The sequence below is a fragment of the Capsicum annuum genome, chromosome 6, assembly GCF_002878395.1.
Source record: "Capsicum annuum cultivar UCD-10X-F1 chromosome 6, UCD10Xv1.1, whole genome shotgun sequence".
NCBI classification, from domain to species: Eukaryota; Viridiplantae; Streptophyta; class Magnoliopsida; order Solanales; family Solanaceae; genus Capsicum; species Capsicum annuum.
Genome location: NC_061116.1, coordinates 108,018,590 through 108,162,768, shown reverse-complemented (window position 1 = coordinate 108,162,768; position 144,179 = coordinate 108,018,590). Strand labels below are relative to the sequence as shown.

Here is a 144,179-nt window from a genome sequence, read left to right as displayed (position 1 = left end):
CTAATGAATTCGTGCAACCATTCCAATACAATTTGGATTTGATTCCTGATGAGAAATCCCTAACAAATAAAAAGAAGAAGAACACCAAAAGTTTCAAGGAGTATGCAATTAGATGGCGTGAACAAACTGCTAAGGTGAAACCGCCAATGAAAGAAAGCAAGATAGTAGAGGTGTTTATTCAAGCACAAGATGAAACATATTATCAACACTTGTATTCTGCATTAGGCAAGTCATTTATTGAGGTCCCTAAAATAGGGGAGATGATAGAGGATGGAATTAAGACTGGCCGTATTATGAATTTTGCAACACTGAAAGCAACTACTTAAGCAACTCAAAAGGATTCAGGAAATACTGGAGGGAAGAAAAATGAGGAAAATATAGCTGTACTTATAGTTGGACAACGGGCACGATCAAGAAAACCACATCATCGTTACCCTCAGGCTCAAACCCAAGTTCATGCCCAAGCTTTACAGAATCACTCCTAAAATCAATTATACTCCATTCCCTCATGTCCATATCCAATATACAATGCACAACCATATGTTCAATCCCCTTCTTACCCACAATGGCGTGCACCAACTCCGCAGAGTCATCTTCCAACTCTACAAACATACTAAAGCCCTTTTAGGCCAAATTTTCAATCCAAGCCAAATAATGAATGAGACAGAAGTTGAGGGATAGCTTCACACTAATTAAAGAGCCATATGCTAGTTTAATCTAGATATTGGTACAGTTGGGAATGATTACTCCTTTCTTTGGGTATACTCCTGACCCACATTCAAGAAGTTTTGATCCTAATGTACGATGTTGATATCATTCTGATGTTCAGGGTCACCGTATTGAAGATTGTTGTTCTTTGAAAAGAGAAATAAAAAAGATAATTCAAGATAAATCAATTATGGTCCAGAACATTGACAGTGGTGAAAGCTCTAATCATGCTGATGTGCAAACCAGTGGCTTAGATGTCAGGCTCAGTAATTGAGAAGTCACTTCTCTCCTTACCAGGAAGGATTATTGGTAGTTTGTTTTGTTTTCCTTTTTATTTTCCAAATTATCTCAGAGTTACAGTTTGGAATCTATCTTGTTTTGTTTCTATGTCATTTATGTTCAACCCTTCTATCATTTATTTTAACTAAATAAAGTGTCCTTTTCCCTTTGCATTTTAAATATGTGTTGTTTGTTTTTTTTCTTTACACTGTACATTTTATATTGATCCTAGTGATATGACATGCTAGTGGAATTTTTAGCCAGATCTTAAAATCTAATTTAATCATGAAATATTGTGTCAGAGGATTAATGTTAGAAAAAGAGAGCATCTGAGAAAATAGATAGAGTGTTGAGGTATTTGGTGATCAAGTTGAAGCGTTCTTTAAAAATTAAGGCAACTATTTTGAGAATCATAAGAATAACCTGGTCATCAATTGAAAAGTATAGCTCAATTGGGTCAAATAGTTGACGCGTGATCCCTATATCTAGAGAAACAGGAAGATAATCAGCTCCACAAAAGCATAAGTCATTTGATGTGAGGGATGTACAACAAAGGTGGAGTTTGTATGTTGGATAGGTGCAACAGAAATATTGACACATATACTCAGTTAAAGTTAGTATTGTTAATATGTCACAAATGATCTTCATCTTTCGCTTCATATTGCATGATGTGTACTTGTATTTTCAAGGATTGATATGACGAAGGCATTTCATCCTGCTATCACAATATTGTGTCATCCTTTGTTTACCTCATTTGAGCTTTAGTGTTATTTTCTTTCATACCCCTCTTTTGGAATCAAGATATAGTTAGCAAAACTCAAAAGAAAAGTGTCGAACAAAATAATAGAGTCAAAAAAGTTTCAAGAAAAAAGAGAGAAAAATATATCAAAAAAAAATAAAACGAAGAGTGTTAAGAAGAATAAAGCCAAAAAAAGTTTCAAAAAAAGAGTCAGAAAAAAAGAGAAAAGAAGAAATTAGAATCAAGCAAAAGAGTGAGCTGTTGGAACTACGCGTGACCTGATTTTCCTATCTCGGGGGTGACATATGTAGGCTTCCCTACTCTGGGCTCGGTCCAACCAAATAAATAATTTAGAGTTACCTAGTCAAAATAAACTGGGGCATGAGTTAATTTTTATTGTTTGAGTTGATTCCAAAAGTTGTAAGTCCCACCCCACTTCAAGTGTTGTTTGAGCCTCATACTGTCCTTTCTTTCTAACCTTATCCAAAAGCCGAGTTACAACTAAAGAAAGACCTTCAGATCAAATTTTGAGAATGATAAGGCTTAACGTGTAATGTATATGATAATGCATTTTAGGAACTACTCGTCTTCTTCAGCATAAGGAATTAGGAGAGAAATGAAATGAGAGTCTTATTAGTGAAAACCCTCACAGGTATCGCAAGACGATGGTAAGTTGAGAGAGATAAAAATGAGAGAGTCTTATTGATGAAAACCCTCACAGGCACTGTAAGATGATGGTGAGTTAAGAGAAATGAAAATAAGAGAGTCTCATTGGTGAAAAACCCTCACGGACACCATAAGGCAATGGTGTGCTGAGAAAACGAAAATGAGAGAGGCTTGTTGGTGAAAACCCTTTAAGGCACCACTAGCCGAATGAGATCTTAAATGCAATTGACCTAAGGAAGCAACTCAGTTTTAAGGACATTAACTCAACAATAATTGGTAGAAAGTTTGGATGGAAAGACCAGACATCTTAATCCAAAATGCATGGAATAATTATTAGAGTTGACTATCATTTTTAGATAAATTTTTTGTTTCTTTGTTTCAAATGGGGACATTCATTGTGTTTTCTTTCTTCTCTTTATTTTTATTTTATTTTCTTGAGTCATTTATCCAAATAAAAAAAGTCATTGTTATTTTTTCTCTTGTCTTTGAGTCAAGTCCATGTCAAAACAAGTAAGAAAAGATTTCAAAACTGGCTACCAACTTCTTCAATTGCACAAAACAAGACAGAAAGTCCAGCGCATGAAAGAGACATGATTGTGAGCCAAAATAAGGCATGCAGAAAGTTTTATCAACAAAAAAATCTAGGAACTCATGGAAATACCAAGGTTTAAAGAGTTTATTTGAGAAACATGGAAAAACGGAGATACTGTATTTTGTTTCAGAGTTACTCTTAATAATATGAGTTTCGGTCAATGAGGCAGCAAGTCAATAACATATGTTAATGGTTGGAAGCAAGATTAAATATGACCAGCGCAAGAGCAATTGCCTCAAAATCCAAAGCCACAGACCAGCCACCATGTTTTAAACTTACAAGTTTTCTTTGATGAAACAGGAAACACGTTACCTTCAGATCAAGGAATTCAAAGCCTAAACATGAAAGGACGTAATTTCTCACATCTATAAATTCAAGGGGGTAATGTTGCTGCACAGATTTGGTATTTAAAACCATGGTAAAACTTATAATTCAATATTTCTAGGAGACGCACTTCCTTGTTCGGGTAATTCAATTTGTATTTGTAAGGAGACGCATTTCCTTGGGTAATTCATGTGGCATTTGTAAGGAGACATATTTCCTTGGGTAATTCAAGTGGCATTTGTAAGGAGACGCATTTTTTTGTTTGGATAATATAAGCAGGATTTGTAAGGAGACGTATTTCCTTGTCTGGGTAATTCAAGTGGCATTTGTAAGGAGACATATTTCCTTGTCTGAATAATTTAAGAATCATTTGTAAGGAGATGCATTTCCTTATTTGGGTAATTCAAGCGGCATTTTTAATGAGACACATTTCTTTGTTTGGATAATTTAAGCAGTATTCGTAAGGAGATGCATTTCCTTGTCTGGGTAATAAAGTAGCATTTGTAAGGAGATGCATTTCCTTGTCTTGATAATTTAAGTGACATTTGTAAGGAGACACATTTTCTTGTTCGATTAATTCAATCAACATTTGTAAGGAGACACATTTCCTTGGGTAATTCAAGTGGCATTTGTAAGGAAACACATTTCCTTGTCTAGGTAATTCAAGTGATATTTGTAAGGAGGTACATTTCCTTATTTGGGTAATTCAAGTGGCATTTGTAAAGTCATGCATTTCCTTGTCTGGACAATTTAAGTAGCATTTGTAAGGAGATGTACTTCTTTGTTTGGGTAATTCAAGTGGCATTTGTAAAGAGACACATTTCCTTGTCTAGATAATTTAAGCAGTATTTGTAAGGAGACGCATTTCCTTGTTTGGTTAATTCAAGCGGTATTTGTAAGGATATGCATTTTCTTATCTGGATAATTTAAGCAGTATTTATAAGGAGAGGCATTTCCTTGTCTGAGTAATTTAAGTGGCATTTTAAGGAGACGCATTTCCTTGTCTGGATAATTTAAGCGGCATTTGTAAGGAGATACATTTCCTTGTTTGGGTAATTCAAATGACATTAGTAAGGCGACACATTTCCTTGGGTAATTCAAGTGGCATTTGTAAGGAAACACATTTCCTTGTCTGGGTAATTCAAGTGACATTTGTAAGGAGTCACACTTCCTTAATTGGTTAATTCAAATTTTACTTGTTAGGTGATGCACTTCCCAACTTCAATCTTGATTCCAAGAAGATGTACCTCCTAGTTGAGTCGGTCCCCTTGATTCCTAGAAGATGTACTTCCTGGTCGAGTCATTCCCCTTGATTCCTAGAAGATGTATTTCCTAGTCAAGTCATTCCCCTCAATTCCTAGAAGATGTACTTCCTAGTCGAGTCAGTCCCTTGTTTCTTAGAAAATGTACTTCCTGGTCGAGTTATTCCCCTTGATTCCTAGAAGATGTACTTCCTAGTCAAGTCATTACCCTTGATTCCTAGAAGATGTACTTCCTGGTCGAGTCATTCCCCTTAATTCCTAGAAGATGTACTTCCTAGCCAAGTTATTCCCCTTGATTCCTAGAAGATATACTTCCTGGTCGAGTCAGTCCCCTTGATTCCTATAAGATGTACTTCCTAGTCGAGTTATTCCTCTTGATTCATAGAAGATGTACTTCCTAGCCAAGTCATTCCCCTTGATTCCTAGAAGATGTACTTCCTGGTTGAGTCATTCCCCTTGATTCCTAGAAGATGTACTTCCTGGTCGAGTTATTCCTCTTGATTTCTAGAAGATGTACTTCTTAGTAGAGTCAGTCCCCTTGATTCGTAGAAGATGTACTTCCTAGTCGAGTTATTCCCCTTGGTTTCTAGAAAATGTACTAGTCGAGTCATTCCTCTTGATTTCTAGAAAATGTACTTTATAGTCAAGTCATTCCCTTTGACTCATAGAAAATGCACTTTCTAGTTGAATCATTCCAATTAGCCCATAGAAGATGCATTTATTTGTTCGGGTTTTTCAAGTAGTTATGATGTGGATTTCACAAAAGTCCTCTTATGATAAACTAGGGAAAAAAATTTAATTCTTGTTTTTGGAACTTTACTTTTCTGGCAAACAGAATTTATCTTGATAATAATTTTTTGAGGATAATTTTCTTTCTAGTTTTGATGTGATTTCAGGAGCCCGCCTGAAGAACACGGAAAATAAATGAAAAGTCGAGAAACAAGGTGAAGAAGTTGAAAGTCAAGCAACAAGGTGAAGAAGTTGAAAGTCAATCAACAAGGTAAAGAAATTGAAAGTCAACACATTGAAACAATAGCAAGTCAGGAACCTGCCTGGAGAATAGGATGAAGAATTGAAAGCCAAGCAACAAGTTGAATAAATTGCAAGTCAGGAGTCTGCTTGAAGAATAGAGTGATGAAACTCAAGTCAAGAGTCCAAAAAAAGCTGCATAGATAGGATTTTTGTCATTTCAGTTATCTTTTTAACTTGTAATTTTCATTTTTGATATAATGACAGAGCCGCAGACCAGAACCTCGATGGAACCTCACTCGACTTTCCAACTTTTTTGTCCTTCTTCATTTTGTTTCTTTCTTTAAATAATAGTCGGGACAAAATTCTCTCTCGTTGTCTACTTATTTGTATGAAAACACTTTGTGTTTACATCTAAAGAGGGGCATGATGTAGACACGTAATTTTATCCCTCCCCAAAATGAATTTTTACCATTTTTATCCTCGTCTTACCATGCACCTTCACCCATGTGATTATTCTTCCACAAAAAGACAAAAGATAACAAAGTTATAACAAATTAACCACCTCTCTAATTAGAGGTGGACACCTCACCATCCCCTACCCCCACGTTACCCCTAACAAACCTCCCTACCCCCTAGGCTCCCCCCTCACGTTTTCTACATACCTACACAGATATACATACACAACATACGCATCATAAATATAGGTGCATACCATCACAATTCACGCAGGACTCCACACTTTCATCTTCACATAACCTCACACACACTCAATTTTCTTTTCTTTTCCACAATCAATAGAGAGAATACTCTACACACATAGAACAAACATACACATAGTAGATTTAGATATAGAAATACAATAAAGAATTGAGCAAGAAAGAGAGAGTTTGAGAAATTGGATCGAGAGAGGAGAGAAAGGTCGCGGGGAGGGATAACAGTTTCGACAAGTTCACATCGGAAAATGTTGTCATTGCTCTAAATTTGGGTTATTTTTCCGGCGCTGTCTGAGCTTTCCACAGCTTCAGTGACCAACACCTCAAAAATAGTCAAAGTCGACGACCACCACTCTCAAAATCCCAAAACCAATGGTCGGACACCCTTCCCATTACCGCTATTTCACTATTCTGATGGCAGGGTCCATCATTGGATCTGAAAGCGACTTTAATATCCTAAAATCATCCCGACCAGTTCCTCTTTTATCCGTTGCCGGTGAAATCTATTCATAACATGATCCAAACAGACCTGTTTGTATAAAATTAGTTGTGGATCTTTCTCAGTTTGGCTATTTTGGTTTGAATTAGTGAAAATCGAAGCAGGTATAGGTAGAAACAAAGTTTGATCGAGTTGGTGAGTCTGAGTTTGTTGAATCGAGGTTTTGAATTCGATTTCAATCCATTGGATGTGTCGAACAATTTGGGATTTGGAATAAAATTGAGGTCTATTCTTCATCTCATGCTCAATTAATCTTCATTATTTGATAATTTGTGTGGTAAATTCATGGCATGTGAATGTTCTTTATATGATTTAGTTGCATTTGGATTATGGATAGTGGTTGATATTGATTGTTTGAATTGAATGATTTAAACTCAATTTGAAATATGTGGGACGAGAATTGAAAATTAAGTAAGGAGTATGTTGATAATTTTGATTCATAATGCAAGGAGTTTGATTAATTGATTGTTTGCTATTAATTTGCACCCAATAGTATCATGTTTTAGGCCGAGAATCAATAGGAAAATTTTAGGTTCGGGGTAGGCCAAACATAGGGATTGTGATTGTTGAATGTTTGAATGTGTTGAATAGTTTTTGCTTCATCATTTCCGAATTTCTTGTATTCATTTGGCCGGGGAATGCCCCGAGGAAATTGTACTTATTTGTCGGGGGATGCCCTGAAGTATCATGTACGCAAAGGAGGTTCGTGATCAAGACCCGATGTATCGGGTGGAGCGTAGTTTAGGATTAGTGTAGGTTAGCGTAGGTTCACATTTCAGTACCTATCTATTTTGGGTCTGTAATAAATTGGACTGGACATTATTTTGACTTTGTTTGTTTGATTGCTTTTTTTCTGATTGTGTGTTTTGTTTGGTACATACATCTCATAATGTCTACTAGCCGATATACTTTGCATAGCGACTGTGGTCGAACCACGGGATCAAGGGGTGCCTAACACCTTCCCCTTGGTCAACAGAATTCCTTAACCGGAATCTCTATTCGTGGATTAGTTTACAAGAGTCAAAAACTGTTTTGAAAAGAGATTTTCAAAGGTGACTTGGCACACCAAATTTATGCCAAATGGCGACTCTGATTTTAAATGTAAATAATCCTTTTCAAAGTAAATTTTTATTTTTTGTCACCTAATAATAAAAATTGTTTTCGAACTAAAAATATTATCTTTTTGTTAATAAAGGGTAAATTATAAAACCGTAACAAACAATTGTGTTGATTTTAAATTAAAAATCTTTACTGATTAAGAAGTTGTAACCATTTGTAAATAAAAAAAAAATTCATTCAACGTAACTTATAAATACATCTAACTTTTTTCTAAATTTGAATTCAAATTTTAATTTTTGTAAGTTTAAAAAAATAGTATTTTTAGTTTGCTCGTGTGTGTCAAGGCCAAGGAGGTGGGTGGAATAATGGAGTTACGTGAATTGGGTAGATGTGATTTAGTTCATTTCCATTATCTTTTCTTCTTCTTCTTTTTAATCTTCATTTAAGAAATATGTCTTCTTTTTTTCCTTCTCCCGGTTTAATGTAAACATTTTTTTTATCCTTGTTTTGTCTTTTTCTTTTTTAATATAAAATTAATATTGGATTCAGTCTAAACATATAAGATCATTTTGTTTGTATTCAAATTCAAAATTCATATCAGATGATAAGTGATTAACAATAAGAACAATATGTAGAAAAATAATAAATTTATTTTATGAAAATTTTAATACTCCCTTCGTCTCAAATTATACATCCCAAATTGAGATGACACATTGATTAAGAAAAATAATTAATAACATGACTAATTTATTATAGTACCCCTATTAAATGATGTTTACATTTTAATTTAAAGAAAAAGTAATTAATGCAAAGGATAAAACATGAAAAAAAATTGTCTCTTCTTGATTAATGAAAAAGGACAAGTAAAATGAAAAATTAAATTAGAAAATTTGAGAAAGATAATTTGAGACGGAGGAAGTATATATTATATGTTTTATATAATGTTTATATAAAGTAAAATTAAGCCAGAAGTATATACATATAGTAACTTCTTATTCAAATAAACATATAGCATACATCTACTATTCTATTTATACTACCAGAAACATGTATTAGATCGATTTTATTTACTTCTTAATTTACCTTTAACCCCTAATTAAAATATTATCAATTTTATCTGCTAAAGTTTATATTAAATTTTTTATCATTTTAATTACTATAAAAGGTTGAGAAAATGCTCTATTTCCATCTTGAACTATACGCGTAAATGCTGAGACACACCCAAACTTTAGGAGGAACCTATTATCCCCTGAACTAATTAAAACCATATTTTTAACAACCTTAGTGCCTACGTGGCACAACACATGTACTGAAGGGTCCATGTAGGCACACGTGTGTGCCACGTAAGCACTAAGGTTGTCAAAAATATGATTTTAATTAGCCCAGGGGTAATAGGACCCTCCTAAAGTTTGGATCTGTCTCAGCCTTTTCGAGTATAGTTCAAGGTGGTAATAGGACATTTTCTCTAAAATGTTTAGTGTAGAATATTGTAATCTTTACTATGAGAAGTATTAACTTCTAATCAATAAGAATATACATGTAATGATGATCATCATATAGGTCGGTATATCAAAAGGAAAAATAAAAGCAGACCAAATAATATAACATAAAATATTCTTTTATTTGATCATTACTCCCAAGATAGTGAATAATATAAAAAAATAACTTTCGTATATTCATGTAATATTTATGGTCATTCCTTGCATGGATAATTTTGTAATTTTTTTTTATATATTTCAATTTTTAATCGTGCTTGTTTATTTTCAAATATGCATTTTGTATTTAAAAGATATTTATGTATATCTTATTCTTATCTATAGAAACTTCAGATTGTTTAGTTATATAAGTGAAAAAGATAAATATAAATTAATTATTATTATTATTATTATTATTAAATTATTATTATTATTATTATTAATAATAATAATAATAATAGTAATAATAAAGTTAAATCAAGCATAAAAATATACCTTGATAATGTAGTAAAACTCTTTTATGTACCTTGATTATTCATCGCACTAATTTATTTTTCAAATATTCATTTTACATTTATGAGATATTTGAATACATCATATCTATGAAAAATTTAAATTCCTTTAAATATGTAATAAATGATAAATGTGACGTTAGTAACAAATACGGGACAACTCTGTGTACGAAAATTCCCACTATGTACAGAATTGGGGGAAGAATTCAGCCACAAGTGTCTATTGTTCGCAATCTTACTTTACATTTCAGTCAGAGACTGTTTCGAAGGCTTGAATCCATGACTTCCTGAACACATGACAACAACTTTACCAACTACACCAAGGTTCTCCTTCCGATGCGTTAATTATAAACAATAATAAAATTAATTCAAACATGAAAAATTGACAAACTTTTTATTCAAGCATGAAGTTTTGGCTTTTTTTCTAAGGAAATGTGTTTTATTAGCAAACGATGTCTTAATAACTTTATATATGCTCCAGGTACTAAACTTTATATATGCTCAAGGTACTATGGTGTCATATCTTAATAATACAGTCTCACATTCATGCTCGACAGCAAAAAATAATCTATATCTGAGAACACTAATAGGTTATCCAACTATTATCATCGCAATAGTAAATGAGGAAAGTTACAAGTTAAACTGTTGCTATACATGAAAGGAAATTGTATTTTCCCTTTCATGAATTGGTACAAATGGATCAAAATTATATAATACTATCCTCCTTATATATAAAGAAAAATTATTAAATATACAGTCATATCAAACATTACGTCACATTAAAGCATTACATCACATAATATTACCGCATAAAATTATTAATTCAAAACAAAACAAAATTCCTCATTCAGCTTTAATAAAAGATGTCATGTCACTTTTCGTGACAATTTTCGCACTATGAAACACAATCAAAATAAAATAAACATAAATTTAAAAAATAGAGAAACACTTTCAATCAATTTATATAATATAATGATAAATTCTTTTATTAAAAGAAGAGGGGGGAAAAGATATAACTTCAGAAAGAATCCATGTGACAATCTATAAAGAAGTTAATGCATTTGTGTGTGCATGTCTCGTGGATGAGAGATGAAAATATTTGGGCAAAATGAAAATGATAAGTTAAAACGCGTGAATGCATGAGGGAGTTTGAGAAGAAGGTTTGCAATTTCCTTTACTAGGTTTAGTTTAAATTATCTTCTTTAATTTTGTTTTATGTTCTCTCTTTTTTTGTTAAAGATAAAAATATAAATATGATGATAAAAGTTACTATTAATTATATTTAGACTAAATATATAAAGTAAAATAAAAATTAACTAAAAAAATATACACAACACCTTTTTATTTATTAAAACCTAAATAATTAGAAAATACATTTTTCCTTTTTTATAAAATGTATAAAAAATTCACATTCTAAAATGTTACTTTAATAAAATCATGTAACGCTTGGATTCAATCAAAAAATAATTTTTCACATAGCATTCTCACCTTTTAAAATTTATTTTTTCTATTCAAAATAGTTTTTGAATTTTGCATTCATATTTTAAATTTTATCGTATGGAAGTGATGAGGGAAATGGAGGAACGTGAGAATAGGGAATGATGGAGTGCTCGAGAGTAGTGTTGGTACCTTTTTAAAAAAAATTTATTTTAAGGATAAAAATGAAATACAAAAGATGGCATTATCATCTGATATAGATGATGGCGTGAAGTCTATAAATCATGGCATTTGTTCTTGGAGTTGTAGACGATTAAGAATGATGTCCTATATCAGATACACAATAAATAAGTCATTTCATTGTAGGGGTGTTCTGCAAAATACACGCAAAAGTTGTAAAAAAATGCAAAACAATTTCAAGATATATAAAAACAATGCAAAAAAACGCTTCAGCAAAACAAAAAATTTCAAAACTAAAGTGAACTATTTGATAGACAAATATTAACATGTTTTGAGTTGCAGTAAGTTAATGCTATTAATGTTGCTTCAGTGAATCACCATGCACTTCCTCTATGCACATTGGTAAGAAATAAAAATGAGTCCGTTCAGAAGAAAAAAAATTCACTAAGATAATTATATGGAGGCCTTTCTCAATTATTTTTTAATTTTTACGTGCGATATAGGAAAAAATAAATATACCTAAAATGTATTTGACTGAATTGGTGGGAGGTTCAGGCATACACAGTACATATGTTAGACAAATGTACCAACTTTACGAAGAATGGAATTTGCATGTGAAGGGTTGTCTAGAACAAACTGCAGTGATATCCACAAAAGTGAAAAATGTTAGATTGAATCTAACACATATGAAAATAATTATATATAGAGAATAAATAAGAACCCGATTTAGCAGTGAATAAAACATGGAGATAAGCACATTGATACCAAAATGCTTAACAATCCATCAAAATTCTTATAAGGCACTTTCAATGCGTGTCTGATTTAAATTTACGATGTTTTGTGCGACATATATAGTTCCAATATATATATATATATACACACACTTTCTTGTTGCTTTGAGGAGTCATGCGGCAGCCCAAAGCAATTCAAGTTGTTCAATTTAATCATTATTAAATTCTACCATGAACCTGTTGAATGTCAAAATTATTTTAAGATTATAATTAAGCCTTCAAACTTACATTGTATCCTTTGTAATTACAATACAATAGGATCACCAAAGGTCCTATGTCATCATTATAGAATCCCATGTATTTATCCATAAATTGAAAAATCTGAAATTCACATAAATAAAATAACATTATTATATCTTTTTCTTGGGAACATGAATAAGATACGTTGCTGCAAAAAGAAAAATAATAATGCTACCATTAAGTACTTTATTTATGAATTTCATATTAATAGAAAACATATCCTACCGAAACATAATATAGAACTTGCTATCTTGTAGCCAAGTAAGCAAAGATTTACCTCCATAGAAAGGTTGATTCATCCGAATAAAAGTGTTCCCCAGTGTTGGCAGCTTATGCCCCACGTCGTTTTCCTTATCCACTCCTTTGGCAATGATTTTTATTCTTTTCTGATACCCCAAGTAAAATAAATTCAATATAAATTGATGGTAGAAAGTTTTGAATTGAAGAAGAATTAGAGGTTCGATCAAATGTTTATCAAGCAAAGTAGTGTTTACGACTATTGTAATTAAAGATAGTGTTATAACTTAAAAGTTAAAACATATTGTTGCTTCTAATGTAGTTGACGACATAAATGTTGAGAGAATCATAATTTTCTTGAAAAGTGTAATTGTTTTGAGAAATAAATTTCAATAACTGTGTATATGAGGACTTGTGTTTGATTGCTAATTAAGCATTTTGAAATTTGAAACACAAAACAGTTTTCTTTAATGTGGAAGTTTTTTAATTTGTTAATGAGTTATAAAAAGTTTCCTAATGTCTAGGAACGGGTAGAAGTGAAAATGGAACGTGGAAGTTAACTGCATGTTAGGAAATTTTTGTTTTTATTATTTATTAAGGATAATACTAATAGACTTGAATAAGAATTTGATGTAGAATTGACAAGTGCCCTGCTGTCACTTGGTAAAATTAGGATTGAAATTGTTCTTTTTAATAACAATAATAATTAATAATAATAATAATCTTAAACTAAAAAAATTATATTACTTAATTTATTTATTTATAATTTTCTTCAAAATTTATAATTCCAAATTTTATTTAAACAAGTTTAAAAACTATAACTGCATCTATAGAAAATACTGGGCGGCAACACAATTTTTTTTATTATTATATTTAATTTTTTTTTATTAACTATTTGAAATTTGAGAGGAGTCAACGCATTTTTTCAATTTCTTTTCTGATTTTGTATTTTAATTAACAATTTGAAATTTGAGATCTTTTTAGAAATTGAATTAAAAAGGTAACCCTCGTATGATTGAAAAGATATCAAAACTCGACTTTTAAACTACTATGAAAAGTTAAAGTATTCTAAAATTTAAAATTTTAAAAATTATAACCTAACTAAATGACAAATTAAATGATGCTAAAACAAACTTATTAAAGAAATGCATTGATGACAATAGTAACGTCGTTTGTTATTTTAATTATTCTCAATTTAACAATTAAAAACAGTAAAAAAAAAAAGTAACTACAAAATTTAAATTATTAAAAAAAGATGAAAAAATTAATAATAACTACTAACTAATTATTCCTATCTAACTAATTCTTGTCGTAAAAACTAACACATGTAATTTTTTTATGTTGTCACTTGGTGATTTTTAAGGCAAGACTATTTGCTATTTAGTATATATAGATATAGATAGATATGTATTTTCTAATTACCTTAATTATTTTAAGGTGGGTACCATTTGATGAAATGTTATTTTGTCTAGCATTGAATGAAATGTTATTTTGTCTTGCTCTAGCTGAAGTACTACTGTTGATTTAGAAATTTTCATTTTTAGTTGAGCTATACATTCTCTATTTTAATTTAAGTGTCTTAGTTATTAGAGAAAATTGAATGAAAGACGTCATTTAAGTTTTGAATGAAGGATTCGTGATATTGATCAACTTAAATAGTCAAACATAACTAAGAAACTTGATTAAGTTAATTGTGAACTTGATTAATATTTTTAAAACTTTCTATTTTTTTTTAAAAATACAAATCAATCCACACCTCTCTCCTCTCCAAATCAACTGTCCTCCCCCCTCTCTCGAGAGAGATAATTTCTCTTAACTTCTCCCAACCAACAGTTATGTAAATTTCTCCCTTCAATCCACGGTGACTAGAACCTCCAGTGATAAATAGTTGGGTTTTGAGCTCCTTTACGACTTTCAACCGTCAACCGATCTGACAGCCTTGCTCTCCGACCACAACAACTTCGATTTATTCATTGTCCCTTTTCTTCTTTCATAGGTAAAAAATTATGGCTTTTTAGTTTTAAAGAAAAAAGAGGAACTTGAGCCAACTTCTCTTGTAGTATTGGTTAACAATTTTAATATTTGTTGCTTTAATTTGAAATGCGGTCTGAAGAAAACTCTAATTCTTGGTATTTCTTCTCTTCTCTTTTCGGAGTAAAATTTGATTTTTTATTATTTGTTGCATTTTTTGAAGTTTGATTTTTGTTGTTTGTGTTTGTACAAACAAAACAACAATGTTGGTGTTTTTGGTGTTGCACCCGTTGCTGGGTTGATTTGTTCTTGTTCTTGTTAAAAATAGTGTATTTGATATTAAATGGTGATATTGTTGTTGTTCTATTGAACAAAATCTTGCTACTATTTTTTTCCTGCAACAAATTAACCATCTGATGTAATAGATTTACCATTTGATGCAGCAGAAAAACCAACAGATTAAAAATCTAATGCAACATATTAATCATCTGACGCAACAGATTAACCGTCTGATGCAATAGGTTTACCATCTGATGCAACAGAGGAACTATCAAATTAAAAATCTAATGCAATAGATTAACCATCTGATGCAACAGATTTACCATCTGATGCAATGGGGAACCATCAGATTAAAAATCTTATACAACATATTAACCATCTAATGCAACAGATTGACCATCTAATGTAATAGAGGAACCATCGTATTCAAAATCTAATGCAACATATTAACCATTTTATGCAACAGATTTACCATCGGATTAACCATCTGATGCAACAAATGAACCATCTATTGGATAAAATCCTATCAACTATTCCAACAAGATGACATGTCCAAGACTTGATTTTTTCCAACAGATCATTCATCTGTTGTGATAGACAACCCTTCTGTTGGAAGAAATCTAAATAATATTGACAGTTGATAACAATTCCAACAGATCACTCATATATTGCAACAGATGTTTGATCTGTTGCACAGATTAGTCATCTGTTTTAATAGATGAGTGATTTATTTTTATTGTTTCCAACATATTTCTCATCCGATCCAACATGTTATTTATATATTGCAACAGATAATCTACCTGGTGCAACGGATGTGTGATCTGTTAGTCTACTATTGTACATGTTAGATTTACTGTTATTCTTTTTTTAATGATGCATTAATCAATTATAATCTTTTTAAATGTCCCATTATTTTTAGATAATATAGCTCCCAAAGAAAAGAAACTGGATCAAGTCCAAGTAAAAGAATAAGTGAAGCAGTTAGGCTGCATCCACCACTCTATGAACTTTCTTTACAAGCGATATCTCAATCAGAAGCAGAAGATAATGAATATGGGGATGAGGAATATTTCAAAAAAGATGATCCAAATATTAATAGCCCTTCCACTGAAGGGTTGGTCAAAACCTTCAGCATTGATAGCTATCCTGTGAGAATGCAGTGTGATGGTGCCACCGATTTAACTGTTGATTTCATGGTTAAGTCATCCATGGGAAAATCTTTCGACGTCTTCCCAAAAATACTTCAAGAATAAAAATTGGATACTTATTTTAGGGAAAGTTTCTTTGGGCAATATCTTGACTTACTGGAGGACAACAATGCTCGTTTTTAAATGAAAATGGTATGCGATCTTCAAATATAAGTTTATGTATTAAAATAAAGATAATATGCATGAGGTGTGGATAAATTACTGTGGCATGCCTGTTTGTTTTGGATGGAAGGAGTTGCCATAGTTATTGGACTAAAATATTATCCTTCTTCTGCTTCTCAAGTTATACCTATTTTAACCCAAAAAAAATACCCCGCATGCCAAAAAAGGCAAAGGCAAAGGCAAAGGCAAAGTCAAGTCAAGTAATGGTGGTGACTTGGTGCCCCTTGTAGGTCCAGGCTTCACAAATAAAAATTTGATAGAAGCATTGAAAGGTAAAAGACTTTCAAAGAAGCACAAGCAATCATTGTGCTTGGTTTGATTTGTACATAATATTCTTTGGGTGAGAGACGTTAACAACAACATACCGCTTGGTTTAATAAATATCTCTTAGGATCTTAATGCATTTAACAGCTATCCTTGGGGTTATGAATGCTTTAAAATGACTGTCAAATATTTGTTGACTCCGTTAATGCCAAAAATAGTTAACTTATATGACTTTTCATGGGCTTTCATGGTAAACATTTTTTTTATTATGATTCATTTATATTTTATTGAATAATGCTTTTGATTTATTGACATTATAGGCTTGGACATTTGAAGTCATTTCTTATTTGAGACAAGAAGTGAACTACCAGGAAGAAGTTTCATGTTCAAGAATCCTGAGATGGTTGTCGGCCGAAATTGATAAAATTGCAAAATTTTATAATCTCTTCAACCCTCCGAAGGATACACTAAGTCTAATTCTAACTAAGTTTTTGTTTTAATTAATATTTTTTTTTGAATGATCTAATCATCATTCTAATATATGTACTGATTTATTTTAGATTGTGCATCCATCGCTTGTTTTGACCAATCGAGAATTGAAGATGTCATTTTTTCTTACTTTACGATTTGTGCAAACATTATCGGACCCTAAGGTTATTGACATAATAAATGTTACGATTCAAAAAATATACAAGGGTCGTGATGACACTTGTTATGGCAAACCTTGACAAGTAAGACTATCACCCAAACATATACACAATGCAAAAATAAAAGAAATGACCCCAAGGTAAGGCTTTTAAAATGAAGCCGAACCACATAGATATAATAAAAGCCGAAAGAATAAAATCAACACATGCAGCCACAGCTCCCAAAACTTGGTGTCAACAGTATAAGAACTAATATACAATTCTGGAGTCAAATACATCAGAAAAATAACTACAAAAAAAATATCTGTCTCCGAACACTAATAAAGACATAACTAATATAAAAACATAGAGGTGAACTCCAGACGTATGAATGTCCAACCGCTACCTTGAGAAATCTGAAGCGATCAAAATCAACTAATCTGAGATGCACTTGAGCTAGGACCTGCACCTAGAGGGTGCAGTAGGCGTGAGTACGGTCCACTTGTACTCAATAGATATTATAGGCCGACCAAGCAAAGTAGTAAATAAAGTATACACAATATACATTAAGGTCACGTCACCTGCAATTAGAAAATGTCCTATAACGGTAGCCCATACTGCTTGCACTAACAATTCTACAATATCCGCATATAATACACAACACACTAGATAGGGATACAAATATACACAATATCACATACAATTAGAACAACAAAAGGACATGTATATAGAACAATTAGACGTTAACAAATCAAGATATATAACAAATAGGTAGATAACAAGTTAATATGTCAATTCAAACACAACATAAACACAATAAAATGAGTGCAATGTGTATGATGATGCATGGGATTGACACACAGCCTTGAGTTTGGCACACAACCTTGAGTTTGGCACACGGCCTCAAGTTTGGCACACAACTCAAGTTTTACCAGTATCTACAACTCTTCTCCGACATGATCCATTAATTCAATATTCGATACCAATATCCAGTATTCTAGTGTTTCCAGTATTTCCATAGTACATACATAACATAAGACATAAATCAAGTACACATACATGACAACAAGTATATGTAAAGCAGTAAAACAAACAAGTGAAATGATGTGTATGATGACATGAGAATGACAACGCAATGTACAAAGCTATTCAAAATGAGTATTTCTACAACCAATCCACATGATGTATTTCTACAACCAATCCATATGATGTATTTCCACAACCAACCACAATGTTATAATTCCACAACCACCTGAGCCAATATCCGCTTATTACTTCCGTTCCATCCATGAATTTCCACGTCTTATATACCAACAAGTATAAATATATCATAATACACCAATGATATCATTTCAACAACACAAGATAATTATTCACATATATTCAGGTCAATCAACATAACATAGGACTGCATACAGTCACACACATCACATAATATCTCAATTTCGATAATTACATTATATATGGGCCCCCACATGGGTACAAGACATATATAGTAATTTTTCATGATTAGTTCCCACCCTTAATATGTATTTTGTATCATCATTTACTACCTAGCTCAGTCTGAAAGAGTTAAGCAATAACCTACCTCAAGCCAAAATCGGTCTGCTACACTTCGAACCCACGACCTTACTTTTCACGAACAATTCTAAACTCTACTAAAAATATTAAATATAGAATCTACGCATCAAAATAATGCCAACAACACTCATATTGACTACTTTTACTTCGGAATCAAAATGAACCCCCGGAACAGGTTTTCGAAAAAGAAGGGAAAAATCTAAACTTTACTTTAAAAGCATGTTACACATAATTTTAGAAATCTACAGCTGAAAACCCAATTCAAATCGATTAAAAAATGAGGTTCAAATTAAAGAAAAACTATTTTTGAGCTTTACCGAATAAAATCTTTGAAATCCGGGTTAAAATCAAGAATCAAAGTTATTTTGAAGGTTAAATTGATGAAAAAAATAACAATTATAAGATAAAGATATTATTCAAGTGAAAAAAGGTAAAATTGGAGTTTAAAATCAAGTCCTATGTATTTTTGGGTTTTGAGAAATTAATCAAGAAATTACTAAGAAAAGCGTGAATTCTTACCTTAAATTCGTAATAAAACCAAGAAATGAATGTTAATCTAGCTTTCCAAACTCCCACAAACTTTACTTTTAAGCTCCCACACTATTTTAGGATTTAACTCTCAAGAGACAAGATGAAAAATAAGCAAAATGATCAAAAAAGGGGGAAAATCTGTAATTTATCGCAAAAAATCTGCTATAGTTGCAGTTTTTTTAAGTCAATCCAAACTTCGACGGATGCTCGGGATTCATTTTGAATCCGATATATGCAAACGAACTATGCAACCACACTAAAGTCGACGTTTCAGACATGTTGAAAAAGTTGAATTTTTGAAAAAACATCATTTTTAAAAAGTTGACCTCCTAAACCCGAAATTGCAATTTCCTAAATTGAGGATCGAAGTGAGATTTAAAAAGTGTAAAATCACCCTAAATATGGTACCGCCCTAAAATCAACATTTTGAATCTGCTGGTAAAGTCAGATTTTCCAACCAAGGTCGGTTAGATCAAATGTGGGTCTGACACCCATATTTCCATTTCCAGTTTTCCAACTTTTCGATCAATAATTTGAAATAAGCTCGGGAGAATGAGACCCAAACCAAAGATATACCTAGCCTAAAATCAATATTTCAGATCTACTAGCATAGTCCATTCAGCCAATCGTTGCATAGATCAAATGATATCGCCATAAGTCTAAAATAAGGCTCTCGAAACCATCAAAAACAATAATATCGCATAAATGGTACCAAAATGCATTGAAAATTATATGAATCACTCCCACACCCCAGAAATACCATAATACAACTACGGGGAGGGGTAAAATAGTCAATCACAAAAAGCCTTAAATTTAACATATTTCATTAAATTTTTAGATTGTTACATCATCCATCACTAAAATCTAGTTCGTCCTTGAACTAAGGCAAAGAAATACCTGAATAATTGAAGAGCTGAGGATAAGAACTCGCATATCAGACTCAACCTCCCAAGTAGCCTCATCTAAAGGTCGATGTTGCCATTGAACCATATCCACAGAGATAACTCTAGAGCGCAACCGCCTAACATCCCTAACAAAAATGGAGACCGGCTCCTCAACAAAGGATAATCGCTCATCTAACTGAACTGATTCCCAATGAATAACATGAGACTCATCAGGAATATAGTGATGAAGCATAGAAGCATGAAAAACTGAATGAACAACAGATAAATCAGGGGGCAAAGCCAACTCATAAGCCACATCACCAACATGTCCAAGAATCTCAAATGGACCAATATACCTGAGGCTAAGCTTGACCCTATTCCCAAACCTCATCATACCCTTCATGGGTGAAACTCAAAGGAAAACACGATCACCAACACCAAATATCAAGGCATGAAGTCTATAATCAGTATAGCACTTCTGCCTACTCTGAGCCACTCTAAGCCTATCCTGAATGACCCAGACTCTATCCAAAGACTTACTAAGTAAGTCCATTCGTCGAGGTCTCACCTATGAAACATCAAACCAACCCACTAGGGAGCGACAATGTCTACCATAAAATGCCTCAAAAGAAGACATATCAATACTGGAATGGTTTCTATTATTATATGCAAACTCTGCTAAAGACAAATACTGATCCCACTAGCCACCATAATCCATTACACATGTGTAGAACATATCCTCTAAAAATTGAATAGTCTGCTCTGACTGCTATTAGTCTGGGGTGAAATGTTGTGCTAAGATCAACTCGAGTACCTAATTCATCATGAAAAGTCTCCCAAAATTAAGATGTGAACACAAAACCTCATTTGAAATAATGAACATCGACACACTATGCAGACGTACAATCTTACGAATGTAGATACGGGCTAACCTATTAGCACTGAATGAGACCTGAACTGAACTAAAATTAGCTAACTTGGTTAATCGATCCACGATGACCCAAACACTATCAGAGCCATGCAAAGTATGAGGCAACCAATCACGAAGTCCATAGTGATCCATTCCCAATTCCACCTGGGAATGGATAACCTCTGAAGCAATCTACCATAGGCAATCTCATATGCTCGACCTTAACTGCTGATAACATACGCAACGAGCCACAAAATCTACTATATCTATCCTCATACCACCCCACCAGTAGTACTGCCTTAAATTACGATACATATTAGTCACACATGGATGGATAGAATATCTGGAACAATGGGCCTTCCCCAAGATCAACCTAATCTAATCACCCACTCTTGGCACACAAACTCGGCCCCCAATCCTCAAAACTCTATTTAAATCAAGTGAGGCTTGTTTAGTTTTCCCACTCAACACCTTATATAGAATCAACCTCAATCTGACATCATCAAACTGATGAGCTCGATTTTGCTCCATCAAAGAAGATCTAGCCTCCATAAAAGCCAAAACATGCCCAAGTGTCAAAATATCAAGCCTAACCATCTGGTTAGCTAAAGACTGACCCTCTAAGGCCAAAGACCTCTATTGGGTCAAAAGATGAGCCAAGTTACCCATGCCAGTCGATTTCTATCTTAAGGCATCCGCAACTACATTAGCCTTGCCTGGATGGTAGAGAATAGTCAAGTCATAATCCTTAAGCAACTCAAGCCAAAAATACTGTCTAATATTAAGATCTCGTTGGGTGAAGAAGTATTGAAAGCTACGATGATCTGAGAAGATCTCACAATGGACTCCATACAAGCAGTGCCTCCACAACTTCAATACAAACACAACTGTGCACAACTCCAAATCATGGGTAGGATAATTTCTCTCATGAGGCATCAACTAATGAGATGCATAAGCAATCACCTTGCCATCCTGCATTAACACCACCCCCAATCCAACTCATGAAGTATTACAAAACAAGATAAAGCCCATACCCTCCTTGGGCAAAGCTTAGATAGGAGTTGAAGTCAACAAATCCTTGAACTTTTGAAAGCTCGCCTCACAAGCATTGGACCATTAAAAAGAAATCATCTTCTGGGTCAACTTGGTCAAATAAGCTGCAATAGATGAGAACCCCTTAACAAAATGTCGATATCAATGCACATACACATAGACCTATCCTTCTCCTTCACAAACAAGACAAGTGCACCCCAAGGCGATACACTAGGTTTGATAAATCACTTATCCAACAACTTCTGCAGTTGATCCTTCAATTCATTCAACTCTATTGGGGCCACCCTATAAGGAGGAATAGAAATGGGCTTAGTGCCCGGCTCAATATCAATAACAAAAAAAATAATATCTCGGTTTGGAGGTTTACCAAGTAAATCTAAAGGAAATATATCCAAGGAAAAGAGGTGAAACAACACTAGTATCATGAATATGGGCCAAGTCAAGTAAATATCCCCTCTAAACTAATTTACGAGCCTGAACATAAGATATAGTCCTCTTAGGACCCGAATAAAGTACACCCTTCCAAGCTATCCTTGGCACACCTAACGAAGATAAAGTTACGGTCTTGGCATAACAATATAGGACATCATGATAAGGAGCCAACCAATCCATACCCAAAATAACATTGAAATTAACCATATTTAACATAAGCAAATCTACCAAAGTCCTATGTCTGGTAAAAGTCAAAATACAAGATTGGTGCACCCGATCCACCACTAAAGAATCACCTATCAGGATAGATACACAAATAGGCATGACAAGAGGCCTACTAACAAAATTAGAACCCGAAAAAAAATACATAGACATATAGAAGAAAATTGATCTGAGATTAAATAATACAGATGTGGGTCTAAAAAAATGAGGGCGATACTTGTAATTATAGCATCTGAAGCCTCTGCCTCTGGTTTGGTTGGTATAGCATAGCACTAGCCACGAACACCACACTTCTAGTAGTACCCCTACCTCTCACAACTGAAATAAGAGTAGATCGAATCACCCAATGGGGATAGTCTTGGGCTAAGTGGTCAACCTCACGACACACATAACACATCCTATGTCTTGCTTTAATAGGAGAAGGGACCACTGGGCCCGATTGGCCACCCTGTACTGTTGAACCCAAATATCCACCACCTAAACTCTGTAAATCCTCCTATACTGGCCTGCTGTGGTATCTACGAGAATCTCTAAAATCTCTACCTCGAGAGGTTTGACTCTCAAACTGACCAAAACATCGTGCCTTCTTAGCGCCTTACTGAGATGCACTAAGAACACCCTCTGTCATCTTAGCATGATCTATAATACTCTGAAAATCAGCCCCAAGCATAACCATCTGAGACATAGCCAACTTAAGAGAGATATCCAAATCCTTCACAAACTTCCAAATCTTCTCAAACTAAATACTATCATAGGAATACCTGGACAAGGCATGGAAGAGTGCCTCATACTCAACAACTATCATGGAGCCCTATTCTAAATAATCAAAATCATCCCACAACAACCGCTCAAACTGAAAGGAATAAATCTCACTAGAAAAACCTTGACGAACTGATCTCAATTCATCTCGAGAGAATCACGGGGTCTATAGCTAACAAACAACCTCCACCAATACCTCATTGGATCTCTTAACTGATAAGATGTATAAGAAACTTTATGAGACTCGAGTGAACCCAAATTATACAACTTCTCTTGACAATCAATCAAAAAATCGTAGGTATCCTTGCTCACTACGCCACCAAATCTGGGAGGACCCAACTGAGTAAACCTCTTAAACCTCTTTTGATCCTCAGAAGACATCACTGTACTAGCTATGAGAGGAAGCATAGTAAATTTGACAGGCTATGATCCCATATGGGGATGTAACATGGATGACAGATAGACTTTTGATCTCAAAACTGCATATTCAGGTGTCGATACCAAAGGTAGAATAGGACTTGGGGTCTGAGGAGTACCTAAACCAGAAGCAAGTGTAACAGGAGGATCCACACTCTGAACTAGAGAAACAATCGGCATAACCAAAGGAGAACCCTCTAAATGGATCAACAAACATACTAATAATCCCTCTAACACTAGGACAAACGAACTCTGAAGAACTGGAGTAGGACCTACACCTCCAACCTTCTCAACATGAGGTTTAGGGGAGAGTCCCCTAGCACTCCTCCTAGATGAGGCTACATTATGGAGTCATCTCTTTTCTCAAGTCTGTCCATGACTCGAGGCTCACCCTTTGGTTAAAGGCTCTACATCACTAATCTCATGGGACCTAGTTAACACCATCTACGCAAAAAGAGCAAAATGCAACTCAGAACACAAGGTATGAAAGAACTTCACATGATAAAGAATAAAATAAGAAAAGCTTCCTAAAAATGTCCTATAGCCTCTCAAAGATAGATACAGATGTCTACCTATCAATCCACAAGACTCTATTAGACATCTCGTTCTTACACCATTGATACCAATAAAATCTGGATACTTTGATACCAATTTGTCACGACCTAAAAAATACAAGGGTAATGATGCCACTTGTCGCGGCAAACCTTAACCAGTAAGCCTATTACCCAAACTGATGCACTATGGAAAAAATACAGAAATGCCCCTAAGGTAAGGCTTTTAGAACGAAGCCAAACCACATAGATATAATAAAAGTAAAAAGAATAAAATCAAAACATGTAACCATAACACCCAAAACCTGGTATCAACAGTATAAGAACTACTATTATAATTTCAAAGTCAAATACATCAGAAAAATAACCTTAAAGGAAAATATCTATCTCCAAACACTAATAAAGAGATAACTAATATAGAAAGACAAAGGTGAACTCCAGACGTATGAATGTCTAGCTGATACCTTGAGAAATCTGAAGGCTCTCTAAATCAACCAATCTGAGATTCACTCGAGCTAAGACCTGCACCCAAAGAGTGCAGTAGGCGTGAGTACAATCCACTTATACTCAGTAGGTATCATAGGCCGACCAAGAAAAGTAGTATATAAAGTATACAAAATATACAATAAAGGCACATCACCTGCAATCAGAAAATATCTCACAATAGTAGCCCCCACCACTTATACTAATAGTTCTATAATATTCGCATATAATACATAACATACCAGATAGGGATACAAATATACACAATATCACATATAAGTAAGACAAAAGAAGAACATGTATAATCAATATAGACAAGTATAGTTAAAGAAAGATAGAATAATTAGATGTTAAAAAGTCCAGATATATAATAAATAGGTAGATGACAAGTCAATATGGCAATTCAAACACAACATAAACACAATAAAAAGGTGAAATGTGTATGATTATGATGATGATGATGATGATGCATGGTGATCTGAGGTGATTTTATGCATCTTAGTATTGTTATCCTAACTTATTGTGTGTCTAATGTGTTAATAATGATATGAATAAGCATCTAAGTGCTTAAGTATATGTTAAAATGTTTATGGCGTCTTTCAAAGAAGTTTGTACTTAAATTGTTCACTTAAAGTTCAAATGAGAAAACTAGTGTTACTAGCTTGGGTTGGGTGTTTTTCTAGTCTATCTTGATAGATTTTAATTGTTAAATGAGTTCCTAAGGTTAGTATTGTGTAATTATGTGTGGAAAAACTTGTATACAATGTTTAAAGTGTAATTAAAATAATCAAATAGTAAAAACATTAAGTAGAAGATCAATTGGATGAAACTAGTGCTTAGCTTGAGTTTCTAGTTCATCGTTGTAGATTGTTTGTTGTTTTGAGCTCTAATATGTTATGTTTGGTGCAATAGAATGCTTTATCAGTTGATTGTGATGATATTTGAATGATATACAAGATGGAAATTAAGTGGAAACAACATCAAAAGGCTTGGTATGGAATACAAAAGTGCTAGCCAAATTTGAACGTCAAAATTGACCTTTCAGAGAGGCCTCACAATAGAGGTATGTCGCGACCCTTGATTGATTGACCAGGGGTTGACCCGCAACCCCTAATTGGACTGGAGTAAGTATTGAATCATGACCCCTAGTCAAGTGGACTATCTATTGTGCTGCAACCCCTGTTCCCAACACAACCAAGAGTCTACTTCTATAAATAGGATATGTAGACTTGTTTGCATTGACCTAGGATGACTTAGAGCTTTAGAGAGGGGATGATACACACTTTAATTAGGGTTTATTTCTCTTTAATTTAGATTTTTAATGGATTTATCATGTCTTTATTGAATTGGATTACGATTATGTCCATTAGTGGCTAAACACCCCCTTTCCGAGGTTAAGGCCAAGAACATGTCTACTCATATTTGGTTGTTTGTTTATGCTTGTTATCACTATTTTAAGGATTCATGACCCTTATAATACATACATTGTCGACCTTGTGAACTCAAGAGGGGGAATAAGAAGATAGAACGTGGGGTAGATAGAGTAAGGTTATCATTCCTCTATGAAATAAGGAATTTGAATTAGTATCTAGGATAGGGATATACCTCGAAGCCTTGCTTGGTTCACATGTAGGATGACATTTTAATGCATCTAAATGGATTATTACATCCCCACTCAAAGATGTAGTTGTACTGTCCAGTTAGGTAGAAGTTTAGAGGTCAGGAGACCATGATTATACGATAAACCCTATGAATCAACAGCCGAGATAAGTAATCTAACAAATAAAGTTCAATAGCGTATTATGATTGATCGTAGTGCTTTAACCCCGGGCTTCATCTATTGATTGTCCAAAGTCTTTACTTTTACAAATTAATTTTATTTATTTTTAATTATAAACTTTCAAAACTCTTTTGGTTATGTTTGCACCAATTTCATCTCAATAGTCAAACTACAATTGGATAGATGTTTAACACGAGTCACTGAGGGATCAATATTCGACTTTGTTTAAGGCATCTATATTACTTGGTGAGACCACATACACTTGAGTATGTGCTTAGGATCAACAATTTTTTGGCACCGTTGCCGGAGACTTGTAAACTGACAACTATTTTTGTTTTAGTTTTACTTTTTAGATTTCTTTGGTGCTTTACACTTGGTCTTGGTATTGAATTTTCAGGAAATAGGATTACAGGCTAATAAGCTGGCAAGGGATAGGGATTTGGTTGAACTAAGCCCCAAACTCGAGCAATGATTTCATCAATTGAGGAGAGAAGAAATCCTTTCCCCCTGTATTCTGCAAATTCAAAAGGATTAAGATAACCCTGCTCTAATGGCTGAAGATAAACCAGCCTACAGGACAGTTCGAGAAGTGGCAATCCCACTTTCGATAAATTTGACCTCCCTTTTTCAGAAACTGACTGCTGGAGGCAACTTTGAGCTTAAACAGAACATGGCACAGATTTTGATCAACAGTGGATAGTTTATGGAACTTTCACATAAAGATCTACAAGGCCATCTGTGGAACTTTCTGGAGATCAGTGACACATCATCCCTATGGGTGTGTGAACTGATTATGTTATGCTGACACTATTCCCCTTTTCACTATTGGAGAAGTAGTTGAATACTGAGGCGGAAAGTTCAATCACAACATGGGATGACTTAGCCCAGAAATTCCTTATCAAATTCTTTCCATCGGGAAAGACTACGAGACTCTGTAGTGAGATTGTGTGCTTCAAATAGAAGCCAGATGAGAATTTATATCATGCATGGGAGAGGTTCAAAGCTCTTCTTCGATACTATCCACTTCATCAATAGTCCAATGAGGTATTACCTCACACTTTTGTTGAGGCACTTGACCATAACACAAAAATTTAGTTAGATTCAACTGCAGGTGGTCAAGCGTTGGAATTGACGTATGATGAGCTATACACCTTGTTGAACCGAATTGCATAAGGAAATCCTGACTGGCATTCTGACTCAAAAAGTGCTACAAAGAAGGTTGCAAGTGTGTTGAGGGTGGACTGATTTACTGCTATATCTGTTCATATTGTTGTATTACGGAATCAGTTAACAACTCAATTTAGCAATATAAAATTGGGGGTTGTACAGCCTGTAGCAACAGTTACTGCGATTCAGCAGACAAGTTCCTGGTGCATGGTTCTTGGCAATAGTGGTCATTCTGCAGATATGTGTGCTGCCTCTCAGCATTGAAGGACATCTAAATAAATAGAAATGGGCTGACTTGGTTAATCGGTCTATAATGAACCAAATTCCATTAGAACCACGGGAAATATGAGGCAAACCACTAATAAAATCCATAGTTATCCGCTCCTATTTCCACTTGAGAGTGGGCAATCTCTGAATTATTCCACCAGGTCGCTGATGCTCGACTTTTTTCCTGCTGACAACATAGGCAACAAGCTACAAAATCCACCATATCTATCTTCATGCCACTCCACCAATTATGTTATCTCCATCCCTATACATCTTAGCTGTGCCCGAATGAATGGATATCTAGAGCTATGGCCTCATAAAGTATCAACTGAATCAAGTCATCAATCCTTGGATCACAAATGCGGCTATCAAATCCTTAAACACCCTCAGAATCTATAGTGATACTCTCAGAATCACCTCTCATTACCTAATCACAAAGGAAGTGAAGCTTACTATCCTTAAACTGACAATCCCAAATTTGCTCAAAAATCAAAGACCTCACCTCAACACTAGGAAAAATCCTCCTAGGGTCTGAAATATCAAGACGAACTATCAAGTTGGATAATGACTGAATGTACTATGCCAACTACCTCTGAGAAACTGAAATACAAGCCAAGTTACCCATACTCTCCACTTTATAGCTCAAGGCATCTGCTACCATATTAACCTCTTCCCGAATGATACAAGATAGAGATATCATAATTCTAAAGAAACTCCATCTATCTACGTTGTCTAGCATTAAGCTCTCTCTAGGTTATAAAATGCTGAAGACTGCGATGATCGGTGAAAATCTCACAATTCATGACATAAAGATAACGTTTCCAAATCTTAAGCATGAAAGCTGCTGCCGCCAACTCCAAATCATGAGTAGGGTAGTTGCACTCGTGGACCGTAAGATTTGTCAAAAAATAAGCAATAACACAACCTTTTTGCATCAAAACACAACCTAGACCAACACCAAAGGCATCACAATATACCGTGCATCCCTCTTCCTCTACCAGAAGATCTAGAATAGGAGCTGAAGCAATAATCGACCCACAACTAGGGCAATATCGCAAATAGTGACCATAAGCTCCACAACTATAACATGTCACTTGAGTTGAACCAGAACCAACAAATTCATTTTCCTTGGAATAACCTCCACGACTAGAATAATCGGATAATAAACGTCTCAAAGACTGATCACTGCCTTGACCAGGGCGTCACTACTACTAAACTGACCTCCGTCTGTAATCTGAATCACTGCTTGAACAGGCCGACTAGGATGACTTTGAGATTGATAGGATGGACGAGGAGGATATCTACCATGAAAATGGCTACTTATGAATCGGGAGCTACCACGCCTCCTATTGAAAATACCCTGATGTCTAAGCCTCTTATCGCTGCCTCCACAGACCTCATAATACATCTTCTCCATCACCTAAACGAGATAAAAAACCTCAGCAAATGACCTACCCACAGAGACTAAACTCTAAGTAGACATGTGAAGGGAAAGTCTCAACCCTCTAACAAAGCTACAAACTCTCTCATACACAGTATCCAAAATAGAAGTCGTATGCATAGCCAACTTATGAAAATGAGCCTCATACTCTGCAGCATTTATGGGGCCCTACTCTAATTTAGAGAACTTATCTCTCAAACAATCTCTAAGGCTATGAGGCATGTACTTATCCAAAAACATCTCAGACAAATGAGGCATGTACATGTCAAAGAAGAAGATCCACCTAGTCTAGAATCCATATAACCTCTCCACTAATATCGAGCAGCCAAGTCCAACTGAAATGTAGTGCATTCCATACCACGAGTCTTCACTAGGCCCAAATATGGAGTCTATCCTCACAAGTAATCAAAAACTCATATGCATTCTTTCTTGGAGCACCAGAAAATCTAGGTGGAGCCAATCTCAAGAATCTACCCAACATTTATTACTCCTCGGCGGACATAGCAAGTTGGCCAACTACTTGCCGAGTAACTACCGACTGAGCCACCACCGGCATAAAAGGAACCTCAACTCTGGGGGCCACAACTATAGGTTGTGCCCCCGCCTCAGTACCACTCTAATTTGTAGACTGTGCATTATCAGACGGTGCACCACTAACTAACTCCAAAATTTAAACTAAAATATCTCTGAGCACTGAAAAAGAAATAAACCCTGGTGGAGCCTTGGGTGGCCATTATCCCATCGCTGGCTGGGGTAGAAGAATCTTTGGCCCAGGAGCGGGAATAGAGTCTAGTGAAGGTCCCCAGTCCTAGCCCCTATCTAGAGACACATCTCTAGACCGTCCATGACCTTTAGGTCATCTACAAACAGGGGAAAATCTCTACACTCAGTCTAGGGACCCTCGTCTCGTGTAGTAGTAGCACATGTCCTAGCCATCTGCAAAATAGTGAAATCAAAAGAATGTTCTATAAACCAACTCAGCCTCTTAGCACAATATGAGTGAAAGAAGTGAAGAACTCCAAAAAATGTCCCATAACCTCCCAAACATAAGAAGCAAACGTCATTATTTTGATCTACATAACTCTACTAGACACTTGCTTTAGAACCAACAATACCGGTATAGCCTAATCTCTGATACTAATTTTTCACTAACCAATTTATGAGTCATGATGACACCTACTCTATCCTGCTAGTAGATAAGTCAAACTGTAACTCATAGTAAAACACAATGGGTTAACTTAGTGGAAAATGTCCAACATAGGTGGAAATCAACAACACAACTTATAAATAAGCATAGTAATTGAAATAGATAAGATAGTCAACATAGATACCTTCCCACGACCTGGATGACACGACCCGAACCGGGGCCTTATCGTAATGGGAATCCTAAGTCCAACTAGGACTGGGGTCCACCCCGATACCCAACCCAATCCTCAAAGCACATACTCTGAGTCAGTTGAATTTCAAACATATAACAAGATAGTGTATTTGAAGATACAATGACTTTGGGATAAGTCTACTTCTTAGACTAACCCAACCAAGTCAATCCATCCAATAACCAACCAAACCAAGATAATAACCTTATATGTTTATATATATAATTCAAAACAAAATAGAACAATCATAAATCAAATATAGTCCATTGGTATCATCCATAATAGCAATACTAATGCCAAGGCTGGGACCAATACCTACACCACCTATACCAACCCATAATTGTCCCACAAAGCCTCTATTCGAAAGTAAAACAATATCCGATTGTGACATGACCCAGACCATAGCCATAACCATAGTATATAGAATTACCAAAGTATGTAAAGACTACTATGACATAAAATAGAGCCTTCCAAAATATGAAAGCTCACCACTTTAATCCAACACAAGTTGATCCCAAATTCGATCATTAAGCAGGATGAGTAGAATGACCGGTTCCTGCATCGCATGGGGATACAACTCCCAAAGATGGGTTAGCGGGTGAATGCTAGCATACACTCAGGATAAGGATAAAATAATGCCAACCTTTAAAACCTAGTAAACCACCATATGCATTCATATTCATACATATATATAGATCTAATCCTTGCTGGGAAAGGGAACCAAGTTTTAGTACGACTTTAAAACCATTAACCTGGGTATGTATGGCTTAGCCATCCTAGAACCACCCACAGGCTATATGGGTCCAGTGTTACCTTCTGAACGGGCCCCGATGCGTGTAGTTGGATGAACTGGAGATACCGTCAGAGTAGAGAATTCCTGTGTACCCTTCGCTCTCCATAATATATATATACAAGTGTAACTTAGGGGATTCCGTGTACCCCATAAGTATCATATATGGTCTCCATGAACAATCCTCATATCGGCAAACTTGAGTTTCCTGTGCCCATCTATTGGACTCACACCTTCACGGTTAGCTATCACACCCTACCATTATTGCCCAATTAAAACCATTAGCACACAACCAAACCACCATTTCATTTATTATTAACCAAGGCTATAATAGTGGTATCATTATACCGACTATAGCTATCAAACAATGTCTTTATCCAACCTTTTCAAAGAATAGGAATTCCCATGTACCCACAGATTATATTGTTAAGTTTACTTAGGGGATTCCCACCCAGCAAGTGTATTAATTACTTAGTTTGCTTGGGGGATTCCCTTTTACCCTACAAGGCTTTTAATTAAACCAAATCATGACCACCAAAACCTTACCATTTAATCATTTAAAACAATCCAATCCAGTTTAAATTACATTACCAAGTTATACCATGCAATAGTTTCATTAAAAGTACAACTATGTAATAAAAGCATTCTTATAGGCATTTTAACAAACACATTGGGGGCATATAGTTTCCAAAACCAAACCCAAGTACCAATTAACCATTCCCATGAAACCACATGTTCAAACCACCATTAAAATATGAAAAATATAAGTAAAATACATGGAAAAACCATAACTAATCATTATAACAAAAAAACCCAACACATATTTAAAAACCTAAGACCATACCGCAATTATACCATGAACCATACATTAAATCATGCCTTTAGTTGAAATAACAATGAGGGAGGAGTAGTATGCCTTATATTACAAAGAAGACAGAGAGAAACCACCCTTTCTAAGCCCCAAATTGATCCTAATGATAAAACCCTAGCCCTAATTGACCCAAGAGCCTTGAGATTATTTGAGAGAGTGTTCTAAGTGTTTAAGATTAGAATAATAGGGTAAATGATGTCCCAATAGTGTAATAAGTCATGGAACCTTATCAGGTTAAGAGGGGAAATATCCAAATTACCCTCAACTTAAATTGTATAAAACTCTCGCAAGAGGGTACGACCCCCCCAAAACCATACCCTAGGGTACGAGTGGTACCTTATCTCTTACCTTAGGCCTCTTCTTGGACCACAACACTGTCCAACATAAAACCACCATGGCCAAACCGAACCCAACCATATTACCAGTACCCTAGAACCGTACCTTAGGCAGAATAGAATCTTTTAGGGTAAACATAAGGAAACATACGATTGGCATTATACTACTAGTACCCAAAGATATAACTAGTCTGACTGAACTGATTACCATGCGACCAAGACCAACCAAACTATACCACATCATACGAGAAGTACCCTAAGTTGTATGATATCCAGAAGCCAAAAACCGAGAAATTTTCTAAGTTTCAAAACCCAGGGTGTTTCAATTCTCCCCCAGTTGGATCTTTCATCCTTGAATGATGGACAAGGTTGTTCAAGCACGATTTACACCCCAACACCTCGAATCTAACCTTTAACTAAGTTAGATACAAAGATGCAAGGAGATAAATCTTTACTTTAACAAAGTTTGAAAACAAAAGTATGTTGGATAACACATACCTTCCGCACAAATTCCCAGAGCAGAGAACAGGAGCGAATATTTGGACTTTATGTCTTCTTTCGTTTCCCAAGTAGCCTCTTCCACCTTGTGGTTCCTCTATAGAAACTTAACCGAAGCTACATCCTTGGTCTGCAACCGACGAACCTACCGATCTAAGATCTCAACTGGGACCTCCTCATAAGATATGGAATTTGAGATACCCAATCCTTCTAAAGGAACAACCAATGAAGGATTACTTACACATTTATTCAACATAGAGATGTGGAACACCGAATGAATGGAGCTCAAACTAGAAGGTAACTTTAATTCATATGCAACATTACCAACCCTTCTCAAAATTACATAAGGAAATATATACCGAGGACTAGGCTTCCCCTTCTTCCCAAACAGCACCACTCCCTTCATAGGATACACCTTTAGGAATACCCTATACCCAGCCTCAAATTCCAAGTCCCTTCGCTTTATATCAACATAGGAAATTTGGCGACTTTGGGCAGCCTTAAGCCTATCCCAAAGCACCTTCACCTTCTCCATTGACTAGTAGACCAAATCTGGGCCAAATGTATCTACCTCACCAAGCTCAAACCACCTAATAGGAAATCTATACCTCCTACCATATAATGCATCAAAATGGACCATCCCAATACTAGATGATAGCTATTATTGTAAGTAAACTCTATAAGAGGTAGATGCTCAACTCAGCTACCACCACAGTTAATCACGCATGCACGAACCATATCCTCTAACGTCTGAATAGTACTCTCTGCTTGCCTATCTGACTGTAGGTAAAAAGTAGTACGCAAACTGACCTTAGTCACCAATTTTTTCTGAAACAACGGTATAAAATGAGATGAAAACTGCATGCCATGATCAGAGATGATAGAAATAGGTACCTCATGCAGCTTCACAATCTCCTGGAGGAACAACCTTGCATAATCCTTAGCCGAAAAGGTAGTCCTTACTGGAAAAAAGTGATCCGACTTTGTCATCCAATCCATGATAAGCCAAACCGAATCAACTTAATTTAGAGATAGAGGAAGATCAGTAACGAAATCCATGTTAATTACTTCCCATTTCTATTCAAACAATTCAATCTCTTAATACAACCCTCCGAGTCTCATGTGCTCAACTTTTACCTATTGACACACCATACACTTGGCCATAAAATCAGCCACATCCCTCTTCATACTGTTTCACCAATACATCTTCTTGAGGTTATGATACATTTTTATCAAATCGGGATGAACAACATAGTGTGATTCATGCGCATCAGCCAAGATCCTTTCTCACAAACCATCAATGTCAGGAATGCATAATCTCCCTTGGTACCGCACGGTACCATCACCACTAAACTTAAATACCATTACCTTCTACCCACAAACATCACCCTTGATCCTTAATAAGACAGGATCTAACATCTGCTTTTCCTCGATCTTAGCACCAAGAGACGACTGTGCCACTTTCTGAATAAACAAACAACCATCCTCAGAGTCCAAGAAGCGAATTCTGAGGTTAGCCAAATGGTGAATATCCTTCACCAACTCCTACTTCTTCCTATCCATATGAGCTAGACTCTCCATGGATAACCTACTAAGAGCATCAACAACCATATTAGCTTTAACTGGATGGTAATGAAGACTCATGTCATAGTCCTTGAGAAGCTCAAGCCATCTTTTCTACTTAAGGTTAAGCTCTTTCTGAGTAAACACATACTGTAGGATCTTATGATCTGAGAAGATATCCATATATACCCCATACAAATAGTGCTGCCAGATTTTCAATGCAAACACCATAACTAATAGCTCCAAATCATGAGTAGGATAATTAATCTCAAGCACCTTCAACTGCCTAGAAGCATAAGCTATCACCTTTACATGCTGCATCAAAAAATAACCAAGTCCCACTTGGGTTTATCACAGTAAACCACAAACCTCTCAGTGCCTTCAGGAAAAGTCAAAATCGGATCCGAAGTTAGCTTATCCTTAGCATTTTGAAACTACCCTCACACGCATTTGACCAAGAGAACTTTACTTTCTTCTGAGTCAACTTAGTCAATGGGGCAGCTAAATTCAAAAAACTTTACACAAACCTCCTATAATACCCAACCAAACCCAAGATGCTCCAAATGTCGGTTGGAGTAGTAGGTCTAGGACACTTCTTAACCATTGAAACCTTTTATAGATCTACCATGATCCCTTAAATAGTAATACTATGAACCAGAAAAGTGACAATATTTAACTATAATTCACATTTCAAGAACTTAGCATACAACTGCTCCTCCTTTAAGGTCTACAACACAACACGGAGGTCATTGACATGATCCACCTCACTCTTAGAATACCCGAGGATGTCAGCTATGAACACAATGAAAAATAGATCCAAAAGCTGATGGAAGACCCTATTCATCAAATCCATAAATGTCGTTGGCACATTGGTCAAACCAAAAGACATAACTAAAAACTCAAAGTGCCCATACCGGGTACGAAAATCAGTCTTAGGGATATCCACCTCCCTAATCTTAAGCTGATGATACCCAGACCGCTGATTAATATTAGAGAAGAATTAGGCACCTTGCAACTGATTAAACAAGTCATCTATCCTTGGAAGAGGATACTTGTTCTTAACTGTCACCTTATTCAATTGTCGATAGTCAATACATATCAAAAGGGAAATATCCTTCTTATGCACAAATAACACCAGTGTACCTCCTTCTTAAGCTCCTTCAACTCAGTCGGAGCCATTCTATTAGGGGGAATAAAAATTGGACGAGTGTCCGGAACAAGATCAATCCCAAACTCAATTTCCCTATCAGGAGGAACATCAGGAAGGCCATTAGAAAAGACCTTGAGAAATTCATTCAACACCAAAACATAATACAAAGAAGGATAATCTGAGTTAGAATCTTTAACTCAGACTAAGTGATATAGATACCCCTTGGAGATTAATCTTTGAGCTCTAAGATATGATATAAACCTCTTCTTAGGATCTAAGGAACCATCCTTCCACTCAATAATCGGTTCACTAGGGAACCTAAAAATAACATTACTAGTCCGACAGTCTAAGGACGCATAGCACGAGTGCAACCAATCCATCCGCAGAATAACATAAAAATCTACCATATCCAGTTCATACAAATCCACCAAAGTCTCTTTACTACCAGCAGATGCTACACACCTTCTATACACTCTTTTAGCAATCACAGAGTCACCTACCGGGGTAGAAATAGAAAAGCATCCAAAACAACCTTAGAACCAAAATCAAAATACACAGCCATAAATAGGGTCACAAAGAGAGTGTAGACCCCGAATCAAGTGATAAATACACATCATGAGAAAAGATTTGTAACATACCAATCATGACATCAGGTGATGCCTCAGACTACTATCGGGACACAAGAGCATATAGCCAATTTTGGCCTATGTCGGTACCAGAAGTGGAAGCAGATACAGAAGCAACACCCTTTAGTGCAGAAGCAAATAAAGAGGAAATCAAAATCCTATTTACTCCCGAAGCAACCTTACCAACCAGAAAATTTCTAAACATATGGCCTGGTTGACCACATTTGAAACACCTGTCCCTTTTCTTATAAAAAAAACTCTAATGCAACAGTTCATAGAACCTACAAGAAGAACACGATGAAGTTAAATATTCCCCACTAGCTTGAGATTGGGCACACTATGCCCTGAAGTTATTGCCATCCTACTGACGCTTGTCACCCAACAACTTTAGGTAGGCAGCACTAGTCGTGAAGAAAGAACCAAAACTCGCCGACTTCATCTTTGGACATTTACCACCATCGCTACCACTTTGATGTTGCCCACCACCCTGCCCACATAACCTAAACTTTTTTCCTCGCCTCTTTCCTATTTCAGCATGTTTTTTCTTTTCCTCCTCCATATATTGCATATGAACAACCAACCTAGAAATATCCATATCATTGATCAGACACTTTCTTTGGAGCATATCAACTCACGAGATAATCCTAAAGCGAACTTTCTCATTCTGGCCCTTATATCAGACACAATATTTGGAGCATACCTAGATAACTGGTGAAATTTCAAGGCATACTACTTGATCGACATTTTTTTCTACTTCAAATTAACAAATTCCTCTACTTTTTCTTCCCTCAACTCCTGAGGAAAGAAGCAATTCAAAAAAGCATCAGAAAAAGTCTTCCACAGATATAACTCTTCAACCTTACCCTTTTCCCTATCCTATTTCTTATTCCATTGGTACACCACATCCTTCAACTAGTAGGCAGCAAAATCTACCCCTTCCATATTTGTGGCATGCATTATCCTAAAGATTTTTTCCATCTCATCTAGAAAACCCTTAGGAACCTCCTTCACCTTAACACCAATGAAAGTTGGAGGACTCAACCTCATGAATTAGCCAACTCTTGTGGCCTCAGAAGATGGAATACCAGATGCACCAAGCTCAGCCTGAGAAGCTACTAACTGACCAATCACATGAATCGACTAATAAAACTCTGAAAACTCCAAATTCATCACGTCTTCCTGAGAATAACTAGAGAAAATAGGTAGAACTCTAAAAAAATGAAGGATGGGACCCTTCGATCGAGTATGGATCCCATGAATAGAGTGTGTCCCATCAACATTATCCCAGTGGAATAGAGGAGTTTTTATGCATATCAGATCATCGAGGCATGATCTGAAGAGTGAACAAGCCAAAATTAGAGAGGATTTCAGGACCTTTGACTTTACAACTTGAAATCAGAACACAAGAAAAAGAAATATTCCTAAATGCCTTATAGCCTCTCCCTTATGAGTGTGGTGCATTACACACTCTTAAAAGATACTTTACTCGATACGACTTTGTGAACTCTCAATTGACCATGAAACTAAAGTTCTGATACCAACTTGACACGACCCAAACTGAGGCCTTATCGTAATGGGCATCCAAGTTTAACCAGGACAAGAGACCACCCTCGATACCCAACCCAATAATCTAAGAACAGACCCTGAGTCGGTTGAAATCCGAATATATAAAAATATAGCATATTTGAAGATATAATGACTTTGGGGTAAGTCTACTTCCTAGACCAACCCAACCAAGTCAATCTATCCAATAACCAGCCACACCAATACAATAACCTAATATATATATATATATATATATATATATATAATATAAAATAAAATGGAAAAATGATAAATCAAATATAGTCCATCGGTATCATCCATAATACTAATAAAAATGACAAGGCTGACACCAATATCAACACCGTCCATACCAACCCATAGTAGTCTCATAAAGCCTCTACCCGAAAGTAATATAATATTCGATCGGGACATGCCCCCGACCATAGACAAAAATATAGTCTATAAAATGACCAAAGTATGTAAAGACTTCAATGACATAAAATGGAGCCTTTCAAAATATGAAAGCTCACCACTTCAATCTATCACAAGATGATCTCAAATCCGATCACTGAGCAGGAGAAGTAGAATGGATAGTTCCTGCATCGCATGGGAATACAGCGCCCGAAGATGGGTTAGCAGGTGAACTCTAGCATACACTTAGGATAAGGATAAAATAATGCCAACTTTTAAATCTAAGTAAACCACCATATGCATTCATATTCATACATATATATAAATATAATCATACCGGAAAAGAAAATCAGGTTTAGCATAACTTTAAAACCATTAACCTGGGTATGTGTAGCTTAGCCGTCCTAGAACCACCCACGGGATATTCCTTGAACGGGCCCTGATGTGTGTAGCAAAACGAACCGAAGATACCATAGGAATAGGAGATTCTCGTGTACCCTTAGCTCTTCATGATACATATATACTAGTGTAGCTTAGGGGATTTCTTTGTACCCCATAAGTATCATATATGGTCTCCATGACCAATCCTCATATTTTATGGAACTAATACTTGAGTAGTTTCTTTGTTTGAAGAAACCATGGAGATTCCACTTGATATTTTAGGAGATCACACGACTGCACAATTTAGAGATGACAAAAAGAAGAATTTGAATCTTCTTACAAAATCTTACATAAAAAATCTTTTAGCAGCCATGATAGCACTATTGCATTAAAGTCGCTGAAACATAGAGCCACAATAAAAAGTTAATAGTAACTAAATAACTTTGTTTCGATAATATTTTTCAGTTCTCTGATGAGTTATGACAAAGAGATATAACATAATACTTATAAATAGATTCATTTTATGTTTTTTGCTCTCATATGATCGAACATTGAGCAGTGTTTCAATACTCAATCAACCTCAATCAGAGAGTTTAATTCCTTCGCTTTGTAGGTACACAAATAGAAGACTCATATTCAACGAAATTCTTTGTATTTCTATTGAATACTTATTGTTTATTCAACTAAAATGATTAACTCAGCTACAGAAATATTACACCATTCTAATTGAGCATGAAGATTTTGTTAAAAATTACAAGTAAATGATCAATTTCAAACACTTAAAAGTCAACATGTATGAATATTTTTCCAAGAACACAATACAAGATATTAACAAGTATTTGAAAATTTTGAATACAAACTAAACAATTTAATAGAACTTAAACTCTCTTGAGACAAAATAAATTGGCCTCATTAGCTTAGTATCAGGACATATGGGTAAACTTTAACTGGAGTCATTTGGAGCATCCCGTCAACACCACTGCTATAATATAGCAACAGGAATTAACGATATCATCCTCAATGACCTAATGGTACTAAGTGACCTGATAGCTTTGAAAATGATTGAAGTGTAGTCTCTTAGCATTTTTTGCTTCAGTTTAAATTTTAAAACGCTAAAAAAAGGTATACTTTCAAACATGCATGAGTGAATCGGACTAAATCTCTATCTATGTATGTTGAAAATAAATACACCCAGAAAATTGCACCTACAAACAAAGAAAGTGGAACAAATGAAGAAGTTTTGCACAAAAACTCACCAAAATTGAAAGCTCAAAATTTGAAAGAGTGAACATCACATAGCGAAGCAAAATAAATTTGAATGAAATTGATAAAAAGCTCACAAAATTGAAAATTGGTGAGTTAAGAACCAAACTGATAAAATACTTAAATTAGGAATTATATTCAAATACTCATTACCAAATGTGATCGAAAAATAAAATCTGTGATAAAATTCAACATACAAATCAAATGAACCAAGAAAATAGAAAATCGAAAAGCCAAAAGTACCTTATACAACAATATGTAAACTCTAAATTCAGGCAAAATAGATATTCAAAATACACACAGTGAAAGAGATGTTGAGAGTGTAGAAACAATTGGGAGAATAGGATTTGTGAAGCGCAACGAGAAAAATGTAAGAGTCCTAGGTATGCCATGTACACACGTCTAAAAGAGAACAGAACAACTGAACTCAATTTAATGTAAATTTCAATAATACCCTTCATCATACAACAAGTTTCACTTATTAAATAGTATAATAAACATGTAAATAATAGAGAAAAAGTGCAGAAGCAAGAAAAAGTTTGTAGCAGTCATGCCATTCTAAATATAGTCTATAATGCATTCTGATTCAATTTACTATTAAAGAAAAAAATGACATGTAGAAGGATTTGAAAACTACTGTATATACAGTCAAGCACAATGTAGTTCAAATATTATGAGCAATTTAAAGTTGATATACCCATTGATTCATATCTAATCTAGCTGAATCACATAAACTAAAGAAAAGTTGACATAAAAATAAGAAATACATAAACATAGAACATGTCTTACATAAATTTATTATTCATATCCTAATTTTTCTAATGTGAAAGTGAAACGAAAAGCACTCAATTATACATTATTTTAAGTTTTAATAATTAAAACATTACTCAAAATACTAACTGATTCTCTTAATAATTTTTTTAGGAAGGGCCGGGGGGGAGGAGGAGGGGAGCTAATCCTCTCTAATCAAACATAGGAAGACATTATTAGAAAATATTTTTAATAATGTCAAATAAATGTTTGTATGCAGTATTTACCAATCAGCATTTCTAGAACAGTCAATACCTCAAATATTTGTGTTAAGAATATCTTGATGAATTTATTCTTATCGATAATAATTTCTCCTCCAATCAAGTGATTTGCTTTGGATCAAACGATATCTTCTCTGGAAGGGAAGTAACCAACTGTAAACTGAAAAAATATTTAATGAAAAGGAAAATAACAGTAGAATTTTTATAGGATTAGCTAATGAAATTATTCTCTAAAGTCTTAATTTGAACTAAAAGATATATTATAACATGCTAATTATACTAATGTTATACTTGAACTTGAAGGTACCCATACTTAAATATAAATAGAAAAAGCATACAACATGATGATTATTTTCAGTAATCGGCAAATCAATAATCAAGATAGCATCAATTTATTCTATCTTGATAGAAATCTATAAACATATCTCACTAACAATTTAATTTTTTCAGTTTTACTTTCTTCCAATTTCAAAAAAATAATATAATAGAATGCATGCAATCATCAACTTCTAAAGTTCAAACACGATAGAAAATAAGTGTAAAGTGAAAGACAAATTACATGACACATCTATATTTGACATGTAGGCAATTTGTAAGAAGATTGTTAGCCATGCAATTTGTCACATATAAAAATAAAGTTTCCTTCAAATTTCAAAATGGCTGAACATAAGAAATACATAATATAAAAATCATGCAAAAACAAAATAGATGAATCTGTTTATATAGATTAATACCAACCCAATCAAAATTCTACATTCAACTATCTATTAAGTTTTAACAAAGAAAATAATTTCACGCACTCATTTTTTAATCTCTCTTCAGATATTAGCTTTGTGCAACAGGAACTTTCCCTTTATGGAAATAAATATAAGATTTCATCAACTTACACCTTTTAAATCGATTGATCTTACAATTTTTCGCCGCCGTAGATAAATTTTAACATTGTTTTGAAAGGTTTGGCCATCAATGACTAAAGAAAAATCAATTACAATTTAAGAACTTAATGAAATCCTGAAAGAAATTGTAGAAATATTCTCTTCTTTATAAAAGTACATCTATATGAAATGAAGAGAGAGCTGTCCTTGGATAATATTAAAACTGCTATCGATATTTGATTAGGTAAAAATTAGATAAACTCATGCGATGAAGAGAATGGGTGAATCTAATGCATCTAGACATTGACCCATCAAATCGTTGAGACAAATGCTGTAAAATGACATGACAAAGCAATTTATAGTCAACAATCCGAACAAACAATTGAAAAGGCAAACGAAAAAAAGAAAAATGAACAAAAGAAAAAACTTCCACCAAAATTCAATGTTGCTCGGATAGATTGTCGCTAGGACAAATGGTGCAGAAAGGAGGAAAAGACCAATATAAGGCCTGCGTGAAAAATGATATTTGTATAATGTTGCAGATATATCAAAGTCATAGACAGTTAAAGTCTTCTTTCACCGTGACAACTTCTCTACCTTGAATGCAATTGAAATTCATTTTTTTTATATAGCTATTGAGTTAAATTTTTATCCATTATTGATTATTTTTTAGTGTCATGGTAATTGAAGCAACAAAGATGTCAGCTTGGTATGAGTTAATGAGAAATTTGATGTCTTTGATCGTTTAAATAAAAATTGAGAATGAAAATATGGAGGACTGCGAGGTTAAGGGACATGGGTGGTTTTGATGCATGAATTGGAGTTGTGGGAGAAATGGGGTAGTTTTGTTACTTCTTTTTTGTATTTATTTTTAATTTATTTTCTTTTAAAAATAAATAATAAAATACAAAGATATGAAAATAAATAAAATTTAGGCCAAATATGCATCATGTATTAGCATATCACTTTGTTGTAATTATTATTTTATTTTATAAAAAAAATTAAAAGGTTAATCAAAATATTATTTTATTTGATATTTTATCAATTTGCAAAACAATGCTATTTTACAATACTTTGCCATGACAAAGTAAAAGGGGATTCATGTCCACAACGACTCCTCAAATAAGGATGCTATTTCATTTTTTTATTGCTTATATTTTTTTTAAAGTTTTTATTTTCAAAATTTTTAAAACTTTTTTATTCTTGCTAAATTAATTTTTTATTTTTCAGATAAAATAATTCTTTATTATCAAAAGTAATTTTTAATTATTTATTTTATTTCAATTTGTTTGTTCTTCTTATTCTTAATCTATATCTATATTATATTAAAATTGTGAAAATCCTTAGAAAATTGATTCAAACTTTTTGTCCTTCATTAACATACTCCACAATAAATAAAATTATTTTCTTATTATTTTTTAAAATTACTACTTAATTATATTTATAATGTTGTCTCTTATAATATACGAGATAAGACTTTCAAATAAATATATGAGATAAGACTTTCAAAAAAATATATGATAAGACAAAATTAGGAGTCATTTATGGTAAGAGTAACTTTTTTTGTTGTATGTCTAGGTTTAGTTGCCTAACATAACAATTTTACAGTCATCGTGACTATATGTATCACATATCTCTGGTAGAAAAGTCTCCAGTTTTTCATAAGGAGATACTTCCCAACTGGTAAAAACTTACACTCATTCGGTGTATACACCAAACTAATATTTCTTTATCATATTTATGAAATTAAATTAAGTAAAATTCATGTTAATTAATCATGGTTAAGTAACATGAACTTTAAATTCAAACACATGGTATGCATGTATTGGCTAGGTGTATACATCGGGTGTGTGTAAGTTTTTTCCCAACCCACCTAGATGTCCAGTATTCTGTTCCCTTATCCATGTAAGTGAAATTATTTAAGGTACATTCTTAATTCTTATTAGAGTTGAAATAATCACCAAACTATGTTTGTAGAAGGAAAGTTAAATTTAATCACCGATGGCCGATGGCCAATGTCCAATGATGCACGATCGAAACTCTATGGGTTATGGGGGAATGATCGAAACTCCATGAGAAGGAATTAAAAGTTTTAACACCAAAAGTATGTGCTCAACTCTTTTATTTGCTTATTTATTTTGTTTCAAAGCTTGATTTTGTAAGAGAGTCTATGACAACATGTCGTGGTAAAAAAACTTACTATATTGATGGAATATTTCTCATACAAAATATAGTCTTGTCACGATCCAAAAATTAAGGTCATGTTGGCACTTATCACGGCTAAGCCTTGATAAGCAAATCAATCACCCAAACTGATAAGTAAGAATAGAACATAACACAATTTCCAAAGTGAGACTTCTAGAGCGAAGTCCGACCATACTTGTACAATAATAGCAGAATTCTGAAGAATAAAGATACCATAAACCATCTCAAAACTTGGTGTTATAGAATAAGAGCAATCTAAATACAATTTAAGAACTGGAAAAATACGACTATAATTTGAAAACTACAAGTCTGTCTCTAAATATAAATAAAGACATCAATTGGATAGGAGGAGGTCTGAGGTCGACTCCGAAAGCATAGAGCAACCACTACCTCAAAAGTAGTGACATCCGACGCACAATATCAACTGTCGCGCGATGCACTCGTACCCGATCTGCACCGTAATGGTACAGTAGGATTGAGTATGGCTCACTTGTACTCGGTAGGTATCATAGATTGACTGAGTAAAGTAGAATATAAGGTATGATGAAGAAACAACCAATGAATAAGCAATATCAATAACATCAAATAAGGTCCACACGGGAAACACGTAGTAAATATCAGCTCAAATCACTAACAATAATAAAATAAGCCCTCACACGGACGCACAACAGTAATATTATTTCTTCCATGATTGATTTTTCATAACCATAACATGCTTTTATATATGTATTAACTACCCACCCAGTCTGAAGAAAGTTCATCCATAACCTACCTTACGGCGTAAAAACCTAAGCCTTAAGTCCTTGAACACAGAGTTTTCCTCTCTCGAATGGTCTCGAAACCAAATAAAACATATAAATATAAAATCTATGCATTAAAAGAAAGCCAACGATACCTATATTGCCTATTCTTAAGTCGGGATCAAAACGGACCCCTGAAATGAATTTTCAAAAAGAAAAGATAAAATTGAATTTTTGTTTATAAAAACCTTACCCATGATTAAAAGAAGTCATAAGATAAAACCCAAGTGAAAATAGATTAAAAACAGAGTTTAATTTGAAGAAATATCATGTAGGCCTTCTGGGCCAAAAATCCCCAATTTTCAATTTGAAATCACAATTAAAAGAAATTTTAAACAATATAATCAAAGTAAAATAATTGAAATAGTGATTTGGAGTTTACCCAAGAACGAAAATGAAAGATGTCATCCAAAGATCTCTTAATCCAAAGCTCAGAGTCTCCAAAATGCAAGAAAAATTGAGAAAGCGGATTTTATTTCCTCCCGACTATGACTGCCAAAGCGGTCAAATGACCGCTTAAGCAGTCATCGCTTAAGCGCGGGTTGACCGTTTTAGTGGTCCAGTCCATTTGTGTTGGGTCGCTAAAGTGATAAAGTATTCGCTTTAGTGGTAGTTGCTCTAAATGACAGGGTTCGCTAAATGGTGCCTTAGCCGCTTTAGCGGTCCCTTGACTGCTAAAGCGGCTGCAATAGATTTTTAGTTGTATCAGCAACTTTGCTAAGTTGCAAAGTTTCTGATCAACCCCTCGAGATTCATTTGAAATTCCGTGAAGGCAAATGAATTATGCTACTAGACTAAATTTGACGTTTCGGACTTAATAACGACATCAGATTTTTGAAAAGAGATTGTTCTCACAAAATTAACTCTTGGGATCCAATTCACAAATTTTTAAACCAAGGCCAAAATGATATCCAAAAGTCATAAAATCGAACCAACCCCGCTACCAACCTAAAATTGACTTTCTAAATTTATTGGGACAATCTTTTTTGCCATTCGACTTACAGAATAACAAATATTGACTTAAGTCAACTATAAGGCTTTTTCAAACTCTAAAAACCATAAACTCAAATAAAATATTTCAAATCGCATCGAAAATCGTGTCAATCATGCCCATACCCCAAAAATAACACACAACAACTATCGAGAAGGAGTAAAAGGGTCAAAATACATAAAAGGAGAGGGTTCACCGAATCATGTCATTACAATATCCACCACTAAGAATCTAGTTTGTCCTCAAACTAAAGGCAAGGAAAATACCTTAATTAGTGAAAAACTGAGGATAAAGCATGTTTGAATCAACCTCCCAACTAGCCTCATCTACGGAGTGGTGTCTCCACTAAACCTTAACCACAAGAATATCTCTAGAACACAAACGCCTAACATCCTAGGCTAAAATAGAGACTGGCTTCTCAACAAAGGACACCCCCTCATCTAACTGCACTATGTCCCAACGAATGACATAAGACTCATCCCAAATATAACATTGTAGAATGGATATATGAAAAATAGAATAAACTGATGAAAGATTTGCGGGTAATGCTAACTCGTAAGATAAATCCCTAATAGTCCAAAGAATCTCAAACGGTCAGATAAACTTAGGGCTATGCTTTCCCCTCTTCCCAAATTTCATCACGCCCTTGATGAGTGATACATGAAGGAAGACTCGATCACTAACACAAACTCTTAAGGTATAAAATCTACAATATAACACTTGTCCTTACTTTGAGCCGCTTGAAGTCTATCCTGAATGACCCAAACTCTATATAAAAACTCTTGACATAAGTTCGTACCTCGATGTCTAATCTCAGAAATGTCAAACCAACCAATTGGAGAGCGACAACTCCTACTATATAAAGCCTCAAAATCTACCATCTTAATACTAGAATGGTAGCTATTATTATATGCAAACTCTGCCAATGCCAAATATTGCTCCCACTGGCCTCCAAGTTCATAACACAAGTGTGGAGCATATCCTCCAAAACCTAAATAACCTACTCTAACCGACTGGCGGTCTAGGGGTGAAAAGTTATGCTAAGATAAACTGGGTACTCACTTCTCATGAAAAGCCTTCTAAAAGTGAGAACTGAAAAATAAACCCCTATTTGAGATAATAGATATTGTTACACCATGAAGACGAACTATCTCATGAACATAAGTATGGGCTAATCTCTCAACACTGAAGAAAACCTAAATCGAAATGAAATGAACATATTTGGTCAATTGATCCACGATGACCCAAACACTGTCAAAACCATGAGAAGTATGAGTCAACCTAGTCACGAAGTCCATAGTGATTCATTCCCACTTCTATTTGGGAATAGGTAACCTCAGGCCTCAAATGCTCAGGCTTCATCTGCTAACAACATAGGCAATGAGATACAAAATCTGCTACATCATTCCTCATACCACCCCACCAGTAGTGTTGTCTCAAATCATGATACATCTTGATCACTCTCGAATGAATGGAGTACCTAGAACAATGAGCCTCCTCTAATATCAATCTCACCTAATCACTCACTCTCGGCACACAAACTCGACCTTTAGTCCTTAAAATACCATGAGAGTTAAGTTAGGCTTCCTTAGCCTCGCCACTTAATACCTTATCATGTATCACTCTCAAATCGGCATTATCAAACTGATGAGCCCAAATTGGCTCTATCAAGAAAGATCTAGCCTCCTCAAATGTCAAACCACACCCAGGTATCGAAATATCAAGCTTAATTATTTAATTAGCCAAATATTAAACCTCTAAGGCCAAACGCCTTTCTTGGGTCAAAAGATACACCAACCTACCCATATAAGTCAGATTTTGACTTAAGGCATCAAGAACCATAGTAGCCTTGCCCATATGATAGAGAATAATAAGATTATAATCCTTAGGTAACTTAAGCCAATTACACTGCCTCATATTAACATATCGCTAGATAAGGGAATACTAAAGACTACGATGATCCGAGAAGCTATCACAATAGACTCCATACAAATAGTGCCTCTAAAACTTCAAAGAAAATACAACCGCACATAACTCTAAATCGTAGGTAGGTTAATTTTTCTTATGAGGATTAAATTGATGAGAATCATACACAATCACCTTACCCTCCTACATCAATACGAAAACTAACCCAACACCAAACGCATCATAGATTATCGTGAAACCCATGCCCTCCTTAAAAAAGATAAAGATAGGAGTTAAGGTCAATATATAATTAAGTTTTTGAAATCTCGCCTCACAAGCATCATACCACTATAAAGAAATCTTTCTATGAGTCAACTTTGTCAAAAAAGCCACAATAGATGAAATACCCTCAATAAAGCATCGATAGTAGCCTTCTAACATAATAAAACTCTAAATCTTGGTAGGAGAAGTAGGCCTAATCCAATCATGAGTTGCCATGATACTATCCTTGGTCACAACATGACCCAAGAAAGAGAAAAACTCCAGCCAGAACTCACACTTGGAGAACTTAGCATAAAATTTCTCATATCTTAACCTCTAGAGTACAATCTGCAAATGCTCCTCATGGTCGTCTTCACTCTTGGAGTTAACAAAGATATCATGAAAAAATAGAATAAATAAAGGGTCAAGGTATGGTTAAAACACCTAGTTCATCAACTCTATGAATGCGACAAGTGTATTGGTCAATCCGAAGGACATGACCAAGAACTCATAATGACCGTACAAAGTTCAAAAAGTTGTCTTTGAAATATTTGAAGCTCTAATCCTTAACTAGTGATACCCTAAACTCAAATCAATCTTTAAAAACACCAAAGCACCATGAAGATGATCGAGCAAATTATCAATATGAGGAAAATGATACTTATTCTTAACCATTACCTTATTCACCAAAGCAACTTATTCACTTTTAACAAACAAGATAAAAGTACCTAAAGGTGATACACTAGGTCAGATAAATCACTTATCCAATAATTCCTACAACTGATCCTTCAATTCCTTCAACTCTAGTGGGGTAATCCTATAAAGAGGAATAGAAATAAGCTTGGTGCCCATCTTAACTTCAATTGTAAAGTCAATATCACAATTCGGAGGCATACCAAGAAAATCCATAGAAAAAAATCCATGAAATCACGAACAATATAAACAGAATCTAAAGGAGACGGTGAAGCAACACAAGTATCATGAATATATGCCAAATAAGACAAACATCCCCTCTTTACCAAGCGACGATCAAGTAGAAAGTTAATAACTCACTTTGAACCCGAACAAAGCATACACTTCTAAGCTATCCTTGACACACCCGACAAAGATAAAGTCACGATCTTAGTATAATAATCTAGAATAGCGTGATAGGGAGCTAACCAATTTATACCCAAGATGACATCAAAATCTACTATATCTAGAATGATTAGATCTACCCAAGTCGCATGCCCAGTAAAGGTCATAATACAAAATTGGTGCACCTACCACCACTAAAGATTCTCTTACGAGGGTAAATACATGAAGAGGCATGGCAAGAGGCTCACAAGTAGAATCAAAATTAGAAGCAAAATATGTAGACACATAAGAGAAAGTCGATCCCGAATCAAATAAAATAAATACAGATCTGAATCAAATTAGGATGTTATCTATGAGAATAACATCAAAAGCTTATACCTTAGGTCTAGAGGGTATATCATAGCACTGTCTATGTCTACTATCGGACTGATAAGCCCCATGACCATTACTACGGTACCACTATCTCTATGTCGCGCACCCCTAGTAGACCTCTAACATCCAGAGGGTCACCTCTTATTATTCATATAGAAGTAGGCCTAAAAATATGGTGTGGTCAATCCTTGGCAACATGACCAAACTCATCACACACATAGCAACCTCTGTAGTGCAACTCAATCTAAGGAGATGCGGCTGAGTTAAAACGAACAACCTAGGATGATGTTTGACTACCCATAATTGATGGACTTAAAGCTTATAAATCTACCTATACTGGTCTACCATGGTACCTTTGGAAACCTCTAAAATTTCAACCTCAAAGAGTGTGACCATTAAACTCGCCCTGATGGCCCACCTTTTTGGCATCTCCTTGAGTAGAGTATAGAATAGCCTCAGTCATTTTTGCATCATCTGCTATACTCTAAAATGATACCCCTGACACCACCATTTGGGTAGTATCCAACTAAAACATAGTATCCAATTCCTTCACAAACTTTTGAATCTTCTCAGACTCGATAACAATCTTGTAATAGAATATCTAGACGAGGCTTAGAAATATGACTCATACTCAGTGACAGTCATAAATCCCAGCTTCAAGTAATCAAACTTGTCTATCATCTGATCCCTCAAACTGTAGGGCACAAACCTGTCCAAAAAGGCCTTAGAAAATTGATATCTAGTCATTTCTAGCGAATTAAGGGGTTAGAAACTAACAAGTGACATCCACCAAACTCTTTCTATATCTCTTAACTGATAGATGGTGTGACCAACTCCATACGACTCAAGAGATCCAAGGTTATAAAACTTCTCCTGGTAATCAATCAAGAACTCGTAGGCATCCTTGTCCATAACACCACTAAACTTGGGTAAACCCAAGTGAGTAAATCTCTCAAACTTCTTCTGATCCTTAGAAGACATAATAGGACCCAAAGAAATAAGAGAAATAATGAATTTGACCGACTGTGATCCTACCTGAGGGGACACATAGATGAAGGTTGAACTCCTGAACTCAAAATACCATACTCAAATATTGGTTGAGAAGGAGGAACAACACTTGAAGCATGTACAATACCATAAAAAGATATCAATACCGATGAAAGAACTATACTCGAAACAAAATAAAACTACAAGCAGACTCTAGCACAAATAGAGGTACAATTGGAGCTAGATAAATACCAGGTGCACTTATAGGAACCCCCTTTGAAAAAGTTAGCAAATAAATTAATAAACCCTTCCAGGGTAGTAGTACTCTGTGGAACCTGAGTTGGACTCATATCTCTAGCACGCTCAACCTTGGGCTCAGGGGAGATCCCCCTGTACTACCTTTGAAAATGGCAGATCCTCTTGCCCGTTCGTGACCTATGAACATCCCTACATTGGGCTGCCTCCTCAGATGCTAAATCAGTATCCTTAGCCTCATAGGATCTAGTCCTCATGATCTGTGTAGAATAAAGTGAAACATAGTTTAGAATATAGGATATGAAAAACCCACACGATAAGGAATAAAATAAGGATGTTTTATAAATATATCTTATAGCCTCTCAAATATTGATATAGACGCCTACGTATCAATATGCGAAACTCTACCAGACACCATGTCCTTACCTTGATGAGATCGATAATCCTGGCTTATCAGTACCAATTTGTCACGACCCAAAAACTAAGGTCATGATAACACTTATAGCGGCTAAGCCTTGACAAGTGAGCCAAGTACCCATACTAATAAGTAAGAAGAAAATATAATACAATACCCAAAGCGAGGCTTCTAGAGTGAAGTCAGACCATACATACACAATAATATCAAAAGTTCTAATAACAATAATATCATAAACTATCTCAAAACCTGATGTCTTAGAGTAAGAGCAATCTGAATACAACTCAAAAACTAGAAAAATACAACTAAAATTCAAAATCTTCAATTCTGTCTCTAAATACAAATAAAGACATCAACTAGATAAAAGGAGGTTTGTGGTCAACTTTGAAAGAATAGGGCGGTCACTAATTCAAATGTATTGATATCCAACACACAATCTCAGCTATCGTGTGATGCACTCATACCTAAATCTGCATCAAAAGGGTATATTAGGGGTGAGTATGGTCCACTTGTACTTAATAGGTATCATAGGCCAACTGAGAGAAGTAGAAAATAAGGTATATAAATACATATTATGACCACATCACATGCAATAAAAAATATTCGAAACGGTAGCTTATGTCATCTCCACTAACAGGTCTAAATATATAGTACATAAATAAATAAATGTGTATGTAAAAGAAACAAGTTATATATGCAATAAATAACGAACAGAATCACAACACAGCAGATGCATAATATATAAAATGGAATAATGATAATGGTCATGCTGTGATATGATTAAGGTTATCGCATAACCTTCGTATACACCTATCGAGCCTCGGTGCTTACAGATAGGACTCATGGGGGGTTTACAACCCATATACTATATCAATACTCAATCCTAATCTCAATATTCATATCTCTTTTTTTATTCTTAGACTACCGCAGAGGGTTTTGTAAAAGTGTCTTATTTCCGTCAAAAATAATATTTCCTCAATAGTATCAATGTCTCATGAATGTGTGTATGATATAAGGATGTAATGGCACAATCAAATCAATATGAATATCTTGAAGCTATTCAATATATGCACATTTGAGCTCACAAATCTACTCAATAAGTCAACCATCCATGGCTTGGTATAAGCAATGTATCATATAGGAATAAATATGCATGTAAGGCAATATCACTTTAACCCCCAACTTGCTATTCTGTCATGAAGGAAACAACCAATGCATAAGTGATACAAATAATATCAAATAAGGCCTAACGTGGGCAACACATAGAAAATATCTGCTCAAATCACTAACAACAATAATGTAAGACCCCACACGAGTACACAACAGTACTACTATTACTTCCATGATTATTACCCATACCTGTAGCATGATTTTATATAAATATTAACTATCCAATCCAGTCTGAAGAAAATTAAGGCATAACCTACCTTGTGACATAAAAACCCAAGCCCTAAGTCTTTCAGTATGGAGCTTTCCCCTCTCGAATAGCCTCAAAATCAATTAAAATATTTAAATATAGAATATACACATTAAAAGAAATCCAATGATATCTATGTTGCCTATTTTTAAGTCTAGGTCAAAAAGGACCCTCGAAATGGGTTTTCAAAAAGAAGGGGTAAAATTAAAATTTTATTTATAAAAACCTTAACCATGATTAAAGGAAGCAATAGGAGAAAACTCAAGTGAAAATGGATTAAAAATTGAGTTTAAATTGAAGAAATACAATTTAGGCCTTTTGGACATAAATCCCCGACTTTCAATTTAAAATCACAATTAAAAAGGATTTCAAACAACATAGTCAAAGTAAAATAATTGAAATAGTAATTTAGATCTTACCCAAGATAAAAAATGGAAGAACTCGTCAAACAACATCTTAACTCAAAGCTCAAAATCCCAAAAATAAAAAAAATTGAGAAGGAGGATTTATTATATCCTCCCGACTATGATCGCTAGCGGTCAAATTACCGCTTAAGCGGTGATTGCTTAAGCGTGCGCTGACTACTTTAGCGGTCCAACCCAATTGTCTTGGTCTACTAAAGTAACCCCATACCACTAAAGTGGAGACCACTAAAGTTGTTAAGTGTCCACTTTAGCGGTAGTTTCTCAGACTGTCAGGGTCTGCTAAAGCGGTGTCTTGGCCACTTAAGCGGCTACCATTTTAGCGATCCCTTGACAGCTAAAGTGACTGCACCAGATTTTTCATTGTATGAACAACTTTGCTAAGTTGCAAAGTTTCCGATCAACCCCTCAGGATTTGTTCGAAATCCAGGGAATGCAAACAAAATATGCTACTAGATTAAATTTAATATTCTAGACTTATGACGACATCAAATTTTTGAAAAGAGATTGTCTTCACAAAATTGACTTTCGAGATCCAATTTCACAAATTTCCAAATCAAGGGTCAAAATGAGATCCAAAAGCCATAAAATAGAACCAACTATGCTACCAATTCAAGATTGACATTTCAGATCTACTGGCGAAGTACATTTTGCCATTCAACATACAAAATAATAAAAATTGATCAAAGTCAACTATAAAGACTTTCCAACCTCTGAAAACTACAACTCCCATAAATCATTTTGAATCACATTGGGGATTATGATAACTATCCCAATACTTTAAAAATAATATATAGAAACCACAAAGAGGGGCAAAAGGGTTAAAATACATAAAAAGGGAAGGTTCATCAAATTAAGTTATTGCAAGTCTATGGTTTAAGTTTTGTTCAAATAAAAACTTTTATTTTTAAGAAATTAGAATATGTATCTATCATTATTTCTTTTTTGATAGTTTTATACATGAGGTTGCGATAATACTTTTTTAAAATTTCATACTATTGATATTAATGTAGGACAAGGATAGAGCAAAGTGCACATTGATCTTACCCCTACCCCATGGAGATAAAGAGGTTATTTTTAAAAAAATTTGACTCAGGTAAAGTTGAGTTTGCATAGTTGTATCTTAAAATTATTGAAGAATCTAATCAAACACATAGTTTGAAGGACCATTGAGTTTGTTTCACAAGTCTAATAATGCAATCACATGTATAACTACATCAAAAGATCACAATCTATAATCATGTACCTATTACAAAAGTTTATTCCAACACCTTTGGGAGAAGAAATCTTCAAAAAAATCTTCTATGGAACTTCAAAGGTATTGGAGTAGGAAGAAGGAGAAGAATGTTTTTTCATATCTTTTTATGTATGTTTTTCTAGGGAGAGTGAATAGAGTCGCTGTTTCTATTTAAAAAAACTCTAGATATGGATCCGTGTTAATCCACTTGGGTGATCTGATCTAGTTTCCTTCTTCTTCCACTCACATATAGCAAGTCAACTCTTATTCCTATTTTGTAACTTTCATACTTAATGGCTAGATCGAATGATCAGTGCATACTTCGAGAGGTTCGTTGCCATCATCTGTTAGAAATATACATCATCTCAATCAATGAAACTTAGAGTAGATTATAGTATGCAGTACCGAGATCATTTATCATATTCATATTTCTAATCATTTTTTTTTTAATTTTGAGTTCATGATTATGTACTTATCTCACAAACAAACATAAAGAATGATGTCAATGAACACAATTAATGTGATAATACTCAATGATATTCCCCATCTCAAGATCTCTTAATCTCAACATGATATGCTTTTCTAGAAATATACCTCCAAACCAAATCAATCATGATCTCTTGACAACATACGAAGATAGAAAATATCAAATTAAATCTCAAGAAACTGATTAATTCTATGAGGGTACAATGTGAAAAATTACTTATAATTTTCAGGGCTTACGTGATAGTAAGTAGTGACTAAACTTGTATCACCCTTTTTGGTCACTTTATGTATACATGGTATAAAACATGTATCATAGTATTGACTCATTTCCCATGGAGTGTATGTCTTTTATAAACTAAATATTGTGCAGATGATAGTTCAGACAATTCATGTCTAACTTTAAGTTTACAAATCTACTCAATCATTTTATTCTTCAAAACTTACATCTAGCATTATACACAGACTAACTCATTTTATTCACATATGATTAAAAAGAAACCTAACAAATGATATTCTAATTATAAACTTTCAGCTTTTTTTTATCATCACTTCTAACAATAATAAGTTTATAACTATTTCATCTCTACTACTTGTCACTTAGACAATAAAGGTGATTGCTTGTATGAATAGATTAATCCTTTTATCTATGTGACATACTTTTTATTATTGAAATTTATGTACACCACATAAAAGATGATATATGTACATATACCAACAAGATGAAAAATTAGTCATAAAGCAGCATTAACCTCAATAATGTGAATTTACATGAATGTTATTGGGGAAAAAATTAAATACATCATCATCTATGTAAGTTCAATGACTTTACATGCCTTTCATAAAAATCATATGTTATTGATAAGGATCTGCTATGATTTGATGTATAGATATATATTTCATGTTCACTTCCTTTTGTACAACCATGTCTCTTACAAAATTATACTTTATGTCAAGATGTTTCATATTTCCATGATACTTTGAATCCTTTGTGTAGGCTATTATAGCTTGATTATCACAATTAATTATGATAGATTCAGCAACATTGTTATACAAACCAAAGTGGACCAAAAAATATTCAAGCCAAACAACTTCTTGCACAATAGATGAAAGTGCAACAAATTCACCTTTCATCATAGATAAGACTATACATGACTACTTCTTGCTATTCCATATTATGACATCATTATTAAGCAAGAATGCATATGTAGAGGTCTCATTTAATCTCTTTCCTAATCAACATCAATGTAGGCTTTGAGTTATAGATCATTTCCTTGATAACATAAGGAATAATTGGCTATGACTTTGATATACCTCAATATCTTTTTAACTGTTTTTCAATATTGCGGTCTTGGATCAGATTAATATCTACTAACTAATTGTATGATATAACAAATATCAAGTCTAGTACATATTATAACATACATTAGACTTTCGGCTGTGTTGGCATAACGAACCTTACTCATTTTTTCCTTCTCTTGTGAGTCTAAGGGCACATCCTTTAGTTTAAAGCTTCACTTTTAGAAACTAGAGTGTTTATAGATTTGGAATCTTGCATATTGAAGTTTTTAAGAACTTTCTTATTGTAAGGTTCTTATGAACGAGGCAAAAATCTCTTTGAATGATCTCTTGAAATCTTAACCCCAAGAATGTATGACGTTTCACCCATGTCTTTCATATCAAAAGTACATGATAACCATTTTTTTACTTTTTTGACATACTCGATGTCACTTGCAGCTTTAATTATGTCATTTATAAAAGTTAAGATCACAAATTCATCCTTGGATCTTTTGATATATACAAAAAGATCTTCATGAATTATAATGCAATGCCTCGTGTTTTTGGTCCTCTAAAAATTTTCTAAGTTCTGAGCTTTTTTCCGTGGCAATGACTCATCTAACGAGTCATAATTTATCTTGATGGGTCTTATGGACCCAATCATAACCAAATTAGAAATTAAGCGGCTAAGTTCTGCTCTGAGTATGAGTGGCTAACTATGAGCTATAAGGACTTATTACGAGTCATAGGGTTCAAATCATAAGATGTGCAGTGTTTACCTAATTGGGTTTTGTGTTGACTACGACTGGACCCTATGAGTTATAGGGTCTCATTATGAGTGGTACCAGTTTAATCATAGAGAAAACAGTGTGTGGTGGGTCCTAGAGACTATCTTGGTTATGACTCATGGTGACGAGTCATAAGGAGTGACTATGAGTCAACGATTGACCCATAGTCAATGGCGGCACTTTTACAACTCTTAAGTTAAGAGTATTCTAGATATTTTTCCTCTTAACCAAAGTGAAACCCACGTCTTATACCCCTTTATGGTGTCATTGGCACTCAGAAACAAATCTAAGTAACTTCTCAAACACACTAAAAGGCTCTCTAAATTCCCTCAAGCAAGTCAAGCTAGGGTTTTATCAAGATAGTAATCTAAGATCTCAGAGGTCGATTTCTCTCCAAATTTTGTGGTATTTAAGGCATGTTAATCTTCTCTCTTTGTTAATTTGTTAAAATCACATATTTTAAAGTATTGTTCAAGAGATATTCATGTTGGTTTTGTACCAATAGTTGAGGGTTTTGAATGCTTGTTGTTGAACAATGTTTTCTCATGGTTTACATATAATTTTCCATACTTTAATTATGATTTTGAACTTGTGGGTGCATGGGAATGGTGAATGAACTAGGGGATTGTGATTTTCCCAAACTTCTGACTTTTGAAATGGTTATGACCCCAACCCCATAATGTGAAATTAGTTTTTAATAATGATAAATATTGGAATTGTAAAATTTAACCAAGGGGGTTGTGAATTTCCCCAAGTGATGTAATTGTTTAGGCATATTGTTGTTACCTTGCAAGTATAATTGGTATATGATACCAATAATGTATGCCTAAATGTGTATTATTGTTCAATGAATGAGATTATGTGATAAATATTTTAATCAGGCTTTAATGAGGGTTGTATAGCTGAGTCATGAAAGTGGAGGTTCAAGTAATCGATACTAGAAACTGTATTTGCCAACATATGGGTCAAAGTAAACAGGAAGGTTTGAGTCCCCCTCATTATTATTACATCATTATGGAGGTTTGAGTCCCCCATAAATCATCACATGATCGGGTTCTTAATTTACCTTAGTATATAATTGGAAGGTTCGAGTTCCTCATGCATGTATATGAGATTATTCTTTTGTTTGTGCGCAGCTACACATACTGGGGCCCAACCAGGGGGTGAGAGCTGGGGCTCATATAGCTTGTGGGTACATGTTATGACGATTGAGCTACATAATCCAGGCCTAAGTTTTAAAGTACATGTTAAGCCTTGTTCCCTAGCCCGATACGTAATATATATACGTATACATTTGATTATATGCATTAGTTTTGAATGATTTTGAATTATTGACCATGTTATTATGTTAACCTTATCCCTGAGTTTCATGCTAGCGCCCCAACTGCTAACCGTTTTTAAATGTTGTATCCCCATGAGATGCTAGAATTGGTCTTATTTCTACTCCTCCTGCTTAGTGATTAGGATTTGGGATCAGCTTGTGAGTTGACATCAAAGTGGGGAACTTCCATGCATGGAGAGTCGATATTTCATGTTTTGATCTCTTAAGTCTCAGACTGCTTAGACTCATTTTTGGCTATAGTCTGGGGCATGTACCAACACTTCATTGATATTTAGTTTTGGTTCTTTGCTTAGAAGGCTTTATTTGAACTATTATAGATATTGGGCAGTGTTAGTCAGTTGTTTGTCTAGTTATCGATCATTGGTTATAGACATGTTTTGAATTTTCTTAAGTTGTTGCATGTTGTCTTGTTATACGTTTGAAATTTATGTAACCTTGGAAGATGATATATTTTGTTTGGTTAGGTACAGAGGGTGATATCCATTCCACATAGGACTTTAGATACCCATCACACCCAGGCCCTGGTTTGGGTTGCGATAAAGATAGTATCAGAGCCCAGGTTTGGTATTATTGGGTGTCCAATAAAGTCGAGTCAAATAGAGTTTCATTTGTGGGTGTGTAGAGTGCCACACTTATAAAGGATAGGCTACAAGGCACTTTGGAATATTTCCCTTTCTTGTTTTTCTACTTCAAGCTATAGAGTCTAAGGTCTTGAATCTCTTCTAATTTTTGTGTATTTGCTTTTTAGATTATGCCTCCTAGAAGATCTGATACCCGTGGTAACTCTTTTGTCCTTTCTGAGGACAATGTGGATGTAGCTCGTTTAACTCTTGGAGTTCAAACCCGATATAGGGTTGCTGCTTCTGATTGCCTTAATGGATTCATCGATTCCCTCTATCCCTCTTCAGGCACCTCGAGCTAATGTGTCTAATGCTGAGTTTTACCAGTTAATTCATTTACTTACCCAGTTGGTGGCATCCCAGACTAAGCGTGTTGCTTCTATTGCTCTATAATCTGAGGCCACTAGGGTTGGCTAATTTATGAGATTGAGTCCTCCTATTTTTAGTAGTTCTAAAGTTACGAAAGATGCTCAAAACTTTATTGATGAAATGGAAAAGATCTTCTGTATGATGCATGATACTGATGTGAAGGGTGTAAAGTTTGTTGCTTATTAGTTCAAGGATATAACATAACAATGGTATAAGGATTTGGACCTATCTAAAGAAGATGATGTTGAGTCTACTTTGTGGGATGATTTTTCTAGTACTTCCTTAGCCACTTATTTCCCCAGGAGTTCAGAAAGGTAAAGGCTAAGGAATTTGTGAATCTAAATCAAGGAAGGATGTCAGTAAAGGAGTATGCCTTGAAGTTTCATTAGTTTTTGCATTATGCTCTTGAATTGGTGTCTAGCATGAGGGCTATAATGATAAAGTTTGCTTTTAGGTTGTCTCATGAGTTGATCTTAGAGGGCAAAGCTGCCTTTTTGAATGAGGATATAGACATCTCAAGACTTGTGGTGTATATACAACAAGTGGAGAAGAAAATAAGAAGCAAATAGAGATGAGTGAAAGGTAAAGTAAGAAGTTTTACTATTTAAATCAGGATAGAGGTCAGTAGTAGAGTGGTAGAGATTGTGGAAAGTGATCTAAGAAGAAGTGGGCCAATTTTAGTTCCAACTTTATGGATAGTGCTTTTTATCCAAAGACATCGGGTGACCATCGTTCTCAGAATTATAGTAGGTTTAGAGCACTAAGAGCCCAGTCATAAGCTAGTGCTCATTAAGCTCTATCATAACCTCTTTTAAGATTTTATGGTCAGGTGCATCATGGTTTTTATGAGAAAGAAAGGAAAATATGCTTTAAATATGCTTAAACTGGCCATCTATAGAGTGATTGTCCATCTAACATTTCTTTTGGGGCAAAAAAGATTGCTATTACCACTTTATCTGCTCCAGGCGCTGACACTGGTCGAAACTATCTATATGCTCTTACCACTTGCCAGGATTCTGAGACATCCCTCGATGTTGTTACTAGTACGCTTAAACTCTTTTCTCATGATGTATATTATCTACTTGATTCTAGGTCTACTCTCTCTTATATGACCTCTTATGTGGCAATCTATTTTGGTTTTGATCCTAAGTGTATTTCATACCCCTTTTTGGTATCCACCTTGGTAGGTAGCTCTATTGTGAGTAGAAGGTCTTGTAGGGGTTATGCGATGTTAGTTCATGGTATGGAGACCTTGGTGGATCTGATAGAGTTGGACATATTAGACGTTGATATGATTTTGGGGATGGATTGGCTGCATTCATGCTATGTGTCTCTTTATTATCAGACCTGAAGGGTGTGTTTCCATTTCCCAAATTAGCTAATAATCGAATAGGAAGGTAGTTCCCTAGTACCTAAGGAAAGGTTCATCTCGTATATTAGAGCCTAGAAATTGGTTTCCAAAGGGTGCCTCTATTGCTTAGTGCATGTTAATGGTTTTAGATTTAAAGATCCTTCTTTGCAGACTGTCTTTGTGGTCTGTGAATTCTCTAAGGTATTCCCTGATGATCTTTCTGGTGTACCTCTCGATAGGGATATTGATTTTGGGATAGATCTTCTTTTGTACACTCATCTTATTTCTATCACTTCTTATTGGATGGCTCCGACTGAGTTGAAGGAACTTAAAGAGTAGCTAAAAGATCTTCTTAACAAGGGTTTTATCCCCCCTAGTATGTCTCTGTGGGGTACTATCATGCTTTTTGTGCGTAATAAGGATGGTTCCCTTCGGATGTGTATTGATTACCATCAATTGAATAAAATAACTTTGGAGAATAAGCATCCAATTTCAAGGATTGATGATCTCTTTGATCAGCTTCAGGGTGCTAAGTTGTTTTCCAAGATTGATCTTCGATCAAGGTACCATTAGTTGAAGATTAGGAATGCGTATATCCCTAAGACTATTTTTCAAACTTGGTACGGCATTTTAAGTTCTTGGTAAGGTCTTTTGGTTTGACCAATCCTCGACTTTTGTTATGGATCTTATGAATTGGATTTTCTATTAATTCTTGGACTCATTTTTTATTTTCTTTATAAAAAATACTTTGATATATTCCAAGAGTGAGGGGGATTATGCTGATCACCTTCGCTTTGTGTTGCAGACCCTAAAGAATTAGTGTTTGTATTCAAAGCTTTCTAAGTATGAGTTCTGGTTAAATATTGTGACTTATTTGGGTTATGTTGTTTCTAATGAAGGGATCATGGTGGATCCATAAAAGTTTATAGTGGTTAAGAAGTGTCCTAAACCTACGACTCCATCTGATATTCGGAGCTTCTTGGGTTTAGCCAGCTATATAGAAGGTTTGTGGAAAGTTTCTCCTCTATTGCGGCCCCGTTGACTAAGTTAACTCAGAAGAAGATGAAATTCTTGTGGTCTGATGTTTGTGAGGGTAGTTTTGAGAAGTTAAAGGATAAGTTAACTTTGACTCTTCTTGACTCTACCCGATGGAACTAATGGTTTTGTTGTCTACTGTAATGTATCTCAGGTAGGGCTGGGTTGTGTGCTGATGCAGCATGGCAAGGTGGTTGCTTATGCTTCTACACAGTTGAAAGTTTATGAGAAGACTTATTCGACCTATAATTTGGAATTTTTAGTTGTGGTGTTTGCATTAAAGATCTAGCGGCATTATTTGTATAGGGTCTATGCTGATCTTTATTCTGATCATAAGAGCCTGCAATACATGTTCACCTAGAAAGAATTGAATCTCAGGCAAAGGATGTGGCTTCTGTTTCTAAAGAACTACATGAGTCTCTAATATCATCCAGGTAAAGATAACATCGTTGTTGTTGCTCTTAGCAGGTTGTCCATGAGAAGCTTGTCTTACGTGGATGAGGAGAAATGGGATTTAGTGAAGGATATTCACCATTTGGCTAATCTAGGCGTCCGTCTCTTGGATTCCAAGGATGGTGGTGTAATTGTTCAAGAGGTCGCAAAGTTATCTCTTTGTGCTAAAGTAATGGAGAAACAAGTGTTGGATCTTATTCTGATGCAAATCAAGAATAATGTAAGTAGGCATAAAGTAATAGTTTTTGAGATTGGTTGTGATGGTATCTTGAGGTACCAAGGTTGACTGTGTGTTCTCGATGTTGATGGGTTGTGAGAAAGAATTTTGGCTGAAGCTCATCAGTCGCATTATACTATTAATCCTAGTTCGACAAAAATGTTTTATAATATCAAGGAAATTTATTGGTCGAATAATATGAAGTGGGATGTGGCCAATTTTATGGCTAAGTGCATAGTGTGTCAACAACTAAAGATAGAGCACTTGAGGCCCGATGGGTTGATTCAAGAGATTGAACTACGGGTGTGGAAATAGGAGATAATTAATATGGACTTTGTTATCGGTCTTTCATGATCTTGCCAGCAATTTGATTTGATTTAGATCATTGTGGATAGGATGACTAACTCTGCTCACTTTTTGCCAGTGAGGACTAATTTCTCTTCTAAGGATTAAGCCAAGTTATTCATTGAAGAGATCGTGAAGTTGCATGGTACTCTGGTTTCCATCATATCTAATCAGGATACTCAGTTCTCATCTCACTTTTAGTGGTCATTCCAGCGAGGTTTGGGGACTAAGGTACTCCTTAGTATCGCTTTCCATCCATAGACGAAAGGGCAAGTAGAAAGGATAATTCAGGTCTTGGAAGATATGCTTCGAGTTTGTGTATTTGATTTTAGGGGTGGTTGGGTTGACCACCTTCCTCTCATAGAATTTGCCTACAATAACAGTTATCACTCTAGCATTAGTATGGCTTCATTTGAGGCCTTATATGGTAGGAGGTGTAGGTCTCCTATTGGGTGGTTTGAGGCTGGTGAAAATAAGTTGTTTGTCCTTGATTTGGTTTACCAAGCTATGGATAAAGTGAAGGTGATTCGGGATAGACTTAAGGCTGCCCAAAATTGACAAAAGTCCTATGTGGATGTGAGGTAAAGGGAGTTGAAGTTAATTGTTGGTGATTGGGTATTTTTGAATGTGTCCCCATGAAGGGAGTGATGCGGTTTAGTAAGAAGGGGAAGCTCAATCCCCATTATGTTGGTCTATATGTGGTTTTTAAGAGGGTTGGTAATATCGCATATGAATTAGAGTTTCCCTCTAGTTTGAGCTCCATTAATTTGTTGTTTCACGTTTTGATGTTAAGAAAATGTTGGGTGATCCTTTGATGGTTATTTCTTTGGAGGAGGTGGGTATTTTGGATTCTTGTCTTACGAGGAAGTCCCAATTGAGATTTTGGATCAGCAAGTTCGTCGGATGCGGATCAAGGATGTGGCATCGGTAAAGGTCCTTTGGAGGAACCAAAAGGTTGAGGAAGCTACATAGGAAGCCGAGGAGGACCTGAAATCCAAGTACCCGTTGTTGTTTCTCATTCCGAATAATTATGCTTGAGGTATGTGTATACCTTGACATATTTTTTTTCTAACTTTGCTAAGGAAAATAGTTATTTCCTTGGCATCTTTATTTGTCTTTGTTAAAGGTAAAAGTAGTGGTATGTGGAGTCATATCGTGCTAATAAATGGTTTCTCCTACCATTTGAGGATGAACTATCCTAAGGAGGGAGATGTAATGCCTCAGGTTTTTGGTTCTCAAAAAAATTTCTGAGTTCTAAGCTTACTTCCATGGTAGGGACTCATCTAATGAGTCGTAATGTGTCTTGACGGGTCCTATGGACCCAATCATAGCCAAATTAGAAATTAAGTGGCTAAGCTTTGCTCTGAGTACGAGTGGATCACTATAAGCCATAAGGAGTTGTTCTGAGTCATTGGGTGCAAATCATAGGATGTCGAGTGTTTAGCCAATTGGGTTCTGTGTTGACTACGACTAGAACCTATGAGTCGTAGGGTCTCATTGTGAGTGGCACTAGTTGAGTCATAGGGTCAACAGTCTGGGGGTGGGGTTCCTAGAGACTTTCTTGGTTACGACTCATAGTGATGAGTCATTAGGAGTGGCTATGAATCAACGGTTGCCCCATAGTCAATGGCAACACTTTTTTAGCTTTTAAGTTAAGGCATTCTAGACATTTCCCCTCTTACCCAAATTGAACCCCATCTTATAACCCCTTTAGGGTGTCATTAGAACTCAGAAACAAATCTAAATAACTTCTCAAACACTCCAAAAGGCTCTCTAAATTCTCTCAAGGAAGTCAAGATAGGGTTTCATCAAGTTGGTCATCTAAGGATCGATTTCTCTCTAAATTTCGTTGTATTTAAGGTATGCTACCCTTCCCTCGTTGTTAATTTATAAAAGCACATGTTTTTAAAGTATTGTTCATGAGATATTCATGTTGGTTTTATAACAATAGTTAAGGTTTTGAATACTTGTTGTTGAACAATGTTTTCCCATGGTTTACATATGATTTTCATGCTTTAATTATGGTTTTGAACTTTTGGGTTCATGGGTATAGTGAATGAACTAGGGAATTATGATTTTCCCAAACTTGTGACTTTTGACGTGTTTATGACCCCAACCCCAAAATGCGAAATTGGTTTTTAATTACAAAAAAGGTTGGAATTTGTAAACTGAACCAAGGTGGTTGTGAATTTCCCCAAGTGATTTAATTGTTTTGGTATGTTGTTGTTACATTGCAAGTGTAGTTGGTATGACGATACCAACAATGTATGTCGAAATGTGTATTGTGGTTCAATAAATGGAATTATGTGGTAAATATTTTAATTGGGCTTTAATGGGGGTCGTGTAATCGAGTCGTGAATGTAGAGGTCCGAGTGACCGATAGTGAAAATCCCGTTTATCGATGCAGAGGTCAAAGTGACCAAGGAGGTTCGAGTCCCTCTCATTATTTTTACGTGATTAGGGAGGTTTGAGTTCCCCCTAAATCATCACATGATCGGGTTCTTAAGTCACCTTAGTATATGACATGCATATATATATGAGATTATTCTCTGGTTCATACGACTACACGCACTGAGACTTGACCAGAGGGTGAGAGCTGGGGCCCATATAACTGATGGGTACATGTGATGACGGTTGAGCTACACAATCCAGGCTAAAGTTTTAAAGAGCATGTTAAGCCTTGTTCCCTATCTCGACATGTAATATATATATATATATATATATATATATATATATGTATATATATATGTATATGTATTTGATTATGTGTATTGGTTTTAAATGATTTTGAATTATTGACCATGTCATTATGCTCACCTTATCCTTCAATTTCATGCTTGCACTTCAACTGCTAACCGTCTCCGGACGTTGTATCCTCATGCGATACTGGAATTGGTCATACTTTTATTTCTCTTGTTCAGTGATAAGGATTTGAGATCAACTCGTGAGTTGACATCAAAGTGGTGAGCTTCCAGATATTGGAAGTATATATTTCATGTTTTGGTCTCTTATGTCTTAGACTATTTAGACTCATTTTTTGCTATATTCAAGGGCATGTCCTGTCACTTAATTTATATTCAATTTTGGTTCTTTATTTAGAAGGCATTGTTTGGACTACTGTGGATATTTGGCAGTGTTGGTCAGTTGTTTGGCTGGTACCAGTTGTCGGTTATAGACATGTTTTGAATTTCCTTATGTTGTCGTATGTTGTCTTGTTATATATTTGGAATTCATCCGACCTTGGGAGATTATGTGTTTGATATGGCTAGGTGAAGGGGATGATCTCCAATTCATGTGGAACTTGAGATATCCGTCACAGCCAGGTCCTAGTTTAAGTCGTGACATATAATGAAACCATACTATATTATTACATTATGAAAACGTAAGTACCATCATCTAGAAGAATGTCTGAGGCTGTAAATTGACCTTCGAAATGGACATACTTTATTTTCTCTGTTTTTTTCACTAAATCAATAGGTTGTTTAATAGATTTCTTCTTCTAGTTCTCCATTGAGAAATGTAGTTTTCACATTCATTTGATGCAATTCAAGATCCAACATAGACACTACAGACATAATTACTCTTATTGAAGTAAAGCATACAACAAGTGAAAATATTTCTTCATAATCAATTCATTCCTATTGTGTGTACCCCATAGATATTAGGTGAGCTTTAAATCTTTCAATACTACCATCTGCCTTACGCTCAATTTTGAGAATCTACTTATTTTCAATAAATTTTCAACCTCTAGGTAGATCAATCAATTCCCAAACATGATTAGATTTCATTGACTCCATCTCCTCCTCAATTACTTTTAACCATTTTTCTTTAGTGGGGCATGTAAGAGCCTCATTTATATTTCTTGGCTCTTTATCATATAGAGTAACTATAAATGTTTTCCCTTCGATCTCAAATTGACGTTGAGAAATTTGTGGATGACTTGTTCGCCAAGTTTGAGATTGAAAAATTGATTTATCAATTAATAAGTCACTCTCACTCGAACCATCAATATCACTAGAATTTGTGGAAATAAGAACCCATTATCATCATCATGACTCTCACTAAAATTCATTGGAGTGTCAGTAATGAAAGCGGTCTGACTGATGTTTTATAAAGAGTTAAAGTCTTAACCTATCTCGCCCTCTTGGAAAAATCATTTTATATGAATGTAGCATCACGTGACTCAATTTCAATTATTGTTCCATTATCTTGTTCACCTATGAATACATAACCCTTGGATTCTTTAGAGTATCTTACAAAGATACACTTCTTTCTCCTAGAACTTAATTTTTTATATTAGAAAGAAGGGTTATGAATAAAAGCAGCACAACAGTAATTCCTAAAAATTTTCAAATTGTACTCTCGTTTAGTCAATGACTCATACAACGTAGTTGTAATTTTTTTAGAAAGGACACAATTAAGTACAAAAAAGAGCAGTGAGCAATGCATCACCCCAATAGGTTATTGGCAATTTTTCTAGCACCATCATTGACCTAACTATTTCTAACAAGGTTCGATTTTATCATTCTGCGACACCATTTTATTGTGGAGTGTAAGAAGTAGTTAATTGTCTTTGAATTTTTTTTTCATCACATAATCATTTGAACTCATCAGAAAAACACTCTCTTCCTCGATTGGTGCTTAGAACTTTAATTTTTTTATCCAATTGATTGTCAACTAACTTCATAAACTTACTGAAGCAACTCAAAACTTCAAATTTGTGAGAAATCAAATATACATAATCAAATCGAGTAAAATCATCAATAAAAGTGATGAAGTAAATAGCATTATGTCTTTCCCTTACATTCATTGGACCCCAGATTGCATAATGAATTAATTGCAATGGAATATCAGCTCATGTGCCTTTATAAAATGGTTTTCTAATAGTTTTTTGACTAGGCAAGATTTACAAGTAGATAAATCTATTTTATCTATTGTTTCAAGCAAATCTTCTTTAGCTAAGTGATTCATTCTGTGTTGACTAATACGGCCAAGCCTAGAATGCCATATGTTTACATCATCCTCACAATTTGAAGTTGATGTAAATAAGGAAAAACTAATATTATTGGGACTTTTGACAATATTCAATATAAAAACTGATCATAAAAATAATCAATTCTATATTTTGTCTTGATCAAATTCAAAGTCATACCATATTCATGAAAGAAAAAAAAATAAACTCTAACTTAATTAACATTCTGACAGAGACTAGATTTTGACATATTATTGAGATAAATTGTACATCATATAGATATAGAGTTTGGTCATCATGCATTTCAAGTTTGTAGGTACCAATCCCTTTGACTTCCTCTCTGGAGTTATTTCCTATATACACCCATTTGGATACTTTAGGGATTTATCAAAAATCTACGAAAGCATCTCTTTTCATTGTTATATGCTCAGTGGTTGCCGAGTCTACAATTTACATAGGAAGTGATTTAGTTAAAAAGAAGAACAAGAAATATTTATATCACTATATAAATTATTAATAAGGTCGTGTACCTATTTAGGCTCAGGGCAATCACGAGTAAAGTGTCCTTTGTTTTCACAACTATAGTATTTGAGCTTAGCCATGTTCACCTTTGTCTTTTTCTTTGAAGCAGAAATATTTTTCTCTCCTTGTTGATTATTCTTAGGCTTTTTTTAGGATTTTTCTTTCCCCCTCTTTTGAAAAAAGTCACCACGTTTGTGTTTATTATCATGTCCACATTTTAAATTTGAACTAGTCAAATACGCACTTATAGCGACATAGTCTACTCTGAGAGGCTCTTCTCAAGGTCCAAATGATGCTTAGCATCTTTCATAGTATTGATTCTAACATGGTGGGTTAAGTGTATTTTATATTTTTTTAGTTTTGAGGTAGGGAGCGAATCACAACTTAGAGTTGTTGCTCTTTTGTCAACACATGAATGACATCTTTTAGTTCATTCACCGTGTTTGACATATAGCAAAGATGCTTTCGTATAATATGATCAGTGCATTTCTTATAAGTATCAAAGTTAATAGTAAGATTCCTTTACTTAGCAACTGAAATATGATCAAAAAAATTTTTAATGCAGACCATATGTCCTTAGCGTCATCATACATTAATTCTCTCATAATATCATTGTCCATGCTATTCAGAAACGTTATGCGAGCAAAAATAGAATTTTCCAAGCTTGATATTTATCAAGGTCTTACACTTGTTAGGGAGTATCACCATTTTCAGTAAGCGTCATAGACACGTTAAGAGTTTCAAGATCCTCTTGCTCTTCCAAGATATATTAGATTTTCATGTTCCATATTTCATAGTTATAACTATTAAATTTATCAGCTTTATTATGCTCAGCGATAATGTTCTTTTGCAGTTGACATACTGATTTAAACATTTATAAAGTATAATGGAAAAATTACTCTCATTATTTTAGACTAAATTCATATACATAATAATTCTTAACATAATCAGTTATGTCAATATTTATTTCAAATCAGGTTCTGATTCAAAAGTTCACTAAGTTCTCTATCAACATTCGAATTCTAACATACATAAATCTAACACAATCAATCATCTAAGAAGAAAATATTTATATCTCATAAATTCAAGATTAAACAAGCATAAATTCAACAACAGATATAGAACACTCAAGCAAAAATATAATAGCATAAAATAATAAATTTAAATTCATATAAGACATGTCGCATATAAACAATCATTATAACAAAATAAATTTATATTATCATGATAGCATTTTAATGTGAACGAGAAAAGATAAAATAAGATTTATTTGTAAGTCATAGGCAAGTAATTTTAAGACCCCGAAAAATCCTAAGCTTGATTCAGTCTTGTAAAAGCTAGAAAGGGGTTCCAGACTTAGAAAATTCATCTAAGTGTTCATACTTAGAGTTATTTTAATCTTCATAAGTTGACGATTCTTTTTCACGACCCTTATGACCTTTAAATATCAATTTTTAAGTTAATTCATGATCAGGAATATCATCAGGTGTTCTCGAACAAGTTTTAGATTTTTTGGACTTTGTTTAAGGCACATTTGGAAGTCCAAACCAATGGATTGACGCGATCTCGATGCATCGCCCATCACATCAATGAGTATTTTTTCCCAACTCTCAGTGTAAATTTCAGTGAGCCGATGCGGACTCGACGCGGTGTGTCAGCCATAGCGCCGACCCCATCGACATGATGCGTTGGTCTGCGTATCACTGGTCATGTTTTCAGTAATTAAAATAGCGTCCAGAGGGGTATTTGGGACATTTTCTCATTTCAAATTATCTTCTAAAACACAAAATTCAGCCCTCACAAAGCAAATAACACTCTTTTCTCTCAAAATTATTCAAGAACAAACCCTAGGGCTATCAACCCAAGATTCAAATCCCAAGGATTGCACCACCAATCTTCAAGAATTCAGGCATTGAGGTATGTCAAGTGTTCATCCAAGGGTTTTCTTCCACCTTGGAGTTCAAGAAATCCTTTTACAACAAGTTCATGAGTTTGATGAATTTCAAGGTTGGGTTTGAATGTGATCATGATTTCCATGTTAATGGAGTTCCTAATCCATGATTAGTTGCAAGATTTATATGAAATTGTTTATTATATGTGCTTGTATCAAGAGAATTCATGTTAAAACCTCTGAATTATGAATTTGGTATTTGAAATTATAATGCCCCCATGTTGTTTAGTATTATATGCATATAGTATGCCCTCCAAGTGTTGGTGGATTGTTCATGTGAGTTGAATAGTTAAGTCGTATCAAATTAGTTGTATACAAGCTCATGTTATGCAAGTGTTTGTCAAAATGCTTCAATGAATGAACGATGATCAAGTAATTAGTTATCATGTGTCAAGATTGTGCTATGTCTTATAGTCTATGCTATCATGTCCTGGAGGTATTTAATTCTTGAAAATCTATCTAATCACCTAGAGCTATAGTAGCTACAGAATAGACTCGATAGTATCATGATCAGTAGTTTAGTAATCAGTTCAAAACCCAGTAGAGTTCAGTTAGTTAGCAGAATTTAGTAGTATTCCATCAGTTCGCAGAATCCAGAGAACTCAGTTCAGTGTTGTCAAATAGTATGAATCAGTAATAGATCAGTCCAGCCTAGCACAGTTTAGAATTCAGTCCAGTGTCTATTCAGTTGGGAGTAGGATTCAGCATCGAGTAAACCCAAGGATGTGGACTCACCTGCCAGTGGAGGGTGTGATTCTTAGAAGTAGTCCTTGTGTTCCAGAACAACGTAGCTAGTGTAGGTTGAGACATCAACCTGCCAGTTGAAGGTTGATAAGGTATCCAACCTGCCAATTAAGGGTACCACCATTCTCAATCAGAGCACCTGCGAAATAAGGGTGATTTAGCTTATCTTTAGCTGTGGCACGGTACTGACACCCTTCCAACTGAGGTTACAGGTTGGACCCCAATTTATTCCAAAAGGGGCATGTCGGTTAGATGATTACCTTCCACAGTCTCAATTTTAGTCTTCAGAATAGAACTCAATTTAGTTCTACAGAAATTAGGACTGTCAAACATAGTCACTCAGTTCAGTACGAAACTCAGAATAGTTTGACAAAATCAGGGCTGTCAGATACAGTCACTCAATTAATAGTAATATAATATCAATAAACTCAGATATCAGTAAACAAGTTATTTTGAATGCAATATCCAGTGTTACCATAACCTCAGTTATAGTTTACGTATTTTATGCATGTTCTCTCATTCAAATATACTCATGTTATTTAGTTAGTATCGTTCATGCATGTGAACCCATGCATCTCAACCTACCTCACTTAGCATACCAGTACATTCAAAGTATTCACACATACCTTTCTTTTGTGCTATGATATATTATATCATAGGTTTAGGCGCACGGGCTCCCGATCATACTTAGCAGCCCGATCCATTAGCAGCAGACTAGTGGTGAGTTCTTATTATTCGAGGATAGATTTATTATTCCAGTATTTTAGTACTCAGCTTATTTCAGTAGCCGGAGTTAGTTGGGGACTTGTCCCATCAACTTCTTATTCATACAGTAGACGCTTTTCAGACACAGAGTATTTATAGACATATGTTCAGTTTTGGTATTGATGTACCTTACTCAGTATTTATTTATAGCTTTGAACCTTATGGCAAGTTTCCGCCTAATTTTCACATAATTACAGTATTGTTATACAGTTAATACAGCAGGTACCAATCATGGGTTAGCTTGTGGTCTTTTTGGATTATGAGCACTGTGTAGTGCCCAGGGTACAGACTCGGGGCCTTACAAAATTCGGTATCAGAGCCTAAGGTTCAACAGAGTCCTAAGAAGTCTAAAAACCACATCTAGTAGAGTCTTGTGCATGGGTGTGTAGCGCGCCACTCTTATGGGCAAGAGCCTATTAGATGTTTCAGGAAAAGTTTCCCTTCTTTCAGTAATCATGTCATTTGGGTAAGTATAAGCTCAAATTAAACTCTCTATCTAATCTAAGTTTCTCTTCTATTTCCAGAATATGCCTCCAAATAGGACTAAGGAAAAAGGAACAGGAGACCAGCCAGCTAGATTCCCTGGATGTTCATGACTCCCATGCTAAATTCAGAGCATCTTTCACCTCCCTAGCTCATTCTGTGGCAGCCCAGAATGAACGCTCATCCGCCATTCTAGCCAGCCCAGTGGCCAATACTGCTGCAGCCAGGATTTAGGACTTCATCCGAATGAACCCTCTATCTTTTACTGGGTCTAATTCAAATGAAAACCCTCAGAAATTTCTTGATCAGGTGCAAGAAGTTATAGATTTTATGGGGGCGACTGATATTGAGTGTGCTGAGTTGGCCACATATCAATTGCAAGATGTGGCTCACTCATGTTTTAAATAGTGGAAAGCAGAAAGGGCCACAGATGCAAGGCCCATGAGTGGGAGGAGTTTGCCACTATTTTTTTGGATAGGTCCTTCCCATTGGAGTTGAGAGAGGCAAAGGTTCTAAAATTTATTAATTTGAAGCAGGGTAACATGTCAGTGAAAGAGTATTCTCTCAATTTTACTCAATTATATAGATACACTCCTCATGTGGTGGTAAATAGAGGGTCTAGGATGAGTAAGTTTGTGTCTGGGGTTTCTAGAAGTATGATCAAAGAGTGTAGAACAGTAATGCTAATTAAAAATATGGACATATCTAGGCTCATGATCCATGCTCAGCAGATAGAGAAGGCTAAGAATAGAGAAAAAGAGAGGGAGAACAAAAGAGCGAGAATAGGCAATTTTAACTTCGCTCATCCTAGGTCAGAGGGTGGGAATCGTTCTTAGTTCTACTTGAAATCTTCAGTTCCATCTCCATCTTCAGCCAGTGCTCCAGTGCCAAAATTTAGAGACGGCAATAGAGACAAGGCGCCAGGCCCTAAGCCTCAGGGTAGTGTCAGCAGAACCCGAACCAATTTTTTTTACCAGAAAAGTGGTAGAAACCACCAGGGTATCGGCAGGGATGGTAGTGATGTGTGTTTCGAGTGTGGCAAACCAGGTCACAGAGTTAGAGATTGTCCCCATTAAGGTTCCCAGGGTAAGCATAACCGTCCCTCAGCTCAGTTTGATTGCCTGAATCAGTAGGGTGTCACTTCTAATGCTACCAGTGGGCATCACCCAAATAGACTTTATGTCCTTCAGTCTCGACGGGATCAAAAAAGTTCTCCTAATGTGGTCACTGGTATGTTACAAGTTTATTATTTACATGTTTATGTTTTGCTAGATCCAAGAGCTTTCTTATCCTTTGTAACTCTAAATATAGCTGTCGACTTTGGAGTTAGTCCCGAAAACCTAGCAGAGCCTTTCTCAGTATCTACCTCAGTAGGTAAATCCATCATAGCCCAATGGGTATACAAGAACTATCCGATTATGGTATCTTAGAGAGTTACTTCAGCAAACTTAGTAAAATTAGAGATGAAAAATTTTGATGTCATTCTTCGCATGAATTGGCTTTATTCATGCTATGCCTCAGTTGATTACAGAAATAGAATTGTTCAATTTTAGTTTTTGATTGAGCCCGTCCTAGAGTGGAGGGGTAGTACTTCAGCACTTAGAGGTCAACTTGTTTCCTACCTTAGGGCAAGGAAAATGATATCTAAGAGATGTGTCAACTATCTCATTTGAGTCCAAGACTCTAGTTCAGAAACCCCTAATCTTGAATCAGTGTTAGTAGCATATGAATTCCCCGATGTATTTCCCGAAGATCGTCCCAGAGTTCCTTCTGAAAGAAAAGTTGACTTCAGAATAGACCTTCTTCTAGATCTCAACCTATCTCTATTCCTCCATACAAAATGGCTCTAGCAGAACTCAAGGAATTAAAAGAACAGTTAAAAGATCTCCTAGATAAGGGATTCATCAGACCTAGTGTGTCCCCGTGGGGTGCACCAGTTTTATTCGTGTATAAGAAAGACGGTTATCTCAGAATGTGTATAGACTATCATCAGCTAAATAAAGTCATGGTCAAGAACAAGTATCAACTTTCTAGAATTGATGACTTGTTTGACCAACTTCAGGGTGCCAGTTACTTTTCTAAGATAGACCTTAGATCAGGCTATCATCAGCTCAGAGTTAGAGAATGTGACATTCCAAAAATAGCTTTCAAAACTCGGTATGGTCACTTTGAATTGTTAGTCATGTCATTTGGTCTTACTAATACCCTAGTAGCTTTTATGGACTTGATGAACCATGTGTTCAAGCAGTACTTGGACATATTTATCATAGTCTTCATAGATGACATCCTTGTCTACTCCCACAGTGAGCATGATCATGCAGACCATCTTAGAATACTATTACAGACTCTCAAAAACCATCAGCTATTCGCCAAATTTAGTAAGTGCAGATTTTAGCTAAGGTCAGTATCCTTCCTCGGCCATATCATTTCTGGTGATGGCATTAGAGTTGATCCCCAAAAGATTGAAGTAGTGAGAAACTGACCCAGACCTATCTCTCCATCAGATATTCAGAGTTTTTTAGGTTTGGCTGGCTATTACCTACGGTTTGTTGAGGGATTTTCATCTATTTCATCCCATTTGTCTAGATTGACTCAAAAGAAGGTCAAATTTTAGTGGTCAGATTCTTATGAGAAGAGTTTCTAGGAGTTGAAGGCTCGAATATCTACAGCCCTAGTTTTAACTCTACCAGATAGTTCAGAAGACTTTGTTGTGTATTGTGATACTTCTAGAGTTAGTTTGGGGTGAGTTTTGATGCAAAGAGGTAAGGTCATAGCCTTTGCCTCTAGACAACTTAAGCCCTTTGAAAGAAATTATCCAACTCATGATCTTGAGTTAGCAGCATTAGTTTTTGCCTTAAATATTTTGAGGCACTATTTGTATGGAGTGCACATTAATGTGTTCACTGACCATAAGAGCCTGCAGTATGTGTTCTCTAACATGAGCATCCTATATCATCCGAGTAAAGCCAATGTAGTGGTTAATACTCTAAGTAGGATGTCTATGGTTGGTGTTGCTTATATGGACGATCGTAAGAAGAAGCTAACTTAGGAAGTTCTTCAATTTGCCCAACTAGGTGTTTACTTAGTCGATTCAGCAGAAGGTAGTGTGTGGGTGCAGAAAAGTTTAGAATCATCCCTAGTTTTTAAAGTGAAGAAAAAACAAGATAGGGATCCCAGTCTAGTTAAGTTAAAAGAATCAGTCAGAGATAAGAAGATAGAGGTTTTATCCCAATAGTGAGATGGTATTATACGTTTTCAAGGTCGCTTATGTATGTTAGGTGTAGATAACCTAAGACAAAGGATTCTTGCAAAATTGCATGGCGTGCATTACTCTATTCGTCCAGGGGCCACTAAGATGTACCGTGATTTATGGGAGATCTATTAGTGGAGAGAAATGAAGAGAGACATTATAGAGTTTGTAGCCAAGTGTTCAATATGTCAGCAGGTTAAGATCAAGCATCAGAGGCTTAGTGAGGCTACGAAGGAGTTCAGTATCCCCACTTGGAAGTGGGAGGAGGTGAACATAGATTTTGTGATGGGTTTGCCTCTTACTCGTCATCAGCAAAATTTAGTCTGGGTTATTGTAGACGGGATGACCAAATCAGCTCATTTCCTACCAGTCCATACCTTTTTTTCAGCGAGGACTATTCCAAACTCTATGTCAGAGTGTTGGTCAGATTACAAGGAATTCTGTTATCTATTATCTCAGATAGAGATATGTTGTTCGCCTCTTATTTCTGGAAGGAGTTTCAGAAGGTTCTTGGTACCCAAGTTCACCTCAGTACAGCCTTTCACCCTCAGACAAATGGTCAAGCAGAAAGGACCATTCAAACTTTAGAGGATATGCTGCGAGTGTGTGCGATAGACTTTAAAGGTAGTTGGGATAACCACTTGCCTTTGATTGAGTTCGCATATAACAATATCTATCATTGTAGCATTCAGATGGCTCCATTTGAGGCTCTCTATGAGAGAAGATGTAGGTCTCCCGTTGGTTGGTTTAAAGTGGGAGAAGCCGTAGTGGTAGGGCCTGACTTAGTGTTTGACACCTTAGAAAAAGTTCAGTTGATTAGGGAAAGGCTTAAGATAGCTTAGATCCGATAAAAATCATATACAGATGTGTAGAGAAAGGATCTCGAGTTTAAGATTGGTGATTATGTGTATCTGAAGATCTCTACTATGATAAGAGAGAAGAGGTTTGGCAAGAAGGGGATGCTCAATCCCCGATATGTCGGTCCTTACCGAATTCTCAATCGTTTCGAAAAGGTAGCTTACGAGCTTGAGTTGCCTTCAAATTTAGATTCAGTCCATCTAGTGTTCCACATCTCCTTACTAAAGAAATACATAGGTAACCCAGTAGTTGTAGTCCCTGTAGGGGGTATAGACGTTCAGAACAGCCTCTCTTATGAGGAGATTCCAGTTGAAATCCTTGACTATCAGATTCGCAGACTAAGGAACAAAGAAAACCCTCTAATCAAAGTTCTTTGGCAGAACCAGTCAGTTGAAGAAGATACTTGGGAAGAAGAGGCAGATATATAAACCAAGTATCCTTACCTCTTCTCCATAAATTCAGACTCAACCTAAGGTAACGGTTTTTCCTTGAACTTACTCAGTTTCATACTTAGATTTTCCTTTATAGACTTGGTACCAGTTACCATTGCATATTTAGTTGTGTCTTCATGCATCAGATATGTATGTTCAGCATGAGAAACTCTGCTTATTAACAATCCCAGCCCTGCATTCATGAATCATGTTCAGCTATGGACACATGTATCGGATATGCATGTTCAGTATAAAATTTTTATTTATTGGTAATTTCAGTCATGAAATCATGCTTTAGTTGTACATGTCTCATATCTATATTCAGTCTATCATTATTTTCAGCTTAGTCAGTCTCATTTGAGGACAAATTTTTCCAAGGGGGAGATATTGTAAGACCCCGCAAAATCCTAAGCTTGATTCAGTCTTGTAAAAGCTAGTAAGGGGTCCCCAACTTAGAAAAATTCAGCTAAGTGTTTATAGTTAGAGTTATTTTAGCCTTCATAAGTTGACGATCCTTTTTCATGGCCCTTATGAACTTTAAATATCGACTTTTAGGTTAATTCATGATCAGGAATGTCAGTAGGTGTTTTCGGACAAGTTTCAAATTTTTCGGACTTCGTTTGAGGCATGTTTGGAAGTCTAAACCAGTGGATCGATCCGATCTTGATGCGCCACACTGCCCATTACGTCGATGAGTATTTTTCTACAGCTCTCAGTGCAAATTCCAGTGAGCCGATGTAGACTCGACGCAGTGCGTCGACCATAGAGTTGACCCTATCAACGTCATGCGTCAGTCTGGACATTGCTGGGTATATTTTTTAGTAATTACAATAGCGTCCAGAGAGGTATTTGGGACATTTCCCCATTTTGAATTATCTCCTAAATCACAAAATTCATCCCTCACAAAGCAAATTACACTCTTTTGTCTGAAAATCATTCAAGAACAAACCCTAGGGCTATCAACCCAAGATTCAAATCCCAAGGATTGCACCACCAATCTTCAAGAATTAAGGCATTGAGGTATGTCAAGTGTTCATCCAAGGGTTTCCTTTCACCTTAGAGTTCAAGAAACCTTTTTTCTTACAATTTCATGGTTGGATTTGAATGTGATCGTGGTTTCCATGTTAATGGAGTTCCTAATCCATGATTAGTTGCAAGATTTTTATGAAATTGTTTATTATAGGTGTTTACATCAAGAGAAATCATCTTAAAACCTTTGAATTATGAATTTGGTATTTGAAATTGTAGTGCCCCCATGTTATTTAGTACTGTATGCATATACTATGCCCTCCAAGTGTTGGTGGATTGTTCATGTGAGTTGAATAGTTAAGTCCCATCATATTAGCATGTATACAAGCTTATGTTATGCAAGTGTTCGTCAAAATGATTCAATGAATGGATGGTGATCAATTAATTAGTTATCATGTTTCAAGATTGTGCTATGTCTTATAGTCTATGCTATCGCGTCCTGGGGGTATTTAATACCCGAAAATGTAGCTATTTACCTAGAGCTATAGTAGCTACAAAATAGACTCGGCAGTATCATGATCAGTAGTTAGTAATCAGTTCAGAACCTAGTAGAGTTCAGTCAGTTAACAGTATTCAGTAGTATTCCATAAGTTAGCGAAATCTAGAAAACTCAGTTCAGTTCAGTCATACAGTATGAATCAGTAACATATCAGTACAGCCTAGCACAGTTTAGAATTTAGTCCAATGTCTATTCAGTTAGGAGTAGGATTCAGCACCGAGTAAACTCAAGGATGTGGATTCACCTTCCAATAGAGGGTGTGACCCTTAGAAGCAGTCTTTGTGTTCCAGAACTACGTAGCCAGCGTAGGTTGAGACATCAACCTTCCAGTTGAGGGTTGATAAGGTGTCCTACCTGCCATTTGAGGGTACCACTATTCTCAATTAGAGCACCTGCCAGATGAGGGTGATTCATCTTATCTTTACCCGTGGCACGTTACTGATACCTTTCCAACTGGGGTTATAGGTTAGACCCTAATTTATTTTGAAAGGGGCATGTCGGATAGATGATTACCTTCCACAGTCTTGGTTTCTGTCTTTAGAGTAGAACTCAGTTCAGTTCTACCAAAATCAGGACTATCAATCACAGTCACTCAGTTCAGTACAAAATTCAGAATAGTTCTACAGAATCAGGACTGTCAGATACAGTCACTCAGTTAACAATAATACAATATCAGTAAACTCAGATAGTAGTAAACCAGTTATTCTGAATGCAGTATCCAATGTTACCATGACCTTAGTTACAGTTTACGTATTTCATGCATGTACTCTCATTCAGTTATACTCATGTTATTCAGTCAGTATTGTTCATGCATATGAACCCATACATCTCATCCTACCTCACTTAGCATACCAGTACATTTAAAGTACCGACGCATACCTTTCTTTTGTGCTATGATGTCTTATATCATAGGTTCAGATGCACGGGCTCCCGATTATACTTAGCAGCACGATCCATCAGTAGTAGACTAGTGGTAAGTCCTCATTATTCGAGAATAGATTTATTATTCTAGTATTTGAGTACTCAATTTATTTCAGTAGTCGGAGTTAGTTGGGGACTTGTCTCATCAACTCCTAATTCAAACACTAGAGGCTTTTATAACATAAAGTATTTATTGACAGATGTTCAGTTTTGGTATTGATGTACTTTACTCAGTATTTATTTACAGCTTTGAACCTTATGGAAAGTTTCCACCTAATTTTTACATAATTACAGTATTGTCATTCAGTTATTACAGCAGGTACCAGTCATGGGTTAGCTTGTGGTCCTTCGAAATTATGAGCACCGTGTAGCACTCGGGGTACAGTCATATATTTCATCTTTACATTTAATAGGCCCTTATCCCACACAACTTCGTAAATTAACTTGTTATTCTTGTTATGTGTTCCGCAAAGATTGTAAGATCATCATCTTGAAAATCAGATTCTGGCAAAAGATTAATCAAATTATCAATCAAAATTTTCATCCTTTTCTTATATGTTGCTTTGTGAAAACTTATCTAGTTATCCTTATTATCATCATGATTTTCTGTAGCACATACAGAAAATAATTAAGACTGATCACACATACATGTTCAAACATGCGTCAAGAAACTTTATATTAGTGTGGCTTATTCAAGAACATTAACTCACAGTTCTTAAAAGAGAAAAAAAGGACTAACCCACATTGCTCTTTGACCAAAAAAAAATCCTCCTAATTTTTTATAAAAAAAGAAGTGTCACGATTTCACTCAAACTAGAATAAAAATGATGATTCTTAGACTGGTCAAAAATAAAAGATAACAATTACACTATTTCAAGAGAATTTTGCATAAAAAAAAATGAGAATCAAATTTTTCTCCTCTTATTATTTTTTTTAGAAAAAACATGCAGACATCTTTTTTCTTTTATAAACGAAACTCACTCTAATAGAATACTTAAAATGAAGATGCCGAACAAAGAAAACTTAGAAGTTGTTTTCCTTATCAATATTTATTTTTATTTTAACGGGAAACACTGTCTTAAGTAGTCAAAAAGAACACGATCATTACAAAATACAAAAATCATGTAACTTATTTTTTCGAAAGAAAATTATACTAGACAAACAAACAACCTAAACTCTGATGTCAATGAAGAATCTAATCAGACACATAGTTCGTAGGATCATTGAGTTTGTTTCACTAGTCTAATAGTCCAATAATACGTATAAATATGAACTACATTGAAATATCACATTCTATAATCACGTACCTATTGTAGAAGTTTGTTTCAACACCTTTTAGAGAAGAAATCTTCAAAGGGTCTTCAATGAAACTTCAAGGCTGTCATGACACAAAAATGAGGGTCATGATGGTACTTGTCGTGGCATACCTTGACAAGTTAGCCTATCACCCAAACTAATACAAAAAAAGACAGAAATATCCCAAGGTAAGGCTTCTAGAATTAAGTCAAACCATATAAGTAATCATAACAATGAGAAAAAAAACTTATCCAAAATACTAATCATGCCCAAAACTAGGTGTCAATAGTGTAAGAACTGCTAAAACAATTCAGCAGTCAAATACATTAGAAAAATAACAACAAAGGAATAATATATATATCTCTGAATACTAATAAAGACATAACTACTATAGAAAGATAGAGGTGAACATCGGATGCATGAATGTCCAATCGCTACCATGGAAGCTCCAACAATCGCCCGAGTCAAGCAAACTGAGGTGCATTCGAGATAGGACCTACAGTAAAAGGGCGCAATAGGCATGAGTACGGTCCACTTGTACTCAGTAGGTATCATAGGTCGACCAAGCAAAGTAGTAAATAAAGCATACAAAATATACACTAAGGGCACGTCACCTGCAATAAAAAAATGTCCCACAACGGCAGCTCACACCGCTTGCACTAACAGTTCCCTATATCACATATATTGCAACATTACAACAAGATAGAACACAAGTATGCATTATATCACATATAAATAGAACAAGAGGGAACATGTATATAAAAGATCATCAAATACAAGTAAAAGAAGATAAGACAATTACATAAATGACAATACAACACAATATAAACATAATAAAGTAAGTGCAATGATGATGAGGCACGAGGTCGTCGCACAACCTCTGGGATCATCGCACAATCCCCGTATATACCTACGGAGGAAAGCCTCCTAATATAGGACTTATGGGGGTTCGTTAACCCATATACAATCCACATAGATCATATCTTCTTTCCGATACATCCCTCGAAAATGTGTTATCAGGTGTTGCCAGTGTTTCTTAGATGTTACCACGGTGGTACCAATGTTTCATGAATGAGTATGATATGAAGATGTAATGCTCACAACTAATTACGATGAGTATTTCCACAATCAAATATATGATATATTTTCATAACTAACCACATGATATATTTCAACAACCAACCATAATGATACATTTCCACAACCATGTGAACCAATATCCTTTCATTATTTTCGTTTCATCCATGAATTTTCACATATCTCATATGCCAATAAAGTATGAATATAATCACAATACACAAATAGTACCACATTAAGCATTTTAACAACACAATATAATTATTCACATGTATTCAAGGCTATCAATGTCAAATAGGACCCCACACGGTGACACATATAACATAATATCTCAATTTTGATAATTATATCACAAATATGCCCCCACACGATCACAATACATAGAAAACCATTTTTCATGATTAGTTCTCACTCTTAACATGTATTTTGTACCATCATTTACTACTCAGCCCAGTCTGAAAGAGTTAAGTCATAACCTACCTCAAAAGCCAAAATCGGTCCGCTATACTTTGAACCCACGACCTTACTTTTAACGAATAATCCCAAACTCCACTAAAAATATCAAATATGATATCTATGCATCAAAACAAAATCAACGACACTCATATTGACTACTCTTGGTTCGGGATCAAAACGGACCCCCAGAATGAGTTTTCAAAAAAGAAATGTAAAATCAGAACTTTACTTCAAAAACGTGTTCTCCATATTTTTAGGGACGTACAGCTGAAAATCCAAGTCGAATTGAGTAAAAAAACAAGGTTCAAATCAAAGAAAAACCATTTTTTAGCTTTACCGAATAAAATCTTTGAAATCCGGGTTAAAATTAAGAATCGAAGTTGTTTTAAGGGTTAAATTGATGAAAACTAGTAATTATAAAATAAAAATATTATTCAAGGGAAAAGAAGTGAAATTGGGGTTTAAAATCAAACCCTAGGTTTTTTGGAGTTTTGAAAAATTAATCAAGAAATTACTAAGAAAAGGGTGAATTCTTACCTTAAATTCATAATAAAACCAAGAAATAGATGTTAATCTATCTATCCAAGCTCTCAAAAGCTTCATCTTTAAGCTCTCACACTATTTTAGGGTTTAACTCTCAAAAGACAAGATGAAAAATGAGCAAAATAGGTTCGAAAACTGGTATAAATAGTGCAGATTTTTCTGCACAGCTTTTGCAAAAAAGCTGTTTTTTTAGTATAATTCGAACTTCGACGGGGTGGCAGAAATTCATTTGGAGTCCGATACATGCAAACGAACTATGCAACCAACTAAATTCGATGTTCCATACATGATGGCATTATCAAATTTTCAAAAAAACATCATTTTTACAAAGTTGACCCCCGAAATCCGAAATCATAATTCTCCAAATTGAGGGTCGAAATGAGTTTTAAAACCCGTAAAATTATACCAAACATGCTAACACCTTAAAATCAAAATTTTGGATCTCCTGGTGAAGTCAGATTTTCCATTCGAGGTCGTTTTGATTAAATATGGGTCACACACCCATATTTAAAATTTTTCAACTTTCCGATCAATAGATCGAAATGAGCTTGGGTGCACCGAAACGCGAACCAAAGGTCTACCTAGCCTAAAATTGATATTTCGAAGATGTTGGCACAGTTTGTTCGTCCATCCGTCGCATAGATAAAAATATATCCCCATAAGTCTAAAATAAGACTCTCGAAGCCATCAAAAATCACAATATTGCATAAATGGTATCAAAATGCATCAAAAATCATGTCAATCACTCCCACATCTCAGAAATATTATAATGCAACTAAAGGGAGGGTTAAAATAGTTAAATCACACAAAATCACAAATTTCACATTTTTCATCAAATTTTTAGGTTGTTACATCATCCACCACTAAAAATCTAGTTCGTCCTCGAACTAAGACAAAGAAATACCCGAATCAATGAAAACTTGAGGAAAAGAATTACACATATCAGAATCAACCTCCCAAGTTGCCTCATCTATAGTCGATATCGCCACTGAACCTTAACCACAGGGATAACTCTAGACCGCAACCACCTAACATCCCTAGCCAAAATGGAAACCAACTCTTCAACAAAGGACAACCACTCATTAACTGAACCAACTCCCAACGAATGACATGAGACTCATCAAGTATATAGCGACAAAGCACAGAAACATGTAAAACTGGATCAACAGTTGATAGAACACGGGCAAATCCAACTTATAAGTCACATCACCAACAGTACGAAGGATCTCAAATGGACCAATATACCTGGGGCTAAGCTTGCCCCTCTTCCCAAACCTCATTAGACCCTTCATGGGTGAAACTCGAAGGAAAACACGATCATCAACACCAAATCTCAAGGAACGAAGTCTGCGATCAACATAGCACTTCTACCTAATCTGAGCCGCTCTAATTCTATCCTGAATGACCCAAACTCTATCCAAAGACTCACGAAGCAAGTTCATACCTCGAGGTCTCACCTCTAAAATATCAAACCAACCCACTGGCGAGCGACAATGCCTATCATAAAATGCCTCAAAAGGAACCATATCAATACTGGAATAGTAGCTATAATTATATGCAAACTCTGCTAAAGCCAAATGTTGCTCCCACAAGCGTGGAGCATACCCTCTAAAACCTAGATAGTCCGCTCTAACTGGCCATCAATCTAGGGGTGAAATAATATGCTAAGATCAACCCTAGTACCCAACTCATCTTGAAAATTCTTCCAAAAGTGAGATATGAACACAGGACCTCGATCTAAAATAATGGACACCGACACACCATGAAGACGCATAATCTCACGAATGTATATATGTGCCAATCTCTCGGCGCTGAATACGACCTGAACTGGAATAAAATAAGCTAACTTGGTCAATCAATCCATGATGACCTAAACACTGTCAGAATCATGAGATGTATGAGGCAAACCAATCACAAAGTTCATAGTGATTCGTTCCTACTTCAGTTGGGGAATGAGTAACCACAGAAATAATCCACCAGGTCTCATATAATCAGCCTTCACCTCTGACAACATAGGCAATAAGCCACAAAATTTGCTATATCTCATCTCATACCACCCCATCAGCAGTGCTTCCTTAAATCATGATACATCTTAGTCACACCTGGATGGATAGAATATCTGGAATAATGGGCCTCCTCCAAGATCAACCTAATCCAATCACCCACTCTCGATGCACAAACTCAGGCCCCAATCTTCAAAACTCTATCTGAATCAAGTGAGGATTCCTTAGCCTCCCCACTCAACTTCTTATCTTGAATCAACCTCAATCTAACATTGTCAAACTAATGAGCTCAAATCTGCTCCATCAAAGAAAGTTTAGCCTCCATAAATGCCAAAACACGCTCAGGTGTTGAGATATCAAGTCTAACAATCTGGTTGGCTAAAGACTGAACCTCTAAGGCTAAAGGCTTCTCCTAGGTCAAAAGATACGCCAAGCTACCCATGCTCGTCGACCTTTGCCTCAAGGCATCCGCAATCAGATTAGACTTGCCCAGATGGTAGAGAATAGTCAAGTCATAATCCTTAAGCAAGGCAAGCCAAAAATATTGCCTAATATTAAGATCTCACTGGGTAAAGAAGTACTGAAGGCTACGATGATCTAAGAAGATCTCACAACGAACTCCATACAAGTAGTGACTCCACAAATTCAAGGCAAACACAACTGCGCACAACTCCAAATCATGCATAGGATAATTCCTTTTATGAGGCTTCAACTAATGAGATGGATACACAATCATCTTGCCCTCCTACATCAACACAACACCTAACCCAACACCTGAAGCATCACAAAAGATAGTAAAACCCATGCCCTCCTTGGGCAAAGTCAAGATAGGAGCTGAAGTCAACAAATCCTTGAGCTTTTGAAAGCTCGCCTCACAAGTATCGAACAACTAAAAAGAAATTTTTTTTTGGGTGAACTTAGTCAATGGAACTGCAATAGATGAAAAATCCTCAACAAAACATTGATAATAAACCTGCCAAGAAAATAAAACTTTGAATCTCTATGGGCCAAGTAGGTCTAGTCCAATCACGAACTGTGACAAGCTCGGCTGGATCAACCATAATACCTTCCTTAGTCACCACATGACCCAAGAAAGAAAAAGAATCCAACCAAAACTCGCACTTAGAGAACATAGCATACAACTTCTCATCCCTCAATCTCTGAAGTACAATCCAAAAATGCTTCCTATGCTCAACCTTACTATTGGAATAAACCAAGGTATCATCTATAAATACAATAACAAAGGAGTCGAGATACGATCGAAACACCCGATTAACCAACTCCATGAACGTGGCAGGGGCATTAGTCAACCCAAAAGACATGACCAATAACTCATAACGACCATATTGAGTTCAAAAAGTTATCTTTAAAATATCTGAAGCTTTAATCCTCAACTGGTGATAACCAGACATTAAATCAATCTTTAAAAAACCACAACACTCTAAAGCTGATCAAAAAAATCATTGATGGAAGGAAGAGGATATTTATCCTTAATCGTCACTTTATTCAACTGTTGATAATTAATACACATCTGCATAGACCCATTCTTTTTTTTCACAAATAAGATAGGCGTACCCCAAGGTGAAACACTAGGTCGGATAAATTCCTTATCCAACAACTCCTGAAACTGATCCTTCAGTTTCTTCAACTCTGTTGGGTCCATCCTATAAGGAGAAATTGAAATAGGCTTGGTGCCCGGCTTAACACCAATAACAAAATCAATATCTTGATTCAAAGGCATAACATGAAAGTCTGTAGGGAACACATCCATAAACTTACGGACAACACGGACAGAATCCAAGAAGGAGGCAAAACAACACTGGTGTCACGAATATGAGCGAAGTAAAATAAATATCTCCTCTCAACCAATTTACAAGCCTGAACATAAGATATAATCCTCTTAGGTTTCGTATAAAGTGCATCCTTCCAAGCTATCCTTGGCACACTATCCAAAGCTAAAGTCATAGTCTTAGCAAAATAATCTAGGACAACATGCTAAAGAGCCAACCAATCCTTACCTAAAATAACATCAAAATCGACCATATCTAACATAAGTAAGTCTACCAAAGTCAAACACCGGGTAAAAGTCACAACACAAAATCGATGCACCTAATCCACCACTAAAAAATCACCTACTGGGGTAGATACACAAATAGGAATAAAAAAAGGCTCACTAACAGAATTAAAATTCGAAGCAAAATACATAGGCACATAGGTGAAAGTCGACTCGAGATCAAATAATAAAGATCCAGTTCTGAAACAAATGATGATGATACCTGTAATCATAACATCAGAAGGCTCTGCCTCCGGACTGCTGGTATAATATAACACTGACCACGACCATCAGTTGCCTCGATAGCCCTATGACCACCACCATGATCTCCATCATCTTTACCTCTCACACTTCTAGTAGAACCCCTACCCCTCACGGCTGAAATAGGAGTAGCCCAAATCACCCAATGAGGACAGTCCCTAGCCACATGGCCAATCTTATTACACATATAACAACCTGTATCAACAGCCTCAATAGAAGAAGGTACAATTAGGCCCGAAAGGCCATCCTAAACTATTGAACTAGAAGATCTACCAACTAAACTCTGTAAATCCGCCACTGGCCTACCATGGTATGCACAAAAACCTCTAAAATCTCTACCTCGAGAGGGCTGACTCCTAAACTCACCAAAATGCCATGCCTTCTTGGCGCCTCCCTGAGATGCACTAAGAACACCCTCTGTCATTTTAGCATTATCCATAATACTTTAAAAAGAATCCCCAAACACAACTATCTGAGATAGAGCCAGCTAAAGAGAAACATCCAAACCCTTCACGAACTTCTAAATCTTCTCAGACTCGATAGAAATACTAACATAGGAATATCTAAAGAATGCATGGAAGCGTGTCTCATACTTAAAAACTGTCATGAAGCCATGTTCTAAATGATTAAACTCGTCCCTCATATGGTCTCTCAAACTGAAAGGTACAAATCTCTCTACGAAAGCTTCAGCGAACTGATCCCAAGTCATCTCAGGAGAATCACGGGGTCTATAACTAACAAGCGACCTCCACTAATCTCTCTTCATATGTTTCAACTGATAAGATATAGTATAATCTATACCATCCGTATAGAATGAGTGAAACACAACTTAGAACATAAGGTATGAAAGAACCTTGCACGATAAAGAATAAAATAAAGAGAGTTTTCTAAAAATGTCCTATAGCCTTTCAAAGATAGATATGCACATCTATGTACCAATCTGCGAGACTCTATTAGACACTCCATTCTTATACCATTGAGACCAATGAAACCTGGTTTCTTTGATACCAATTTGTCATGACCCAAAAATGAGGGTCATGATGGCACTTGTTGCGGTGTACCTTAACAAGTAAACCTATCACCCAAACTGAGACAAAAGAGAAAAAGACAAAAATATTTTAAGGTAAGGCTTCTAGAATGAAGTCGAACCATATAAGTAATTATAACAATGCAAAAAGGACTTATCCAAAATACCAATCATGTCCAAAACCAAGTGTCAATAGTATAAGAACGACTAATACAATTCAGAAGTCAAATATATCAGAAAAATAACCATAAAGGATAATATATATCTCTGAATACTAACAGGGACATAACTACTATAAAAAGATAGAGGTGAACATCGGATGCATGATTGTCCAACTGCTACCTTGGAAGCTCCAACAATCGCCTGAGTCAAGCAAGATGAGGCGCACTCGAGCTAGGACCTACACCGAAAGAGCGTAGTAGGCATGAGTACGGTCCACTTGTACTCAGTAGGTATCATAGGTCGATCAAGCAAAGTAGTAAATAAATCATATAAAATATACACTAAGGGCACGACACCTGCAATCAGAAAATGTCCCACAATAGTAGCCAACACCGCTTGAACTAACAGTTCTAATATATCACATATATTGCAAAATTACAACAAGATCGAACACAAGTATGCATTATATCACATATAAGTAGAACAAGAGGGAACATGCATATACAAGATCATCAAATACAAGTAAAAGAAGATAAGACAATTACATAAATGGTAATTTAACACAATATAAACACAATAAAATAAGTGGAATAATAATGATGATGATAATGATAATGCACGAGGTCGTCTCACAACCTCCGAGATCGTCGCTCAATCCTCGTATACACCTATAGAGGCAAGCCTCCGAACACAGGACTCATGGAGGGTTCCTCAACCCACATACAATCCATATATATCATATCTTCTTTTCGGTACATCTCTCAAAAAGGTGTTATCAGGTGTTGCCAGTGTTTCTCAGATGTTGCCACGGTGGTACCAATATTTCATGAATGAGTATGATATGAAGATGTAATGCTCACAATGAGTATTTTCACAATCAACTACATGATATATTACCACAACCAGCCACATTATATATTTCCACAACCAACCACAATGATATATTTCCACAATCACGTGAACCAATATCCACTCATTATTTTCATTTCATCCATAAATTTTCACATGTCTCATATGCCAATAAAGTATAAATATAATCATGATACACCAATGGTACTATTAAGCATTTTAACAACACAATATAATTATTCACATGTATTCAAGGCTATTGTCATATAGGACACCACACAGTCATACATATCACATAATGTCTCATATGTCAATAAAGTATGAATATAACCACAATACATCAATGATTCGGCATTAAGAATTTTAACAATACAATACAATTATTCACATGTATTCAAGACTATCAATGTCACATAGGACCCCACACGGTCACACATATCACATAATATATTAATTTTTATAATTACCTCACATATAGGCCTCTACACAGGCACAACACATAGATAACCATTTTTCATGATTAGTTCCCACCCTTAACATGCATTTTGTACCATCAATTACTACCATGCCCAGTTTGAAAGAGTTAAGCCATAACCTACCTCAAAAGCCAAAACCAGTCTGCTACACTTCGAACCTACGATCTTACTTTCCACGAATGATCCCGAACTCCACTAAAAATATCAGATATGAAATATACATGTCAAAACAAAACCAACGACACCCATATTGACTATTTTTGGTTTGGGGTCAAAACAGACCCCCGAAATAGATTTTCAAAAAAGAAGGGCAAAATCAGAACTTTGCTTCAAAAATGTATTTCCCATATTTTTAGGAACCTACAGCTGAAAATCCACATCAACTCAAGTAAAAAATATAGTTCAAATTGAATAAAATGTATTTTTGAGCTTTACCAGATAAAAACTTTTAAATCCGAGTTAAAATTAAGAATCGAAATTGTTTTAAGAATTAAATTGATGAAAAACTAGTAATTATAAGATAAAAATATTATTTAAGGGAAAAGAAGTAAAATTGGGGTTTAAAATCAAGCTCTAAGATTTTTTGGGTTTTAAAAAAATAAATAAATTTCTAAGAAAAGGATGAAGTCTTACCTTAAATTCGTGATAAAACCAAGAAATAGATATTAATCTAGCTATCCAAGCTTCCAAAAGCTTCACTTTTAAATTCTCACACTATTTTAGGATTTAACTCTCAAGAGACAAGATGAAAAATGAGCAAAATAGGCCCAAACATTGGTATAAATAGTGCAGATTTTTCTGCACAGCTTTTACAAAAAAAATTACTTTTTTAGTCCAATCCGAACTTCGACGGGGTGTCCGGAATTCATTCGGAGTCCGATATATGCTAACGAATTATGCAAGCATACTAAATTCGATATTCCAGACACGATGGCGATATTTGATTTTCAAAAAAATATCGTTTTCACAAAGTTGACCCCGTAATTCGAAATCATAATTTTCCAAATCGAGGGTCGAAGTGAGATTTAAAATCCGTAAAATCATACCAAACATGCTAATGACCTAAAGTCAACATTCCGGTTTTCTGAGAATGTCGGATTTTCCATCCGAGGTCGTTTCGATCAAATGTGGGTCCCACACTCATATTTTAAATTTTTCAACTTTCCGATCAATAGATTAAAATGAGCTCGGGTACATCAGGACCTAAACCAAAGGTCTACCCAACCTAAAATTGATATTCCAGAGCTGTTGGTGATGTCCATTCGTCCATCCGTTGCACGGATAATATGATATCTCCATAAGTCTAAAATAAGGCTCTCAAAGCCATCAAAAACCACAATATTGCATAAATGGTATCAAAATATATCGAAAATTATGTTAATCACTCCCACACCTCAGAAATACCATAATGCAACTATGGGGAGGGAAAAAAATAGTCAAATCACACAAAATCACAAATTTCACATATTTCATCAAATTTTTAGGTCGTTACAAAATCTGTTTGGAGTAGGAAGAAGGAGAAGAATATTTTTCTATTTCTTTATACGTTTGTTTTCTAGAGAGAGAGAAAAGAGTCGCTGTTTCTCTTTAGAAGAAACTCTTTTATAAACCCAAAGAGATAAAACTTTTTAAATATTTGTCTCTTTCTTTTTAGTTAATAAATTAATTTAAATAAATATAATACTTAATTATATGTATAATTCTCTAGACATGAATCCGGGTTGACCCATATGGGTGGCCCAATTCAATATTTAATTGCTTATAATGATATAAAACTTGATATTCTATTCAAAGAAAGAGCAAAGTGCACACATATCTTATTCTTACATCAAAAAGATAAAGATGTTATTTTTGAAAGATTTCGATTCAGGTAAAGTTAAGTTTGCGTAGTTATATCTTAAAATTATTTATAATGATAGTAAACTTGGTATTTCTATTCCACTTTTACCTAATACAAAATTCATTGTACTTTGATTTAGGATCATAAATATGTCAACATTTTATATATATACTATTTTACTGCTAAAGATTTTGTCTCATATAATTTGCTTCTTAGAGAGTCAAAACGGACAAGCTTGGTGTGTACGAAATTGGTTTATATTAGTTCTCTACATTTAAAATTAATTCGTTACAAATAGTTGTTTTATATTATTATATACTCATACACGACGTCATTGATTTTTTCTTAACTTCTATCAATTGTACTTTTTACACATTGTCTATCTTTCTTACCCTTAAAATTACTAGTTTAGTATACATGCGTTGCACGTGTATCTCGATTTATTTAATAAAACTATATAGAGAAAGAATAAAATTTAGAAAGTAGCAATTGACGTTAAAATAAATATTATATATATATATATATATATATATATATTTAAATTTAAATAATATAAATAAATATTGCATCTCAAATATGATATTGTTTTAATGTAAAACTTTAAATAAAAATCATAATCTTAAAACTTTAAACCAAATATTAAAAATAAAGATAATATGTTTGCTTAGTTCTACACCGTTTTTGTTCAAATTAATATTTTTTTATTTGAATTGTGAGTATATTTGTTGTCTTTAGTTTAAAAATAAAAATAAAAATAGCAAATAGTAACAGAATAAAAATTATAGCTAAAATAATACAATAATCATGACGCACGTGCGCGCACACACATTTATATAACAAGTAGTTCGTAAAAACATCAAATCTATAAATTTTTCAGAATATTTGAATATGTAGTATTCAAACTTTACAAAATGTACTTACATATGTCGAGTATGCAACAACATCAGACACATGCCACTCTCAAACATTTTCTTACATAAGAATACTTCTCCAAGTGACCCAATTTTGCATATCTTTCCGAGTAAATATTGAGTACTCAATATGATTAAAGAACCATCCATTCAAGTTCATTTTTTTGAAATATTTTTGACAATAATACAATATGTCATATCTCTAGTTCATAAGTTGGAATAATCCTTTTTTCAGTTCACCTTTCACAACCTATAATATTTCTGTCAATTCTTATCACCGTCCAATAAAATTAATTAAAACGTAAAAAGATAGACATTATCATATAATACAGAGAGTTTTTCAAGAACATAGTTAATCTATCGACACTATGTTTCTAGATTGAGGGGAGATGGGATTTAGAAGAAGCCAAAGTTGAAAGCTTTTATTTGATGTGCATGAAGTGAATTACTAAATTTAATACAAACACATAGTATAATTCAGGAATGAGGATAGATTATGCACTTTACCATAACATCTTGAGAAAAACAACTTATCAGTGCGTCTCTTTTCTGTACATATCAGGACAAGAAATTCAAAGAAAGAGTTGAAGACAAATCAACTATGAAGAATAACATAAGGGCAAAAATTAAAATAGCTTCCAATCTTAGGCAGAAACATTAGAAACAGAATAGAAATCTACAGTGTAATCATGTTTTCTTAAACAAAATTTATATATATTTGCGCTACAATCATTCCGATTAAGGTTCTATAGTGAAAAGTGGACTACATATTGTTGACTAACCAATGATTTTAACTTTTTTATCATCATTTAATAGAGAAGTTTGTGCTTCCGAATTGGCAAAATCAACCTATATTTGCAAGAAATTTATAATTCATTCACACGATTAAACAAAATAAAAGCAAAATACAACAGACTGAACAATGAAGCAACTGCTAGGATTGTTCCAAGCTTGGATGTGGAGTCGAATTTTCTTGAATAAGAAAATATAAGACGTCGACAGTATGTAGGCACATTCAACGAATTCTATGCAAAAAAATTTCAGTGATCTCATTATGAATAATATTGTATGTTAAATAATAAAATATTTTATTTATTGTAGGTGGTTAAACTAATAGGTGAACATGATGAAAAAAAATTTCTCTCGATAGAGCTACATAGTTCTAACCATGCCAGATCTTAAATAGTAATATATAGTTAAAGTCTTACCTCAAGTTTTAACCTCATTTTCACTGCAGTATCACATAATTAAGCAACTTCCATCATGTCTTCATCAATAAATAACTGAAAGTTGAGAGATAACGCAAGGAGAATGCAAAGCTAACTTTACTACTAGCCAAAAGTTGCACCGATGAATTTACCTAAAGAATATTTTATCCATAAACATTCATTCACCTTCAGGGGAGGTTAAAGTAGCAAGGTTGATGTAATATAGTGGAATAGATGGAAGCTATATACACTCTCATGTTTTCTCGAACCTTAATTTATATCAATTGAAACAAAAGGGCTAAAGTAAGATAATTTGAGTTCATGCGAGTATATTATAACTTATTTCTGAGATAACTAAGAATATATTTTAATTACATTATCATAAATGTCTTCTCCTCTTTATTCTTGATACCTTATCTCTTCACCTTTATTTTTGATACCTTATCTCTTCAAAATTGTTTGAGATGCTTATTTAACACGTCAAGAGTGTTCTGAAAGCCTCAATCATTTCCTTAAAAGCTTGGCAGCAAAAACTAAGCAACCAATCACAACTTGAGAATCGTCGATGCCAACAAAACATACATCAATGACCCGTCACTTTCTTAATATGCTAACACAAATTAACCAAGTAAAGACAGTGCTATATCAAAATACAAAGCACTAAAATGAATCATACATATTTTTTTCAAAACCTAATTAGTATTGTAGTTGGGAGAGTACTTATTCTTTTATCATTCTGGGATCTATTTCAATTCCTCCTAGCTATCCATATGGAAGTTAGTTTGAGCCATCTATCGAAATATTGACAAAATGAGCTGTTCATAATAACTCAGATGAATTTCTTGTAATAGTTGTTAAGTGTATCTGAAAATGCTAATTGTGAAACTCTATTTTAATTTGTTACTAACTTATCCGAGCAATTAGTCTTAAAAAAGTGTTCACCTAAGTAGAGTTTAGTGGCTACTAAGTCTTTAACATCTAATTAATCTAGCACAAGGCTACTGCAATATAAGCTTAATAGCATACTATTATATATATTTTCACAATACTTACAACATGCACAAGTGTGATGTTTTGTTAAACTTCATGCAAGTATTGTTCTACCAGTAGTAATAATATACCAGCAAAGCTTACAGTTGTAGGAGATTTTAGTTATACATGATCAAATTTTAATTTTCAGCGGCAGAAGGGTAGAACCTAACAAAAATATGCAAATATCAGTCATATAAAGCTTTAAAACGAATTGTTACATCTCAGCTAAAATAGATTCAACTAATTAATATCGTATTCATCAAATCAATAGTATAAAAATATGTAGATTTTATGACAAAGAAAACATGAAAATTGAATCAAAGTTTAGGACAAAATTGATGAAGAAGATATAAAGACAAAGCTAAGGCAAAAAAACTGCTGCAAAAGTGATCACTGATCGTGAAGAGGAATATGAAATTATAAGGGATTGTTATAGAACTTGAGGATTAATAAACCAAAAAGAACACTAATTAATATTTTAACAAGGTGTTCCATATATTCATATAGTCTAGATGTGTTCTTTTCCCATAAAATTTTTCTTAAAGTCTAATTTTAAAAAAAAAATAAAAATACAACACTTTTTCCAACCCAACAAGATATAGGTTGCAGAAAGTATTTGATAAGTTTAAGGAAATAATATTTAAAATACTATATACATCTTTAATTTAAGACCACAAGATTCAAATTTCTTTATATTTTAAACTTCAAATTTAATCAAATTAATATACACTAAAATTGAGACAGAGCAAGCAACAAAATATCAATCTTGCATTCGTCAACCCTAAGCGTTATTGCAGCTCTTTGTCTCTCATAATTTTTGACCCTATGCTTGAATCCTCAATCATCACCTTGTATAAAAATTTTGCATCCACAATAACAACTTCACATGCCTCCCTTTTTATTTGTGAATATTCATAACTACTTAAGTGTTGCAAATAACGTCTCAAAATTTTTTTCTAACTTCGTGCAACCTAGAGGGATACAATCTATCTTGAAGTGAAACAATTTACTCTCAAATTTATCAATAAAAAAATTATAGATTAAAAGGAGATCACTCACCGATTTAAGGTAATCGATGCATTCTTGTTGCAGTTCTGATCTAACGCATCTTTCAAAGATTTATTTCTCTACCATAAAATTTATGATTGACCAAAATAATGCAAGTTCACGTGCTTTTCCGTCTTTGGAAAGACCTTCACCAACACAACAACGTATGATGAAGAAAAATCCGAAATTATAACAATTTGCATTCATAAATTAATAAGGACACTGATTAGTAATTTATCAGAATTTCCATATATTTATATATTTTAGTGGTTCTTTTTTAAAAAGAAATTTTCAAAAATAACTTTCTCACTTTAGACAAAACCCACGTTAAAAAAAAAACTTTCAATCATTTATCTTTTTAATTTATAATTTTGATACACTAATTAGTAATTTATCATAATTTTCATATATTGGGGTATATTTTAGTGGTTCTTTTCCCCAAAAAAATCCAAAAATAACTTTTTCACTTTAGACAAATCCCACGAAAAAAAACTTTCAATCATTTATCTTTTTAATTTATAATTTTGAAATAATAATCACATGCCTCCCTTTTTATTTGTGAATATTCATAACTACTTAAGTGTTGCAAATAACGTCTCAAAATTTTTTTCTAACTTCGTGCAACCTAGAGAGATACAATCTATCTTGAAGTGAAACAATTTACTCTCAAATTTATCAATAAAAAAATTATAGATTAAAAGGAGATCACTCACCGATTTAAGGTAATCAATGCATTCTTGTTGCAGTTCTGATCTAACGCATCTCTCAAAGATTTATTTCTCTACCATAAAATTTATGATTGACCAAAATAATGCAAGTTCACGTGCTTTTCCGTCTTTGGAAAGACCTTCACCAACACAACAACGTATGATGAAGAAAAATCCGAAATTATAACAATTTACATTCATAAATTAATAAGAACACTGATTAGTAATTTATCAGAATTTTCATATATTTATATATTTTAGTGGTTCTTTTTTAAAAAGAAATTTTCAAAAATAACTTTCTCACTTTAGACAAAACCCACGTTAAAAAAAAAAACTTCCAATCATTTATCTTTTTAATTTATAATTTTGATACACTAATTAGTAATTTATCATAATTTTCATATATTGGGGTATATTTTAGTGGTTCTTTTCCCCAAAAAAATCCAAAAATAACTTTTTCACTTTAGACAAATCCCACGAAAAAAACTTTCAATCATTTATCTTTTTAATTTATAATTTTGAAATAATAATTGGTGGTAAAAGGTGAAACGACGATTTTATCTAAATAAAAAACTTTTAATAAAGGGTAAAAAATTCGATTCACTTTTCTAAGGGTCTTCACACTTTTAATATATTATAGATAGATATTCCACCACTAGATAAATATTCATTCAATTATTTTTTTAATATTTAGAAGTTTTAAATCAACTAAAAATTTGTATAAATCTTTCATTTATTTGAACTATAACGTCCGAATATTTGGAACTTCAATATCATTAAAAGTTTTGACTTATATAATCTTTCTTAAATAATGAAAAATGAATAAATAAAAAGAAAAATAAAATTTAAAAATATAAAGGAAGAGGAATAAAGTCAATAACATGTTTAAGAGATGAAATTTATTTATATTTTTTAATAGATATAAAATTTATTATTAAAGTGAAATATACGAGTAAAATATGTACATTAAGCTAGTTCTTTTAAAATTTTGACTGAAAAATTATTGTACAAAGTTATTCCCAACAAAACTATTTAAAAACAGAAAAAAAATTATAGTAAGTACAAATTTTGAATATTTTAAAAAACGCAAAAATTAAAAGCAATTATTAGATACGGTGTTCATGGTTCCAATATGAAATTGGTTATTTTGTAGATGACTTATTATATTAAACTAAAATAAACATATATAAAATTGAATCAAATAGATAAGCATCAGTATGTCAACTTCCAAATTTTTTAATTTTTTTTTAAAGTTGTAGATATTAAAAGCAATTACTAATTAATTATAACCTAATTAACTAAATTGTCCATCAAAAATAAGAAAAAAGAGCACTCTATAACACTTTTTAAAATAAAAAGTTCAAATTTAAAAACTTTTCAAAAAGTGGCCAGTCGGATATACTATTTCCGCTTTATAGTGATTTCTTAATTTGAGTCATTTTGACTTACGTAGTCCATATACAATACTGATACAATCTATATACAATACTGATACAGGATTTAACTTGAGCAATTCAATCTTTTTAAAATTATTTTAATTTTTTTTGTTATAAATTTTTTAACTGATCAAATATTCTGCTATCTTATATTGTTTAAAAATAATAATTAAATTATATAAAAATGATGTAATTGTTAAATAGAATATGTATCTATATAAGATATATGTATAGAAATTGTATGGTTCTATCAAATATGTATATGTATAAAATATATATATAAAATATATAGAAAGAGTATGAAAATTATATAATTATTTTATAAACGTGTAAAAAAAGTACAGTTATTATATAAATTGTTTATCAAAACTGTATAATTTTCGTATAGGATATTTATATGTATAAGATATGTATAGAAACTGTATAGAAGGTGTGTAGAAACGGTATAGAATAAGCCAGTAAATTGAAATGGCTAGAAAATGAAATTTAAATTTCATGGTCATTTTCATGGAAATAGTTTAATTTGAAGTGTCGTTTCTGTCCTTTCCCAAAAAATAACACTTACCAATTTTCTAACATTCCACTTGACAACAATCTAAGACTTTCTTGATATTTAGTATAGTAGTATTTATCCCTGCGTGATGAATACAAAAATTTTATCGTGATAATTAATTTGAATAGATTTTATCTTGTTAGTACATTAATATTTCAACTATCATTTCATTTCTTTATGCAATATTATTTCTGAGCGTAAAACGTGTAAGAAAGAAAAGGAAACGAATATTTGAGTTAAAAACTACTTAACAGTAATTTTACTTTTCACAGAAAAACTACAAATAGACAATAATATAATACTATTTACTTAGTTTTAGCAGATAAATATAAATTCTATGGCTGATTAATTAAGAGTTCTATTTGTAAAATAAAGAAATTGCTATGTATAAGAAAACTCTCCGATATCCTGTTCGCCTAAGCCAAGCAAAATGTTAAAGTACCTTAAAAATCTCAATAGCATTGTCCCAAATTTCGTGCACAGTAGATTTTTCTATCCCATCTAGAATATTATCTCAAATATTTTTGTACTGTTATCTTCATTGTTTTGAATATTATAATAGTTGTTACTATTATTTATTTACTTTATCTTATTAGTTAAATTAATTTAATATATATATATATATTTAATAATTTTAATTGATGTTGTTGGAAGATTTGTAAATCTTTATCTACATCTATTATTTCGTTAAGTTCTTGGTTCGGCTCCATATTAGATTGTCTTCTACATATTCTAGATAATATATTATTATTTCCTATTCTATTCTCCGAAAAACTTACTCTTTGTCGTTCTTCTCCTTGTCTTTCATTATTTTCGATGGCTCTCCGTCTATTTGATAGAAAGTCCATTTTTGTGGTTTTCTTATTATATTTTTTCTTTCCTGTTTAGGAGTTAATTCAATTCGTTTTAATTGGTTAACAAGTTCTTCTATTTCAAGTTTATTTTTTGGTGGTTCTTGGGCTTCTTTATTTTTTATTAAGATGTCTATTTTCTTATGTAGTTCGGGTAATTCTTGTTCTTCCTGAAAAGGTTTTGCGTTTCTTTGCCTTTAATTAAAATGTCTATCTTTTTGTGTAAGTCTAATAATAACTCTATTATGGTATTATTTTATTTTAGTAAAATTTTATCTGTTTGACTTGAAGGTATATGCTTACATAATCCTTCTGGTTCGCTATGATAATTTCTTGATTTTTCTAGTGTTTTACTATAATTTATATCTTCTTCACTCATGAAAGAGATATTTCTTCTAATCTTTTTGTTATTTCTTGCAAATCTTTGATTTCTGTTGTTATATTTTCTACTTGTTCTACAAGTTTAGATATTAATTGAGTTGTTTTTACTTCCAATTCTTTAGGTCTTTCTATTATGATTTTTATTAGTTTTTCAATTTCTAATTTTGTAGGTATTTTTTCTAAATTAAACTTGTGATTTAAATACTGGAATTTTCTAAGACGATGATGAAACAGAGAGTAATATAGAAACAGAAAGCGAGTTTATGAATATAGAAGTCCTACAAGAAGGATATGAAGTAGACATGGCCATAGAAAAGGCAGAAAACTTAGCAGAAGAATATAAATATATAACTTTTAAATGTAAAGGATGTCAAAAGGACGACATGAAAATAGAAGAATGTATAGAACATTTTAAAAACTGCTTCGAGAGAAGTGATAATTTAGGATATAGAAATAACAAATTATTCCTTTAAAGAAAAGATGAAGACACAATCTCTATATTAAGTTCTACCACCAGTTATAAAGAACTCGCAGAATTAGAACCAACTAGCTCTTCAAGTGCTAGCCCATTCCAACAAACAAACCCTAATCCCCAACCAATAGATTATAGTACAGGCAATGTACCTAGACGACCAGCAATTAGGATAAGAAATTATCATAGCGAGCCAGAAGGATTATCTAAGCATATACCTTCAAGTCAAACAGATAAAATTTTACTAAAACAAAATAATACCATAATAAAGTTATTATTAGACTTACACAAAAAGATAGACATTTTAATTAAAGGCAAAGAAACTCAAAAACCTTTTCAGGAAGAACCAGAATTACCTGAACTACATAAGAAAATAGACATCTTAATAAATAAAAAAAAGAAGCCCTCTATTCAATTTAATTTTAGGGCATTTTTATCTTTTCAGACAAACTCACCAAGTGTCATTTTACTGCTATATTCAACTAACTAAACCTCAGCACGTGTTATAGTCTTACTATAGTCAATACAAGGGCTTTTGATGTGTAAAACATTGGAAATTCCACGTTGTTTCCTCTTCTTCCAGACTGAAGGTGAAAGTTATAACTCTTTCTTCTTATTCTACACACACAAACATTATAAATTTTTGCTTTCACGTATTTTTTCTTCTATATTCTACTTCGATTGTTTAGTTTGTTTAGTTTTCTCCTCTTCTATTATAAGTATGTGATTTTTTTTGTGCCTTTTTTCGTTTTAAACAACTTATAAATTTAAACTTTTTAAGCGTGATATGTTTAAGCTCAAACAATTAAAGAATTTGATACATTCTATATATTTTTAATTCAAGATCATAAAATTGAAAAGTTTTTTTTATTTTATTACACTTAGTGACAAATGAAAACCAAGCAAACAAATTGAAATGATGGAGTAGTATAGTCGCGACCTAAAAATGAGGATAATGATGACACTTGTCGGACATACCTTGACAAGTAAGTCTATCACCCAAACTGATACAAAAAAGGAAAAAGGAAAGAAATGCCCAAGATAAAGCTCCTAGAACAAAGTCGAACCATACAAGTAATTATAACAATGCGAAAAGAACATATTCAAAATCATATATACATTCCCAAAATCAGGTGTCAATAGTATAAGAACTACTAATATAACCGAGTCCAAAAGAGAATATATAAGGTAACTCAAAATATGAAAACTCTGTCTCTGAAATACAATAAAGACATGGTCTGATAGAGAAAGATAGTAGGACACATTTGAATGTCTGAAAGTTACCCACTACCTTAAAAACTTCAATAATCACCTGATTCAAGCAGCGTAAGGCGTACCTGTAATGCCTCCAAGATTCTATCCCAAGACGTCACACGGTGCTTAAGGCCACACGCGACCTCAAGCTAACCCTCTGAACCTGTTATAACCTCTATAACTCACTATGAAAATAATCAAGCTGTAATAAAGAAGAATAATCATGTCATGAACATACTGGAATACAAAGAAATACTATCTTATACAATCAGAATACTGAAGTTCTGTACATACTGGTACTCTAGTCTGATAAAGCCTCTACTACATAAGATTGAGGAGCTATGGGGACAGATCCCTAACTGATCCGTACTGAACTGGAAATAAACAACCATCTACTATCAAGACAAAAATCGGGGACATAGGTCCTCGAACCATGAGGACTCACCAACTGTACGAATGTAGATGGAGGTACTCGAAGATCATTGTCACTGCTGAGACTGAGCACCTGAACCTACATCACAAGAAAATATAGAACCTACATCACAAGAAAATATAGAACACAGAAGAGTATGAGAATTAGTACTTGGGAATATACTGAGTATGTGCGTGTGCAGACAATATTTAAATAATATCATAAATGTATAAGAAAATCATGCATGCTGATAATAATAACTCTCTTCGCTTGAGTTACCTGAAACATATTTTCCATAAATCATCAATAATAACACATGCTTCATAAATCTCACAAACCGTTGGACTCAACTCAAACTCTTTAACTTATGACTTAGAGCGACTCGGTAACTCATGAAACTTGGACTATTATGGACTTGGGAGTTTCTTATAACAGACATAAACCATGTGAGCTTACATGGAGTCCAACGTCTTGCCCACGCTGGGGAGAGCTGTTCTATTCTTTCCATCGGAGTAGAACCTTAACTTTAGTGATAACTGTCTTGGCCTTTGGCCCTTAATCTTAATCCTACGGTGGCACGTAGTTTTGGGGAAGTAGGATGCGCTGAACTCATACTTCTCGCTCGGTGCTAAATACTACTCCCAGACTTAAGCTCTGAACGCGTTAGGAAATCCACCTTAATCAGCTCAAGGGTCTATCATGAAGACCAAAATATAAATATATATCTCACTTGTAATTCATAATCAACTTATGGATTCGTAACTCGACTAAATCTCAAAATAATCTTTCTCATCATCAAGTACACTTGCTTATCAAATCATATCAAGTATCAAATCTTCCAGAAAACATCATAGAACTCATTCATAACTCTCAACCTCAATATCAATATATATTCAATAGACAAACTTCTCATGGAAAAATATAAATCATGAAACTTATCATAAATCACTTAGAAATTTTCATTTCATGATAACAATATACAAATCATGAAATAAATTTTTAATTTAAGAAATAAGACAATGAAGTAGTCATAAATCTCATAAATCCTTGATAAAGTAATTTGGGTGTAAACCCACTTTGCAAAATTCATGAAATTCAATAGAAATTAAATCTTTGGGCACAAGAATAAAAGAAGTGTTCTTGTTCAAAACCCCACATACCTTAATCTTTGAAATTGGATGAACTTTAGTGCTTGAGACTTTATCCACACTTGAAATAAATAATTCTTGAAGCCCACACTATGAGGAACTTGGTCCTTGAAGAAATTTTGAAGATTTATGGATGATTCTTGGAAGATTTATGTTCTTGATATAACCCTAGATATATTATCTTAAGAGAATTAGAAGAGAAAATGATGGAATTAGGGTTTGGATGGGATTCTCATATTTATAGAGGCCTCCAAGAGATTAGAAAATACCAAAATACCCTTGCAAAAACGTCTCTAAATTGCTAAAAAAAATAGCTGACGACATCCGTGACAGGCCATCACGAAATGTCATCAAAAAAGGGTCGAATTTTATGATTTTCTGCCTAAGGCTGACAACGTCGTTAGAAATATCGTTAGAAATGTGATGACGTCATCAGAAATGTTATCAGAAACGTGACAGGCCGTCAGAAACGTCGTCACCCTTTTTCAGATTGACATGCTGGAGTAAAATGGATATAACTCTTTGCTCAGGTATCGTATTTTGGCAAAATTGGTATCGTTGGAAAGCTAATTTAATTATCTATCTATTGATAGGTCATGAGCTCAAAAATTCCAAGGATAATGAGAGATATTCTAATTTTAAGTTGACTATACCAATATCCTTCCCAAGAATTCAATCGGTAAGGAGTGTTTTGATTCACCTAATCATTAGGATATCTTTAAGGCCTTAATACATACCATCCTTGATCAGAAAACAACCCAAAACATTATAATTTATTTCTCATGAGCTTGATTCATAGTTGCACTATTGGTTAGAGTCTCGGGGTATTACAATATCTCCCCCTTGGAAACATTCGTCCTCGAATGTGGCTAGATAGGCCAAGAACAAGAGAAAATAAGGATGTATAGCTGGAACGACTCACTAAAAGGGCTTACTTCATTCTAAACTTTCGAATACTTCACAAAATGCATGAATCATAGAGAGAATAACCATATAGCTGAATACACTAGATTAGAAGGAAACTGGATTGAGGAAGAATAGTACTTTCGGCTTAATTTGAACTCGCGGAGAAGAGATGAGGGTATTTGATTTGCATATCTGCTTTTTCTTCCCAAGTAGCACCCTCGACTGATTGATTTTGCCACAGAACTTTGACTAAGGAAACTTTCTTATTTCTTAGTCTACGAACTTGATAATCTAGAATTTAAATCGAAACTTCATCATACGAAAGGCTATCATGAATATCAAAACTTTCTAACGGATCAACACTAACAGAATCACCAATGTGCTTCTTGAGCATAGAAACGTGAAAGGATGGACAGCTGACAACTCGGCAGGCAATTTAATCTTGTAAGCTGCTTTTCCAACATGATTCAAAACTCTATAAGGGCTAACGTATCGGGGACTAAGCTTCCCTTTCTTACTAAATCTTTTCACCCCCTTCATGGGTGAAATCTTCAAGTACACCAGATCGTTAACCTCAAACTCAAGAGCTCTTCTTATCACATCTGTATATGACTTCTGACGACTCTGGGCTGTCTTCAACCTTTCCCCAATCAGCTTAACTTTCTCCATAGCCTCAAACATAGCATCAGGTCCACTCACAACAGCTTCACCCACTTCAAACCAACCTATGGGTAATCTACATCGCCTTCCGTATAAAGCCTCAAATGGATCCATTCCAATGCTAGAATGAAAACTTTTGTTGTAAGGAAATTCAATCAATGGCAAATGTTCATCCCAATTTCCTTTGAAATCAAGAACACAGGCCCTCAATATATCCTCCAAGGTCTAGATGGTCCTCTCAGCCTGACCATCGATCCGCGGATGAAAAACAGTGCTAAGATGAACTTGGGTACCAAGACCCTTCTAAAAAGCCCTCCAAAAATAAGAAGTAAATGGAGTACCCCTGGCGGAGATAATAGACAAATAAACTCCATGCAACCTGACTAACTCTCGAATGTACAGCTTAGCATAGTCCTCAGCGGTGAAAGATGCATGCACTGGAAAGAAATGCACGGACTTAGTCAATCTGTCTACAAAGACCCAAATCGAATCATGATGACGTCGAGAAGGAGGTAAACCAGTCACAAAATCCATATTTACTTCCTCTCACTTCTAAGTAGGAATACTAAATTCTTGCATCATTCCACTGGGTCTTTGCTGTTCTATCTTAACCTGTTGGCAAGTTGTACACTTCTATACGAATTTCACTATATCCTTTTTCATACCATTCCACCAATAAATTTCTCACAAATCGCGGTACATCTTGGTAGCAGCGGGATGAATAGAATATCACGCGCCATACGCTTCAGCCATAATTCTCTGCCTTAAATCTTCAACATCAGGCACACATAATCTATTTTGAAATCTCAATACACCATCTCCCCCTTGGGAGAAAACCTCCACCTTTTGGTCTTTAACTGACTCCTTCAGTCTAACCAAACTAGGATCCATATCTTGCTTCTCCTTTACTTTTGAAACTAGAGAAAACTCGAAACTACTCTGGACCCAAATATTACCCTCAGCTGAATCAAGCAATCTAACTCCTAACCTAGCCAGAAGAAGCACCTCACGAGCTAACTTCTTTCTATCTTCCTCGACCTGTGCTACACTACCCATGGACGACCTGCTAAGGGCATCTGCCATTACATTGGCCTTTCCCGGGTGATACAACATATTTATATCATAGTTCTTTAACAATTCTAACCATCTCCACTAACGAAGATTCAAATCTCTCTGAGTAAACACATACTGCAAACTTTTGTGATCCTTAAAGTCATCAACACAAACACTACAAATAGTGTCTCCACATTTTCAAGGAAAAACCACTGCAGTTAACTCGAGGTCATGGGTTAGATAGTTCTTCTCATGCGGTTTCAACTGTCTGGAGGCATAGGATATAAACTTACCTTTCTAATCAACACAAAACCCAACCCAACTCTAGAAGCATCAAAGTACACCACAAAATCATCTATACCATTTGGAAGGGTCAACACAGGGGCCGAAGTGAGTCGAGTCTTCAACTTTTGAAAACTCTTCTCACAAGAGTCAGACCACAGGAATTTAATTTTCTTTTAGATCAACCGAGTCAAAGGAGATGCAATGGAAGAGAAACCCTCAACAAAATAATGGTAGTATCCAACTAGACCCAAGAAACTCCTAATATCAGATGGGGAAATAAGTCTAGGCTAATTTTTCACAGCTTCTATCTTTTGAGGGTCAACTAGAATACCTTCAGAAGAAATAATATAACCCAAAAAAGCAACTGACCTTAGCCAAAATTCGCACTTGCTAAATTTGGAAAATAGTTGATGATCTCTAAGGGTTTGCAAGACTATTCGGAGATGATTTGTATGGTCGTACTCACTTCAAGAGTATACAAGACTATCATCTATGAACACAATAACAAACATATCCAGGTACTGTCTGAACAACCGATTCATGAGGTCCATAAAGGCTGCTGGGGCATTTGTTAGCCCGAAGGACATGAACAAGAACTCAAAATTACCATATCGGGTGCGAAAAGTTATCTTTGGAATATCACACTCCCTAACTTTAAGCTGGTGATAACTGGATCTCAATTCTATTTTTGAGAAATAGTTAGCACCTTGCAGCTGATCAAATAGGTCATCAATTCTAGAAAGAGGGTACTTGTTCTTGACTGTGACCTTGTTAAGCTGATGATAATCAATGCACATCCATAATGAACCATCTTTCTTTCGCACGAACAAAATGGGTGCACCCCAAGGTGATATGCTAGGCCTTATGAAGCCCTCATCTAAAAGATCTTTGAGTTGCTCTTTCAACTCCTTAAGTTCTGCGGGGGCCATACGATATGGAGGAATAGAAATATGCTGCGTGTCGAGGAAATGATCAATCCCAAATTCTATCTCTCTATCGGGATGTACCCCTAGGAGATCTTCTGGAAAAATATCACAAAACTCATTAACAATGTTGATCGACTGAATGGTCGAAGTCTCAAACTTAGTATCTTTAACTCAAACCAAATGATAGATGCAACCCTTGGATATTAATTTTCTAGCTTTAAGATAGGATATGAAATGACTCCTGGGAGATACAAAATTTTTGGACCACTCAAAAGCTGGCTCATTGGGAAATTGAAACTTGACTACATGGCTACGATAGTCTATAGACGTATAACAAGAGTGAAGCCAATCCATACCCAAAATAATATCAAAATCAACCATGTCTAGCTCAATCAAATCTGCAAATATAACTCTGTGAAGGATAGTGACAGGACACTTCTTATATACTTGCTTAGCAACAACAGGTTCACCTACTGGAGTAGAAACTAGAAAAGGCTCAGGAATTTTTTCAGCATTGATCTCAAAATTCACAGACAGTAATGAGTCACATAAAAAAGACTTGATCCAGGGTCCATCAACACATACGCATCAAAATAAAATACATAGAGGTACTAGTAACAACATCTGATGAATCCTCCTGCTCCTGGCAGGGTGGTATAGCATAAAAGAAATTCTGGCGCTGACCACCGGTAGTACTAGATGAGGCACCCTGAGGAGAAGTAGGACGAACCCAAGGGACTGGAGTACTAATAGCCTGACTCTGGGGACGAACATCACGGCTTCCCTGTCTAGCATATGGGCAATCCCTGAATTTGTGGCCCAGCTTACCACAACCAAAACAACCTCTCTACTCAGCCATACACTCTCCAGGATGCGTCCTACCACACTTAGCACATGGGGGATAGTTAGGTCTATTACTCATACTGTCCTAAAACCTAGACATAATAGGTCTATTACCCTGCTCCTACCTAACTCTGGATGTGGGAGTACTAGCTGATGATGGTGCTGGAATAACAGAACAGCTCTGAAACTGAGGGTGGATCCCTCCAGAAAATCTACTCTGACTATACCCCTGCTGCTCTAATCTAACTCTCTTATTCCCTCTCACTCTCTCTCTCTGTTTCACCTTGTCCACTTCAATCTACTGGGCATGTATCATCAATCTAGAAAGATCCATATCCTTATTGAGCATAGCGGACATACACTCTTTCACAACATAACTCGATACGCCAGTTAAAAACTTACTCATACTAGTCCTGGAATCAGTCATCATACCGGGAGCATACTTAGACAACTGGTTAAATTTAAATTTAAGACAATATTCATTAACTATCATAGAGCCTTGTCTCAAGTTCATAAATTCTTCTAGTTTTTCTTCCCCCACCTTCGGGGGAAAGAATCGGTCTAAGAACGCGACCTGGAACAACTGCCAAGTCATGGGAGCAGCATCCTCCCTCTACTCTTCCTCCACAACTCCACCCAAACATAAGCAACATCTTTCAAGTGATAGGAAGTTAGCTCCACACTTTCTTCCTCTGTTACATGCATAATTTGGGTGATTTTTTTCACCTCATCAAGATACATTTGTGGGTCCTCACCCACCCTTGACCTATAAAACTTTGGCGGATTCATCCGCATAAAATCCCAAACTTGAGCTATTGTAGAATTGCCTTCTTACGGAGCTGGAACAGTGGCCTAAATATTGGCCTGAGCATTGGCGGTAACTGCCTGGGCTAGCACCTGAAAACCTACCCAAAATTTGGCATGATTCACCATCTCATTTAAAAGATCATCGGGTTGAGGCCGTTTGTTATTTCTGCGAGCTCTATGAGGAGGAATTTTCTATCATAAGAGAGCACGAATTAATAGCAGAGAGAAACAGTCGTAGGCACAAAAGACTTTTGAATGAAAGAAATGACTTTTCCTAAAAAGTCCCGTAGACTCTTGCTCATAGATGTGGCGCGCTATACACCGATGATTAAGACTCTACGTAACGCGTCTTGTCAGACTCCCTAGGACTCCTCTAAACCTTAGGCTTAGATACCAATCTTGTAACGCCCCAAGATCCCATCCCAAGATGTCACACAATGCTTAAGGGCACACGTGACCTCAAGCTAACCCTCTGAGCCTGTCATCACCTCTATAACTCACTATGACAATAATCAAGCTGTAATAAAGAAGAATAATCATGTCATGAATATACTGGAATACAAAGAAATACTATCCTGTACAATCAAAATACTGAAGTTCTATACATACTGGTACTCCAGTCTGACAAAGCCTCTACTACACAAGACTGAGGAGCTATTGGGACAGATCCCCAACTGACCCATATTGAACTAGAAATAAACAACCATCTACTATCAAGACAAAGATCAGGGACATAGGTCCTCAAACTATAAGGACTCACCAACTGTACGAATGTAGATGGAGGTACTCAAAGATCACTGTCGCTGCTGAGACTAAGAACCTGAACCTACATCACGAGAAAATATAGAACACAAAAGAGTATGGGAATCAGTACTTGGGAATGTACTGAGTATGTGAGGGTGCAGGCAATATTTATATAATATCATAAATGTATAAGAAAATCATGCATGGTGATAATAATAACTCTCTTCACTTGAGTTACCTAAAATATATTTTCCATAAATCATCAATAATAACACATGCTTCATAAATCTCACAAACCGTTGGACTCAACTCAAAATCTTTGACTAATGACTTAGAGTGACTCGGTAACTTATGAAACTTGGACTATTATGGACTTGGGAGTTTCTTTTAACCGACATAAACCATGTGAGCTTACATGGAGTCTAATGTCTTACCCACGTTGGGGAGAGCTGTTCTATCCTTGCCATCGGGGTAGAACCTTAACTTTAGTGATAATTGTCTTAGCCTTTGGCTCTTAATCTTAATCCTACGGTGGCACGTAGTTCTGGAAAAGTAGAATGTGCTGAACCCATACTTTCCACTCGGTGGTAAATATTACTCCCAGACTTAAGCTCAGAACGCGTTAGGAAATCCACCTTAATCAAATCAAGGGTCTATCATGAAGACCAAAACATAAATATATATCTCATTTGTAAATCATAATCAACTTATGGATTCCTAACTCGACTAAATCTCAAAATAATCTTTTTCATCATCAAGTACACTTGCTTATCAAATCATATCAAGTATCAAATCTTCCAGAAAACATCATAGAACTCGTTCTTGACTCTCAACCTCAATATCAATATATATTCAATAGACAAACTTCTCATGGAAAAATATAAATCATGACACTTATCATAAATCACTTAGAAACTTTCATTTCATGATAACAATATACAACTCATGAAATAAATTTTTAATTTAAGAAATAAGACAATGAAGTAGTCATATGTGTTAATCTTGTATAGCTCAAATTCATAAATCCTTGATAAAGTAATTTGGGTGTAAACCCACTTTGCAAAATTCATGAAAATCGATAGAAATTAAATCTTTCGGCACAAGAACGAAAGAAGTGTTCTTGTTCAAAACCCTACATACCTTAATCTTTGAAATTAGATGAACTTTAGTGCTTGAGACTTTATCCACACTTGAAATAAATAATTCTTGAAGCCCACACTATGAGGAACTTGGTCCTTGAAGAAATTTTAAAAATTTATGGATGATTCTTGGAAGATTTATGTTCTTGATATAACCCTAGATATATTATCCCAAGAGAATTGGAAGAGAAAATAATGGAATTAGGGTTTGGATGGGATTCTCATATTTATAGAGGCCTACAAAAGATGGGAAAAGACCAAAATACCCTTGCAAAAATGTGTCTAAATTGCTGAAAAAAATAGCTGACGACATCCATGACAGGCCGTCAGACCCGTGATAGACCGTCACGAAAAGCCGTCATAAAATGGTTGAATTTTATAATTTTCTGCCTAAGGCTGACGATGTCATCAGAAATATCATCAGAAACAGGATGACGTCATCAGAAATGTCGTCAGAAACGTGACAGGCCATCAGAAACGTCGTCACCCTTTTCCAGATTGACATACTGGAGTAAAATGGGTAGAACTCTTTGCTCCAGTATCGGATTTTGGCAAAATTGGTATCGTTGGAAAGCTAATTCAATTATCTATCTATTGATAGGTCATGAAATCAAAAATTTCAAGTATAATAAGATATATTCTCATTTGAAGTTTACTATACCAATATCCTTCCCAAGAATTCAATCGGTAAGGAATGTTTTGATTCACCCAATCATTAGGAAATCTTTAAGGCCTTAGTACACACTATCCTTGATCAGAAAACAACCCAAAATATTATAATTTATTTCTCATGATCTTTATTTATGGTTGCACTATTGATTAGAGTCTCGGGGTATTACAGTACCCGAACTTGGATCTGCACCGGAAGGGTGAAGTAGGAATGAGTATGGTCCACTTGTACTTAGTAGGTATCATAGACCAACTGAGCAAAGTAGAAATTAAAGCATACAAAATACACGCTTAGGGTACATCATCTGCAATAAAAAATATCCCACAACGGTAGCCCACACCACTTGCACTAACAGTTCTACAATATCCACATATTATACAACAATAAACCAAATAGGGACACAAGTATACACCATCTCACATATAAGAGGACAATAGAAAACCATGTATATATAGGAATATCAAGTACAATTAAGGAAGACAGAACAATTAGATAGATATAAGATAATATGGCAAATACAAGTCACAACACAAACACAATAAAGTAAGTGTAATGTATATGATGATGATGATAATGCACGAGGTCGCCGCACAACCTCCATATGTACCCACGGAGGCAAGTCTTTCGATGTGGGATCATGGGGGGTTGGTCAATTCATATACAATTCATATATCAATATCTCCTCCCTGACACATTCCTCGGGGAGGATTATAAAATCCAATGTTTCCAAAAATTTTAGCATTTCTAGTATTTTCAGTAATTCCAGTATTTTCAGTGCACATAAGATATAAATCAAGTATGACAAATAACAATAACAAGTATATACAAAACATACAGCAAACAAGTAAAATTATATGTATGATGTCATGAGGATGATAATGCAATATTCACAATCCATCATAATGAGTATTTTCACAACTAACCACATGAGGTATTTCTATAAACAATCATAATAATACATTTCTATAACCACGTGAGGTCAATAATCACTCATTAATTCCATCATTCATGAATTTTTACATGTTTCATATTCCAACAAGTATGAATATATCACAATATATCAATGGTATCACATTAAGCATTTCAACAACACAATACAATTATTTACATGTATTCAAGGCTATCAATATCACATAGGATCCCATATAATCACACATATCACATAATATCTCAATTTCAATAATTACGTCACATATAGACCCCCACATGGGAACAACACATAAATAGTCATTTTTTATGAATAGTTCTCACCTTTAACATGCATTTTGTACCATCATTTACTACCCAGCCTAGTCTAAAAAAGTTAAGTCATAACCTACCTTGAATTTGGAAATCGATCTGCTAAACTTCCAACCCATGATCTTACATTCCATGAATAATATCAAAATCAACTAAAACCAAGAAATATAAAATCTATGCTTCAAAACAAAGACAACGACACCCATATTGACTACTTTTGGTTCGAGATCAAAATGAACCCCTGAAATGAATTTTTCAAAATAGATATGCAAAATTATAACTTTACTTTAAAAATGTATTTTCGATATTTGTAAGAATCTACAGCTGAAAATTCAAGTCAAATCAATTCAAAAATAAGGTTCAAATTGAATAAAAATCATTTTTAAGCTTTATCGAGTAAAATCTTCAAAATCCATGTTAAAATCAAGAATCGAAGTTATTTTGAAGGTTAAATTGATGAAAAAACTAGTAATTATAAGATTCAAACATTTTTCAAGAGAAATTGAGGTTTAAAATCAAGCCCTAAGATTTTTGGGGTTTTAAGAATTTAATCAAGAAATTGCTAAGAAAAGGGTGAATTCTTACCTTAAATCCGTAAGAAAATCAAGAAATAAATGTTAATATAACTTCCCAAACTTCCACAAACTTCACTTTTAAGTTCTCACACTATTTTAAAGTTTAACTCTCAAGAGGCAAGATGAAAAATGAGCAAAAATGAGCCGAAAAAGTTGCTACAAGGGTTGTTCTTTAGATACTCCAACTTTTTTGAAGAAAAAAAATGGATTCTAAGTCCAAAAATAGTTTTTGACGGGGTGTTCGGGATTTATTTGGAGTACGATATATGCAAACGAACTATACAGCCAGACTAAATTCAATGTTTTTGACGCGTTGTTGAAGTTAGATTTTTAAAAAAATATTATTTTTACAGAGTTGACCTCCGAAACTTGAAATCACAATATTTCAAATCGAGAATCGAAATGAGATTTAACAGCTATAAAATCACACCAAATATGTTACCACCCTAAAATCAATGTTACGGTGTTGCTGGCACAGTTAGATTTTTTATTCGAGATTGTTTTGACCAAATGTTGGTCCCACATTCATATTTTTAATTTTTCAACTTTCCAACCAGCAAGTCGAACTGAGATCGGGTGCATCGGGACCCGAAACAAAGGTCTACCTAGCATAAAATAGATATTTTAGATCTGCTAGCACAGTTTGTTCATTCATTCATTACACGAATCAAAAGGTATTTACATAAGTTCAAAATAAGACACTCGAATCCATAAAAAATCACAATATTGCATAAATGGTATCAAAATACATCGACAACCATGTCAATCACACCCACACCCCAAAAATACCATAATATAACTATAAAGAGGGGTAAAATAGTCAAATCATATAGAAACACACATTTCACATATTTTGTCAAAAAACTGGCCGTTGCAAGCATTGTCACATAAAATAGAACATAGAGTGAGTTAGATGTTTTTCTTTTTCTTTTTTATCTTTGAAAACAGTATCTCATTGACCATTTTTTGTTTTTTCCTTCTTATAGGGGACTCTCAAGATGATGTGACTGAGTTGAAAAGAAAGTAAAGCAGGTTGTGCGAAAATCTTCATCAAGGAATGCCTAGTCAAAGACAAGAAGACAATAGCAGTAGGGAGAATTACTCTTTTAATTCATTGTACCATGGTAGCCTAATCAGAGCAGTATAATAACAGATTGAAAATCAATTTCATTTAATGATCCTCTAAGTTTGAAGCCTCATCAGGGAGCCAGCACAGTGCCAAGGTTCAAAAGACAACAATCATGCCATATCAAGTATAGTTTCAAGAACGGGAACACAAAGAATCAATCATCAGTAGTTGATCCAATCTTGGATTCTCTTCAGATTAGGGAAGGGAAAGAAGTAAAAATAACACTTGCTCTTGGGAATTCAAAACTTTTTGATGTTGGGAACATCGTTGATAAAGAGATGCTCAAAATATTGCAAGAGAACTTGCCTTGGCACATGAAAAACATGCATATTATTGTCGATGTATTGATGGATTTTAGCACAATCAAGAAGTATAAAAATTGGTTGTTGATTCAGGGGAATGACTCAATTGGGAAACAAAGATTGGCTCGAGTGATAGCAAAATCAATATTTGGCTATAATGATTTGCTCGTGTATGAACATGAGAATGAAGGAAAATCATCATCATGTTAAATTGCTACCTAATTACCTTAATATCTAGTATTGAAGCAAAATTAATAATCCATTTAAAATCCAGAAAAATGAGACACATACCACCTAATTATGATAAAATCAGATTTAGATATCCACCAAAATATTATAAATATGGTTTAAATGAATAAAGTACAAAAATACAAAGAACTAAAACAAATTATTTCTAAAAAACGTAAAGAATTAAAAATAAGAATAGAAAGACTACATTATAATATATTTGTCGGAGTTAGTAAAAACTTAATAAATACACAAAAAGATGAAATATCAAAATTATAATCACAAATAGATAGTTTAGAATATATATATCAACATGAACTATTCACAATAAAATGAACAAAGAAGAATTTATAATAGATAAAAAAAAATATATGAAAATCATGAAGAATTAAAAATAAAAATAGTATTTTCTAATCTAGGAAGAAGATATAAGAAAATAGGTGAACATTTATATCTAATGTTAGAAAAAGAAGAACTAAAATTAGAAGATAAATTGACAGCTATGGTAAAAATAGAAAGGGAAAATGAAGAAATAGATAGGAAAAAGGAAATAGAAAAAAAAACAACAAACTATAGAAGAAATACGAAAAATAGAAGAAACTAAAAATAATAGGATTGCTGAATTAGAAAAAGAACTACAAATGTTAAAAGATTTGTATGAACAAAGACAAAAGGAAAAGGAAGAAAAAAATAAAGAATAAAAATTACTAAACGAAATAAATCAATTTAAAGAAAAATTAGAAATAAACAATAAAGAAATAAAAAACAAGGAATTAGAAATAAATAATATAGATGTTGAAGAGACAGATAATTATGATTCAGAAGATAGTGAAACATATACAGAAATATTAACAAATACAAAAAATTTAGAAATCAATGAAAAACAAGAAGAAATTAATGAAGAAAACTTAGAAAATATCAACACAGAAATAAATACTCTTGATAAAAAAAAAGATGAAAATATAATACCTAGAACATCAGAAATAAGAAAACCTACATATTATAAGAATAAGTTTAAAAGATATAATCTAAAGAATGAATATGACAAATGGACACCAAAACAAATAGTTAATAAAAATTATAACTTTTTAGACTTAGACTGTGTAATAGATACAGAAAAAACAATACAATTATGGATATGATATATGACAAAACAATTATTAGATACTAATTTAAACATAAAAGATGCACCAGAATATATAGAAAAAACACTAAAAGGAACAGTGAAATTATGGTTTTCAAATTTAACTGAAAATAGCAAGAAGGTATTAAGAACTAATAAACCTATAGAAAGAACATCAACAACAACAACTAAACTAACACCTATAGAATTATTAAAAAAATATGAAACAGCTATAAAAGATGAATTTGGTAGTATGACAACAATAGAAGAAGAACAAGATGAAGAAAAAGATACAAATAGGAATTTAATGTTAAAATTAGCAATATGTAATATGTGTTATATAGATGAATATACTTGCGCATTTAAAGAATGTTATTATAAAGGAGCATATAATATAGAAGAAAGTAAAGAAATAAGAAAATTATATTTTAATAAATTACCCGAACCATTTAGTTCAAAGATAATAAAGAGTTGGGAAGAGCAAAAATAGTAGATACTCTAGGAGCAAGAATAAAATTTTTACAACAATGGTATAGAAACTTATGTGAAAAATATAGAAAAGAATTAAAAATGGAAAAAACATTGATAAGAAATTTAGCATGTTGCAAAGATAAAATAGCACCCCAATTCGGATGTGAAGAAAGATATTATAAGAAAAGAAAAAGACATAAGAAATATAAGAAATATAAAAAATCAAAATATAAATATAAGAAACCAAGAAAAAGATATTATGTAAAAAATATAAATACAAAAGACCATATAGAAAAAAGAAATCTATAAAAGAATGTATTTGTTATAATTGTGGAAAATTAGGAAATTTAGCTAGAGATTGTAAATTATCTAAAAATCCAAAAAAATAAACAAATATCAGAAATAAAAATAGAAAATACAGAATATATGCAGATAGATTATATAGATTATGAATTAGAAAGTGAGGATAGTATATATGAAATTTCAGAAAATGAAACAGATAATGAAATAAATATTGAAATAGATGAATCAAATGACTGAAGAAGATATAAAAATAATAACAAAGGAAAAATATTTAAATGATGAAGGAACAGAACAAAAAATAATATTTGACAGTAACATATTTGATGAAATAAAAGGAAAAGAATTAGTCTTAAGTGTAAAAAAAATATTTAAAATACCAACAATAAGAAACCTATTTACTAAGAAAAAAGAAGAATATTATGTAGTATGCCAAAAGGAACATGTAATAGACTGTAGATATGCAAAAGGTAAAGCTAGTATACCACTATAAACAAAAAGAATAATTAATAAAAAGATAAATGACATAAAAAGTAGAAACCCAATAAAATATGTACACCTTTGAGGTACAGAGATATTAATAAAAACATGTTTTAGAGAAGGAATAGATACACCAATAGAATTATATTTAGCAGATGATAGAATTATAAAACCTGTAGAAAAAAGCATAATAACTGCCATAAAAGGAAATTTAATATACCAAAAATTTAAATTTATAATAAGTGTAAATTATTCAGTAGCAGTAACAGATAAAAATATAGATAAATCATTAGTATTATATTGGAAAATATCAGGAATAGAATTAACCCCAGGAAGTAAAATATTTATAGCACGATACAAAAATTTATATGTATTAACAACAAAACATAAAATAATAGAAAAAAATAAGATTAACAAAATACGAATAGAAAGTCCATTCGAACAAATTATAAAAATAATAGATTATAATGATTATAGCTATAGAGACATAGATATAGAAGAAAATTTAGAAATAGTAAATGATAGAATAAGTACAACGAAAAGAATAGCTGATGAAAAACTAGAATCATCAAGCTCATCAAAAAGAACAAGTTATGAAATAAATTCAACAAATAATTTAAACCAATATTACATAACAGGAAAGGTAAATGAAAAAGAATATTTAATACTCTTAAATACAGGACAAGAAGAAAATTATATAGCAAAATATCTAGTAAAAAATAAAGAAATAAAAACTGATAATGATATATGCCCAGACCTACCAAGAAGTTTAATAAATAGTAAAAATATAGCAAAAAAAGAAATAATAATAGGAATTAGAAAAATAAAAATAGAATTTGAAGTAAAGGAAGAAATGCAAAAAAGCAGACATAATATTAGGAATAAAATGGCTAGAACAAGTAAAACCATATAATATAGAACATACACAATTAACCTTAACATATAACCGAGACAAATTATTCTTAAGAAGAGCCTTAACATAAAATGAAAATATATTTATTAATGAAGATAGTAGTAGAAGGATATTACAGTAGATATTATACGCCTATGATAGATACAAGAGTAGAAGCTAATTTATGTAGATATAATTGCTTACCAGAAAGCAAATGGAATAAATTAAAAACACCAATAATAGTTAAAGGACTTAATAATGAAGGAAACTTAATTACTTATAAAGCTAGGAATGTAAAAATACAAGTATGGGATAAGATATTAACAATAGAAGAAATTTATAATTATGAACTAACATCAAAAGATATACTTTTAGGAATGTCGTTTTTAGATAAATTAAACCCACATATAATAACTAGAATAGATTGGTGGTTTAGAACACCATGTAAACAGAAAGTAAGAGCAAAAAGAGTTAATAAGAAAGAAAACTGATTGGATAAAAAGAAGTGAAAAAATTACACAAAAGTTAGAAAATATAAAAAATACTGAAGATACAATAGAACTAGTTATATTTTCGATAAATAAAACAAAAATAACTATATTTTTAATAAATAAGATAGAAATAATTAAGAAATAATTAGAACAATTATATAGTGAAGATCCATTAAAAGGATGGGAAAACATAAAACTACTATAAAAATTGAATTAATAGATTAAAATAGCATAATAACCCAGAAACCATTAACATATAATTTTGACGATTTAAAAGAATTTAAAATGCATATAGATGAATTATTAGAAAAATAATATATACAAAAAAGTAATATTAAACATAATAGTCCAGCATTTATAGTAAATAAACATAGTGAACAAAAAAAAAGAAAAAAGTAGAATGGTTATTGACTATAGAAATTTAAATGTAAAAACTATGACATATAATTATCCAATACCAAATAAGATATTAAAAATAAGACAAATACAAGGATATAATTATTTTAGTAAATTCGATTGTAAATCGGAATTTTACCATTTAAAGTTAGAAGAAGAATCTAAAGAATTAACTGCATTTACGGTAACACAAGGATTTTATGAATGAAACGTATTACCATTTGGATATAAAAATGCACCAGGTAGATATCAACATTTTATGGATAGTCATTTTAAACAATTATCTAATTGTATAGTATACATAGATGATATATTATTATATACAAAAACTAAAGAGGAACATTTAAAATTATTAGGACAATTTACAGATATAATAGAAAAATCGAGAATAAGTCTAAGCGAAAAAAAGCTGAAAATATGAAAAATCAAATAGAATTTTTAGGAATACAAATAGATAAGAGTGGAGTAAAAATGCAACAACATATAGTACAAAAAATAATAAATTCGAAAGAAGAATTAGATACAAAAAAAAATTACAATCATTTTTAGGATTAGTAAACCAAGTAAGAGAATATATTCCAAAATTAGCAGAAACTTTAAAATCACTACAGAAAAAATTAAAAAAGGATGTAGAATATAACTATAATGAAGAAAATAAAAAACAAGTTCAGAAAATAAAATTACTTTGTAAAGAATTACCAAAACTACAATTTCCAGATGAAAATAGAAAATTTATATATATAGTAGAAGCAGATGCTAGTGAATGTAGTTATGGAGGAGTACTTAAATACCGATATGAAGCAGAAAAATTAGAATACCATTGCAGATACTACTCAGGTACGTTCAATGAAATAGAAATAAAATGGGAAATAAATAGGAAAGAATTATGTTTATTATATAAATGTTTGTTAGCATTTGAGCCATATATTGTACATAACAAGTTTATTGTACGAACAGATAAACACAGGTACGCTGGTGGTTAACAAAAAAAATACAAAATTCAGTTACAACAAAAGAGATTCGGAGATTAGTCTTAAATATATTAAATTTCACATTTATAATTGAAGTAATTAGTACTAACAAAAATGTTATTGCAGATTACATATCAAGACAAAGCTACACAGACTGATATAATAGAAGAGGATACTCTAGAAAAAATACTCAACACCCTAACTACGCTTTCAATAAAAGTGGACAGTATGAGTAATGAGATAAAAAAGCTAAAGACTAATGAAGATAAACTGAAGTCTATAGCTACAAATCAGCTAACTCAGCAGTGTGCAGAGCTATGTCAATCGGAAGATATTAAAGTTCCAGAGCTAGAAGGAAACGATGGGACACTCCATAAAACCCATAACGCTTATCAATCTACTTCTGCAGGTACAAGCAGAGGAGTTAGTAGACAAAGATATCAGAACATGAATATGAATAAGATATTTGAGAAACCATTTATACCAAAAACACAAAAAGACCCCTTATTCATACCCCCATAAATTACCACATACCGAGATAGTCTGAACCAAGATAAAAAAGTTTACAACTATACAGCCCAAAAATACATAGAAAATATCTACAGAGTACAAACTTTCCTAAACCTTAACCCCAGAGCTACAAATATCAAAGAACCAAACACAAATTATATAACCCAAAAATTACAAGGTTACAACAAGTTAATTGCACTACCCAAAACCAACCCAAGCTTAATAAAAACTTGTTTTGACTATGGATTATTAAATACCATATACACCCAAGACGGAAAAGAACTAACAGTTATGGAAGAATTACATAAAATATTCACCACTTATAAAAGAATAACCAAAGGAAATCTATTTTATATAAAGTGTTATACTGCACCAGCAGAGATATTATACGACGAAATAAAATCAGTTATACAAGTTGTAAAAATAGGATTAACCAGAGATATGATTATACCGGAAGATATTATGCAACAGCCAGGAATACCCAAAATTGAGATACCTGATTTCTACGCAAATAAACGACTTATTGGACTAGCTACAATTATTCAAGAATTAGCAAATAATTATACCAATAGAAATCCAATATGGAGCTATTATTCAAGAGACCATCGGATGATTTATTCAAATTCGAAAGAACTACGACAAGCAGATATGGAAGATGTTAGGCAATGGATAATGACATTACTTAACCCAGAAAAACAATCTACTGCAAGAGCAATTAAGAGAGGATTTATTTCAGATGAATTATTGACAAGATATTGCAAGATAATTGGACACAAATATCCAGACCATCAATGTTCGAGATGTAATGGAGAAGATAATATTATCCCAGAAGTCCACCTAGAATAAAAGAATCAAGAAGATAAGCATGCCAGCTGGAAGATACAAGATAAGAAGCAATAATGGAGATATGAAAAAGCAGCAGATACGACAACGAAAAGATATCAACGGAGTAATAATAGAATATAGGCTAGATTTTTAAACTTTTAGCCTTTTTAGCCCTTTTTAGCCTTTTTAGACTTTTTGACTATGACATTAATAATTCTTGTCTCATTAGGAGACTTTTTTAGACTAATTTTAGAAAACGTGAAAGAAATATGAATACTCTTGTAAAGATTCAGTCTATAAATAAGATGAACCGGAGGCATTGCAAAGCAAGCTTTCATGTGTTGAAGCAAAAACTCTCTCTTGTCCACAACAAATACTTTGCTTAGTTATTAAAAAAATAGATTTATTTCAATGGAAAAAACTATGGAGGAGCAAAACTTAGAAATATCAAACCTATCCGAACAGGTATATTTATTTATAATTATGAATAGCTAAATTCATAATTCCCAAAAATCATGGTATGATAAAATAAATTCATGTTAGTTACTTTATAGTAGAATTATTCGAAGAATAATATGTTAAGAAGTTTATTAGCAAAGTGAAAACGGAGAAAAATTCCTAAGAATTATGTTATCCTAAAGGTGAAACCAATGAGGCAAGAAGCCGTGGTGGGGAGTAACCAGAGTAAAGGCGCTGTTTAAGGGAAAAGTATCCAAATTACCATGCTAATAGTGATCGGAGAACATGTTATTTAAGAATAATCTAGTATATAGTAATCTAAGATAACCATATTTTGTTATGTACATGATTGAAGGGAATATTTTGAAAATAGCAATTTTATGAAAATAAATAATTATTTATCTGATATAATGGTAGATAAATTTAAAATACTTATTTTGTGTGCACTTAAGGATATAAAAGTAGTAGATATAAGAAAAATCTTATTAGAAAAAGCATTTGGTAAATATTATATGACTAGAATAAATTACATACCATACCTACCTAACTACTCTTACAAATACTTACCATGATAAATTACATATATCTAAAATTTTTGGAAAAAGATATGAGAAACATACAATTAATAGAAAAACAGATGCAAGTAAATATAGACAAATACATAAAAACTAAAGATATAAAATATATAGAATTTCTTAATGAAAATATGCAAGAACTACTAAGACTAAAACAAACAACTACAAATATTATAATAAAATATTTAGTCAATTTTAAATGATAGATAATCTTAAAGTCCTAATCTTATATATACTTAGAGATATAGAAATTATAGACATAAAGAAAATAATATAGGAAAAATTACAAGATTATGAAGAGGAAGAATTATTAAACAGTATAGAAAACTTACACATATATTATGAATATCAATATTACTTAGATTCAGATGGATATTATTCAGAATAAATAAATGTTAGAATATATAAAAAAAATTAGAGAAAGGCAAAATTGGATATATGAAGAAGTTAATTACAGAAATCAACTTGAAATAGAAAAAAGACAACTAGAAGAAAAATTACTTAAAATGAAATTAACCTTAGATGCAGATAATGATTTATTTAATACATACGAAAAATTATTTAATACAGATAGAAAATTACCTATACATGAACAACAAATACTAGTTAATCAGATAAAGAACATAAACCTACACATTGAATATAGCAAAGTCAGAATAAAATACTACATAGAAATTGCTAAAATTTCAATAGGATAATAAACTATACAAATTAATGAATACATCTTACGAAAAGAATAAATCATTAAAAGATATTGAAGCTAAATTTAAGAAATATCCACGCACAAAGAAAAATAGATTCATTATACATATAATAGATCTATTTTACAAGTTGGTTATCTGCACCCCCTACTAATGTTATACATATAATAGATTTATTTCATAAGTTAGTTATCCGCATAGATCCGCACCCCCTACTAATGGTATCAAAACGCAGTTATTTAAAAAATACAGCAGTAGCATATATGTTTGAATTTAGATTGGATTGAATTAATTATGAGAAGACCATTTAAAAACAGAGAAGCTTTTAGAAAAATTAAAGAATCTTTAATTAGTGATTATTCAAAATATATAAGTCTAAATAAAATAAAAGAAAACACACAAGATATTGAAACAAAATTTAAGAAATATCCACGCACAAAGAAAAATAGATTCATTATACATATAATAAATCTATTTCATAAGTTAGTTATCCGCATAGATCCGCACCCCCCTACTAATAGTTTGTTTTCCTAGTGGAAGATGTTGATTTTGTTGATCTTGAGTTGTTGAAATTTCTTATAGCTGCCTATGAAAATGGGAGCTTTACTAGCCATTTATGCATTTTAGCAAGGACTAGTGATGCAATCCATTGTAATGATGGAAGAGAGTACAACATAGTCTGTAATCCAGATGAAACTGGTGCTAAGTGAAACGACTCTGAATCCTGAATCAATATTTATTTATCATAAGAGAAAAACCGATGGGGAATTATCTTTACCTAACAAGACTAAGAGTCCAAGAAACAATGTGATGGATGATTTCTCCTCAATTGCTACTCAAAATGGGAAGATAAAGAAGGAATTCACAAGGCAATTGAGCACAAACACCCTTGATCTTAACATCACAACAGGTGTGCTCGGTGAAGAGGATGAGGATGATGAAAATGAAGCTAAAACTGAGGATTTTAGCCCATTTCAAGTGACTTGACTCGGGATACAACCAACGATGAACATCACCAAAACAACAATCCACTACTTGTTTTTTTTTTTACCTCATCAACCCCCCCTTTAAGCGTGATTCTTCTCAAGATAAATAAATGAGAGAGGTGTTCATGTACAAGATAGAAGGTCATTGGAGGAAGTATGAGAAAGTAAAATACTAGAGAGTTTTTAATTAGAGGAAATGGTGTTGGAGAAAGTATTTGAGGGGTGTGGTTATTTTCTCAACAACTTGTTTGATGAATGGATAAAAGACCTTTTTCAAACGAGTTTGCGAATGATTGAAGAGAAAGAGAATATGAGGATCAAGCTTTGTGAGGTGGCGGGATTTAACTATGAGAATGGCTTCAAAGGTTCATGTCTTTCAATAGAGGTTCATGTAATTTGTTTTTTCCTAATCTATGCTACATATATAGAATTTAAAGAGAACTGAAATTTTTAAATTACTATTCCCTTCGTTTCAAAAAGAAGAACCTACTTTGACTTGGCACAAAGTTTAAGAAAATAAAAAAGACTTTTGAATCTTATGGCCTTAAATTAAAGTTATGTCAAATGTACCAAAATGCCCTTTAATCTTATGATTCTAAACATCTCAAATGAAAAGTTGAAATTAAAGTATTTCCATAAAAGGAAAGAGGTCATTCTTTTTTAAACGGACTAAAAAAAAAAGTAGATCATTTTTTTTAAACGGAGGGGGTACTATATTAGAAATGAGCTAATATAGTTATTTGATTTTATCTATTCACAACTCAATTCTCTACGGTAATGGCATATGTTTACAAAATCAAGATTAAAGCTGTAGAAATACAGATTTGTTCAAACACCCACAAGAATCCTCCAAAAAAGAAAGATAGAGAAAAAAATATGAATGTCAGATCAAGCTTCTCTGAAGTGCAAATCGAAACAGGAAAAAGACAAACCAGTAAAATGAAAATTGAACATAAAGAGATTATTCTTATAATTTCCACCATCAAAATTGCTATGAAAGAAAAGGAGGAAACCAATAGAAGAAGTCATACCTTAAGTTGCTCCGTCGACAGTAATCTCTGGTGACAGCAAGAAGAGGAAAAGCCACTGATCTACAAAGTAGTACATAGTACATAAAAAGAGTAGTACAATTATACAAACACTTGATTTCCTACCATATTTACACTTACTGCTCTATTTTAATTTGAACAAACACGTATTGAGCAACATTTAAAAGACAAAAATAACCATATTTTGAAATTTATAGACATTTAGCAAATAATACTTTCTATACCATTTTAAAGTAATATCTATTACTCTGTTTCAATTATGTGGGATGCATCAAATCTAGAGAGTCAGTCGAATAAGTTATATATGATTTTAAATATTTTAAGATGTAAATTATTATAATTTATAATACTTTTAAGGTTATTTTGATATAATATATCTACTTCTTATCAAAAATAGTCCTCTGTTTCTACCAAAATGGGGAAAAAATTGTTATCTTTTCCTATTTTGCATTCGTTCACATCGCACAAGAATTTTTTCTTTATGTTATTTAAATATTTTATATTTAAATTTAGTATAACTCTATTCATTTCATTTGATCTTTTTATTTTCTTCTTTCATTCGTTTTAAGGCTCTTAATATTATTTTGTAATTTCTTAATTTAATTCTTCAAATGGCATATTTAAAATTATAAGATTAAAAGACCTTTTAGCATATTTATATTTTTTATATATATTTAATTTAAAATCATAATATTTTAAAATTATTTTTTTTATTTTTTAAAATTTTATATAAATCACAATCAGATAAACAAATCAATACAAAGAAATTATTTTTATATTGCTTATAATAGCATGAAAAACTGAAATGCTAGCAATTTTTATTAGGGGTGTACAAAAATTAAACTGACCAATAAATTGAATCGATGAAAAATATTATTGATTTATTATTTTCGGGTTATTGAGTTAATGGTTTTTTAATAGTTTTATAAAAAAATTTATTGAGTTATTGATTCGATTTTGATTTTTTCTTATTGGGTTATTGGGTAAACCGATAACCCAATAAGAATATACTAAATTACTACTTTACCCTACTTATATATATATATATATATATATATATATATATATATACACACACACATACATATATTACTTATTATATATTTATCTAATTTCTCTTAATTTCTACAAAGATATTCACTTTTCTGGAAACCTACGACCCGATAAAGTTAAAGCTTTTCAATTTTATCTTTGGTAAACTGACGACGAGGGTTTGCAATGACGATAGTGTTGGGTTCAATTGGTATGAATGAAAAATGGAGGAACACAACCCTTTAAGAAAAAGACACACTGTTTCGGAAAAAGGGTGACTGTTCGGTCAGTTGTGATTGTTCAGAAAAGACATGTTATTTCGGAATAGACAGACATGACTATTTGAAAATGATACACCTTTTTGATGAATCATTGCCTCCTTTCCGAAGAGACACTTCATGGCTATATAAACCTGCATTTTTTCCACAGGTTTAGGATGAAAATTTCTAAATTAAAAAAACACTTCTTGTCTTCTGAAAAACTCTGTGTGATCATCTCCCGTTGAGTGAGTTCAAAGAAAACCAAAACATTTGAGGTACCGCTACATTCTGATTGTGAAGCAATTTTATCTTGGGAGGAAAATTTTGCAACCTCGGGTACTTGAGGGAAATTATTTGCTTAAGGACATTCTGTGGATTCGGAGGACTTGACTTATTCTGCTTCATCTGTTTTCTTCAAAATAAAATAACACACTTCTTTGATACTTCATATTGAACTTGTGTTGAAGGTATTGAAAAAATTCATAAGTGTTCTTAATTTAATCTTGAACTTGTGTTGAAAGTGTTTTGACATAATACAGATTGTGTACCCGAAACAACAGTTTTAAGAAAATAATTGAAAAAAAAAATTTTGCTTGTTTGGTGAAATTTTCTTTTCACTAAAGTTTCTTTTTTCATAATCTGTATTGTTTGGTTTCTGGAGATTAAATCTTTAACTTTTCTACTCCGTTTGAACTTAACAAGTGATTTGAAGAAATAAAATCTTCATCACAAGTTAAAGACATTCGATTAACGATTGAAAGATATAAAAACTTCATTGTTGAACTAGAAACAAGTAGTGTTTATAAGTTGCTACGATCTTGTGATAAGTATAATTTTATACTAAAGTTGACTGTCTTTTTATGATAGGAAAAAATGACTACAAACGGTCATGTTGAAGGTGTGAAAAGTGTGGCAGCAACAAGTGTTTCCACAACCAGTTGCACAAATGCACCACCCGCAATGGTATTAGCGAAAAAACCTAAAAAAAATTCTGGAGTTGATTTCAAGAGATGACAACAAAAGATGTTCTTTTATTTAACAACCTTATGTCTTCAAGGGTTTATTCCAGAAGATGCTCCAGAAGTGCCCGAAAGAACTTCGAACCAGGAGTGATTCGTTGTAACAGAGGCGTGGAAATATTCTGATTTCCCATGTAGGAATTACATCCTAAGCAGCCTCCAAGATGACTTATACAATATCTACATCGTAATTAAGACATCTAAAGAATTGTTGAATGTGTTTGAAAAGAAATATAAGACTGAGGATGCTGGAACCAATAAGTTCTATATTGCACGATTCCTTCAGTACAAAATGATTGATAGCAAGACTGTCGTTTCTCAAGTACATGAGTTGCAAGTCATCATCCACGATCTCCTTGTAGAATGTATAAATTTAATCAATACCTTATTTGAACATGTTAAAAATATTCTTAATGTTCATATAAAATTTATTGTAGGTTTGATTGTGAATGAGGCATTTCAAGTAGATGCGATAATTAATAAGTTGCCACATTTGTGGAAGGACTTCAAGAATTAATTGAAACACAAATGAAAGCAGATAATAGTTGAAGACCTTATTACGAGACTGCGTATTGAAGAAGACAATAAATCCATGGAGAGGAGGTCTAAAGGAAATTCTACAATAAATGGAGCTAATATTATAGAAGATGACCCCAATAACTCAAAGAAGCAGAAGAAAGCTGGATAATAAAGCAATCAGCCTAAGAAGAAATTCAAAGGGAAATTCTTTAATTGTATCAAGATTGGCCACAAGTCCACACATTGTCGTGCCCTAAAGAAAGGTAAAAAGAAGGATCAAGAAAATATGGTTGAATCCAAGAACGAAATGGACGATCTATGTGTCATGCTTTTGGAATGTAACTTGGTGGAAAATCCTCGAGAATAGTGGATGGATTCTAGTGCCACCCGCCGTGTTTGTGCAAATAAAGAGTTTTTTGCTGTGTTCGCTCTGGCTCAAGGCGAAGAGAATATTTACATTGCAAACTCCGCAACTGTAAAAGTTGAAGAAATAGGAAAGTTTTCCTGAAAATGACATCAGGAAAATTGTTGACTCTTAACAATGTCCTGTATGTATCGGAGTTAAGAAAGAACTTGAGAGTTATGTATCACTCTTTGATAAAAATGAATTCAAATGTGTATTTTTTTTTGGAAAATACTTAGTAAAAAAAAAGTATACGTAGGAAAAGGCTACCTCACTGAGGGCCTATTTAAGATGAATGCTGAAATCAATAAAAGTTTTGTTTCTTCTTACTTGCTTGAGTCTAATGATTTGTGGCATAAACGATTAGGACATGTTAATTATAAAACTTTTCGAAGGATAATTAATTTAAAAGTTTTGCCAAACTTCAAGTGCAATAAATTAAAATTTCAAACGTGTGTGGAATCAAAGTATGCTAAGCATCTGTATAAGTCCGTTGAAAGGAATTTCAATCCCTTAGACTTAATCCACATTGATATTTGGGATATAAAGTCAACACCATCTCATTGTGGGAAAAAATATTTTATAACTTTTATTGACAATTGAACTAGGTACTGTTATGTCTATTTGCTAAACAGTAAGGATGAAAGAATAGATGCGTTTAGACAATATAAAACAAAAGTTGAAAATCAGTTAGAGAAAAAGATCAAAACGATAAGAAGTGATAGGGGTGGAAAATATGAATCTTCCTTTGTGGAAATATGTGTAGAAAATGGAATTGTCCATCAAACTATGACTCTGTATTCATCTCAATCTAATGGAATTGGGAAAAAAAAAACTGGACCTTAAAGGAAATAATGAATGCCTTACTAATAAGTTCAGGTTTACCGCAAAACTTGTGGGGGATGCTATCCTTATAACTAACTGAATACTTAATAGAGTGCCCCACAGTAAGACACTATCAATTTCATATGAAAAATGGAAAGAAAGAAAACCCAACATGAAATATTTCAAAGTATGGAGGTGTCTAGGGAAGGTCTAAGTTCCTATGCCTAAAAGGGTAAAGATAGGACCTAAGACGGTAGACTGCATGTTCATAGGATATGCTAAAAGTACTAAAGTATTTTGGTTTTTGGTTCATAAATTCGAACATTTGGATATCAATGAAAATACAGTAATTGAGTTAGATAATGCTGAATTCTTTGAATATATTATCTGTATAAAACTAGACATGAATAGTCTAGTGGGGGGTCTAAACGACCTCGAGATGAACCAAGTGAGGATGTACATAATGATGAGAATCCAAGACATAGTACACGTCAAATAACGTCAACTTTGTTTGGATCAAATTTTTAATATTTCTCTTAGAAAATGAGCCTAAAATATTTAAAAAAACGATGTCGTCTTCAGACTCATCCTTTTGGAAAAAGGCAGTCAATAGTGAGTTTGATTCAATCTTAAGCAACCATACGTGGGAGTTGGTTGATCTTCCTCTAGGAAATAAACCTTTAGGTTCTAAATGGATCTTCAAAAGAAAAATAAAAACGGATGGTACTATTGACAAATACAAGGCAAGACTTGTAGTGAAAGGCTTCAAATAGAAAAAAGGTCTTGATTACTTTGATACATACTCGCCAGTAATAATGATAACGTCAATTTGGATGTTAACTGCCTTGGCGGTGGTATATGGTCTTAAAATTCATCAAATGAATGTGAAAACAACATTCCTAAATAGAGAATTGGAGGAAAAAATTTACATGGAACAACCCGAGGGTTTTGAAGTTTCTAGTAAAGAAAAAATGGTGTGCAAACTGATTAAGTCACTCTATGGAATAAAACAAGAACCTAAACAGTGGCATGTGAAGTTTGACCAAATTATGTTGGCAAACGGATTCAAGATAAATGAATATGATAAATATGTTTACATTAAATACACTCCAAATCACAAGGTCATTATTTGTTTGTATATGAATGATATGTTAATCATCAGTAGAGACATTTCTGACATAAATGCTACAAAACGAATGCTTGAGAGCAAGTTTGATATGAAAGACCTTGGAGTTGCGAATGTGATCTTAGGAATAAGAATTCATAGAACTCCACAAGGGTTGACATTGTCACAGTATCATTACGTTGAAAAGGTACTTGAAAAATTCAAGTATTTAGAATTTGGTATTGCCAAGACTCCATTGGACGTGAGCTTCGCACTTTAAAAGAATGAAGGTGAAAGTGACTCACAGTTGGAATATGTAAAGTGTTTGGGATGTTTAATGTATATCATGAATTATACCTAGCTAGACATAGCTTGTGATATTAGTAAGTTGAGTCGGTACATGAGTAATTCCAATAAAACTTATTGGATGGCAACGAAAAGAGTTTTGGGGTATCTTAAATACACTGAAGACTATGCTTTGCATTATAGTAAATATCCAACAGTACTTGAAGGATATAGTGATGCAAATTAGATCACCGGATTGAATGAAGTAAAATTCACGAGTGGATATGTATTTACTATATATGGAGAAACAGTCTCTTGAAAATCATCCAAATAGACACGTATTTCTCTCTCTATAATGGAATCAGAATTTATTGCATTAGATAAAGTCGGTGAAGAAGCATAATGGCTACGAAACTTCTTGGAAGATATTCCTTACTGGATCAAACCACTGGCATCAGTATGTATACACTGTGATAGTCAAGCGGCAATAGGTAGGACAGAGAGCATGATGTATAACAGTAAATCTCATCACATAAGACAGAGATATAATACCATTAGAAAACTTCTCTCTAGTGGAATTATCATTATTGACTATGTGAAGTCAAAAGATAATATGTCGGATCCACTTATAAAATGCCTATCTAGAGAGGGAGTTAAGAGTACATACGGCCAAGGACAAGTCAGCATGGTGGTAAATCTACCTATAAGACTGGAGATCCCAACAGCTAGGTTCAAAGAGATCAAACAAAGTTGTATCAGACAGGTTCGACATTATCAATATACCCAGCCCATTCTCATGATATAGACAATGTTTAGTAAACAAGGATAAGACTTATGGTACGAAATCTTTTAATGATTATCTAATTTTAGAAGATTTGACCAAATAGTTTAATCTATAGGATTGAACATTTAGAAATCACCTATGTAAAGGTGAACTGGAAGCCGTTTCAAGGAGAATGTTAGTAAAGGCCTATTCTCAAAGCTCTTATAAAATCGGGATGTGTTCATGGCTGAAATGACCAAAATAGTGAGAACCATAAATGATAAAAGGCTGGTTGTGTGACATGTATTGTCTAGGTGTACATTAAAGCTCGACAGTTCAAGGATATCAAAGCTACCGATTGACCGAGTGCATCCGATGCATGTTCACAACGAAAAGTTCAAAGGAAAACCCACTTATCCAGATGCAATCAGTCTTTGCTTGATGATCACATACTTTTCTGTAAATATTTACAAAGAATAGTCATTCCCTATTCATGTGGGGGATTGTTGGGTTTCAATTGGTGTGAATGGAAAATGGAGGGACACAATCCTTCGAGAGAAAAAAATACTATTTTGGGAAAGGGGTGATTGTTCGGTCAGTTGTGACTGTTCAGAAAAGACATATTTTTTTGGAATGGAAAGACATGACTATTTCAAAATGATACACCTTTTTTATGAATCATTGCCTCCTTTCCGAAGAGGCACTTCATGGCTATATAAACCTGTATTATTTTCCTAAGGTTTAGGATGAATATTTCTGAATTAGGAAAAACACTTCTTGTCTTCTGAAAAATTCTGTGTGATCATCTCCCATTGAGTAAGTTCGACGAAAACCAGAACGTTTGAGGTACCGCTATAGTCTAGTTGTGAAGTCATTTTATCCTGGGAGGAAAATTCTGCAACTTCGGATACTTGACGGAAATTATTTCCTTAAGGACACTCCATGAATTTGGAGGACTTGGCTTATTCTGCTTCATCTTTTTTTCTGTAAAATAAAATAACACACTTCTTTGATAGTTCATTAATTTGTGTTGAAGGTGTTGAAAAACTTCATAAGTGTTCTTGATTTAATCTTGAACTTGTGTTGAAGATATTTTGACATAATATAGATTGTGTACCCAAAATAACGGATAGTTACATAGTTCGTGGATGGATGATAGACTTCTTAATTTGTGAAATTTAGTGTTGCAAGGCATATGCGATATTAGATGTTATTGTTTTTATTTTGTGAGCATCCTTAATGATGTCATGTTGGTTGCTACTATTACATGACATTGAAAATCATTGCATCAAATTGATACTTATTTTATGATCTTTTTCTTATTGATAAAACCAAAAACAAAACCATTAAGGACCAAAAATCAATAAATAAAAAATCGATAAAAATATTTTATTGATTGGTTATTACTTTAGCATATTTAAAAATAAAAATCGATAAACCAAATGAATATTACATAAAATTGAATCGAATCGACCGATGCACACCCCTAATTTTTATATAGCCACGTATAGCAAGAAGAAGACATGTGACATTTAAGGGGTGATAATGATGACTTAGGTAAGGGGGCTTTAAAATATTAGAGCAGTTGTTGGAGCAATTAATTTCAGCCAATTATATTATTACAATTTAATTGAAATGACGAAATTGTTCCTCCAATTGCCAAAGTAGGCATGTTGAAATATGCTCATTTCTAATATATATATATATATATATATATATATATATATAGTTAAGTTTATGTTTATGTATATATAGTAGATGTTGATCTACGTACCTTCAACTATTTCCTGTGTTTATTTCTTTATATTTTAGATCTTCATTGTGAAAATCCTCTTCTATCCTACTTTTAATAGTTAGCAATATACGCTCTTCTAATTTTTCACTTTGGTGTATTCTTGTCCCCTTAATATCTACAAAATTATCTATTTTGTTTTAACTAAGATAACCAACAAACAACCCACAACTTTATTCTCTTCAATAACTCAATTACTATGAAATTAAAGCAAAAAAAATAAATAAACATAGAGAGAATATATCTAAAAGAAATAAGCAAACAAAATTAAATTTTTTTTATTCTTCATATAAAAATTGAAATATTTATATGCTATATCTTCTGATTTTTAACTATCGAATTTACTTCGTTGTCTGAAAGTTGCCTGGCATTAAAATTATGATCCACATATATTTTATGGCATATTCTCCGATCTACATCTCCTGACAACACTCTTCGTTTGAGAGAGATCATGTTGTTATTATACACGAAGTCCTTCAAAATGAAAATATGAAAAATTTTATTATAAGGTGTGAAAATAAATGTGCACAATACAATTATTCATAAAGTAGTATTTATAAAAAAAAATAAAAAGTGATTGATTAAATAATTGAAACAAATATTTAAAAATTATAAGTGAACATCACAATCATCATGAAATACGTATCTCCATTTGAGACATAGTCATTATTAAAATTTGGCCCCTATAAATCAAAATATTAACATCATAACAAAAAATATGTTATACATAATAAGGAGTATTTTAAAGCCAATAGAAAAAAGATATTGAGATATTACACAATTTTTTTAATTAATTTTCAAATTTTTTTTTAGAAAACACAGGTCCTTGTAGTCCCGCACTCTAGGAGTCTCGTTTCTCCCTCAATATATCTTCTTATTACTTTTTTTGCTTCAACGCCCCTTCATATTTTGGTCCACATATTTATACAAATATGAATTATTTTGTGTTTGTTATGTGCTATTTTATTTGATTTAATAATTTTTTTAATTTGAAGATTTGATACAACACAATGTTAAATGCAGTTAATGTATCATCACCAACATTGGTGCATAGAATAAAAAATATACGATAAATAAAAGAATTGAGTGACTTGATAGTTTAGATGTCTTGATTTGTCTTCTGAAAGAGCAAGTATAGAAAGAAGTATAAGACCTCAAGAATAAGCATTTCCTAAATAGATATAAACACATAAATTCAAAGTCTCGATAATTGAAAAAATGAGATTAAAATATATCACCAAACACCCTTGTGAACGATATAACGATATCAACTAATCAAGATGATTGTTACCGGTAGTGATTGAAACCCTGATAATTTATATATACTTGAATTCAGTGTGTTTTTCATCTTATATTGACTTAAAATTCAGTGCTAATGTCCAATAAAATAATTAGTACTCGATTAGAAACCTTTTTGTTTTTACATTAAATTCTTTAAGGCCAGACAAAGGGCCTTAGTTTTATTTTTTACAGAACCTTGTCGAGATTCAAAAGTTAGAAATTCACCTTTCACTGCCCCAATCATTAGTGTGAAATATCCTTTTAAATCATTGCCCTTATGGTACACAATTATTTCTCATCTGTCACTGAATTCACTATCAATTTCAAAGACTATAGAATTGAGAGATTTGTAAGCTTGATCGTAGTTGCTTCCATTCCAATTGAAAATACAAATGAATTTAGTAAACATGCCCATGATTAATTTTTAAGAGAATAACGAAAAATTTATTCTACAATTGGAGTAAAGCATACAGTTTCAACAAATAATAATTGATTTTGTTCAAATCATGTATTTACCTTAAGAAACTTGTGTAATACGTACGAATTATTAATGCAAGAATCAATAAATTTTAAAAATTAGAATGTAAGATTTATAAACTTAAGATCTAGCTCCACACAACATCAAAAATGATCTTTAGCGGTAATTAATTGCGATAATATTTTAATCATCGTTAAGTATTTTTTTTTAGAGATTTATTAGTGACAATTATATTTTAGCTCTCTTTGTAAATGTACCTAAAACTTGTAGCAACATTGAATTCAATGATAATTAATTAATGCTGGTAAAAATTTTAGCACTTTATTAAACTGCGTATTTATTGCCGCTAAAGATTATTTTTATTGTAGTGCCTCCTCTATGTACAATTTTCAATAATATATAATTAGCAAGTGGTTAAGTTTGTTTTCTTTTTGGTATGATTCCACAAACTGTGAAATTTGATAGAGATGTTCAAGTATCAATATACATACAATGGGCAAATCAATGAAAAGTTACAATAAAAATAGGTAAAAGTGTAACATTATTTACACATGAATAAAATGAGACAAAGAGAGTATCAATTTTAATTTTAGTACATTTATCAATAATGCGACACCATTTAGCATCTGCATTTCAATCACAAGATTAGAATTTTTGTCTAATTGCTTTTCAATTCCATAATATTTTTTGCAGAATCACCATCAATAATTAGAAGTCTTGAAAGATAAAAAAGAGACATCAAAATTATTTAATCTAAACACAAATAGCATATGAATTTCATGTTCATATAATATTGAAGTTAATTATTTTTTATGACATCCAACATACCATTTATATTAAGTCATTATAAGTTTCAGAGCGTTAAAGGATGCTATAACTTCGTTTACAATCGAACTAGGAAAATTAGCAAATCAAACAGTGTTTTGTAATAACAAAGTAGAGAGCTTAGCTAAATTACATTTTCTTTTGTTCCAAGATCTAGGGATATGCACTATGTCTACATCTTCAAAGAAAACCATCAAATTTCAAATATCCTCGCAAGTTGTTTCTATCTCTCAAGATGCAACACTTCTTTTTAATATCATATCCACCACGTTCTTTGCATCTGACAAGACTTGCACTCTCATCCATTCATTTTTCATAACTTTTTTCAGCGCTTCACGAATTAATAGTGTTTTAGCAGTGATGACCCTCCCAACAAATTAAATTGGGGCACCAAAGATTTGAAATAATTTACCGCAACTATCCATCGCTGCCACTCCAATGCTTGTCATCTTCCTCTCCTTGTGTAAGCTACCATCTACAAATAGAATAATACCATCTTGTACAAGAACAATGTTCTTATCATTAGGACAATCGGTTATACACGGATTAAAATGATTAGTAAACAAGTTATCTTCATATTCATGGTAGTTAAAGAGTGCTTTGTTTACTATTTCAGTAGGTTCATAATTTTCTCCCTTGAAGATTAGGGCATTTCTACCTTTCCAAATTTGCCACATAATAGAAACATTTAACTTAGTTAGCTCAATAGAATCTAGATATCGATTAGCATTATCAAATTTATCATTCCACCAGCTAGCAAAAGACATAGTGTTCTCTACGTTAGGCCAATTTATTGGACATATTTTCCAAACTAGTTGAGCTTTAGGACATCTAAACAACATATGCTCAGTTGTTTCACTTTCCAGACCACAATTATGTTTTAAACTTTTTGAAATAATATGTTAACAGGAAGCACATTTATAATACATTTTCGAATAAAATGTTTATATTTTTTTTTAATATTCATAGACTATAGAAAATCCCAGAACCTTTTAGAAAAGGACTGAAAACTAGATTGAGGTCTTTTCAAACTAACTTGTTGACATTTAATCATATCTCTGTTTAAATGATAACCCAATTGTTCCTCATACTTACCCGATTTAGTATGATACCACATGATTCTATCCGCTATTCCAGTAGTAGAGATTGGAATAGAGACTATAGGCTTGTAGATCAGCTGGGCAAAACAAAAATTGGAGCTCTTGCATTTTCCAAGTATGAGTATATTGGTCTATAAAATCCTTCACTTTTAGATTCACATTCACCTGACTAGGATAAAAGTTAGATTTAAAGCCACTAAAGTTTGGTATGCAAAGATCCGTCCAAACATTAGCATATTAAAAAGAACAAAAGTTACAATTATTGAAAGCATAATTTAAGAATATTGTAACTTATTAGAGTGACTATCCAGATTGACATTACAACTGGTTTCTGCCAAATGAAATAGGAAAACAAATATTTATGTATAGTGGATAGAAAACTCACTCCATGACGAGAGAATACATGCTCGAGGAAAATAAATTGATCATTTGTTGTAATAATAATTAATAACATGACACCTCATTTCCCTCTGTGAGCAAAATCATAGGTTCCCTAGTTGTTATTAATCCAATAAGAATAAGAATACAAACTTTGGGACGGGGGGACGGGAAGTTAAGAAAGTGGGATTTGTTGATTTAGGTTAGTTTTTTATTTTTGGTGTTTTTATTTTTATTTTTTTATTTTTCTTTTTAAAAACTTCTATTTGTATTCTCTAGCTTCATAGAATATTTGGTTATTGGATACATATATTACGAATGAAGATGGCAGTTGTTTTTCTAAAAATAATATGATTTTATGTGTGTAAATAAATCAGGTCAATATTTGATGTACTACATATTTATCGTTACCAAAAATTCAGGAGATATAATAATCATAGAAATTTTAGCATATATGCTTATCAATTTATAATTTGATGTATTTAATATTTGTGCTCAAGAACTGTATGTTTTAAATTTTTATAAATTCATAATTTACTAATTTTTAGCAGCATTATTTGTGAGTGCAATTAACTCTTGTGAAAACACAGTTCCACAAAATTAGGTTCATATTTGTGTTTAAGAAGGTGTATTTTTAATTTATGAGTATAAATTCTAGATCCTATTACATTATCTTGAACACCCGACCTAAAATAATTTTTTTTTCTTATAAATACTTTTTAAGTCCAAATCTTTGAAACTTAATTTGTCCTAAAATTCTACATGTGTCCCAATCTGCTTATGCCACGTGGCTAGATGTGGTGCTTATGCCCATGGTTTAATTTATATTTTTATTTTAATTAATTTTGATGTTTTAGAGTACGTTTGAGATTGTTGCAAGAAAATTGTTTATTTGAGAAGCACTTTTATAAAATAGTTTTTCAGAAAAGTGTTTTTGAAAAAACAAAATAATTTGTGTTTCGTAAATTCATTTGAAAAGGACTTTTGATAAGTAGATTGCATTTGATAATTTTTTTTCAAGAAGTGTTTTTGAGAGTCAAGTGGTGAAAAAGGACATATATTAATAGACTTTTACTACTAAAATATTTGAAAAAAATTTACAAGTGCTGTCAAACTATCACTTGATCTTGCAACATAATTCGTCTTTCATTTGTTGTCATTAATTTTAAAAAATAAAGAGTTATATATTATTCGATCATCATCATTAATGATATTTTCAATTTTATTTAAAGAAAAGGAGCGAAGAATTAATAATAATATATAAATCATAAAATGCAATAAAAAATTATGATGTAAATATAAAGTATAAAATTTTAAATCAAACTTATAAGATATGTGAAACGCCCTGGACTTTGGCGTTTGCAAATTTCCTGAGCTTTAGGCCCTCTGCCTTTTTTACGACTCACGCCATGAGTCATACGGTATGGTTACGGGTCAGGTGACCCTAGTCATAAGTTAACCAGTGTGTTATTGGCCATGTTCTGTCCTGGTTATGAGAGACTCCTCACAAGTCGTATTATCATGTGACGAGTGGTTAGGGTCCAGTCGTATGTTGTCCAGTGTCCAAACCCTTGGTGTTCTATGTTGGTCACGACCATACAAGTCGTATGATTTAGTGACGAGCGAGACTAGAAAGTAGTTAGTTGGACAGTGTGTGGTGTCCAATTATCTGTCTTGGTGATGACTTAATAGTACGAGTCGTAAGTTGTGGTGACAAGTAAATGGCTTGACTCATAACCAAAGGCGAGATTTTACAGCTTTAAGATGGGGATGCTTTTGGCATTTTCCAACCCAAGCCCTTAAGACCCCACGTCTTATAACACCTTTTGGTCATTCATTATACCATTTGCAAGATCAAACTCTCTCTAAAATCTCTCAAGAAAGATTAGGTAAGGGTTTCTACAAAGTGGTCATCTAAGGGCTTGATAATCAAATTCTCTCCGTGAATCTTCGTAACTCAGCCATGTGACTCTTCCTTTATTGTTAGTTCACTAAAATCACTTGTTTAAAACATTATTCATGAGTCATTAATGGTGGTTTTGAAAACTAAGGTTGAGAGTTTGAATGAATATTGTTGGGTATTACTTCTCATGATGTAATTTATAATTATACATGTTTTAATAATTTTTTGCACATATGGGTGCATAGGAATCGTGGTTTAAATAAGGGGTCATATTTACACCTAAATTTAATGGTTTTTTGGTTTTGATAATGGTATGCCCTCAACCTGTTTGTGAAATTGTCAATGAGAAAGATCGTGTCACGTGTTGAATAATGTTTTAAACTAAGGAATTGGTCTAAGAATGTTAATGATTGGTAAATAATTTTATGAAGGCCATGTTGGCCATAAATTGATTTGAAACACTAAATGGGTTCAAGTCCCTAAAGGATGAATTGAATTGACATCTTTGTTAGACAATGGGTTCGAGTCCCAGATAATTAATAATGGTTATGGCATGTTGTACGCTTGTAAGTGAGGCTGGTATGACAATACCAATGGGATGCCTTTGGTAAGTAATTGGATTAATGGTTGTGTATGTGTAATGATTGTTTTAATTGGGCTTTAAAATGGGATTTGTAGCCAAGCCGCAAAATTAGAGTCCGAAGGACTAATAATGGAAATTGCGAGAGTCTGTGCGAGGGTCAATATGACTGGGAGGTTCCAGTCCCCCGAACTGAATATATGAATAGAAGGTTCGAGTTCCCCATATTGTATGCATTGGTACTTAAGTCACCTTGACTATGCCGGGAGGTTTGACTCCCCCATAAAGGCATATACAGATATGAATATTCTCTGGTTCGTGCAGCTACACGCACTGGGGCCCTTCCAACTAGGAGAGAGCTAGGTCCACATAGCCCGTGGGTGCCTTGTATATGAAGATTATGCTATACAACCTAGGTTAAGGTTTTCAAAGTTCATGTTAAGCCTTACTCTCTACCCTAGCATGTGGTATTATATATGTATATGTATTTCACATGATATTATGCATTGACTGTTGTACTGGTTTTCAACTTTTACATGGCTTATTTTGTTTCTCTATCCCTAAGTTAAATGCTAGCGCTCCAATCACTAACCATTTTCAGATGTTGTATTCCCATGCGATATAGGAACTAGCCATACTTCCACCTCTCCTGCTCAGTGACTTGGATTCAGGATCAATTAGTGATTTAGATTGAAGTGGTGATCTTTCATTCTTCGGAAGACCCCAGTTCATATTATGGTTTTATTTTTATGTTTTGACAATCTTTTGGATATTGGTTTTGGCTATTGTCGGGGGCATGTGCCAATATTTTATTGTCTTTCAGTTATGTAGAGGCTTTGTAGAACTACTGTGGACTTGGGTGGTTTGGTTGATTGTTTTGGTGACAGACGGTTGTCCGGTTGCCAGTGGTTGGTATAAACATATCATGAATTATCCTTAGTTATGTTATGCGCTATCTTGTTATATGTTCAGAATTCATCGAACAATTGAGGGTGTTTCTTTGGTTTATTAGGTGAAGGAGGTTTTCTCTTGTCCATGTGGGACTTGAGATACCCATCACGGTTAGGCCCTGGTTTGGGTCATAAAAAAGGTGGTATCAGAGCCAGGTTTATGATCAATTAAGTGTCCATAAATCCGTGTTAAGTACAGTATTTTTTATGGGTGTGTAGAACACCATACTTATAAGAGAGAGACTATGAGAGATTTAGGAATATTTCCCTTTCTTATTGCCTTACTTCGAGCTATAGAATCTAAGGTCTTGGATTTCTGTAATTCCCATTTGCTCGCCTTTTTAGATCATGCCTCCTAGACTATCTGAAGCTTATAAAAGCTTCTCTGTTCCACTTAGGGACACTGTTGATAGAACACTCTTATTGGGTTCAGACTCAGTCTAGGGGTCCAGTTCCTGATTGCCCTTCTAGAGTTCCACCAGTTCCCTCCATCCCTCCTCAATCTCCTCAGGTTGATGTGACAAACGCTGAGTTTCATCAGTCTATTCATATGTTGGCTCGGTTGGTAGCTTCTCAGTCCAAGCATAGTACTCCATCTTCTGAGGCACAAGGGTGGGCCAATTCATGAGGTTGAGTCCTCCAAATTTTACTGGTATTAAGGTTGACTCTGCACTGTGAAATGATTTCTCTAGTGTTTTTTTGGATCTCTTCTTTCCTCAGAAGTTGAGGAAGGCAAAAATAGAGGAATTTATGAATCTGAGGCAGGGTAGGATGTCGGTCAAGGAGTATGCCTTAAAATTCCATCAGTTGTCCAAGTATGCTCCTGAGTTGGTGTCTAATATGAGAGCTAGAATACATAAGTTTGCTTCAAGGTTGTCCTATGAGTTAATTTTGTAGAGTAAACCTTCCTTGTTGAACAAGGATATGGATATTTCTCAGCTTGTGGTGTATATGCAGTAGGTTGAGGAAGAAAAGAAGAAGCAGGTTGAGATTGGGGGCAGAGTAAGAAATTTAGATTTTTTGAGCAGGGTGGAGGCCAGTAGTAGAATGGTAGAGATAAGGAAAAGTGGCCTAAGAAAAAGTGGGAGAGTTCTGATTCTTTCTCTACGACTAGTACTCCTTACCCGAAGCCATTGGGTGATCATTTCTCTTAGCATGATAGAGGGTACAAGGCATAGGGTGCCCGATTCCAGGATAGTGGGGCTCAGTCTGCTCTATCATATCCCCTTTGCAGATTTTGTGGTCAACTAAACCATGGACAATATGAGAAGGGGTGAAACTGATGTTTTAATTATGGTCAGATTGGCCGCATATAGGATGGTTGTCTTTCTAGGGTTTCTTCTGGGCCAATAAGGTTCTTGATTCCTCTTCATTAGCTCCTGCACCAAAGAGCGCTGCTTCTGCTTCTGGTACTGGTACTAGCACTAGCCGAAATTGCTAATATGCTCTTTCTTCTCATCAGGAGTCTGAGGCATCTTCAAATGTCATTACTGGTATGTTGAAACTCTTTTCCCGTGATGTGTATTGTTTACTTGATCTATGGTCCACTCTCTTTTATGTGACCCCATTTGTGGCCATGCATTTTGGTTTTTGTCCTAAATGTATTTCTGATCCTTTTTATGTTTCTACCTCGATAGAAAACTATGTGGTTGCTAGAAGAGTCTATAGAGGGTATGTGGTATCTGTTGGTAATAGGGAAACTCTAGTGGATTTGATAGAGTTAGATATGGTTAATTTTGATATTATTATACGGATGGACTGGCTGCACTCATTCTATGCTTTTGTAGATTGTCAGACCCGTAAGGTCATGTCTAAATTCACTAATGAGACAGTTATTAAATGGGAGGGTGGTTCCTTAGAGCCTAAGGTGAGATTCATATCATATTAATTTCTAAGGGATGTCTCTATCATTTGGTCCGAATTAAAATTCTAACTCGGAGGGTCCTTCTTTACATTCTTTCTCGATGGAGAATGAATTTTTGGAGGTTTTTCCTAATGATCTTCTGATGTACCTCTCGATAGGGAGATTGATTTTGGTATTGACCTTGTTTTGGAAATCCGTCCTATCTCTATTCCCCCGTATAGAATGGCTTCATCTGAGTTGAAGGAGCTTAAGGAGTAGCTAAAGGATCTTTTAGACCAGGGTTTCATCCATCCTAGTGTCTCCTCGTGGGATAAACTCTTCTTGTTCGTGCATAAGAAGGATGCTTCCCTTCGAATGTCTATTGATTATCGACAACTGAACAAGGTTACGGTAAAGAATAAGTACCCACTTCTAAGAATTGATGATCTCTTTGATTAGCTTTAGGGAGCCAAATTATTCTCTAAGATCGATCTTCGGTATGGGTATCATCAGTTAAAAATTAGTGAGATGGATATCCCTAAGACAACTTTTCGCACCCGGTATGGGCATTTTGAATTCTTGGTTAAGTCTTTTGGCTTGGCTAATGCCCTAGTGATATTTATAGGTTTGATGAATAGGGTCTTTTGCCAGTTTCTGGATTTGTTCGTAATTGTCTTCATTGATGATATTTTGGTATACTCTAAGAGTAAGGAGGATTATACCGATCACCACCACATTGTATTACGTACCTTGAAAAATCAACAGTTATATGCTAAGTTCTCTAAATATGAATTCTAGTTACATTTTTGGGTCATGTTGTGTCTATTGAGGGGATCATGGTGGATTGTAATACCCCATACCTTTTCCTAGCTTGAAATCATCTAAAAAATATTAGGTGCTTTCTTTGAAAGATGAATCCACTTTTGTACATGCGTTATTTTAAGATTTTCACCTTTTGTCATGTGAGAAATTCAATAAGCTTTCCATCGATATAAAATTTGCCTAAATTCGATAACCAGGTAAGAAGTTATGACTCTTTCAAGTTCCTATCGTAAAACAACGCCATATTGGTCAGTGGCGCGCCGCGCCACAAGGTAAAATGGCAATTGTCCTTTTCCAGTGTCTCAACATGATTTCCTCCGTGGTGTGCCAAAGTTCCACGTCGCAAAAGAAGGGGCAACGCGATGGCTCCGCATTGCGCCATCCCTTAATTTCCCAATTGTCAAATTCCAGCGACATAGCGTGACAGCGCCGCGTCGCGCCAGGGGTCAAAATTAGGAAATTTTTACTGAAATTACTAGACACGTCCAGGGTTAAAAGGGTCAATTTTTCATCCCTATTTAATCCCTTTAACACGTGATTCAACCACTTTTCACCCAAAATACACTCTTCTCTCAAAAACCTAGGGCTTGTCATAGAAGATTCAAAATCAAGAATTTGCTCAGTCAATCTTCATGTATTTACGAATCAAGGTATGCATAGTGTTCATTCATGGACTCCTTTAGTCCATGAATCCCAAGAATCCCTTTCCTAAATTCAAGTTTATGGATTTTCTTATGAATTTCATGATTTGGCTGCTCTTGTTCCTGTGGATAATGAGAAATTGAATTCTACTCCATGTTGGGTGATAAATTCTATGTGGGTTAAATTATTATAGATACAGATTCATACAAACCTATAACTAAACCCTTGAATGATGAAATTAGAATTTAACCATGATGTTTACATGTACCATGCCTACAATATGTTTTATTAAATGCCCAGATGAAGGAAAAGTACCTAATTAGCATGATACCATGAAATCCCCATGTATGTATAAGTTATGCCTATCACATATTTTAATGAAATGCTTCTATAAATGTATTATGGATTATGATGTTAGTTGTATGTTCAAGTAATTTATGCTTGGTCAGTTTCCTTCCATCGAGTCTTTGGGGTACTCGTACCCGAAACATTAGCTGTGTGTCTAGAGACATGTCATTTTTTCACGATATTCTCAGTCAAGCTATGAATTCTTAGACTTCAGACAGTCTTATGACTCAGGAAAGCTCTATGATCTCATGAACTCAGTCAGTTATCAGATATCAGTAGTATTCCATCAGTCAACGAAATTCAATAACTTAGCCCATGTTCAGTTCAGCAAATTATGTTCAGAGTCTATTCAGATGGGAGTAGGAATTAGCACCGAGTGAACCCAAGAATGGGAATAC

The 144,179-nt window shown here is 33.7% G+C and overlaps 1 pseudogene; it reads left to right on the top strand.

Moving 5' to 3' along the window:
- Positions 1-59,374: 59,374 nt before the first annotated feature.
- LOC124899510 lies at positions 59,375-127,627 on the top strand (annotated as a pseudogene).
- Positions 127,628-144,179: the final 16,552 nt, after the last annotated feature.